Below are 143,485 nucleotides of genomic sequence, written 5' to 3' on the forward strand. Positions count from 1 at the left end.
CAGTGGTAGAGCCTGCCTCTCATGTGTGAGACCCTGGGTTTGATCCTCAGCACTGCAAAAAAATAAATAAACAAAATAAAGATATTGTGCCCATGTATAACTAAAAAAATATATTAAAAAAAAAAAAAAAGAGGTATGGGGACTAAGGAGCTTTAAGACTCAGTCCTCCAAATAAGACTATGGTAAGTTGATAGGTCTCAGGATAAACTTTCCATGATGAGGGCTATGCTATCATCTTAACTAGAGATTCTAATAATTATGCCACATTGTGCTCCGAGGGCCACATGGAGCTTTTTTAAAGCACCTTTGTTTTAGTCAACTTTTTGCTACTATGACAAAATGACCCAACCATCACAACTGTAGAGGAAGAAGAGTTTATTTGAGGGTTCATAGTTTCAGAAGTCTCAAGCCATAAAACAGCCAGCTCTATTCCTCAGGACTCAAGGTGAGACAGGAACAACATGGCAGAAAAGTGTGGCAGAGGGAGGAGGCTCAAGTGGGGGTGAGAAAGCAGAGAGAGAGACTCCACCCTCCATATACAAATTATATACCCCATAGCCATACCCCCAATTCAGCACTTCCTCTAACCACACTCCACCTGCCTATAGTTACCACTCAGTTACTACCATTAGGGATTAATTCACTGATGAGGTTAAGACTTTCACAACCCAATCATTTCTCCTCTGAACCTTCTTACATTGTCTCACACGTGAGTTTTTGGGGAATACCTCACATCCAAACCATAATAGCCTTCCACATCTACAATGCCATCTTAACTCTACTGTACTTTCTTTAGAGTTAGGTGGAGATGATTATGGTAAATTTTTAAGAAATTAAGGCAAAAGGAAGTTGTGATTAGAATCAACACAGGTTGGTGGACAAGTATGTCATCCTGGTTTTAGCCACTGAAGTCAGTCACCATCTACTATGCATCGTTGGATAGGAGTAGAGATCTAGAGAGATCTTTCTGTCCTGATAGTTCATCTCTTTGGTCAAGTTACCAACATTCTTTTTTTTAAGGTACTGGGGACTGAACTCAGGGGCACTCAACCACTGAGCCACACCCTATTTTTTTGTATTCTATTTAGAGACAGGGTCTCACTGAATTGCTTAGCACCCTGCTTTTGCTGAGGCTGGCTTTGAACTTGCAATCTTCCTGCCTCAGCCTCCCAAATTGCTGGGATTACAGGCATGTGCCTGTAATATATTTATATATTTTATATATTTACATATTTTATATGTATATATGTCCACCTGTCTCAAAATGAAAAATAAAAAGATCTGGGGATGTAGCTCAGTAGTAGAGCACCTCTAGTACTTGGGTGGCCAAGGCAGAGGATCACAAGTTCAAAGTCTCAGCAATTTATCAAGGCCATAAGCAATTTAGTGAGACCCTGTCTCAGAATAAAAGATCAAAAGGGCTGGGGATGTGACTCAGTGGTTAAGTGCCCCTGGGTTGAATCCCCAGTACCAAAATAACAACAACAAAATCCCACCCCAAAAAAATCCTGTAGTAAAAGGATGTCAGGAGTGTGGTGATGCATGCCTGTAATCCTGCAACTTGCAAGGCTGAGGCAGGAGGATTACAAATTTTAGGTAAGCCCAGGCGGTTGTTGGAGACCCTGTTTCAAAAAATAAAGGGCTTGGGACATAGCTCAATAGTAGAGGGCCACTGGGTTCAATTTCCCATACCATAGATAGATAGAGAGAGAGACATACATACATACAGACAGACAGACAGACAGATATTCACATGTCCAATGTCAGTTAGGAAACTGTCCAGGTGCCAGTACCCATCAAGAAATTCTTGGCTATCTTATAGGGTTTGACTATCCTATAGGGTTTGGAACATGTGCCATAGCCACCCAGTGGGCAAAATAGTGATTACAACCATGATAGCTTTCATCATGACAAGCTGGATCCCTACATTGCTCACTTCCTTGCTGATTCTCAAGAATTAAGGATTAAATTGAATCAGTTAATTATAGTCCAGGGGCTGGCAGCTCAGGTTTGTAAATACAGTGCTTTGGAATCAGGGTAGGATTAGGGTGATGCAAGGGCAAAAATGTGTGCCGATTCTGTCCTTATTGAAAGGCTGGTCTAGTTCTCCGTAATGGAAAGCATTTATTTTTAATGGAAAGCATTTTTTTCTGCTTCCACTACCACCCTGTTTTCTTGTGGGTCTAAAGATAATGGTAATCTACACGCTTCATTGTGCTTTCCACAACTTTCCCTCCCAGCCAACTATTTTGCTCTGATGCTGCCTGAGATCACAGATATCCACTGTCTGCCTGAAGCACTGTGGACAGAACACTGTGTCACATACCTGAGAACATGGAGGTTCAAAACCTGCACTTGCCAGCCACCCAGTGCTTTCCCATGGAGCCAAGACATCAGAGTGGAGGTTTGAAAGCAGAGTCTGGTTTCAAGTCCTGGTGCAGTGTGGGTCATGGTCTTTCACTAAGCTCAACATTTCTGGATCTGTTTCCTTACTTACAAAAAAAAAAAAAAACCCACAAAACAAAAAGCATAATAATAGTAATGCCTACATCCCAGAAGTTGTGAGAATTCAAGGAGTATTCGTTTACAAAAATTTTGGTTGTGTAAATTGTAAAACTTCATATTAATGTAAAATATAACAATCATTAATACAAAGCGAGATGAGATTATAATTAAAATGCTAATGAAAGGAAATTGTGGTTTCAGTTGAGCTGATTAAGAGATTTTTTTTTTAGAGAGAGAGAGAATTTTTTAATACTTATTTTTTTAGTTTTTCGGTGGACACAACATCTTTTTATTTTATTTTTATGTGGTGCTGAGGATGGAACCCAGCGCCCTGCGCATGCCAGGGGAGTGTGCTACCGCTTGAGCTACATCCCCAGCCCCAAAGAGATTTTTTAAAATAAAATAAAAGATCACAGAGAACTGGGTTCCCGTAAATGAGGAGTAGTAACTACTAGAACTTGATTATTTTGGGGGGGAGAGGGGTATTGGAAATTGAACTCGGGGACACTCAACCACTGGGCTACATCGCTAGCCCTATTTTGCATTTTATTTAGAGATGGTCTCGCTGAGTTGCTCAGCGCCTTGCTGTGGCTGAGGCTGACTTTGAACTCCGGATCTTCTAGTCTCAGCCTCCTGAGCCCCTGGGATTACAGGCGTGCGCCAATGCGCTGGCTCTAGGACTTGATCTTGACGCGGTCCATGGTTCTCCCCGCCTTTATCTAGTGTCTGGGCATCAATCAAGTCTCATTGATTTCACTCCTTAACTTTTACTTTTCTAAGATGCTGTGTGCTTGAGGGGCTGTAAAATTTTCATTTTCCCTCACCAAGTCAACCCTCCTCCCCAAATTTTTAGTGGTTTTGTGATTTTAATCGAGGTAATTTGGTCCATATTTTTTCCAAGAGTAAAGGGGAAATCCTAGCATGAAGTGGGACCAGTGGCTATCAATTGGTAGGTGGAGCGAGTTGGTAGGGCAAGGCAGTGCTCTCTCTGCGTTAAAATTGGGATGCAAACTCCTGACCTTGGCTAGACCACCGACTGTGCTGGGTCACTTGGCTACGTAGGAGGTGGCTTGCGCACTGCTAACCAGCGGAAGCAGGCGGGATTTGGGCGGGGTTGCGAGCGCTCTGGACTTTGTGCCCGGGCGGAGTGCTCCAGCCACCCGCTACAAAGACGTTACGCGCGGAAATCAGATCGGGGCTAGACTGGTGAGTAAGGCAGCGAAGAGTGGCGCTCCTTGCGGTGGAATCTGATGGAGGGTATTTGTCCGGTATTGCTCCATCCTTCACCTCGGCAGGGTGAGGCCCTAATCTTGGGGAAACTTCCAACTTGTGGGATCCCAGACTTAGCCAGGTGTGTGTGGCTTGGTGCAGTGTCCACTCCCGCCACCCTGGGGGCTTGCGCCAAGGAAAGGGTCCTGGCACGTGTTGAGTTGTGATGCCAGAAAAGAGGGTTTCAGGACAGTGCCGTCCAAGTCAGTGAGTCTATTTCAGAGCACCGAAGCTGTTCGGTGAGTGTTAGCCCCTGCTGTGCGCCGCAGTGGTGAGCAGAACAGCCGGGCTCCCACCGGAGCGCTATGTAACGCTGTGAGTGAATAGTCGGGGCCCCAAGCAGCCACCAGGAGCCGTGATCTGACCGGCCTGGGAGGCACAGTGACTGGACAGTATCCTTGGGAGGCCTGAGCAGCGACCCAAAGGCCACGTTAGAGGGACGAGTGTTGGGCTGTTCGCTGAAGGGCAGAATATTCACGAGGCTGAATACCCGGGTTTGGGACCTCGAGGGCACATCCCACAAAGCCTTGAGGGTGTGTTGGGGATTTAAGGGGCATTTTGAGAATTTCCTGTGGGAAATTATGATAGGGTTTTGGTTTGGAGAAAGACTGATTTGGTTCAGGACTGGAAAATGGCGACACATTCCAACAGGAATTGCTTTCTGGAAGGGTGGGGACTGGCCGGTACGTGTAAGCCTGCTGTGACTTCCGGCCCCTTAATAGCCAAAAGTCTGGTGAGTCATATCTAGCTTCCTTCCACTCCAGACCCCTGTTGAGTTCCGGGGTCCTATGGACAAAGAAAGTACTCGCGTAGGCCGCCAGAGAGACAACCCTGACAGAAGATAGAATCCTGATCAAGGACCTCTTCCTGCCACTCTCATCAAAAGCCATCTTAAGTACTGATGACAGCAGAGTTCTTCCATGCTGGCGAGTGGAAAGGCAAGTCTTTAAGGACATTATCATTGAGGCCGTTTAAAGTGCAATTGGCTGGAAAATAGATCTCTTTACTTCATAAAAATGGCCATGAATAGTCTTGTTATCTCCCCTGATACTGGTTCTTGAACCCAGAACCCAGGGACACTCTATCACTGAGCTACATCCCAGCGCTTTTTGTTTTTTGAGACAAGGTCTTGCTAGTCTGGCCTTGAACTTGGAATCCTCCTGCCTCAGCTTTCTAAATCGCTGGGATTTCTGGCCTGCATTACCACACCCAGCTGATCATAAATTGCTGAGGTCCAGGGTGGTCCTGAAGGAGGAGTGGCGTGGGCGAAAGAAGAAGAGTCAGGACGAAAGGTTGCAAGTTATGAGCAACTTCCAGAAGACATCTCTCTCTACCCCTGGAGGGACCTTTATTTTTATACCTTTTTTACAGGTGTGTTTTTCAGGTAGTTGATGGATAGCTTTAAAGCCCGAAACTTTTTTTATTTACATAATTTTCAGGAGTTACAATCTTTTCTGACATACATTGATTACCTAAGATATTGAGTACATTGTTCATTATTTTTCTGTAACCTTAGACAATCATGATTAAGCTTTTACGTTTTCATGTCAATCACTAGGTGCTAGGCGACAGCAACTAGACTACATGACTCCTGACCTATTATTCACTTCTAACTTTCAAGCATACCTATAATTATTTCATTAACTTTTAACTTTAAAGCATACTTATGATTATTGGTAAGCTTTCTTCTAAACTAAAATATATCTATGTTAATTTTATATTATTCTATTTTTAATTTCTAAGATAATTTCCTTTTTTCTTATGACCTATTCAACTGCTTTCTTAAAGAACTTCCTTGATCCTTGGTCAAAGCACACCAATTCTTATGTCTTTGTAATCTTTAAAGGGCAGGCTTTACACCTCAACTCCTATGTCATTTATATTAACAGTGTGTTTTCCATTTTCATCATAAGTTTCTGTGTAAAGCAAAGGAGGGTCTATTGGTTGGGGAATGTATTTTTATTAGCCTCTTGTCCTCGAGGGGATACCATAAGCTACATACTGTGGTCCTTGTACTGTTGGCGCAGCAATTGTTTTTCTGTAGCGAGGCTGTTGTACAGGTTGTGGCTTCAGGATGGGGTTGGGGGGGTGGGCTAGTGTGTAAATGATTAACCATGGGATAAATATTTCTTGTTGTTCAGGCTTGAGGAATAACACTATTGTTTGTATCTTGAGAGACATTGAAATACACCTCATGGCATATCTCAATTGTATCCTTAGTCTCATTCTGGGAATTTTCCTGCGACCTCAGGCAATATGCCCTGTTAATAATCCATATCATGAATATTATAAACAAAACACTTAACATTCCTAATGGTTCTGATTTGGTGCGGTGGTATGCTGGTATGGTGGTGCTGTGCGGTACTGCCTTGTAGGTTGTTCCTGCCTTGCAGACCTGTGGCAGCATCCCCCATGCTGTGACCCTGTCAGACAGAGAGTGCAGGAATGCCTTCACCAATAAATAGTCCTTTTTTTTCCCCCCCCTCATGAATAGCCTTGAAAGGAAAAGGGAGAGAGGAGAGAGGAAAGAAGAAGAAAGTAACTTCAGATTCTAGGACTGCAGTTATCATCACATCTTTGGAGGTACCCAATTCACTTTTACTCAAATGTCATTTTCCTTGCTGGCATTTATTACTTTCATTACCCTTCCAAAAAATGAAAGGAGAAAAAAAAGTCAACAGTTTAATATACTTTTCTTAGCATCTGAAGGGAGGGAAGATGTGGGTGAGTGGTTGTTAGCAGGAACTGGTGTTCTAGCATGTTTGCATCAGAGCAAGAACTCTTTGAAGTGAGCAGGGAGCTACAGTGCTTGGCACATTGTGACTCCTGAATAAGTGAGAGCTGTTGTGTTGTTGTCAGTATTATTCTTTACAAGCATTGTGCTGTTTAGATGCTCTCTGGCTCACAATGACATGATTGTTTAACTAATGTATTTTGACTTTGCAGTGTTAGGAAAGCCTTACCCATTCAGTTGAGATTGTACTTTGGATTTTGAATTTGGATCTTTTTCCCAGGCTAGTGATATACATATAATACTCTGATATTCTCTCCTCTCTCTCTCTCTCTCTCTCTCTCTCTCTCTCTCTTTTGGTACCAGGGATTGAACCCAGGGGGGACTCAACTACTGAGCCACATGCCCGAACCTTTTTTTATATTTTATTTAGAGATAGGGTCTTGCTTGCTAAATTACTTAGGGCCTCACTAAGCTGTTAAGGCTGGCTTTGAACTTTTGATCCTCCTGCTTTAGCCTCTAGAGCCATGGGATTACAGACATGCACCACTGTGCCCTGCCTCTGATATTGTCCTGAAGCTGTGTAGTGTCATTGAGCTTCAGCTTCTTGTTAGGCACATGATAAGGAGAGGAAACAACTGATACTCTGCAGTGTGCTTTGTTGCTAAGCCAAGGTGTTCTGTAGGTTAGGTACATTAAATGCGTTTCTGATTTAAGACTTATCACAGGCTTCGGTTGTAGCTTAGTGTTTGCTTAACATGCAAAACCCTAGGCCTGAGACCCAGCACCAGGAGAAGGAGAAGAAGAAAATCTAGGTCAAAGAATCATTTAAAATATATATATATGTGTGTGTGTGTGTGTGTGTGTGTGTGTGTGTGTGTGTGTGTATTTATCTCTGGAAGAGATCTTAGAGAATGTCTTCTTTATTTTCACATTTCCAATGAAACCAAGTCAGAGAAAATGAAGAGACTCATTCGAGGTGGTTTATGACAGATTCAGAAGATTCAGATCTGGATGCCCTAGATATATGCTTTTCAGTGGTACTGAGTAGGGTTTCAACAATTAACTTTCCCATGGATCAAGAGTATCTTCTCCAAGTTACTCAGCATTTCTATATTTGCATACTTTAAGATGGTGCCAATAATTGTTACCTCAATGGGCATTGCTAAGAGGTTTCAGTGATACAGAGTAGAGGGTTAATAACTCTTGGTGTTCACTGACCAAATAAGGAGTTGTTTCTTTTTTTTTTTTTTTTTGAGAGAGAGAGAGAGAGAATTTTTAATATTTATTTATTATTTCTTAGTTCTCGGCGGACACAACATCTTCGATTGTATGTGGTGCTGAGGATCGAACCCGGGCCGCACGCATGCCAGGCGAGCGCGCTACCGCTTGAGCCACATCCCCAGCCCCAGGAGTTGTTTCTTACTCTCCTTCTTCCTCATATGTTTTGTTTCTCTCTGACCTCAGGTTCCTAGAGGTAGGCACCAGCCAATTCCATAAAGCAGGCTGAAACAGAAGGTAGACACCTGCCTTCAGCCTGGCATTACTGGACAATGGCAGCTGAGCGAAGGATGACCAGGTCCCTGAATTCTGCAGCCCAGACTTTGAGGGAACCAAAGGTGTTCTCAATGGTAAAAGAGGAGACTTTGGACGGCACAACAAAGAAAGAAGACAGTCCCTTGAAGCAGAAGTGCTTGTCACGGGAAGCCATATCAAACCCTCCAGACTTTGCAGGGCCTCTCCATCTGCCCAGTTTTGGGGAGGTAGAGAGCTCTAAGAAGGAGTACAGTCTTCCTTGGGGGCTAGGTCAGGAGTGGATAAAGCTAGAAAGAGACACCACAGAAGAGAAGGTACGGCACTCTTAGGTGGGTGGGGTGGCAACATCCTTTCAGGAAGCCAAGAAGAGAGACTGTGGTTGAAAGTAAGGAGAACTAGCTAGAAAGAGGGAGGGACCAGGTCCTAGTCTCCAGGAGCTCTTTCATCTATTCTCCTGCCTGTGGGTCTTTGCTTTTCTTTTCTAGTCATATTCTGCACATCCCACTCCCTTTCCCACCACATCTTCTTTTCATTTTTCTGCATCTTTCCTTTCCTTTCTGTAGGTCACAGTTGCTGGCTTAGTACCTGTCTTTTTAAAATTTCTCTCTTCCTTCCATGGTTTTATTTTTCTCTTAGGTTTTAGTTCTCTGAATCTTTTTTTGGGTAGGGGAGGGGGTATCAGGGATTGAACTCAGGGGTATTCAACCACTGAGCCCCATCCCCAGCCCTATTTTGTATTTTATTTAGAGACAGGGTCTCACTGAGTTGCTTAGTGCCTCACCATTGCTGAGGCTGGCTTTGAACTTGTGATTCTCCTGTCTTGGCCTCCTGAGCCACTGGGATTATAGGCATGCCTGGCTCAGTTCTTTGAATCTTGAGTGTCATGTATATACACACTCTGAATCTGTTCTACTCTTCCAGATGCCTGTCACCTTTGAGGATGTGGCAGTGAATTTCACCTGGGAAGAGTGGGAATGTCTAGATGCCAGTCAGAGAGCTCTTTACCAGGTTGTTATGTCAGAAACCTGCAAAAACCTGGAGTCTGTGGGTAAGAGGTGGGGTCCTGAGTCATTACCTGGGCACAGTTAGCTTCACTGAACTAGTTCTGTGCCTTCCAGATGTGGAAAATATGGGTCACTAAGCTCGGGGGTAAAAGGAAAAGAAATGAAAATCTGCATAAAGGCAGACATAACACTTGTAACATGATGACAGAGTTCTCTGAATATGCAAATTTGTCTATTCGTCCAACCTATATTTATTATTTCACTCATGTGCCAGGCACTTAGAATCTGGCCTTTTGCAATGTGTTTCTGCATCTAAGTGTACAGATTAAATTTGTTTTTTAAGGACTTAAATCATAATTGTTTATTTGACTCACAGATCTATAGTCTGGGCAGGGCTCAATAAGGAAATCTTGTTTTGGTTTAATATGGTGATGGCTGGAGTGGCTATTGGGGCTAGAGGATCCATTTTGATGATGGATTATTCATGTGGCTGATAAATTCACAGTAGCTTTTGACTGGAAGCTTGGACAGGAACCCGAGTTCCTCTTCCTATAGAATTTTCCATAGGGCTGCTTGAGCTCCCTTCTAGCATGGAAGCTGGGTTGCAAGAGGGGTTTTTTTGTTGTTGTTTTTGTTATTCTGGGGATTTAATTCACGGGTGCTTTACCACTTAGTCACACCTCCAGCCCGTTTTATTTTTTATTTTGAGACAGGGTCTTGCAAAGTTACTGACGGCCTCACTAAATTGCTAAGGTTAGCTTTGAACTTGCAATCCTCCTGCCTCAGACTGCTGAGTCTCTGGAATCACAGGGGTGAGCCATGGTTCCTGGATGAGAGGATGTTTCAAAGGACAGGATGTGGTAGCTACTGATCTACTAAGGCCTGAGCTTGCAAGTTGGCACATCATAAGTTCTGTCACATTCTGTTCATCAAGTACAGAGCCCTCCAGATTAAGGTTCTTAAAACAAGCATATAAAAAGTAACCTGTTTACCTCAACAGATGTGAAGGGTCCAAGCCTGGTCCCAGCTTTACTCTTTCTTTCATTACCACTTACCAGGAGGAATATTTCTGCCTAAATCAGATGTGGTCACCAAGCTTGAGAAAGAAGAGAGACAGAAGAAAGCAGATCTCCATCAGCCAAACAGAGAAGGCCTCCCTTCAGGTAAGAGTTGCAAAGGAGACAAAATCAAAAGGGCCCAAGGCAATCCCTGGAAGGGTGGAGAGCTCACTGAGAGAATAAAGGTTCTCTGTGTTCTCTCCTATCATCCATTTTTCCAGCCTGGTTAGGCTTGGAGCTAAAAGAGACCTGGAGATGAAAGGCTGAATCCTTGACTTGGTGATGAATGTCTAAGCCTTTCAGGACAAATGATGTCTTATCTGAGTAGCTTTGTCAGCTAATACCCCTATGATGAAAATTTCTTTCCAAAAGAAAATAGAAGCAGGATAGAAAAGTTGAGGGTGGATTGGAGAAGGGAAGACTTATTCCTGGGAGTAGAATAAGGAGTAAGAAGATATCAAGCCAGACTGATTACATCTCCCAATTTGCTAGACCTGTCCTCGTTTATACTTCTTATGCCAACTTGATAGATTTTTTTTTTTTTTTTTTTTTTTTGGCGGTACTGGGGATTGAACTCTGGGCTCCTTGCATGCTAGGCAAACCTCCACTACTGAGCTATGTCCCTATCCCTTTTTATTCCTATGACACTTAATTAATTGATTGATTAATTAAGGAGCACTAGGGACTGAACCCAGGGGGCTCTCTACCACTGATCTACAACTCCAGTCCTTTTTGTTTTTTATTTGGGTCTCCCTAAGTTGCTGAAGTTGGCCTCTAACTTGCCATTCTTCTGCCTCAGCTTCCAAAGTAACTGAGATTACAGGCCTACACAACCATGCCTGGTTTCCAGTTTAATTAGTAATAACATATCTTTATTCTCAAATGTTCCAATTTGCATGATATAGTAGTCCTCCTTGGACTGGGGATAGAGTGCTCCCTTATCCACAGAGAAGTCTTCCAAAACCCCCTGTGGATACCAGGCACAGTGGAATTGGCCCATAATCCCACCTACTTAGGAGGTTAAGACAGAAGGATTGCAAGTTTGAGGCCAGCCTAGGCAATTTAGCAAGACTCTGTCTCCAGATAAAAAAATAAAAAGGGCTGGAGATGTGGCTCAGTGACAGAGCATCTCTGGGTTCAATTTTCAGTAATGGTACCAGGGACACTTTACTGCTGAGCTACATTCCCAGTCCTTGCCCAGCTAAATTTAATTTATAAATTAGGAACAGTACGGCATTAAACAATAATAATAAAATAGAACACTTATAAAAAAAGTTCTGTGAATATGGTCTTTTTTCTCTCTCAAATTCTGGAATTTTCCATGTAATATTTTTAGACTGTGGTTGATTGTGGATAACTGAAACCATGAAATTTAAAGTCACAAATATGGTAGATTACTATACATTGTGTGGTCATTTGTGGATATCTGTGGAGTGAGTGTCTGTGGGAGTGTGGACAATATTGGAATGGGAAAATAAATTTCAAGAAATGTGGCCATAAGTTAAAATATAGATCTCTGACATTGTTGGAAGATTCCAGTTAAACTTTTATTTGCTTATAATTTTTTTTTATAGTTGTGGATGGACAGCATGCCTTTATTTGTTTAGTTTTTTAGGCAGTGCTAAGAATTGAACTCGGTGCTTCAAACATGCTAGGCAAGCGCTCTGCCACTGAGCCTCAGCCGCAGCCCTATTTGCTTATAATTTGAAAAGCCTAAAGTTATTCTTGTCTCCATCCTATGAAGTTTAAGGGTGAGGGTAAATGTGCAGGTGGGAAAGTGATGGCAGAAGGGGAAGTGGCTCACACTGGAGGGAGAGGTTGTACTGGCCTTTGCCTTGTGAATCTTGTGTCATTGATACTTCCTCATTTGCTACAGGAGACAAGAAAGAAGAACTTCAAGAGCCAGGTCAGAATCTGAGAAATGAGGGGACTAGTGATGACAAGAAAGTCTCCCTTATTCACAGAGGGACAAGCCAGAGACCACCTTCTGGCAGGATCTCAGTGTTCCGAACATCCCAACCTGGGCCACCCTTTCTCTGCAACACCTGTGGCAGGTGTTTCAGAAAGAGCTCCCACCTCCACAGCCATCTCTCCAGTCATCAGTTTGTTCACAACCCTAAGCAGACTAACATCTGTAACCGGTGTGGAAAGTTGTTCTGGAGCCGCAAGGCCCTCAGCCACCACAGGCGCAGACATCATGGAGAGAGGCCCTTCCGTTGCTTACTCTGTGATAAGACCTACTGTGACGCTTCTGGACTGAGTCGGCACCGCCGTGTTCATTTGAATTACCGGCCCCACTCGTGCTCTGTGTGTGGGAAGTGCTTCCGGGACAGATCTGAGCTCAAACGCCATCAGAAGATACACAAAAACCAGGAGCCAGTGGCTGGAAACCAGAAGCATATTGTGAGGATTTCAGGCACCACAGCTGGATTGCGGGAGTCCATTGTCACAAGACAGAAGTCCATCCAGGGACTTGTGAACCAGGCACCAATGGCTAGGATCCAGGAACCCAGATTTAAAACTAAGAATTCTGTGACCAGGACACAAGCACCAGACAGTAGATCCTCCTACCGGAATACCAGATCCAACTCTATTACAGTGCAACCCTCAAGATTCAAGGTCTTCTCTTGCCCACATTGTCCCTTGACTTTTACCAACAAAGCCTCTCTCTCCAGTCACCAGAAGGTTCACCTCACAGAGCAGCCTACCTGCTGCTTCTATTGTGGCAAGTCCTTCAGCTCATCCTTCTGGCTCTCCAAGCACCAGCAGACTCACTGGAAACAAAAGATCTACCGATGCCCCATCTGTGACCTCTGCTTTGGGGAGAAAGAAGACCTTCTGAATCACTGGAGGAGCTATAAAGGCAAGGAACAGTACCTAGGCAGTCCCCATATATGCTGGGTAATCCTGGGCCAGAGCCTTGGCTGCTTTCATGATTCCCCGCGACTGGGAAGGATTAGAGACATGGAGGAAATAGATCTTCAGGAATCCATATCCCCAGGAGAGATACAGTATGGGAGAAGGCATGCAAAGGAGACCAGGCGAAGGAGGCAGTGAGGATCTCAAAACATAAATAAATGACCTTTGCAACAGAGGTCTTTGTGTTTGGTTTTCCTGAGGACTGACCTCCAGGGTCAGGAGGCTTGAGTAGGGGGAGAGAGGTGAATGGATGATGAATAAAATAAAAAAGAAAAGGGAAAGGATGTGTGCATATAGAAACTCATTAATTAGCACCTAACTTGTTTCTTTGTGTCTGATAGATCATCACGTAGTATTTGTTGAATAAAACAATGTCTACTGTGATAGGTATGAAGATGGGAGAAAGGGATTAGAGGAGAGAAAGTGTGAGGGATGCAGAGAAGTTGTGGAAATAGAAGGGAAACCATTCTAAAGTGGATGTGCTGCTCAGTTCCCATGCATTGCTTCCTGTGGCCCTCCATAGGCTGCATAGACGAGATGGAGTTCTGGCCGGGATTCTATGTTCTCTCCCACTTCCAGGTCTTGGTTAGGGCTCCCTACATCCTCACTCTGCAGCTCATTCAGCTCCCTCTTTGATATTTTGGACTCTTCCTATTCCTTCCCTTCTACCCTCTCAGCTCTGCTCAATAAGGGCTCAGTCTTGGAAGAAACAACCACCATTTGCAAATTAGATGTTCTGTAATTGGCAGTGAGGAGGATCTTGGTCTTGTTTGTGGGAGAACTCCTCCTGTCTGTGTTACTCTCCAGCACAGGTGTCCTCTGATGAAGAAAAGAGACCCACCTGGCTTTAGCCAGAGAGGGCTTCCTAGTGAAAGATGGAGAGGAGGAGAAACATGGGAAGCAAAAAAATGGCAAAGGAAGGAGCTGAGGAAAGGAAGAGAAAAGGTAGATGACAGAAGGGAAATCAGTTCTATTTTGAATTCAGAATGTTTCTAGAAGTGGCCAGTGAGTGTGCAACTTGATGGATGAGACATCCCCAAGGATCAGTCTCTGGACCCACCAGGCTCGCCTCCAACCTCGTCAAAATGCCACGGCACTCAGAAGGGATTTCCTAGAAGAAGGAGAAAATAACTTGAAAAATCAATGTCAGAAGTTTCTATCATGAAACCCCTGAATCTGGGAAATGAAAAGACCCCTGAGGACATCTTATTTCTGTGGCTGCCTTGGTAGTTGGTCTCGGAGGTGAAGCACTGGGCAGCTGCTGTTGAGAATGGGAGGGGAGATTCCTACTGGAGGGCACTTCGGGTAGAGCAGATGAGACAGTAGATGGGAGCAGCCCAGCTTCCCTCTCTGCCACCTGTAAACTTGAATCTGACAACTGCCTTCTTCCCTCTCCCTCACAGGGTGAGTCCTCCTCCACCATGCTTTCCAGCCCCTCCTGTCCTGGGATTGGGCATCTTCAGTAACCCCTTCTTTGTAGCTTCAGTTTCCCTTTCCTGGCTTTTTGTTCTCAGTTTATAAAAAAGAGAAGAGAACTTACTTAGTTCCTCAAGAAACTGCCCTGCAAACAAGAGAAATAAATAGATGATCAATGGAAGATGGCTACCCGCTCTCACATCCTCCCTGTGGACACTCAACATGACCCTTCCCTTTCCATTGAGGGGGCCCCACAGATTTCGTAAGCAAATCTCCTAGCAACTCCTCTGAGGAGCCTGCCAATGGGCATGAGGACAGAAGAGGAATTCCAGGGTTCTGGTTGCACTGTTTCCCAGTCAGGGCTGCCTGGGTCCCCCACTGCTTAGTGATTCTATTTACTGTCTCCTCCCCACTACCTCACCTGCCAGTCTTCGATGTAACCAGTTGTAGCAGATGATCAAGGCAACCAGGGGTCCAAGAACTGGTACAATTACAAACAGGGTTATCTTCCAGCAGGGCACCCTCAGAAAGTGGCGATCTGAATTGTTCATCAAACAAACAGGGTTAATATGTATTTCCGCTCATATTCACCTACTCTTCTCCTTTTGAGGCTTCTGGTCCAAGAACACCAAAGGACTCAGGATAGAGTCCAGGGAGTCCATGAACTTGGATGAGAAGCACCACGTCTTTATTCACATCACAGTATCAGCAGTACCTGTACTTTCATTGCCACCGGAAATCACAGATGTTTTCCATCCCATTGGAGTTGTTACAAAAATCTCCAGGTGCTGTTTATGTTGAGAGTTGCTGCTACTGTATTTATGTGTTACTTTTGTTATTTGTTAATATATCAGTTTGTTTATGTGTTGATAGCTGTATTCCAACACAGATTTTGTTGTAATCCTATGTGTAACGTGTACATTTAAAAACTTTCTGGGGATGGGAATGTGACTTGGTGGTAGAGCATTTGTTTTAGCAAGTGCAAGGCCCTGGGTTTAATTCTCAACAAAAAAAAAAAAAAAAGAAGAAGAAGAAGAAGGGATCCTTTCATGGTACAAAAAGAGTTCAAAATCCTACAAAATAAAGATCCTCTTGCTCTTACATGTGTATGAGGCAGCAGGAAAGGCTACTCAGCATAGTGAATGCCTGTGCTCTGCCTAATGCCATCTTCTAATTTCTATGAAATTCATTCTTTTCAGCACAAATATTGGATGCTCTTCTGTTGGCATTGTCCTTAGGCACAGAACAATCTATAGTAAATGAAAAAGACAGAGACCATATCCTCAAGGGATCAACTTTCTCTTGGGGCTTGTGGCATTACTGCTCCAAAAAACCTTCCCTGATTAGTTGAGTATGGTTACTTGGTCTACACTTATGAAAATTCACTCTGCCATGTAAGTACAGTAGATATGTGTGTTTTGTTTTGTTCTGTTATTTCAAGTATGTTTCACCTCTCCAACTATACACAAAGTTTGTGTTTATCTTCCTTTTGTAATTCCTAAAAGAAAAATGTGTAAGGATTTAACACTTTACATTTGTAAAGGAATAGAAAAGACAGTAGAATTAATTGGACATAACTTTCCTAGCCCTGTATTTGTATACACGACACATCATGTATGAGTACAAGAGTGGGAATATAAACAGAATACGTTATATTTTATGTATGTATATTCTGCCAAAATACATTCTACTGTCATGTATAACTAAATATTAAAAAATTTTTTTAAATTTTGTAAAGCTGTTGGTATAGTACCTGGCACATGGTATAATAGTATTTGCTATTTTAACCAATCCTAGATGCAAATGATGACATATTTAAAGATAGAAAAAAGAGGGAGAATAACCATCAGAAACCAAAGGTTCTTTTTCCTCCAGGTGACTGGAACCTGGTTGAAAAACCAAGTTGACCCGGGAGGGCCCTGAGACACCTGACTTACCGTGATATACCTGTACTTACCGAAGGTCCGGTGAAGATTCTCTGAAAGAAGAACAAATAACAATGGATTTAATAGGGCCATCTAAGAGCATCTTTTCTTCTCTTGAGTCTGTTATTTAATCACTTAAAATTTGTTCTAGTCCTGACCCAGGAGAGGAAGGGAAGCTATAGGATTTTACTTCTGCTCTGGCTAAAGGTACGGAGAGGAAGACCCTCTACAATTCGAGGCTGGTTATTGTTTTATAAATAGTGAATTTCCCAATTGAAGAGGGAGGGTAGCTGGAACTTACCTATTTCTGCTCGGAGTTTTCCTAAAACAGAAAAAGGCAACATTTTTAGTTCCTGCTCTGGCACTAGATAGGAGTCTGTCCATACCCAGTGCCCAGTGCCGTAGCCCTTTGCGCAGGCTATTTCTCTACAGCCTAAGAGTGTCTGCAGGAGAGCAGGAAAAGGTCTAGATTTGAAACCAAGGGTTTGGCTCTGTCCCTGGCTATTGTCTGGATTGAATAGTGAAACAATGCAAAAGACTTCTCTAGTCCAGAACTTCAGTAAATAGGATGTGAGGGGCAAACATCTGTCAACCCGTTGATTGCCAATGTTGATTCAGCTGATCTCGTTGGCTAGGCAGGTGTCCCTTTCCTCCAGAAGCTGTACCCTCAGTTGAAGAGGAGAACTCCAATGTTCTTCGGTCAAGGGTACATGAGTATATATGTTCCCCGCTAGAACTTCCAAAGCTCTCAAAAACCTCAGTAAAGCCAGGCACAGTGGTGTATGCCTTTTTTTAAAATATTTTTAGTTATAGGTGGGCATGATATCTTTATTTTATTATTATGTGGTGCTGAGGATCAAACCCAGTGCCTCACACATGCTAGGCGAGCACTCTACCACTGAGCCATGGCCCCAGCCCTGGTGTATGCCTTTAATACCAATGACTCAGAAGGCTGAAGCAGGCGAATTACAAGTTTGAGGCCAGCCTTAGCTAGACTCCATCTCAAAAACACGGGAGTCTGGGAGTGTAAGCTCTGTGGTAAAGTGCTCCTGGGTTCAACACTTCCCACCGCCAGGCAAAAAAAGAACCTCGGTAAACAGCAAGGCCCCAAATCATCCTAGGACTTTATTACCTCTCCCACTGCTCTTTGTTCCTTTTTTGGTAGTTCTTTCACTCTACCCCACTGGGTTGTCATTTTGTAAAACTAAACCCACTTTCCATCTGAATGAGGAAGGGAGGAGCTAGATCTTTAGTGAGCAGCTACCTTGTGACTGGTTCTTTATTGGGCACTTTACATAACATTATCTCCTTTAATCCTCCCTACAATTTAGGAGGGAGAAAGGTTACTTGACAAATGAGGAAATGGGCTTGGAGAACTGAAGAATTTTGGTCATAGTTCAGTGCCTAAGACAGAATCCAGTCCCAAGTTGCCCAACTTCATCGTTCTCATTCTTCCAAATCACTAAGATCCATTAAGGTGGTTTTGTTGTTGTTGTTGTTTGTTTGTTTGTTTGTTTGTTTGTTTGTTTTTTCAGGTGGGAGAAGTGAGCATCTGAGATAAATTCAAGATGACAGAAAAGACCCCACAAGATCCCACTAATACCTGTTCTCCCTTGTATACCCAAACCCTCCTTGTTACTTTATCCTCTTAGTAGCAGGAGAGAGTGATAGGTCAAAGTCCTTGTACTTTGGCAGTGGGGAGAAGGCTCAGAATGGAAGTGGTGGCACAAAAGAAGAACCTCATTGAGCCAGGCGTGGTGACACACCCCTATAATCCCAGTGGCTTTGATGGCTGAGACAGGAGAATAGCGAGTTCAAAGCCAGCCTTGGCAACAGCGAGGCGCTAAACAACTCAATGAGACCCTTTCTCTAAAGAAAATACAAAATACAGCTGGTCGAGTGCCCCTGAGTTCAATCCCTGGTATGCCTCCCCGCCAAAAAAAAAGAGCCTCATTGACAGCTGAACCCAAGGCCTTGGGGTTGAATGGAAAAGATGGAGGGAAACTGGTTTTGAACACATACTTTTGTGGTAGGGACTTTCATTTTCATTAAAACTCCTAATAGCTTAGACTTGCCTGACTTTGAAGCTCACTCTCCCTGATGCATGAAGCTACTGGATATGGTACAGAAGTTTGAGCTCTGCCACTTACAACTTGTGTCAATTTGAGCAAGTCACTGAACTTCTCTTGGCTTCAGTTGCCTCCTTTGTATATGAGGCCATTACATGTCAGATTCACCTCCTAGGGAAATGCAAGCTCTTATTATACCATGTGAAAGCATTCGGTTAGACGTAAAATTTATCATTGTGTAATTCTGATCTTGAAAGTCTCTCAAAAGGAAATGTTAACTGACCCAACTCTAAGAGGTTAGCTACTGACAGGGAAGGATATTGATGGGCCCAACCTCTGTCCTGTACCTCTCAATCTGTGTTGCAGGCAGAGGAAGACGAGGCCCACGGTGATCTGCAGAAGGAGCACAGGCAGCACAGCAATGAGGACCAGCACTCCAGGGTTGATCCAGTAGAAGGGATCTGAAAGGAACAATTGGTACCACCCAGGCTGTATCCTCAATTCCCAACACAGCATCCATTAGCTGTTTTGAATAAAGAAACGAATATCACCAAGATTCAAAGAAGGTGACATAGAATTGACACCTGAGCTTAGCTTTGAAAAAGAAATGGAATAAGATGTAGAACAAGACTTTTATCTATTATTGTATTCTCCATTTTAAAAAATGCAGCACATACTTTACTTTTAAGGTTTTCTTTCTTTCTTTCTTTCTTTTTTTTTTTTTTGATAATGGGGATTGAACTCAGGGGCACTCGGCCACCAGCCGTATTTTGTATTTTCTTTAGAGGCAGGGTCTCACTGAGTTGCTTAGCACCTCGCCTGTCCGCCGCCCGCCTTTGCTGAGGCTGTCTTTGAACTTCCAATTCTCCTTTCTCAGCCTCCTGAGCTGCTAGGATAACAGATGTGTGCCATCGCGTCCAGCTACTTTTAAGTTCTTATTGAAAGTTATCTGTAGCTATATAATTAAGCAGGTTCAACCATCCCTTGGAATTCACAGGGGAATTGTTCCAGAAGTCCCTTGGAGGTCAAAGTCTACATATGTTCAAACCCCTTATATAACATGGCATGGTATTTGCATATAACCAACCTATGTACATTTTCCCAAATACTTTATTTATTTGGCCATGCTGGGGGTTAAACCTAGGGCCTTAAGCATGCTAGTTAAGTGCTGTACTACTAAGATACACCCCTAGCCCCTTCCCATATACTTTATTTATTTTGTATTTGTGCATTACCATATACTTTAAGTCATCTCTAGATTATTTATAATACTTAATGCAATGTAAATACTATGTAAATAGTTCTACTGTATTGTTTAGGGAATAATTACAAGAAGAATTCTACATGCTCAATACAGACATCATCACCATTATGATGATGATGATGATGATGATGGTACATGGATTGAACCCAGGGGAGATCCACTAATGAGCTACATCCTCAACTTTTTTTTCTTTCTTTTTTCTTTCTTTCTTTTTTTTTTTTTTTTTTGAGGTGCTGAAACTCAGGGTCTAGCCCTTTCTATTTGTATTTTAGACAGGGTTTCACCAAGTTGCCAAGGCTGGCTTTGAACTTACAATTCTCCTTCCTCAGCCTTCTGAGTTGCACACACAAGTGTGTGCCACTATGTCTGGCTTTTTTTCTGAATAATTTTGATTCTAGGTAATTCAACCCACTGAAGTGAAATTCATGGATATAGAAGGCTAACTGTGCACACTTTTCTTTCTTTCTTTTTTGCATACTTCTTATACTTTCACAAAAGATTAGAATCATAGAAAGAGATAAAAGCAGACATTATCAGCCTCTATGAAATATGCCAAAATAAATCAAACCTGAGTCTGATCTTGCATAGATTTCTCAGTTCACCTGAAATACAGGGCATGTTAATCAGAAATGTGGGAATGTAGTCAGCAAAATTCAGACTATGGGAAACCCTATAGGCAAATACAAATGTGGAAAGTCTATTTGGATCTTACTCAAACAAACCAACTGTAAGAATACATTTATGAAAGGAAACCTTGAACATCTTGAACAATAGTACACTATTTAATGATACTAAGAAATTTTTGTTGATTTTTAAAGACATGATCATAGAATTGTGGTTGTTTTCTTTTTTTAAAAAGTGCTCTTATATTTGAGTGATACATTCTCAAGCACTTAGCAATGAAATGATAATGCTGCTTGGGATTTGCTTCAGCAAGTTGCTAGGGAGTGGCAATGAACAGGAATCAGGTAAATCTAGTTGTAGTTGGTTTGATAACTGCTGAGCAGAGTTCTTGGAGGTCCATTATGATATTCTCTATACTTTTGTAAGTGTTTTTAAGTTTTCATATTGAGTTTAAAGAAATGATTAGAGACTGTAAAATGACATCAAAAAAGTCAAAAAGAGAGATGGGAAACTTTTTGGAGAAGGAGTTTTCTATATTTAAAAAACATGGTTACTGCATTCATGCCTATATTTGTTTCACTTCCGGGCTCCTCAGAGTACTCAAGTGGACTTAGCTGTAAAACAATCCTGTTTTCAGATTCTTAGGTATGCAGACCAAGAGATGGAGGAGGGGTTTGGAATGCGGAAACCAGCTCAAAGGAAAACTTTCTCCCCTGAGGCAAAGCTTTAGGGTATTTTTCTCTTAATTCTTTTTTCCCCTTTCTCTTTTGGTGAGGTGGGCCTCAGGGAGTGAGTTGGGGAGGCAGTTCCTAGGCAGAAGTAGTAAGCTGTTGAACAGGAAGGATGAAAATCTATAACCACAGAAATCCTTCCTATTTGACATCTTTGTGGGTAAAAATTCCCCAGTAAAAACAGCTGTCTGAAGAACATTCTGTGACACACAGAGCTATTTTCATGTCCCTGCAGTTCGTTTCTAGAAATAGTGCATTGTTATTCAGCACACAATGCCATCTTCTGGTTCCTACACTGCAACAGTCACCCCCAGCCCAGACACAAAAGTGAAGGATTGTCTGATGTTTGCACTGCAGGTGGGGGAAGAGGGAGGGTGAGGAGGGGAAAGGACTGGAGGCTCAGGAACTCAGAACATTTTTGTTCTTCAATTAAATGGCCATTAATCTTCAAAGCTCCCCCTTTGTCCACTTCACCTTGCCACATTTTAACCTTCCTAAGATGGAATGAATGAATGAATGAATGAACTAACTCCAAAATCATCCATCACAGAAAACATACTGGATTTCTGCAGAAGTGAAGCAAATAAGGTAAAACCTAAAGGTGTATCTCTTTCTGTAATTATTTTCAGATATCTGCTTTGCTTGTTCATTTAGTTGTACTATGTTTTACTAGGAATATGGCTTTCAATAATGTTTCTCACCCAATGAAACACACACATACACAAACACATACACATACACACAAAGATTTTTTAGAACTATACTATATGGCTTGGAGGCATTTCATGATAAAAGCAAGTTAAAGAATGTAGGAAACAAAAACCTTGTGACCTTGGGTTTGTGAATATATACATTATATACACACACATATATACACATATATACATATTATATAATATTACATATTATATTAAATACATATTTTTCATATATATGAAAGAATATCAACAAGAAAGTTAATATGAATTACTATGGTAGAAGAGCTTTCTCTCCAGGAGGGAGAATAGAAGTGTGACCCAACCAAAGAATAAAAAAGAAAAGCCCATAATTATCCATATGATTGTTCTTATTCATTGATATAAAAGTCTATATAATGTGTACATTTGTGGATACAATTTGAGAAAAAAAAATTAAAGAAAAAAGGAAAATAGAAAAGATGAGAAATGGAGGCAGCAAAAATCTAGAATAATCCATCTATGATGATTTTGTATCACTAGAGGGAAATATGAATAATCTTTAAGTTAACCTTCCTAAGATGGAATGAATGTATCTAAGTATCCTAGGGGAACTTTTCTGTTTTGCTTTGGGATGTTCTTTTATTTGTCCTAAAGAAAAACATCATTCCTAGGGAGTCACAATTGATCAAATCCTATTACAGTGAATTCCTTGGTGGGTATGAATGTGGTATTTCATTGGATGACTCACCTTCCACTTTCAATTCCATTGCTGCCTCTTCTTGGTAAGAGTGATCTCGGAAGAAACAGGTGAAACCTCCTTCATCTGAAAACCTTACATTCCGGATCCTGAGAGTCACCTTTCCTTCACCAATAGTCTCTTTCAGCAGCTCTGTCCGGCCCCGATATTCAGGTGCCTGCTCAGCATCTTGGTCCTTGCCATTTCTGTAGAGATGGACCACCCTAGAGAAGGGGGGGCGGTACCACCCCACTTCCATGCCTGTAGCATTCTTCCCAGGAGATAAGCGACATGGCAGCTCCACTTCATCCCCAACCAGAGCCCGGATGGGGTGCCCTGGGCCTATCACTCTGAACTGTCCTGTCCAAGACACCAAAGAGAAGAAACTGAGGGTCAGAGGGGCTCTTGACATGGGAAGAGCTGTTTCAAACAAGAAAGGGAGGAACACACTCAACTGTTAAGTGGAATTCAAAAGTCAGTGAGGAGCTCATTTTTTCCTTTTGAGCATATACCAAAACAGTCTCTAGTCATGTCCTGATTGTCTTGTACAGAATATTCTACTATGTGATCATCTTGACAGCTGCTGCCCACATTTTTTGCCAGCAGCATCCATCTCTGATTCCCACCAATCCTTTAGGTTCTACCTTGGAATGTGGTCCAGTATCTTGAAGTTTAGTTTTCCCATGCACCTCCCTGTTTTGTCCTGGCTACACTGGTCCCCTTTCCCCTAGAGGTTTTGCTTTCCTCACTCTCTATGACTTCTTAGCACTCTGTCCTTGTTCACACCTTGTTCCCCAAATTCTACTCTAAGATCTTCTAGGGGTGGCTCTACTTCACTCTTCTTTACTCAATGTGTCTTCAACCACATTCCAGATCTTGTCCCTGCCCTTAATATCTACCAAGTCTTTTTCCTATGAAGACAGGTTTTCCAAGCTAGACTCTGAGCTACCAGATAAGCCTGGTTTCTTCCTTAGATCCTGGGGTGGGCTCTGGTTTCAGAAATCTGAAAAGATTTCTCCTGCAAATATCTAGATTGGACCTCCTCTGTGAGTCAGGTGTCTCCCTGAGGTTGGAGCCCTGTCTTCTTTTCTTTATGGTACTGGAAATTAAACCCTGGGCCTCAAGAATGCTAAGCAAGTGCTTTGCCACTGAGCTATAGCCTCACTTCAAGAGATCAGCATTTTAGCTAGATGTGGTGTTGCATGCCTATAATCCCAGCTGCTTGGGAGGCTGAGTCAGGAGGATCACAAGTTCAAAGCCAGCCTCAGCAATGATAAGGCACTAAGCAACTCAGTGAGACCTTATCTCCAAATAAAATACAAAATAGTGCTAGGGATGTGACAGAGTTCCCCTGAGTTCAATCCCCAGTACAAAAAAAAGAGGAAGAAGAAGAAGGAGAAGGAGAAGGAGAAGAAGAAGAAGGAGAAAAAACAAAAATAAATCAGCATTTTTTTCTTTCTTTGTGATGCTTGGAATTGAACCCAGGAGCATGCTATATAGCTACACTACCACTGAACTACACTCCTAGTCCTTCTGTTTTTTTTTTTTTGTTTTTTTTTTTTCTTTTTGTTTTAAACATGAAAGGCTTCACGAACATGCATGTCAACCTTGCTCAGGAGCCATGTTGATCTCAATTGTTCCAATTTTGGTATACATGCTGCTGTGCTGTGCTGCTGAAGCAAGCACTACTTCTGTTTCTTTTATTTCTCCTGTACATGGGATAAAAAAGTTCCCCCATGAAAACTTATTGGTGCCTAATTCTGCAGGGCAAATTCTCAAATATAACAATATGTTATAACTCAGCATTTATTGGAATTTACTCCAGGCATTGCTAAGCATGTTACATATCTCATCTTATTTAACATTAACAGCAACTGCAAGAAATTATAATTTTATCCCCATTTGAGAGGTGAAAAATCAAAGCCTGGGCTAGGGGTATAACTCAGTGGTAGAGCACTTGCCTAGCATATATGAGGTCCAGTTTCGATCTCCAGCACCACACATGTGCATGTGAACATGCCATGTATAAATTCATACACACACACACACACACACACACACACACACATACACACACACACACCAAGTTTGGATTCTATTCTGAAAGGAGCCACAGAGGTTTTGGAGGAGAACTGTGTTAGTAGATCTAAGTTTTTAGAAAGATAACTCATATAGCTGTTTGAGGATGATTGGAGGTGAGCCCTGGGAAACTACCCTTTCTGTCCTAGGGTCTCCACACAGCAGGGATAAACAAACCTTACCTGCATAACTGGAAGACAGCTGAAGGAAGAGAAGGGTGAGGACACAGCTGGGTAGAGAGAAGCTTGATAAACCTGCCATCTCTGCTATTACTGGGGACAGAGAGTCCCCTTGATGGGGTCAGGCCAAGCAAAGACCCTTGGGCTGCATGTCCCTTACTCCTGGGAAGCTTGAAGGGAGGATCTGGGAGGCAGTACTGCCCAGGGCCCTGCCTCCACTCGGGCCACTGCTGCAGCTGTGCCCTTAGGAACAGCTCCACGTCACCCTTGCCAGACACTTATACAAAAGGGCTACAGACTAAGGGGATGACCAGGATTTGCCTTCCCCACCCCCCTCCAGAGCAATGGAGCAGTGTCTGCCTGGTACTGAACCTTCCTCTCTTACCACCTCCCAGTGACCCAGTCTTCTAGGGGCCAGTGGGATTGATCATTCACTGGACCTCAGAAGAGACTTGTTCATGGAGCCTGTAAGGTTTTTTGGATCTCTCTTCCCTCCTGGAATTAGTGAAGGGAGCATGATTATTGTTGACTCTTTAAAGGAAGAGGATCAGCAGCAGGAGGAGGAGAAAGAGGACAAGGACAAGGAAAGACTATTTAGCCTTGGCTTCCTATTTCTATTGTCTCACAACTGTCATTACCAGGTCATTTTTCTTGATGTCAAATTCCCTGTGTTCTACTACAAATCCAGCTCCCTTTCTTATGCTTCAGATATGGGACAGGTTTCTTGAGCTTAGTTAGTCTTTTACCCCCAAAGAATGTGCTTGGCAAAGTTATAAGGTGGACATCAGGAACTGATGATCATCTCTGCCCAGAGAGGCAAGCATGGAGGAAGAGAATCAGCAACTGATGATCAACATAGGCATCAGGGACAGAGCCAGCATGCAGGACACATCCCTCAGCCTTGTATTGTTCTCTGATTTCCTTGGTGTCACAGGGGAAAGAGAGTGTGAAATGAATATGAACTTTTTTCTTACCTCAGACTCAGCTGAGAACTGCACAGGTGAGACCAGCATTGACACAAAGTTTCTATCTTATTATTATTAATCTGGGGATAAAATCCAGGGCTGCAAGCATGCTAGGCAAGTACTTTAGCACTGAGTTACATCCCCAGCCCTATTTCCCAATCTTAAAGCAAGAATGCCTCATCAAATAAAAAAAAGGGGAAAGGTAGACAATTTAAAGCCAAGCTGTCCAACATGGTAATCACTAGCTACAAAGAGCCATTAAAGTTAGAATTAATTAAAACAAAATAAAATAAAAAATTCAATTCCTTTTGCAGGGAAATGGATGGCATTAGAGCAGATTATGCTAAGTGAAGCTAGCCAATCCCTAAAAAACAAATGCCAAATGTCTTCTTTGATATAAGGAGAGCAACTGAAAACAGAGCAGGGAGGAAGAGCATAAGAAAAAGATTAACATTAAACAGGGACGAGAGGTGGGAGGGAAAGGGAGAGAGAAGGGAAATTGCATGGAAATGGAAGGAGACCCTCATTGTTATAAAAATTACATATAAGAGGATGTGAGGGGAAAGGGAAAAAAAATCAAGGGAGAGAAATGAATTACAGTAGATGGGGTAGAGATAGAAGATGGGAAGGGAGGGGAGGGGGGATAGTAGAGGATAGGAAAGATAGCAGAATACAACAGTCACTAGTATGGCAATATGTAAAAACCACGTGGATGTGTAACCGATGTGATTCTGCAATCTGTATACGGGGTAAAAATGTGAGTTCATAACCCACTTGAATCAAATGTATGAAATATGATATGTCAAGAGCTTTGTAATGTTTTGAACAACCAATAAAAAAAAAATTCAATTCCTGATTGCATAAGCTGTTTCAAAAAGCTCATAGCACCCCAGCTAGTGGTTACCACATTGGACAACACAAATGCAGAGCATTTCTATCATCACAAAAAGTTAGTCAGGCACACAGAAGGTAACATTGGGAAGTAATGGGTAGAAGCATGTGTGGGGCATACATTTTTGCTTTTGTCTGACACAGGCATAACAGGCTAGAAGGACAGATTATAGTTAGCTGAATGTGAGACTTGCTTATTCTTTTTCCCTGCAAGATAGATGAGTTTGGGCATAACTAGGGTTTGGCTAATTTGGAGTCCTAAGCTTGAAAGTCAAGGTCAGGGGAGTGAATCTCATGTGAAAAGGAGGCACCATGTATCTGCTGACTTCCTTTCAAGTGGAAATTCTCTTTCCAGAACCCAAGTGGCCTGGGATGCTCTGCCTCCATGATGCATATTCAGTAGGTGAGTCATGCAGAAGATGCTTTTCTAGGCAGGGATGGTAGGGTGTTTGTAATGGTTCAGCACCAGGCCAGCTGTCAAAAGCTAGATGAGAGATCAGGATGGGGGTGGAAGAATGGGAGTATTGGGATGGTCAGAGTGGATCAGAACTAGCTCAAAACCCTTTTGGGGAAATCACAACATCTCTGGAAAAAAAAAAATCAAAACCAAACATCCTACCACCTTATTGAATGCTTCCATGTGTCACTCTTCCAATCAATTTATATAGATTAACTCACTTAATCTTCATAACAATAAAACAAACATTAAAATATTTTATTCCTCAAAAAATTGAGGAACAAAAGAGGTAAAGTAACTTGCTCAACTAGGCAGCAACACAACAGGGATTTTAAGCCAGGCTTTCTAGCCTCAGCATTGGCATTTGTGGCCATTACACTACAGGGCACCTGATGAGTCACCTTACTTCTGTCTGTGCTTTCAGATACCTCATATCTCCTGAAAGAGAATGGATTCCTGGAGCTATGATGAGAAGTCCATTGGATGACATGGTTATTGAGCAAAGTTGATGTATATAAGAGAAGGGAGAGAAGCCACCAGCAAAATGAAGCTAACAGGGTTGCCACATACAGAAATCTGGGGTGTAGCTGGGCATGGAAGTACATACCTAGAATCCCAGCAACTTGGGAGACTGAGGCAGGAGGATGGCAAGTTCCAGGCCAGCCTGAGCAATTTAGGGAGACCCTATCTCAAAAAATAAAAAATAGGGGTGGGGTTGTGGCTCAGAGGTAGAGTGCTAGCCTTACAGTGTGAAGACCTGGGTTTGATCCTCAGCATCACATAAAAAATAAATAAAATAAAGGTATTTTGTTCAACTACAACTAAAAAATAAATGTTAAAAAAATAAAAGAGAATACACACTAGAATGCACTATCTTGCATTCATAATGAGGAAAGAACATTTGAGAATCTACCAAGAAGTCTGCAATTCAAGGAGGGAGCCCCCATCACCAGACACTACCCCTGCTGACACATTGATCTTGGACTTATAGTCTCAGAACTATGAGAAAATAAATTTCTAAAAATATTAAAAATAAAAAAGGGCTATGACTGTAACTCAGTGATAGATAGAGTGCCCCGGGTTCAATCTCCAGTGCCAGGGAAAAAAAAGAATTCCAAGATGTGACTGTGACCACAGAGCATTTTAACTTAGTGTCCCCTTGTAGGCATGGGACCTTTTGCAACTATTATGTCCTGGTCACATAATAGTTGTGTTCTTAAGTTATTCTGGTGGGTCCACTGAGAATAACAGACTACAAAATGTTTCCACTTAGCCAGATGCTGTAGGAGTCCTAGAGAAATAAAAACATGCTTTTTTTGTTTGTTTGTTTGTTTTCAGGCTGGGGGTGATCTTGGGCATTTAACCCAGGATACTCTACCACTGAACTACATCCCAGCACTATTTAATTTTTAAAATTTATTTATTTTTGTAAATAAATAAATTCTGAGGATTGAACTGGCCATTTTGAAACTGGGCAACTGTCACTTTGCTTATCATCTTGGAGCTGAGCTACCTCTCCAACCTTTTTTTTTTAAGCTGTTGATAGACTTTTATTTTATTTACTTATATGAGGTTCTGAGAATAGAACCCAATGCCTCACACATGCCAGGCAAGTGTGCTACCACTGAACCACAGCCACAGCCTCTCCCCAACCCCTTTTATTTTTATTTTCAGGTAGAGTCTCAGTTGAAGCTCCTTGAACTTTTGATCTTCCTGCTTCAGCCTCCTGAGTTGTTGGGATTACAGGTGTGAGCATCACTGTGTCTGGCAATTTTTTCATTTTTGTGTGTTCCCCGTTATTATTCTGAAATTCACCAATATTTTCATATTTTTCAAGGGAAATAATTCAGCTTGTTATGAGTCTGATGAAATCAGTTTGCTTCTCTTCCCACCCCACTCCCTAAATAGGAATGGGGTTTTGCATATTTTAACCAAGTGCTATGGGATGTCGTGTGGAAGAGGCGTTAGATAGTTCTGTAGGCCTATCAAAGTCAAATTTCAGCCCAATCTAAAGATGACTTTCTCCACCAGAGCTGTCCAAGGTGGGAATGGAATGCAGGAGTGAACTTCCCATTCCTGGATGTTCCCGCCAGCATAGAACAGAAGTTTCTCTAGAAGACCCTGAGTTTTTTTTTTGTTTTGTTTTGTTTGTTTGTTTGTTTTTAATTCCTCTTCTTTTCCTGCTCTTCCATGCCTCCTTTCCATTTCCCTGTCATCTTCACTTTTCACCACTTTGATTGCTGGATCTTGCAAGTAAGGAAGGAGGTGCTCCCAAATCTGCCCAGCAACAGCAGACGTCAACCGCTTCACCACCAGTAATAGGTTGCCAGGAGCCTTGGGGCAGGAGAAGAAGCGGCGATCACAAACCCTCTCCAGTGAGGAGTCTGTGCGCGAGGTGTCTGTGCGCGGCGCTTGGACCCTCAGTCCCTACCGGCAAAGCCTTTGTCTTTTTACTTTATACCCTCTGCCCTTGGTTACCTGCTTTTCCGCCGCTGCTTTCTCTCTTTTAATCCGGCCCAGAAGCCTGCATCCTGTAGTATTGGAACAGGAAGACCCAGTGGCCATTTTAGCACCCTAGTCCAGTCCCTGGGAGGAGGACCTACCTAGTGATGGCCCTTCTTTAACTAGAAGCTCCTCGAAAACGAGGGATGTGCATTTATGGCTGTTTTGAAGCTGCGCAACCATAGTTTTCTTTATCATCTTGAAGCCTGGCAGTCACAGTTGATTTTTTTGTTGTATTTATTCCTCTGGCAGAGAAAACTATATGAAGGGATTGATTATGTAATCTAGACTCATAATATCCTTATTTCAGAATATAGAAGACCTGGCATCAGCATAAGCCTGGAATGCTCAGATGCAAATACCAGCTCCCCACTTTCCTAGATGATGAAGGAACACTAATTAGCTGTCCTGTAAAAAGACTGGTGAACTCTTGCAGATAGTTTAAAGAAAACTCAGGTTCTTTATCTACATATGGGGATTATACTGCTCACTTCATGTGACAGATTTCAATGTTTCAATGAGAGGAGGTACATAAAGTGCATAGGTAGGCCTATGTCTGATTCTCCAAAACAAACAAAAAAGCAAAAAAAAAAAAAAAAAAAACCCAAACCAAAAACAACAACAACAACAAAAAAACTGTTATACAGAACCTGTACATAGAATGTCCTCCCATAAGGCATACATATGTCTTGTTAGGAATAGAGTAATGAAAATAATGAGGACTGACATAGCATAGTCTGTTGAAAGAACGAATGATAAATTAAAACGTACACCTTTAAATCTCTAGGTTGTGGTTTTGCAAGCAGGTACCTTCTTGTATTCTAACACCTCTAGGTCAATATTTATTTATTATTTGTTTGTTTGTCTTGAGAGATGGAACCTAGAGCCTCACACATGCTAGGCAAACACTCTACTACCCAGTTCCTAGGTCAATATTTATACTTTTACTTGATCTGATCACACCAATTTGTTAACTATCAGTACAAACTATCAGGTTTGTACTTTTCATTTGATTCTTTTTTTTTTTTTTTTCAAAGTATTTATTTTTCAATTATCGGTGGACACAACATCTTTGTTTGTATGTGGTGCTGAGGATCGAACCCGGGCCACACGCATGCCAGGCGAGCGCGCTACCACTTGAGCCACATCCCCAGCCCTTCATTTGATTCTTGATTAAGAACTCTGAGTCCTGATGAGCAACTTCAGGTATGTGTGGAAGTCTTCTTTTTCCCTAGTTCTGGGATTCAAATGCAGGTTCTCATGTATGGCAAGGGCTCTACCACTGAACTATATCCCCAGTCCTCTGGAGAGGTATTGGAGAGTCAGGAGAGAACCACACAAAACAGCTTTAGTTGCTTTTTTTTCTTTAGGTGGGTGACTCTGCGATGGCACCGAAGAAACCCACTGATGGCCAGGGCAGCGCTGACCTAGGCAGACTCCAACTGTCCTTGCTTACAGAGGAGCAGATGCCCGCAGAGCCACGTGGCCACCTCGCTGATTCCACCCACCATGGCTTAGACAGGCAGCCGCAGGTCCAGTGCCTCAGCACCACGTGACAAGGGGAGGCAGCCAGGGCACGGAGGGCCTGGCTCAGGAGCCCCAACCCCAGAGAGCCAGCATCCTCCGTCCTCCAGTGGAAGCTGTGACTCCTGCACAGCAGCTGGGATCACTGCATCACACTGACCCTGCACCACACTGACCCTGCACAGTGGGGTTCTCTCTTCCTACAGCCCTGTTTAAAAGGACCCTGCCTCCTGGACACTTGATGATGAATCCACACCACCGCCCCAGCCCTGCAGCAGCGGCATAAAGCGGCTCCTGTCTGTTCTCCTGGCTTGTGAGCAGCTCCCACGGCCTCCTAAGACAGCCACCTGAGGACGTGCCCTGGGGGGCCGCGAGGCCAGCACACCTGTCTGCAGAGCCTCTCTAGGTGTCCCTGAGAGCCATCACCCATTGGCGGGACAGGAAACAGCTCAGACACAACACAAGGCTTGCCTGAGTGACCTCAGTCCCCCGGGCCACAGCCAGTCACCTGCTGGCCCCCACCTCCTGCCTTCTGACCTCTGCACTGCCAGATCACAAGGCCTGAAGCAGGATGGAACCTGCAGCCACCAAACTCCAGGGAAAGGACAGCATCCATGGCGGAAGACCTGGAAGGGGTGGTGCCACCTGAGCTTGGGTCCAGCAGATAGTGAGCACTAGGTAAAAGTTCAGCCCTCTGCACCCACCAGGTCCCAGGTCTGAACCTCCACCTGCTCCCCAAGGCTCACAATGCAGTCCCCACCAGGGTCCTTCCTCCTCTCCTCTTTTCACATAGCTACAGGGGCTTTGCTTAAAGAGGGGCTTAACACAGGGCAGTCGGGGAGCCACCACCTGGACATATGCGCAGGACAGATGCTGGAAAGAAGGAAGAGGAAGACCACTATCTTGTCCCCCAGGCGGACTGCATAGTGAGAGGAGAAGGCAGCAGATGAGGACTCGGGCTTGGAGGAGTGCTGTGTCCATGAGAGTGACCAGAATTCAAACCTCAAGGGATGGCTCCATGGAAGGCCGTCTGAGATGGGCTCCAGAGGGGACCTGAGAAAGGTGTCAATCCTGAGGAGCTGAGGCATTTCAGGCAGGGAGAACATCACATGCAAAGGCCCTGGAGCCAGACAGCACACACTGTATTTACTGCCTTTGCGAAAGGGAGAGGGGCTTCGGGACGGGGTCTGAATACTCTCATGGAAATGGACCTGTCCAAGCGTGTGAGGAGATAGGGGAGGACGAGGACAAGTGTGGCACACACATGCTACAGAGGGTGGCATCTGCACCAGGTGCAGAGAATCTGGAGGCTGTGGCAGAAGTTAGGTGAGACCGGAAGGACTGGGCCAGCTCCCTCTGCAGGCTCCCTACAGGTGTGTGGCTTGGAGTGTTCATGGCTGAGCTGTCTGAGCAGGACCGGAAGGGCACCCCATCCAGCACTCCAGAGTCCCCCGACACCGACTTCTGCTCCCTTTGGGTCACCTGTGGGCAGCACTGCCCTCGATCCACAGCCACCCATAAGTACATCTTGCCACCTCTCCCTCGGAATCACACCACCCACCCACTGCAGCCTCAGGGAGGCCAGACAGTGCCAGTTGACCCAAGTGTACTGATCACTGACCACCCCAATAGCTCACAGCAAGAATGATGCTCAAACCTAACCACACACTCTGACCCCTGCAGCCCACTCAAGACCCCACATGATCCCCCAGCATCTCGCAGGAGGCTCCAGGGCCAGCGTGACCCAAGCCTGTCCCTCGGCCTGGGCCTAGGCCACTCTTTGCGGGCGTGCAGGAAGCACTGGCTGGGCCTGGCCTGAGCCTCACCTGAGCCACGGGAAGGAAGGAAGCCCTTGGGCTCCAGTCCACTCGGCCCTGCCTTTTGGCTTTCCTGATCCTCAGCCATGACTGGACTCCTAAGCCAGCCTCCCATCATGGCCCTCCTGGTCATCCGCCTCGTATTGTTCCCAGTTCATGCGTGGTTTGGGGTTCTGTGTGCTGGGATGGGACCCAGGGCCCACACTCCAGGCAAGGGCTCCACCACTGAGCTGCACTCCAGCCCTTTTTATTTATTCACATATTTTTTGAGACAGGGTTTCACCAAGTTGCCCAGGCTGCCCTCAAAACTGTGAGCCTCCTGCCTCAGCCTCCTGCCTCACTGGGATCACAGATTATGGGTGAGCACCAGTGCACCTGGCTTCCGTGCTCATTTTATGGTCTGACAGAGCTTGCTGTTGACCGGCCTCTGGGCCGAGAGCAGGGCTGTGGCGTCATCTGTGTGTCCTCAGAGCCCGCAGAAGGCATGCTCCACACTCACGCCTGTTGACGGGATAGAGATCACTGAAGAGAGGACAGCGCCTCCCCCCACAGGGTCCTTCCTCAGCTCAGCAGGAATAGCTGGGTCTCTGCCTGCTAACGACCAGGGCAGCCAGGAGACCTGCACCTGGGAGGCCTGCACAGAGCATGGAACAGGACTGACAGCCTAGGCCCGTCCTGCTAGCCTTCCAGGTGCACTGGGGACCTCCTGTAAATTCAGGCCACTTCTCATAGGCAGATGTGGGAGGGTGTGCAGCCAACCTAGGGCAGCGCCAGGTCCTGCTGGTCTCTCCTCCCCACTCCCCTCCTCTCCCCTCCCAACTGAGGAACCACTCTTGATTTTGGTTGCTTTTTAAGAGTCAGATACTGAGTTCCTTAGGGCCTCGCCAAGGCTGACCTCAAACTTGCAATCCTCCTGCCTTAACCTTCTGAGTTGCTGGGATTACAGGTGTGTGCTACCGTGACTGGCTGAGTTAGTGCCTTTCCTCCTCTTTCCTTACTTTCCCTTAGTGGTTTTACTCATGTCCACTTCCACAGCTTCCAAGATTCTAAAGAGCCAGGACCTGAATCCTTCTTCCTGTGTCATTTTCCTTTCTGCTCCAGAAAGAGGACACATTGATTTTTCTCACCAGTGGCAATCCATCATCTGTTAGATGCTTCTGGACTTGCAGCACTCAGCTCTGGGGCTTACTCAATAATCTTCCCAGTGTCAGACATGAAAACTGAGGTCCAGATTTAAAAATATTGAACACAACCAAGTTAAATCACACTTAGTCATTTTTCACAACAGCCGTTTTGATTAATCAGAGTCATCTGGTTTCCATTTGTCCTTGATTCTCTGCAGCATTCTGAATGGTTGGTATTGGCAAGTCAATGGATAAAGAAGGCATATGAGTGTAGCTGGTTATTGTGGGCTACAATATCTGTAATCCCAGCCATTCCAGAGGCTGAAACAGAAAAATGGCAAGTTCCAGACCAGCTTGGGCAACTTTGTGAGACCCTATCTCAAAATAAAATTTAAAAAGGGCTGGGATGTATCCCTGTGGTAGAGCACTGCCTAACCTGCATGAAGCCCTGGGTTCAATCCCTAGTACCTCTTAAAAACAAAAACATAAACAAAAAAACCTCACACATAGTTACAGGTTTATCCCATAAAAGTTCTTGTGGAAGGCAAAAAAACCTCTATTATGTTAAGTTATATGTATATTTGCCTGTAATATTTTTAATATGCTTCTTGACACTGTTGATTCAGTTACTGGTTTAGTAATACCATAAGGCTTGAACTGGTTTAATATGTTACTACTATCACTCAGAGAAGCAGGAGAACTTTGTAAGGAGCCTGGTAAACTGTAAAGGAACTCAAACCCTTAAAATTTGTGGGTGGAGTTGAATGTGGATATGTGGGTGATTGGGGGTGGGCACAGTGATCTAGGATTTGTTCTGGTTATCCTTCTGGGATGGCCTTGAGACATTTACAGGCATTTCAACTAGTCCAGCACAGCTTTCTGCTTAATTGGGGTTCCTCAGGGCTGTATACTATTATATTCAAATCAAGGCCAGGAGACTGCCTTGAGGCTCACCAGAAATGGAGTATTTACTTTTTATTGCGCTCACTGCTTGATATATTTTCACAGTGAGCATATGGCCTTTATAATAATGATTTTTTAACAAACAAACAAACTTGAAAAAGCATTTGTTCCTTAGAAATGGTCAATTTCTGAAGAGATCTAAGCTTCTTTTGTAACTAGTGCCATCTAATGGTTAAGGTAAGTTATTGCTCTGAATTTGGTCACAGACACAGGGAAGGATGCTGGAAAATTCAACATTGAAATGCCAAAGGGGAGGGGGAGACACAGCATACAAAAATCACTCCCTAAAATTGTACACAGTTTAGGGAGCCGGGGTTGTGGATCAGTGGTAGAGCGCTTGCCTAGCATGCATGAGGCACTGGATTTGATCCCCAGTACCACATAAAAATAAATTTAAAAAAAGATATTGTGTCCATCTTTAACTAAAAAAAAAAAAAAAAAAAAGGGCTGGGGATGTGGCTCAAGCGGTAGCACGCTCGCCTGGCATGCATGCGCCCCAGGTTCAATCCTCAGCACCACATACAAACAAAGATATTGTGTCTGCCGAAAACTAAACAATAAATATTAAAAATATTTTTAAAAAATTCTCTCTCTTTCTCTCTAAAAAAAAAAAGAAAGAAAAAGGAAGTGATAAGATGTAAAAAAAATTTTAAAAAGTTGTACACAGTTTTTACTTGCTGAAATAGTAACACTCCAATTCACTCACCTCTAAGGACATCCAAGGACTTGGTGGTAAAACATACCATTTGAATGCCAATTGAAGGAGTACTAATTTGTGTTCATTTGAAATTTTTACATTCTTAAAGCATGTTTCTACCATTGTATCTGTTTCTCACAGCAGTATGTTAGATAATCAGATAAACTAATTTTATTCTCACTTTAAGAAACCAAGGCCAGAGGGGATGTAATGAGTCAGCCAGGTGATTACTGTCATAGCAAGATCCAGGAACCAAGGTTACCCAACTGGCGGATTTTCCAGGTGTTTATGCTATAGGATATCTCTCCTATATCTATTGTGAGGTGCCGGAGAGTAACCCAAGAGGAAGGGGAATTAATTATTTTTCTCTTATTTGAATTCTGCTCTATAATATAAATTTCTTTCCCAGAGTGGTTGCACTAATATATATTCATGCTAACAGCATATATATCAGACTTCATTGTCAACACTTGATTTTATCAGATTTTTTTTTTTTACTTTTTTGTATTTAACAAACCCTTAGTGAGTAAAATAGTATTTCATTTATTTTGTTTGTCAGAGCTAACAATTTTTGAGAGCCCCTGTGGGCTAGGCACTTTTACATACATGAGTATCTCCTATAATCCCCATAGCAACACCAGGAAGTATATATTATTATTCCTATTTAAGAATGGGGAAAGTGAGATACTAAGAGGCTAAAGCAATGCTTGGTAGATCTTAGAGTGCTTGTAGTGGGGTACATATTGACTATTACAGGACTACGGTCTGGAGCAGCATTCAGAGATGGTGAAGACCCAAGAGTCTGAGTATAGGATTTGGAAAGGAGGTTCCTGAAAGAAAAAGGGGAGCATCTTTTAGCTTGCTGCTTCTGACATCTTGGTTATTGGTGGAGGGAAGTGAGAAAGTACATATTCTGGGCTGGGAAATTCAAAAGACTCCATATTTCTGTTTCTAAATCAACCACAAAAATTCAATAAATGCCTCCTACGCTTGTAACACTAAACACAAACATTTTTTTTCCCTTGATTTCCCTGTGTCTTAGAGGCCTGGATCATATCTATGAATTTCTCTCTCATAAAAAAATTACTATTTTGTTTTTCAGTGTATAGAGCACTTTATCTTGGTTAAGGCTCATGATATTGGATTTTTTTTTTTTTTTTTTTGCACTGGGGATGGAACCCAGGGCCTTATACGCGCTGGGCAATGCTCTGCTACTGCATGACATCCTCAGGCCTTTTTATTTTGAGATAGGGTCTTGCTAAATTGCCCAGACTGGCCTTGAGTTTGCAATCCTGCCACATCAGCCTCAGCCTTCCCTCAGGCTACCAAGTAGTTGGGATTATAGGCAGATGCCATTTGGCCTGAACTTTTTTATTTTTTAATAGGTAGGGAAACTGAAAATCAGAGAGGTACGTTGCTCACTATAATGGCTGCTGCTTGTAGGATGCTGCAGCAATTTGATTCTAGTGGTTTTTGTTTGTTTTATACTGGGGATTGAACCTAGGGGTGCTTTACCACTGAACTATATCTCCAATACCCTCACACACACACCTTTTTGAGACAAGGTCTCACTAAATTCCTCAATCTTGTGATCCTCCTACCTCTGCCTCCTGAGTTGCTGGGATTACAGGTCTGCACCACTCTGTCTATCTGATTTTAGATTTTTTTGTTTGTTTGTTTGCTTGCTTGCTTGTTTTGTGGTGCTGGGGATCAAACTCAGAACATCAATCATGCTAGGAAAGTGCTCTACTACTGAGCTATTCCCTCAGCCCTCTAGTTTTTTTTTTTTTTATTATTCTTCTGGAAGAATTACCTAAATTGCATTGTCTATGAAACAATTACATAACTGAGAAAAGTGGGCATGACAGTAACCTATTCATTCCCCTCCCCACAAGTAAGGAAACAACCCTCAGCATTCTCTTCTCCACTGAAAATACATGTGAAAAAGACTACATATAAATAAACAGGATAGACTATAGGTGTACTTTACAATATGGTATAAAAATGTTCTTATAACTATGTTTTTATAAATTGAATAATCTACACCTCATCTGATAAACCTGAAGTTTGATAAATAGAAATTTATTCTATTATAAATCTCTTTGAAACAAAGTAATTCTATTTCTAATTTACATTTATTGGACTCACTCAAAGACACATCCACCCTGCCCCTGAATTAAAAGCAAACTGATTCTCTGAAAAAAGTTCCAAACTTTTTCTTCTCTAAGACTGAAATAACTTCAAGATAGAATTTGGGGCTAGGATTGTGACTTAGAGGTAGAGTGCCTGCCTAGTATGCATGAGGCACTGGGTTCGATCCTCAGCATCACATAAAAAACCTAAATAAACAAAATAAAGGTATTGTGTCCATCTACAACTAAAAATATAAATATATAAAAAATAATTTGGAGGTAGTGTGAGACCCGTTAGTGCCCAGAGGAGAAAATCACTCAGGAGTTAAAATCAAGAACAGTTTCAGAAGGCCGGCTTATTGCAGTTTGAAACATTTTCATTGTCCTCCCTCATGAGTTCATTCATCCTCCCTCCCATACATTAACCAGCTCACTTTGTACTCTTGGGTCATAGGCCTCAAGAATTAGGGGCAACATTACCCCCAATCTCCTTAGAAAAATGTTGGTAAGAAGCTAACAGATTCAGGGACACTTGCTTGGTACATTCCCCCTGCTGTTTTATGTTTTCCCCCTGGTGGCTTCACTTGGGTTGGGCATGGCAAGTCTTCAGTTCTAGGATTTGGGGAAGAAGCACAGGAGGAGGATGAAAGAAGACTCCTTGGCCAGTCTGCCTTGTTGGTGACTTGACAGCAACCAGAGACAAGAAAGTAAAGTTTCCTTTTATGGTCCATTAGATTATGGTATCCTTTTTTTTTTCTTTTTATACTCTATCATCTTACTTGTAGTTATCTGGACAGAATAAAAGTTGGCTCCAGGCACAGATGGAAATTCTCCACCTGGATCCCTAATTTCATAGCAGGATCTCAGGATAAAGATCAAGGAGAATGATCCTTGGATGGACGCTATAAGAGAGCAAGCAGAGGGCTGGGGTAGAGCTCAGTGGTAGAGCACTTGCCTAGCATGTATTGAGGAACTGGGTTTAATCCTTAGCACTGCATAAAAATAAATAAATAAATAAGGCTGGGGATATAGCTCAGTTGGTAGAGTGCTTACCTTGCATGCACAAAGCCCCGGTATGCATGCATGCATGCATAAATAAATAAATAAATAAATAAACAAAATAAAGATATTGTGTCCATCTATAACTAAAAAAAAAATTTAAAAAAATAAAGAGAGTGCAAAAAGAGTGATAAGACCCTCTTCCTAGTAACAGCTGGCTGTTCTAGTAGTCCAACTTGTGTTACCATTACTGCTGCCATATGGAGTAGAACTTATGCAAGCACTAGAAATCTTAACTGCATAGCCACTGGAGGACTCATGGGCAGTGGAGGGGGATGCACAGAATTCCTGCTGGGCCTAATGCTGGTGAGGAAGCTTCCATTGGCTGAATAGTAAGATAAGGATATGGGGCACACAAACATCATTGACAGCAAAGTGACAACACCTACAAATAGGGTGAATAAATAAAGATGAAAAGAAAATGCAGATAAATGCTAGATAAGTATCTGAAGAGGACTCTGTCTGCAACCCAGCCAAAGCCCTGCTCTATGGCAGGGTGAATCTATTCCCAAAAAAACTCTTACCAGGTAATGATTACCCAGTGTATTCATCCACAGAAGCATCAAATATGCACAGAGGACTCTTGAGAAGACAGACCCCTAGATGACTTGGAGATGCTTCCCAAAGCTGCCCATTGAGCTGAGCAGGATCTCTGGAGCCAGTGTTTTCATCTTTGCTTATTATATGTAAGACATAGGACAGATTATTAAACATGTGTTGAGTTCCATTCTACCCACTTATGAAATGGAGGAAATAATATCGATGTCAGAGAATGTCATAAGGAGCCAAACAATCTACACAACCCCAAACAGGTTATAGCAAAATAAATGCTATCATTTTTATACAGTATCTTGTGTGCAGAATGTGTCACTATTAAGAAACATAGAAAAAGCTTTCCATTTCACCAACACCTAGCAGGATTTTGACAAATAATACCTTTGACAAAGAACTACTTGGTTGCACTATTTGTTACATTTAGATCTACACAGAAACAGAATACTTTAATGGTGAATAATTTACAAAAAACTCTCTCTTTCTCTCTTGTAATTCTTTCAACTCTTTCTCCACTTGTCAGACAAGAAGACAAAAGCTCAGAACATTTATAGGAAGCTAATAGTTTTGGAAAGTGGTGTGAAAACTAATCTTTGAGTCTGAAAAGCATTTTGGTTGGTTGATCTTTGTGTGTGTGTGGTGCTGGGGATTGAATCTATTGTCTTATGCATGCAAGGCAAGCACTATCAACTGAGCTATATCCCCAGCCCTGGTTGGTTGCTCTTTTATTAAGCTTCTAACCAGGTGACAGGTACCTCACAGCTCTTGTAGTGGGCAACACATCCAAGGTTCTTGCCCTCGTGGAAGTTAGTGCTAGTCAGAAGGGAAGATATTAAGTAAATTATTCCGTAATTATTTTAACTACCACTAAGGTAAGTTTTTTGGTTTGTTTGTTTTTTGTAATGCTGGGGATCAAACCCAGGGCCTTGTGCATACTAGGCAAATGCTCTATTCTACGGAACTTCATCCTTGGTTACTGAGATAAAGGTTTTTTTCTTTTTGAGTAGCAGGGATTGAACTCAGGCACACTTAACCACTGAGCCACATCCCTAAATCTATTTTGTATTTTATTTACAGACAGGGTCTCACTGAGTTGCTTAGCACCTCGCTTTTGCTGAGGCTGGCTTTGAACTCACAATCCTCCTGTCTCAGCCTCTTGAGCCACTGGGAATACAGGCATGTGCAGGCTGAGATAAAGGTTTTGAATGATGTGTACTATGAGGGTGGCTAGAAGAATGTGGGGTATCAGGGGTCTAATTCCCTGGAGAATTCAGGAAAAGTTTCATTGAGGTGACATTTAAGCCATTAGAGAGATGCTGTCTCAAAATCAAAAGGACTGAGGAGGTAGCTCAGAAGTAGAACACTTGCTTAGCATGTGTTCTGGGTTCACATGAAGATGGCCTGAGGAAGAGGCTGAGGAGGGCATATCCAGACAGAGAGAACTAGTGTGCTTGGTTGCTGAGTTGAAAGTATTTGAGCAAGTCTAACGAACTGCAATCGGGCCAGGCCTGGTAGCACAGGCCTATAATCCCAGCAATCAAGGGGAGGTTCACAAGTTCCAGGCTATCCTGGGCAATTTAGTGACACCCTGTCTCAAAATATAAAATGAAAGGAATGGGGATGTAGCTCAGTGGCAGAGTGCCTCTGGGTTCAAACTCCAGTACCAGGAAAATAAACACACAAAACAATCTGCAATCAGGCCAGAATGGCTAGAGCATAGCCAGTAAGGGAGACCTGGCTTTGAGATCCAGCTCTGCTATTTATTGGCCATGGGACTTTGGGCAGGTCCTTTATCTGAGCTTTAGTCTTCTTGTCTGAGAAGTGGAGATATTGCCGTACAGAAACAGCTGAAACAATTAGGAGAATGTGAGAGTTCTTTGTAAATTATGCACCATTAAGGTATTCTGTTTCTGTGCAGATCTAAGTGTAACAAATACTGAAAGCATCTGAAGGTGTGTATGAGTCATGCCGGCTTTTTAGAATTTCAGAGTGATGGTTTGGAAAGATAGGGAAGGAAGAGTAAATTCAGCAGGTGTTTGTTTACTCTCAATTGCTAAAAGAAGCTCTTGCTTCACATCTGTTCCTGGCTTTCTCCTCTGTTAGGATCCAAATGGCGTATGTTACTCTCTGGGATAGTGCAGGACCCATCTGCCCTGGTGTAATAGGGTCATGGGTATGGATGCAATTACATTTGCATTTAAGGCCTGATGGAATCTTGCTGGCAGTTTGATGGTATTTTCATGAATAGAATTTCCAGTCTTTTGCCTCAAATTTGTTCATTTAACTCTGAAACATTGATTTGTAAATATCTTCTCATGTTTGTAAACTTAGTTCCACACATTTTTTTTTTCTTTCTTTCAGTACTGGGGATTGAACCCAGAACACATGCTAAGCAAGTGTTCTACTTCTGAGCTACCTCCTCAGTCCTTTTGATTTTATTTTGAGACAGCATCTCTCAAATTGCCCAGGCTGGCATGAAAGTTTAGATCTTCTTGCCTTAGCCTTCGGAGTAACTGGGATTGCAGGCATAGGCCACCATGCACAGCTCACACATCGTTTTTCTGCAATTCTGCAATTCTCATTATGCTGAAAACTTAAAGTTTTGTTTCTAACACATTTGGTGGCAAAATCTGGCCCGAAATACATTCATTTTATGGAAAAAACAAATGTGAAGCTATTGTAGTCTTTGTGTACATCAAAAGTCTTACCTTTAATACAGAAATATAATTGTGCTTATTGTGGGCTTCAGATCTGCATACCTATATTAAGTGATGAATTTTTCAGCATCCTGTAAACTTCTCATAGAAAAATCTGGGCGGGTGCATCTTTTTACTCTGAGTATTATTTGCCTAGTGTGCTTTGAACAAATGAACAATCATTATAGGTACCTCTGTTGAACACAATGAAAGAGAGAAATCTGTTACAATAAAATAAACAAATGAAAACTCTACCAACCAATTGCACATGCTATGATACATATGCTTTTCAGATTGGCATGAATAATTATGTATATTTATATCAATATACAATTATTTATTTATTTAATTAAACGCAATACTTTAAAATTTTTTTTAAAGAGAGAGTGAGAGGGAGAGAGAGAATTTTAATATTTATTTTTATTTTTTAATATTTGGCAGACACAACATCTTTGTATGTGGTGCTGAGGATTGAACCTGGGCTGCACGCATACAAGGCAAGCACGCTACCGCTTGAGCCACATCCCCAGCCCACTTTTAAATTTTGAATTCTTAAAATAATCTAATTTTTTAATAGTTACGATAGTAGCAATTTCACATAACTTGTGCTTATGTGAATTGAATCGTTTCTGTTAACTTGACCTTATGTACCTCAAATTGTAGAAGAAGAGACAAATAAGCTTACTACTTTCCTTTTTATTGCTTAGGTTAATTACATTGTGTTCATTCACTTATATAAGGGTTTACTTATGGCTGCGCTCAGTGACATACACCTATAATCCCAGGGACTTGGAACACTGAGATGAGAGGATTACAAATTCACAGCCATCCTCAGTATTAAATAAATAAATAATAGTTTACTTATGGAGAAATTATTTATAAAGACAATTCACAATGTCAAGTTTACAACTGGTTATTGACTCTTCTTGTCAGTGGGGAAGGTCACTGTTAGAACAGGTATTTTCACAATGTGGCTTTTTTATTTTACTGAAGCTTTGTGAATTTCAGACAAGGGTCTCCTTTACATGCCTGTACATATATAATAGCAATAACTTTGTAACTTCCTGTCCCTGTACTAGGACAAAGAACCAAGACCAAAAGTGTCAAGAATTGTACACCTGCTATGCTTTGAATGTTTGTGTCTGTCCCCTGAATTAGTTTGTTGAAACCCAATTCCCAATGAGATGGTATTAAAAGGTGGGACATTTTGGGAGGTGATCAGTGTCCTTATAAAGAGGCCCCTGGGAGCTTGTGTGCCCCTTCCACCTGTGAGGACAGAGCTAGAAGGCACCATCTGAGGCAGTGGACCCTCATCGGACAGAATCTGCTGGTGCCTTGAGGATAAGAGTTCCAGCTTCTAGAAATGTCATTAATAAATTTCTATTTTTTTAAGGTACCCAATATAAGACATTTTGTCATAGTGGTCCAACAGACTAAGACAAAAACCAAACTAGAATTGTGCATGAAGAACAATTGAGGGGATTTGGTAGAGATTTTCCTCAATCCCTTTTGTTCTTCTGGCCCAGTCATTGGTCATTCTTCCCTCCCTCCCTCCCTCCCTCCCTCCCTCCCTTCCTTTCTTTCTTTTTGAGCTGGAGAATAAACCCAGGGCCTAGTGCTTGCAAGTCAAGCACTCTATCAACTCAGCTATATCCAATCCCTGGCACAGTCATTCTGAGTGCCTACTTCTATCAAGAAAGGAAGAAAGAAAACACACAAATGGGGCTGGGGATGTGGCTCAAGCGGTAGCGCGCTCGCCTGGCATGCGTGCGGCCCGGGTTCGATCCTCAGCACCACATACAAACAAAGATGCTGTGTCCGCCAAATACTGAAAAATAAATATTAAAGTTCTCTCTCTCTCTCTCCCTCTTTTAAAAAAGAAGAAAAAAAAAAAGAAAAAAAAAAAAAAAAAAAAAAAAAAAGAAAACACACAAATGAAAAATGAGGGGAAAGGTTAAATAGGAAAGTGTTAATGAGAGTAAAATATGACGGAAAGAGTTTAAGCCCTTATAATAAAGCCAGAGTGACCCTAGAGTCTAAATAACTTCAGCGTTCATCTCCCCCGCCGCCCTGACTAGGGCTAGAACCCAGGGCACTCTACCACTGAGCTACATCTTTAGCCTTTTCTGTTTTTTATTTTGAGGTAGGGCCTTGATAATTTGCTGAAGTTATCCTTGAATTGAGATTCTCCTGCCTCAGCCTTGTGAGTCTCTGAGATTGGCTCAGTGTTTGATATTTATAACACCTTTGCCTCATACATTTTTCTAAATAGCAAGAGCTGTGTAGAGGAACTGGGGATGTTATCCAGTGGTAGAACACTTGCCTAACATGCACAAGACTGTGGGTTTGATCTCCACCACAGTGTATATGTGGTGGGTGCTGAGTAGGTTAGATAACTGTTCCTGAAGACAGGAACCTCAATAGGACAGGACACATATATCTTCTGTTCATAAACTGGCCACTGTTACTTCAAGTAAGAAAGCAGCAGGGAAGTATAGACAGAAGAACAGTATGACTTTTGATAGAGAATGCCTTGTGGTGGGTACAGGTGAGAGTCTTAAAATTAAATCTCTGAATTCAGTGCAAAGAATTTAGAAATAGACTAACAGACTTAAGATCAGGTATTGACTCTGTTAACTTTATAGTTGTGTGACTTCTGACTTGCTTTTTTTCTCTAAATCATAGTTTACTCAGCTCCAAATTAAGTACATGAATATCTACTTTGTGTGAGAATTAAATTAGATGTTCCCTGAAGAGTACCTAGCATCTAGCTGATCATCAATAAGTTGAACTACTTTGATTAATATATTTTCAGGGCTCTGCAATATTAATTTCTGGGCTATAGGCTCTCAGGGGTGGGCAGAAGATTAGGCAGAAAAGAGGAAGAAGGAAACTATGGGAAATAAAATGAACAATATTAGCCATTCTCAAGTAATCTGAATAGGAGTTCCACCATTTCCATACACCACAGTAAAACTCTAAAAGCAGATGGCATTGCCAAATGCACAAAGTTTTGAGAGGAGGATAGGATCAAGCCCAGGGAACTTTCTTGAGGAGAAAATTTTTGTTTGATGTGAAGGAAAAGAAGGAAGTGGAGGGCTGGAGGTATAGCTCAGTGGAAGAGCACTTGCCTAGCTGTGAGAGGTCCTGGGTTCCATCTCTAGCACTATATCATCCCCTCCCCCCAAAAAAAACCAAATTGGCTCTGGGGAGGGTAGAGTCAGGATACTGAAGTAGGGTGGTGGTGGTGATGGTAAGGAGGACCTCAATAAATGTCCTAAGAAATAGGACCAGGAATCCTGAAAGTGACATTGGAAAATGAAGAAGTGTGAAAGGAAAAAATTAAAGCTACTGGTGGATTTAAAGGGTGAACAGTTTCTACCGTGAGCATAATTGGAGCTCCTGTCTGTATTCTCAGATGCCTCTGTCCCAGTGAATAATAGATTTTGGTTACATTGATTCAACTTGCATGGGAAGGTTTTTAAAAATAAATTCTAAAAATGATTTATAATTTTCACACTTGTGAAAATTTTGAACAAATGTTGAACAAAAAAATTATACAATAATTCATAACCCAGGGGCAATGATCTATTCTAGCTTTTAAAAAAAATTTTTTTATTAGTTGCTTAAAACATTACAATGATCTTGACATATCATACATTTGGTTCAAATGGGGTACGTAATCTTAATCTTATTTTTCCGCATGTACAGATTGCAGGATCACATTGGTTATACAGCCACGTTTATACATAGGGCCATACTAGTGTCTATTGTATTGTGCTGCCCTTCTATCCCCCCTCCCCTCCCCTCTTTCTACCCAATCTACTGTGACACGTTTCTCTCTCTCTTTTTTCTTCCCCCTCACACCATCTTATATGTAATTTTACATAATAATGAGGGTCTCCTATCATCTTCCATGCAATTCCCCTTCTCTCTCCCATTCCCACGCACCTCTCATCCCTATTTAATGGTAATCTTCTTCTCATGCTCTTCCTCCCTGCTCTGTTTTGAGTTGCCCCCCCTATATCAAAGAAGACATTCTGCATTTCTTTTTTTTTTTATAGAGAGAATTTTTTAATATTTATTTTTTAGTTTTCGGCGGACACAACATCTTTGTATGTGGTGTTGAGGATCGAACCTGGGCCGCACGCGTGACAGGCGGGCGCGCTACCACTTGAGCCACATCCCCAGCCCCAACATTCTGCATTTCTTCTAGCTTTTTAACATCTGTATTTACCACAGTTGTACACATCCCCTATCTTATCTCCCCTCCCCCACATTCTCATACTTTCCCATATCAATATCATTTGATACTCTTTCAGACATGTTTTCAAAACTGTTCATTTGAATGGGCACATTCTAATTTATGGAGTCAGTGTTTGTGATTTGGACATTAATGTTGTTTCCTTTTCTGATTTAGCACCAGCACTATGGCGATGAATATCACTGAACTTTCAATTTCATGGACTATCTTTTCAAGGAGGAGTCTTTTCTTTTATAACCCTCATTCCAGGAAAGACTTCAGGGAAACCAGAAACAAGTTGCAAGAATGAATGACCAGATAAGGTGTGTGTGTGTGTGTGTCTGTGTGTGGTATTGGGGTTTGAACCCAGGGATGCTCTACTGGCTACATTCCTGGCTCTTTATTTTATTTTATTATTTTTTTAGTTGTTTATAGATCTTTATTTTATTTTTATATGTGGTAGTGAGAATCGAACCCATTGCCTCACACATGCAAGGCAGTGTGCTACTACTGAGCCTGAGCCCCAGCCCCCTTTATTTAATTTTTAATTTTCCTTTTTCTTGGTGCTAGGGATCGAACCCAGGGCTTTTTGCATGTGAGGCAAGCACTCTACCACCTGAGCTATATCCTCAGCCCTTTATTTTTTATTTATTTATTTTTTTTATAAAGATCTAGGAAGAGGCAAAGCTCCTCTTGATTACGCTCAAAACAGCCAGGGGCACCCTCCTTTTTTTTTTTTTTTTTTTTTTAAAGTGAGGGGGGGAGAGAGAGAGAGAAAGAGAGAGAGAGAGAAAGAGAGAGAGAGAGAGAGAGAGAGAGAGAATTTTTTTTTTAATATTTATTTCTTAGTTCTCTGCGGACACAACATCTTTTGTTGGTATGTAGTGCTGAGGATCGAACCCTTGAGCCACATCCGCAGCCCTCAGCCCTTTATTTTTAAGACAAGGTCTAAGTTTCCCAGGCTGGTCTTGAACTTGTGATCCTCCTGCTTCAACCCCTGAAGTGTGGGGTTATAGGTGTGTAACACTATGCCTGGCTAGATAAGGCTCTTGAAAGCTGGTTTGTGGCTCCTGAGAGTTCACATGCTCAGGTACTCCCCTGTAGAATGGCCTGCTGAGTCTAGGAAGTGAGTACTCTGAGCAAACAGGAGCACTGAGGGATAGTGTACTGCCAGACAGACCAGTCTGCAGAGTGGGCAGTCAGGAAACTTCCCCAAGCAATATAGGAAACTTTTCATCATCATGACATTTTCCCTGGTGTTAATTATTTTAACTTAGTTGATAACTATATTTATTTGGTTCTGTCCTGCTGAGAGGACAGGCCACTCAGAGGAGGGTGACTATCATTTTGAGTAGTTAGAAATCCTTCCCATTCTCTTTTGCTCTTTTCTAGTTCAATGGCTCTCAACCTCTCCCTAGAGAACATTCTGAAACTTCAGAGGTTTCCTTTCTGTAATTACAGTGGTGGAGGGGGGCACTATTGTCATTTATTAGCAGGGCATGGGCATAAGCTATTCTTCAAAGTACAGTTTGCACAATGAAGAGTTGTCCTTCATCCAGATTCTCAGAAGTCTCCTAGGACACTCATGTACGTAAAAACTCATGTTTAATTATCTGAGTCTAGAACTTAATACAATTTAAAAAAAATTGGTCTAAATATAAGTGAACTTTCTAGGAATGCAATTACTGTTCTGTGTGAATATAGAGAAGATTGACTTCGCTACCAGGAGTTGCTCAACATTTCATTAAGTCTTTTCATTGATGGCAACATGCTGGAGGTAGTTGAGTCACCGTCTCTGCACCTGTATTAGCTTGTGTTGGTAGCTGTTACATCTCTGAGTCTATGGATGGGTGCAAGCATGTAGTGAAGCTAGGCCCTGCACTCATACATTAAAATAATATTTGTTATTTTATTACAAGTAACTGTTCTTTCATTCCCCCTTTATATTACAGCTAGGGAAGCATTGTGATTTTTTTTAAAGTCATGTATGTAGGGAAGTTATATTATCTATGAATTTCAATTCATGATGGGAAGAGGGTCATTAAAAAATGCTTAAAAAGGGTTAAAGGTTGAGAGCCTGGGTTCTAGGTTCTAGTCAGTCTCTCAGCATTTGGCCAGGAAGCTTGCTTTCTTCTTTTTTTTGTTCTTCTCCTCTCCCTGCCCCAATTCAGGTCCATAATCATCAACAACCACGACCATAACAACACTGCACACGCCTTCAGGAGCTGTCAAAAGGCCTGCACTTCCCTACCATCTTTAGAGCTTCCAGTTGGACCTTAGACAAGAGTTATTGATTGCCAGGCTCAGTTGGAGTCAAGAATATTGGCTTCCGCCCATCTGGAGGTTTCTATTCCTATGACCTCCTTACCCCGCGCTTTTCTGTATTTCAATTTCTCTCCTTGATGTCCTCCTTCAATCAGCCCCAGCCCTTCACTCCACGGAGCAGGCAGGCGAGTGGCAGCAGAGCTGTTGTACCATGGAGTCGCTCTGGTTTCCAGCTCTCTCCCCCACCCAACTCTTTTCACGCTTAGTTAGCTCCCGGCGGCCCCCTTGGTCCCCGGTATCTTTCTGACCCTGGCTTCTCCTTTCTCTCCCTTGGTCTCACTTCTCCTCCTGGCCCTTGGCCTTTTTCTTCCCTCTCTCCTCTCGCCAGGATCCAGTGTTGCCTTCTCTTTGTGCAACCGTCTTTCTCCACCTTCATCCTAAGCTCCGTCTCAGCGCCAGCTCCCCAGGTCTTTGATTGGGGGCGTTTCACCTCCACCCCGGTTTCCAGCAGTCTCGCCCCTAGGTCGCTCGGCGGTGCTCTGTCCCCACCCGTGCGCGTGAGCACCAGTTTCCCCCTTCTACCTCTCAGCCCCGCGCCTAGCCACCGCTCCCTCCCCCAGCGCTGTGGGCGGTCCAGGGCGGGGCCGGGATCCGGGGCGGCTCCCGGGGCTCGGGTTGTGGGAGGCGCCCTCTCCCTGGTCTCCCCCTCTCTTCCCCCCGCCCTGCTTCCCCTGCACCCTCCTTCTTCCCTCCGCCCGAGAGCTTTCCCGGTCCCCGGCGCCGCCTCCTTCCCTCCCGGCTTCGCGCTCCCGCGGCCGCCGCCGCCCCGGGGAAGGAGAGACGGGGGTGGGGTTTGGGGGAAGCGAGAGAGGAGGGGAGAGACCCTGGCTGGGCTGAAGCCCGGATTCGAGGGGAGGAGGGACAGGAGGAGGGGAAAGGTGGAGGAGAAAGGAGGGGGGAGCGGGGAGGAGCGGCCGGGCCTGGGGCCTTGAGGCCCGGGGAGAGCCGGGGAGCTGGGCCGGCGCGCCGAGGTAAGAGCCAGGGCCCCGGGGAAGCAGGGCTTGGAGAGGGGCGCGCGGGGGAGGGCCGGCGGGCGCAGGGCCGAGCCGGGGATCGGGGCTGGGGGAGAGGAACTGCGGGGATGGAGACGGGGAGTGATCAGGCGGCCGAACCCGGGAGCGTGGGTAAACCGGGCTCCAGCGAGCCGCGGGGGCCGGGGGAGAGGAGGTGGTGAGAGGTGGAGTCCCGGGAGGGTGGGGGGCCGAGGGAGGCAGGAGGAGGGTGGGGACAGGCTTTCTCTCCTCCTCTCCCCCCACCCCGTGCGGGGCTCCGCCCCCGCCTCCTCCGCGGGGCGCTCTCCTCGTCCTTAAACTGAGCGGGGTCGGAGCTCCTAAGGCTTCCGGAGGGAGGCCAGATCGCCTCCCCGGGCCGGGCCAGGTCGGGTCGGGCAGGGCCGCTCCGGCGAGGCTCGGTCCGGTCCTCACGGTCGCCTCTCACTTAGATGCTGCTGCTGCTGCTGCTGTTGGCGCCTCTCTTCCTCCGCCCCCTGGGCGCTGGCGGGGCGCAGACCCCCAACGCCACCTCAGAAGGTGCACCCTTCGGTGATTCGGGCCCTCATCCGACCCTACTTCCCCTTTCCCTTCTCCTCCTCCTTTCTGCTCCTCATCACTATTTCCTCAGCCCTGTAGAGCATCCTGATAGCCAACCCTTACTCCGCGCCACTATACACTACTCCTGACCTCCTTTCTATCACCCCACATTACTACTTAGCACCCCTTTTCTCTGCCCCACATTACTAGGCTATACCACCTTTCTGTGACCCCGAATCATTTTCTCAGACCCACTGCCCTTTTCCACATTGGCCCCACTTTGTTACTTAGATGGTCTTGTAAGGTCCCCCTCTTTTTCTAATTTAAATCAAATATCCTCGTTTAGCCCTCGTTTTTTAAACCAAGCTCCGGCCATACTTCATATCCTTCACGATTTCTTAATTGCTTTTCTCCATTACCCCCAACCAGCACTATTCCCTCCCAACTGGTGGGCTCTGTCGTCAGCTTTAACTTAGCCCATTACTCACTGTCCTTTAGCTCAGGGTTCTGTATCTGCCCTCTCATCTGCCGCCCAGTCCCTAACCTCCCCCTAGTTCCCAGCCAGTCCACTGACCACACCCTGCTTTTCCCTGCCTCCCCAGCAGAAGTTGGGCTTTCCCCTTTTTCCCACCATTCCTCTCAGAATTGCCTCCCCAACTCACTCTTCAGGTTGCCAGATCATACACCCTCCCTGGGAAGGGGGCATCAGGTACCGGGGCCTGACTCGGGACCAGGTGAAGGCTATCAACTTCCTGCCGGTGGACTATGAGATTGAGTATGTGTGCCGGGGGGAGCGCGAGGTGGTGGGGCCCAAGGTGCGCAAGTGCCTGGCCAACGGCTCCTGGACAGATATGGACACACCCAGCCGCTGTGGTGAGTAGCTTTGGGAAGCCCCACCCCTTCTCAAGACCATTAATTACTTTTCCTGCCTTTAGGCTTAGCATTACTGTTTCCAAGTCAGCACAACCAAATTTACAAATACATTTAATGAACAACTACTATGTAAGATGTTGCTGGGTAGTTAGAGGTGGCAAAGCACTCAGCTTGCACATTTCATTTCATCCTTTCCTTAGGACAGTGATCATTGGATGAAATAACTTTGATTTTTTTTTGTCTTATGCTATTCTCTTTAAGGATTTTTAGTAGCAGATTTTGCCAAAAAAATTGCTAAAATGATTTCAATATATTGCCCAACACCTGTCCATTCCAATGACTATATGCCCAGGGAACAAAAGACAATTTAATATTAACCAACCATATTAAGAAAAGCAAATCTGATTGTGCATTCAAAGTTATCCACACATTTCAAAGATAGAGAACCGCCCACTATAGTGGATTGTGGAGAGATCCCATTTTGTGTGCTTATAGCTCCATCTTGGGTTCCTACAATGGAAATACTTTTTCTTATTTTCTTTTGAGAATGTGTGGATGCTTTCAGGGTTAAGGGGGGAGTAGAAGGTAGGGATGCTAATCCTTTTCACAGCTTATTTTCTGTAGAGTAAGATACTGTGGGATCGAACCCAAGCCCCCTGCTCTCTGTTAAGGGAAAAAAGCCTTCTCCAACTTGCATCTCTTCTCATTTTCCTATCTCTCCACAGTCCGAATCTGCTCCAAGTCTTATTTGACCCTGGAAAATGGGAAAGTTTTCCTGACGGGTGGGGACCTCCCAGCTCTGGACGGAGCCCGGGTGGATTTCCGGTGTGATCCCGACTTCCATCTGGTGGGCAGCTCCCGGAGCATCTGTAGTCAGGGCCAGTGGAGCACCCCCAAGCCCCACTGCCAGGGTGAGGGGAATAGCTGCCTGCATGCAGCTGATGAGGATGCTTGTGCAAGAAAGGGAGTGGGGTGGAGTGGGAATAGATGGTGGGAAAGGATGGGGTCCTATGAAGAATGTGGAGGAGGGCCTTGGGAAGGCAGAAATGAAAGTCCAATTTTTTCCACCATCTACTTGCCTCAAACTTCTGCTATCCCCAGTATTCAATTTCCCTATGTTGGGGGATGTCCTTTCTTTGCTTTTCTCTTTCTGTAAAGTCCCTGCTTCCAGTTCTTGGGACTTACATTTTCTTTTTTCCTTTATGAATCGAACTTTCCCTTACCTTCACAAGGTTTAAATACTCCAAGTTTCCCTAGATCCATTCACTTTCTCTAAATTTAGAACTTTGTATGCATCACCCTCTTCTGGAATTGACTCGTCACCATTCATTATTTAATTGAATTTTTGTAAATATAAAGTCGTGCACAATGTAGAAAAATTGGCAAGAGGAGATCCAGGAGTGGAAATATATCAGGGTAAAATGATTTAAAATTGGGGGCAGAATTATCAGAACATTGCAACTCAGAGATGGAATGGGAAGACTATAGTCCTTTTCTGTCCCTCCTAGACAATTTCCAGCATTCCCTGAGGAATAATTTTTGTGTTTACCACCTTTTTTGCCATCTAGTTCTGCAAACTTCTCCTTTTTCTGGGCACTCAAACTCTCCTTCTGCAGTCTTCTCTTCTAGAATGTAGGCATCTATTCCTATGCCTCATGCTTCTGCTACTCTGTAGACTATTTCAAGATCCTTGGCCTTGTCTTTCTTCAATTAACTCAAGTTATTCCTCTTCTAGTTTACCATTCCATCCCGGAAACGGGTGTCCTATCCAGGGGTGGATTTACTATTAAGCTAACAAAGCTTAAGCTTCAGGGTTCCTCACTTACCAGGCCCTTTTCCTGTGCTCTAATAATGTAGTGGGCTTTAAGAATGTGTTCACATGCTACTTCATTTTTGTCAAAATTGCAAAAACTAGGTATTTTAATAGTAATTGCTTAAAATCCATTGTAATTTTTTTTCTCAGAGACCCTTATACTTTGTAATATTCAGGCTCTACAAAACCAGAATCTGTCCCTGCCTTAACTGTTGCTCCTCCTGTCTCAATTTCTATGTCCTATGAAAAATAAAGGAAGAAAACCAACAAGTCCTGACCCCCAGCCCCACCTTGCTCTTATCCCCAGGCACCCTCCCCTCAGAATCGCAGGCTTCTGCCCTCCCCCATCTTCGGCATGGAGAGGTGTGGGAGGGGGCTGGGGATCAAGCCTGGGAAGCTGGGCGCCAATGGTAACTCTTCTCTGATCCCGGTCTTTCCTGCTGCCAGTGAATCGAACGCCACACTCAGGTGAGATCAGAAACCCTAATCGCGTGCACCGCTATCCCTTTACCCTTAAGTCTTCACCTTCCACCAGCAGGAGTTCTGCCCCTAGGCTATGGATGTCCTCCTTCACCCACATCCCCCCACCCACCCTTTGCGACCGTCCCCTTCTTTCCCTACCTGTTTCCTGCCTCCAGTCCCGGTTTTCCGCGGTCCCTCCCATCTCCGTGCTTGGCTGCACTTCCCTGGGCTCCACCTCCTCCCAGATGCTTCTTGGCCAAATGGCAGAGCCCCGGCAGGGGGCGGCAGCGTGCTGCGAACCTGAGTTTCCACCTCTTCTTCCCCACGGGGTTCCTTCCGACCTTCTCTGGAACCTTTTCCTGCTTGCCCCCTTTTTAGGATTTCACCTGATGGACTCCATCAGCCCATTTCACCCACCTCCAACCCTGGCCAGGGCCTCTCACGCTTCCCCCAATTCTTTCCTTCCTATACTCCTCTTTATTCTCAGTTCTGCCTCCCATCACCCTTTCTCATCTACTTGCCCCATGTTCCCTTCCTCTATCCCCAACACTGCCCCCTATACCAGTCTTCCCTTCCTAACCCATTTCTCTCTTCAAAACTCTTCCCACCTCTACCCCTCTCTCAGCACCCTCAGTTCATATCCTCCTTTCAGATCTCGGACGCCAGCCCCTTTTCTGTCCTGTCCCATTCTCCTTCCCTTCCCCATTCCTCTCGCTGCTTCAGCCTCTCTCCCTTTGCTCCCTCCGCCCACCCTGCCCTCCTGGCAAGCTCCATCTCCTCTTTTCTCCTCCCACTAATATCCCCTTGGGTGGGTGGACCTCTCCCTTTCCATCTCTCCATCCATCCCTATACCTCGAGAGGTTGCACCCTCTTTCCCTAACCCTCCCCTCCTTTCTGGCTGTGGTTCCCACCTCGAGCTTGCTTTCATCCCCGCCCCCTTCCTCCCCGCCCCATCTCCTGCCCCCCCACCACTGCCGTGCCGCTTGCTCGTGACGTCAGAGCCCCCTCCCAGCCCCACATCTCCCTCCTCCTCCCCTCCCTCGGTCAGTCAGTCCGCGAGGAGAGTCCGCGGTGGCGGTAGCGGTGGCAGGAGTAGGAAGCCCACCTTCCCTGCTTCCCGGGGGGCCCTAGCCCCCTCCTCCCCACAAAACCGGGGATGGAGGTGCCTGCCAGACACCCCCTCAGCAGCCCTCCCCAGAAAAAGTGTCCCCCCTGAGCTCCTCCCAGCTCTCCAAGCTGCCACCCCCGCCCCCTCCCTGCCATGGGTCCTGGGGCCCCCTCTTCCCTAGTGGGGTGGCCACTGCCTCTCCTGGTGGTGATGGCAGCTGGGGTGGCTCCAGTGTGGGCCTCTCATTCCTCTCATCTCCCACGGCCTCACCCGAGGGTCCCCCCGCACCCCTCCTCAGAACGGCGCGCAGTGTACATCGGGGCGCTGTTTCCCATGAGCGGGGGCTGGCCAGGGGGCCAGGCCTGCCAGCCCGCGGTGGAGATGGCGCTGGAGGACGTGAATAGCCGCAGGGACATCCTGCCGGACTATGAGCTCAAGCTCATCCACCACGACAGCAAGGTAGCACCCGACAAGGGAGTGGGTGAGAGGTGGGGGCTTAGGGGGGCAGGGGGCCAGCTGTGTTAGCGCCTGAGTCTGAGTCGCTTTGAGATTGCGAGGCAAACCCCTCCCTTGTGTGACTAGCAGGAGAGGGACTGGAAGTGCAGGAGCTTGGGGAGAATAGCAGGGGCTGGAGGTTCAAGATGAGGGTCTGGGGGTTCAAGATGGTTAATCATAGTTAATCACGCTGTAAGACAATCCCTTTGCTCTGCAGTGGGAGACTCATGAAAGTACAGGGGTGTTGAGAAAACTGGTGATGGGTTTAGGGTCCTAGCTGATACTGGCCTTCTGAGGGAGTAAACTAACCCTGGACTGGGTTGGGGGCAGGAGGGAATGTCAGAGGTAGTGAGCTGTATCAGGGGTTTACATTTACCATGGTAACAAGGTAAGTGTGGCGTATGTTAAGGATGGAAGGAATAGGGAGAGAATGAGAAAATTTTGAGGGACTTGAGAGCTCTAGTTTATTTATAAAAACAAACAGGAAGGTAGCTTCTAGCCCTACCTGACTCCTTATCCCTCCATCCCCAGTCCTATTGAAGATTCCTGGACTGTGAGAATGTATGGCTTATACCTATTGGGGAAGGATAATGGTTTAGAGGTGGACAGAGACACTGGAGGATAAATTGAATTAGGGGTTCACATGAGGAGCCCCCACCATAACATGGTGATGGAGAGGAATGCCTAATACAGGGAGAGGAAAGAACAGAAAAGAAAGGAGTGGGGGAGGGGGGCAAAGGGGAAGGATGGGGATAGTGAGGAATCCTGGGGTATCTTGTGGAGCATGGGGGTCCTGATTTTATCTTCTCTTTTAGCATTATGGCCTTTAGATATGAGATGTAGGGTTAGAGAGGAGAGAGAAGGAAGAGGGGGAAGGAAGGAAATTTGGGTCCAGGGGTGTTAGGGATGATCTCTGATAAGATTTCTTTACCTTCCCTCTCCCCTACATGAATAATTGGGTAATGGAGAAGGTATGACACAGAGAAGGAAGGAAATTTGGGATCCCCCTAAATTTCTCTGACATGTGGCTCCAGAGATTTAAGGGACTAGGTTAGGGAGGTAGGGTACAGTGGGTGAAGATTTGGGGATTTTACACTTGGAGTGTGCTGAGGATTTATATCCATTCTCTAGAACATCAATATATATCTAAAGTAAGTGGGGGAAAAGGAAAGGGGATAGAAGTGGGGCTGCAGGCAGGGTGCTTGAGGAGAGGAGAGCATAAGGATTGGTAGGCATTTGGAGACAGAGCTTAAAATCCTTTTGGACTGTTACCTTCTCTGTATTTCTCAAATGTCAGTGTACATAAGAATCACCAGAGGGGTTGTTAAAAATACAGATGCTAACTCCTGGGTCAGGGAGGAATCCCAAGAATTTTCTACATTTTTACCAACAGAAATTCTGCTTGAGTTGTAGCTAACACTAGGATGCCTATGGAAAGAGCAGCAAGGTTCAGGAAAAGAATTAGGTATTAGGGTAGGGAAGGCATGAAGAGAAATAGAGGGTCACATCTATCGGAGGGGTCAGACTTGGGAGACTTTTTGAGAGTTATTGGTCAGGGGCAGGGGTATGAGTGTGGGGGGAAAAGATTGGGAGAGATGGGGACAGGCTTTATGAGGGGGCATCACAAGGAAGTAGGGGAGGCCTGTCTGTGAGCTTGAATTTACCCATCATGATAGGTGATTCCCTGAAGTGTTGGGGAGCAGCTGGGGGACCCAGGATAAGGCAACTAGAGAAGTTAGCAGAGGCATAAAAGGAGGGGATGAGAAGGCAGAAACTGGAATGTGTCCACTAGAATGTGCCTCTTTTCTGCCTGCAAGTCCAGATCCTTGCAAGAGCAATAGGAAGAGGGAGAACTTCATGGAGAGGGGATCTGCCATGATGTCCACATGTTCTTATTAACCATTTCTTCAGACAGGAAGTAGAGGGGCACTGAGGAGGCTTTGGAGAAGCTGGGGGCAGGATCTGGAATAATAGATGCTGAGAAAATTCAGGATATTTGGACCCCAGAATAGTAAAGATATACTGAGATGCCCAAATGGGAGACATGAAGAGAAAGTCTTCAAAGCAGTTGAGCAATACCCTGAGCAGGGGGTGAAGGTGGGGTGGGCATCAGGGCTCAGTGTTCTCTAGCTTCCACCACCTTCCCCTGGCTCCCCTGGCTCTCTGGACTCTAACTTCCCACTGTGTCCCAAATGTCAGGCCTCAGTGGGGAGTGAGCAGGCTCTAGGGAGCTTTCTTTATTTCCTTTCTACTAGTACCCCCCAGTTCACCCTCCCCAGTTGCCTATGTCTCCTGTCTGTTTCCCCTCTTCCCCGGCTCCCCACTGGCTGCCATTTATTCTCCACTTCTTTTGGGTCTCCTGCAGCTTCTGAAATGTCACATTTCAGCAGGAGGGGAATAGGCAGTGGGAGACCCATGACTGTCTCTCCCTCCCCCCCATTGCCACTCCTCCCAGCCTCCCTTTCCTCTCTAGCTTTCTGCATTACTTACTTTACCCAGTGCCATGCCTCTCTTTTAGACACCCCTGAAATCATTTATTCTTGAGAGTTCCATTCTATTTATTCTCCCTGTTCTTTCCTCATCTTAGATTCTTTCCTACTTCCACCCCTGAGTGTTTTTTTTTTTTTCAAATGGACCTGTCAATTGTCAAGGCCCAGCAGGAGGGGATGGGCGAGCTGAGCAGACCCCCTACTGGTCTTGTTCCTGTTCTCTCTTGTTTACTTATCACTAGCCCTGAAAAGATGGAGGAAAAAAAATGAAGGAGAAAAGAGGGAATTCTTAGAGGTGAAGGAAGAAATTTCATAATATGATTTTTGAGGAAGCTGTCTGGGATCCTGGAGAGAATTTGTGTTCCTGCAGACTTTTCTTCTCAGAGATGTTTGGAACATAGAAACATGGGGTGAAGGGCAGGGGTGACAGGAGAGGTGGACTTGGGGATGTCAGCGGATGAACTAAAGGAGAAAAGATACATATCCATGAATACTGATATAGGGGTATGCAGGAGAGGAGAGGGATTCAGTGCCAGATGGAAGACAAAGAATAGAGGTAATTGAAAGAGGAGAAGCAAGAAACGTGACAAGAAGAGATGTCAGGGAGAAGAATATGGTAATAGTGATGAAAGTGGGTAATTGAAGAAGGAACTAGGTTGTCCAAGAAAGATAAGACAGTTGAAATAGAAGGTTAAGAGCCCTGAGGAGCTCCCCAACCCTTCCTTCCTCACTCAGTGTGACCCAGGCCAAGCCACCAAGTACTTGTATGAACTGCTCTACAATGATCCCATCAAGATCATCCTCATGCCCGGCTGCAGCTCTGTCTCCACGCTTGTGGCTGAGGCTGCCAGGATGTGGAACCTCATTGTGGTAAGCAAGGGTGTGGGGGTCAGAAGGGGTGTGGGGGTGGTTTCCTTTTGGGCTGTACTAAGGGAGGATTGTAGGTTTGGGTTTTAAGAGGATTGAGGGAGGGACCCACTTCCAGGATCCAGAACCCTCTGCAGACCTGAGCTGGTTGGCCTCCCAGCAGCAGTGCTTAACCCTACTTAAGCTGATCTCAGAAGGAACTGGGTAGTTAGATGAGTGAAGGAGCATCCTAATTGTGAGGAGTGTGTGGGTCTTTGAGAATCACTTTTCCTAGGACAAAAGTGAGGAGGTTTGGAGAGAGTGGAGGAGAAAACTCTAAAGGCAAGGAAGGGATCAAAGGAATTCTTAGTAGCCCTCAGTGGAGTCCACTCTCCTTGTCCCCTTAGCTTTCCTATGGCTCCAGTTCACCAGCCCTGTCAAACCGGCAGCGTTTCCCCACATTCTTCCGAACACATCCATCAGCCACTCTCCACAATCCTACCCGAGTGAAACTTTTTGAAAAGTGGGGCTGGAAGAAGATTGCCACCATTCAGCAGACTACGGAGGTCTTCACTTCGGTGAGGAGGGATGGGGGAGAAAGTAAAAGGGGGCATTCGACTCAAAGTCCTGTGGAGAGAGATGTGACACAGCATTCATTGTGGGGGAAGATCATGGTTGTTTATTGAAAGAGAACCCATTCCAAGTGGGTTAAGTGCATGTACTTTCTGTAGCTAAGGGAATGAGTGAGTTGAGTTTTTGGGATCCTCTCCATCTTTTTGATATTATGATTCTTTTTCCTTTTGGTGCTGTATTCCCCAGACAGATAGGCTCAAAATGACTCTCAGTTCTGTTAAAGTAGGTTCAATCCCAAATTGAGTCAAGTGGAGAGAAGGAATATAAAATAGGAACCCAGGAATGTAGTAGATTATAAAGACACTGGGTGTGTGTGAGAAAGGGGACAGAGAGGTGGAGCTACTGGTTGGGAGGGGGATGGGGCACAGAGCGAGAGGTAGATACAGACAGACAAGAGACACAGGCCTGGTAGAGAAATGCCCATAGACATAGAGGTTGAAGGAGCCTCATGAAATCTGTGGAAATAAAGAAGAAATTCAAGGCTTCACATCCAAAGAAAGCAGTCTGCTCCCTCCCTTCTATTGTATTCTTTGGGTCCTCCACCCACTCGAATGTTCAGTGGCCCTTTAATCCTCCTTCCTCACTTTTTCTCAGTGACTCAGGCTGTTCTCTGATCCTTTAGTTTGTCTGCTTACCTGCCTCTTGGTCTTTTTTGGGTTCTTCTGTTTTCCCCTTAGGGGTAGAAGTAGGGTGAGTGGTAGGAGTGAGGTCAGTGGAGTGGCTTCCTTCAGACACAGACCTGAGGAAGGGCTCATCATGTGCCGTTCCACTTGGGAAGCCACCTTCTAAGACTGCAGATGCTTTCCTTTGAACTCTTCTAGCTTTGGGGAACAGAGATGTTGGAGGAAGTTTCAGAACACTGCTCTGTCACTCTTGAGATTTCAGTCCCCAGTTAAGGCAGTTAACATCTCTGCTTTATCCCATCGCATGCCCCATGTTTTTCTTATTCATTTCTTGTTCCCACCCAAGACTCTGGATGACCTAGAGGAAAGAGTGAAGGAGGCTGGAATTGAGATAACTTTCCGCCAGAGCTTCTTCTCAGATCCAGCCGTGCCTGTCAAAAACCTGAAGGTGGGTTGGCCAGGAGTGGTGGGCTAGGCCTGTGGAGGGGCTGGGTTGGAGAACCAAGGTCTACTGGAAAGGAGAGTCAGGCGGGGACTGACTGATTGTGTGAGGCAGCAGTGTCTCCTGGGGAGATTTAGCTCCATCTTCCAGCTGACATTTATCCACTGCCCATTGAACATTACTCTGCACTAAGCACTCTGGGATGGGAAATCAAAGCTGTGAAAGCGCCTAGCTTAGCCCCTCAGGCGCTCCTAGGTGTCCCTCAGGAGCTCTGTTTCTGTCTCCATTTTATAGCGCCAAGATGCCCGAATCATCGTGGGACTTTTTTATGAGACCGAAGCCCGGAAAGTTTTTTGTGAGGTGGAGTTGGAATCTGAAGAGGGAGGGAGATTGGGTGGGCTTCTTGCTTTGGTGTTCTCCTAGAGTCTCCTCACTGTACCTTTGCTGAAATTAATAGCAAATGATCTGAGGTGATGATTAATATGATGTCTCTATCTGTTGGCTCTGACTTTATCCCTTCTCCACACACACACAAATTGCACATACCACCTCTCCCTGCACACATGTTATATTTAATTTTCCTCCCCCTTTTTTTTTTTTTTTTTTAATTTCCTGAGTAGTCCATGAATGCCATCTCTTCTGATTTGACTGGAAAGGCTACTCAGAAATAGAGGGTCTGGGGAAGAACTTGGAAGTTGGGAGGAGGTGTTATTGAGACTTTTCTATCATTGTTAGACTTGTGGATTTCTAGACAAGCACTCTACCACTGAGACATGCCCCAGCCCTAAGACTTGTACATTTCTTTTACTTATTCTATTGCTCTTCTATAATTTCTAAGAGGCTGAATAGCTACCATTGAAATAATACAAAAAACAACAGCCACCCCCACTCCCCCCAAAAAAAGCCCTAAACTGTACCCCAGCCTTCTTCTTTGTGTGCAGGTGTACAAGGAACGTCTCTTTGGGAAGAAGTATGTCTGGTTCCTCATTGGGTGGTATGCTGACAATTGGTTCAAAATCTATGATCCGTCAATCAATTGCACAGTGGATGAGATGACCGAGGCAGTAGAGGGCCACATCACCACTGAGATTGTCATGCTGAACCCTGCCAATACCCGAAGCATTTCTAACATGGTGAGACTGTGGGGCATAGAGGCTGGTACCTGGGAGGAGTGGGTGAGGGAGCTTCTGAGGGGAGGGGGAGGGTGTAGAGTTTGAACTTATGAAGAGAAAGGGGTCTGTGCCCACTCTGAGCTTGTTAGCATCATGTCTCCTGTGGATTCTACCTCTGTTGTGACTTTTCTTGGGTAGGAGAGAGGGAGAGAGGGAGAGAGGGAGGGAGAGAAATGATAGAGTGGTATGTTCAGTAGGCCCCTGATGAGTGGAAGGGCTGTTACCATGGAAACAAGGAGCAGTTGGTGTGAAGTCAAATGAGGGAGAGGCGTTAATGATAATATAGACGCTTGTATATGCAAGCACACCTTTACCAAAGCACTGTTCCTCGGCAGAAATGCATTTTATTTTTTTTTTTTTGGTGACTTACATTAGTATCTTAGAGTTACTTAATATTCACTCATGATGAAATTAGCTTGGATTCTAATTTTTTTTTTTAATGATTCTTTTTTTAGAATTTTAGATGTAAAAATGACTAAATCATTTAGTTCCAGATAACTGGTTAGTGACAGAGTTGGAACTAGAAGCACATTGCCTGACTTGGGAGGGCTGGGGCAGCCTTGCAGGTGGGAGCACAAGTGGGTGTGGATGTGGGTGTGGGTGTGGGGGAGGGGGAAGAGCTTCACTGCTGCTCAGCACGACATCTTAAGCACAGAAATCCTAGTGAGCTCAATGGGGTAACCAGCATGTCTACTTATTATATCAGGTACACCCTTAGGTATATAATGCCTGTTTTGCAGAGAAGGCTAGGGGTGAACTAATGATGGTAAAATCCTCAAAGTGTTTATTTAAAGGAGTTTTACTAGCAATTGATTTTATTTGGTAAACTAGGAATTTAAAATCAGATTTTTTTTTAATATTTATGTTTTAGTTGTAGTTGGACACAGTACCTTTATTTTATTTATTTATTTTTATGTGCTGCTGAAGATAGAACCCAGGGCCTTTTATGTGCTACGTGAGTGCTCTACTTCTGAGCCACAATGCCAGCCCCTTAAAATCAGATTTTAAACAATATTCTGATGTATATTTATTATTTGCATCTTATATACCAGAAAATTAAGACTCAGAGAAATTTAGTGACTTGTTCCATGCAGCTATTGAGTTGTCCTGCTGGAACTGGCTTCTAATTGAATCTAATTCCAAACTGCTCTCATCACTTCTATGGGTAAGCATGAAGCCTGACTGAAATCTTGTATTTTTTTGTGCTAGCACTGTTCAGCTGATGGTAATTTTTGAGCACAGGAGAAATAATAATTTAGGAAGTTGGTTGTGTCAGTGAATTATGATGAATGGTGAACTGCCTCATGGACTCTGATCATAGACTCTATTCTGGGATATTCTAAAGGGGATTCTATGTTTAATGTATCTTATTTGAAAAATAGAGTGAAAAAATTCTGGAGGTTCACCTCCCTATAGAGTACTGGAAAGGCGAGTCATCCTCCAGAACTGAGGAATTAGTGGTGCTGGTTGCTGAAGATGGGAAGACTGGTACCCTGAGCCCAGGACCTGCCAATAATGGCTGCTGTCTCATAGCAGGAAGCTAGAGCAGGCAGACAGAAAGCCAAGAATTGTTCACAGATATAGAGGGACACTTGAGCTTTGGAGTAGGATGTTAGAAGATCTCTTTCTGGCTCCTGGTCTCTAGAGGAAGATGGTGCCTGCCTTCTAGACCATAGGGCTTCTAGTGACACCGGGCTAAAATACCAAGTAGAGAAGCCAAGATTTTTCAATAGAGGAATAGAAGCAGCCCTAACAACTGACTCGGGAATCAAATAGCACCAAGAGAAGTGAATCAGAAGCTAGGATTGAAACAAGCAGGACAGAGCTATAGAGACTTAGAAAAGAAGCTGAGTTGCTTTCACTCCACAGAATGGCCTCACATTTGTTTAAATCAGTATTTCCCAAACTTTAGTTTCCAAAGAACTACCTACAAAGGTAGTTAGTACACAGACCACTAAGCTGTTTCCCTAGAAGTTCTGAGTTGTTTTCCCTAGAAGATCTGGAGTAGGGCCTGAGAATTTATATTTTTAACAAGTTCCCAGAAATGCTGATGTTACTTCTTTGGAAATCACACTTTTACCACTATTAGGGTAGTAGTTTTTAATCAGAGGTTGGAAATGTCTGGGGATACTTTTGATTGATACAACTAGGAGTGAGGGCTTCCCTGAAGGATAGCTGCTCATAGTGTCTAATGGGTATAGACGAAGGATGCTTCTAAACATTCTGTAATGTGAGCTGTGCATGGTGGTACACACCAGTAATCCCAGCTACTTGGGACGATGAGGCAGGAGGATTGCAAGTTTTAGGCAGGAGGATTGCAAGTTAGCCTGCACAACTTGGACCATGTCTCAAAAAAATAAAAAGGGGTGGGATGTAGCTCAGTGGCAGAGTATCTCTGGGTTTATTCCTCAGTACTGGAAAAAAGATATTCTAAAATGCGCAGCTCAACACTGACAGCAAAGCTGTTCTGTCTAAATTGCCAACAGTGTGGAGATTGAGAAATCATGATATAGAGAAAGAATCTTTAGGTACAATATAAAGAAATGGAGAGTGAATTAGAATGGTTTTGGAGAAATGTAGCTATGATCTAGAGGGGAAGATGGGAGGTGGCATACCTTTGAGATGAGATTGTGAATTTATCCTGATTGGGAAGGAGATCTCATCAGACCTGGGTACAAAACAAACTAAAAACCTACCTCAGGACACACAGATCACTGTCAAGCATCCATTTTCACACGTGGAGCCAACCAGACAGAGCTGTTTATTAAAAATGAAGATCAGGGCTGGGGATGTGGCTCAAGTGGTAGAGGGCTCGCCTGACATGCATGTGGCCTGGGTTCGATCCTCAGCACCACATACAAACAAAGATGTTGTGTCCGCCGAGAACTAAAAAATAAATATTAAAAAAAAATGAAGATCATAAATTTGCACTTGGTTAATTCACTGATTTCTGTGAATTGTGGAACTTTTGTTGTTCAGTTTTTCTCAGCAGCACAGTAAAATTTCTTTTTGGAAATTAATAACCATATCTTTGCTGATTGAAAGGGGAAAGATTGTTTTTTCATTGTTTTAGTAATAGGGACACCAGTGCTCCCTTTGGCCAGGAGTGTTAGAGGTAGTGACCTGGGGTGAGCTGAGAGTTTGAAGGTCTGGGCAGGGGATAGTATCATGCTGAGCAGATTAATCCCTTCCCATCTGGGAGATTTTCTGATGTAATCTTTACTTTGAACTGAGGATTAGATAGACCTAGAAGCTGAAGGACTACTCAGAAAGTCTCAGTTTAGCTGTTGTCTTTGAGCAGGTGCTCTTGGAGAGAGGCATTTCAGTGTATAGAAGGAGTATGGGTAGATGGTTAAAGTGTAGACTTTGTTATTCAGAAGGCTGAGTCAGAAGGATTGCAAGTTCAAGGCCAGACAAGGCAATTTAGTGAGACTTTGTCTCAAAATAAAAATTTTTAAAGAGCTGAAGGTGAAGCTCATGGGTAGAGCACTTTATGCCAAGGTTCAATCCCCAGTATTGCATTAATAAATAAGACTTTGGTGCCAGACTACCTGGGTTTGAGTCTTAGCTCTGCCACTTACTGGCAGTATAACTTTAGGCTAGCTTCTGTGTTTTACTTTCCTTTTTCACAAAATAGGGATATCTTCCTCACTGAATGGTTTGAGGATCAAATACATTGACATGTGTGCCTTAGAAAAGTGCCTGGCATACAGTGAGGACACCATAATGTTAGCCACTGCCATCATCATCATCATCATCATCATCATCATCCTATGTAGAGAGGGATGATACTAATGAAACACCTCAATAAAAGAAGAAAGAGGTTTTGGTGATTTGGAAGAGTCAATGGTAATTCTAAGGTTTCAATCTTATATAGTGGGCAGTGTTGAAGTGTGAGGAAAAATTGAGCTTAGAGAGTTTCTGTATACCTCTACATGGGCAAAGCCTCCCACATTAGCAGCAGACCCCACCAGAATGGTACATTTGTTACAGTTGATTAACCTGGCACATTGTAGTCATCCAAAGTCCATAGTTTACAGAAGTGTTCGTTCTTGGTGGTGTATATTCTGTGGGTTTGAAAAAATGTATAATGGCATGCTTCTATCTTTATAGTATCATGCACAGTTATTTTCACTATCCTAATTTAATGTACATTTATTGTTTGTACATTATGGTGCTAAGAAAAAGAAATAAAACTTGGTTCTGTTCTCAGAAGTAGTAGAGCCTGAGCCCATGTGTGTCTTCAAATCTCAGGCTGTTTCAAGAAAGTTGAATAGAAAAAAAAAAATGTGGTCATGTCATGGAGAACATTTGTGTATTCTTTATTCATCTATTCCTTCCTTCCTTCTGTTAATACATTCCAAATTCAAATAGTCATTTGTGTAGTGTTGCTGTGTATTATTTGTGCCTTGCAAGCAAGTTGTTGCTGAGCCTTTGCTTGTGTCTTTTTGGGAGGTGAGGAAAGGAAGATGAGATTTTCTCCATTATACAGAAGGTAGTTTCAAGTTAACCATCTGTGGTTATTAAACCAAATGGGGTTACAATCAAGTATGCAAAGTCAGGTCTCTTGATCTGTTGTGTAAGAGTTAAAGGAACTATCATTCTTTTCAGCTTTCTTGGAAAATATTGAGTGTTGAGAAGTGGTGTGAGTAGGATTGAATGATGGACTTCGGAAGTGTAAAGGGCAGGACTGGGGATGTGGCTTAGTGGCAGAGGGTGTCTAGCATGCATGAGGCCCTTGGTTTGATCTTCAGCACCACATACACACAGAGTGTGAAGGATATTTCTGCAGTTCTCAGTTTTTTGGAAAATCTCTAAAAGGCAACTAGAATGGCAAGAAGTTAACACACTGAAGAAAAATCTTCCGGGTTGATAAGCAGAGTGACAAAGGCTGTGGGTGTTGCCTTTTCTAGGAACTTTCAGTGTTGGAGGAGCTGTTAGATCCGGGGTCAGCTCTACTGAGAGTCTGAAGGATGAGAGGACATCAGTGTCACAACTCTTCATTGCAATATCTGTGTTTTTTCCTTTACTCTATGTCTACTTTTTCTCCTTTGCCACTCATTACCAGAGTGTTTATTCATCAGACTTCTCTGTTTGTAGTTCTGAGCTAGCAGCTGTACACACTAAGACCATTGGGCTCAGCTAATCTCTGCTCTAGTCTAGTTGCTTCAAACCTAAGACAGACACATGGGCATAGTTAGAGATTTTGAATGTACATATGCTTCATCTGACAACATGAACACAAACCATCCGCTCAAGTCGAAGTGTTTGAGCCAAAATTGGATGGTCCCCTCCCCCTGCACCCACACACATTCCAATCCTTTTCTCTTGTTCTTCTCTCCCCAGACATCCCAGGAGTTTGTGGAGAAACTAACCAAGCGACTCAAAAGACACCCTGAAGAGACAGGTGGCTTCCAGGAAGCACCGCTGGCCTATGATGCCATCTGGGCCTTGGCATTGGCCCTGAACAAGACATCTGGAGGAGGTGGCCGTTCGGGTGTGCGCCTGGAGGACTTCAACTACAACAACCAAACCATTACCGACCAAATTTACCGGGCAATGAACTCCTCGTCCTTTGAGGGTGTCTCTGTAAGTTACGAGCCTCTTTCATGCTCCCCTGTACTCGCATCGACAGACACCCCCTTAGAGGCTCCTTTAGAAGCATACATTCCCCATCTTTCTCAGTTACTTCTCTGCAGAAGTTAGTCTTAGAGGCGGGGGGTGGGGATCCCCAAACCAGAAAATCCCACAAAAGACTACAAAAGAATAAGACTGTATATTTTTCAACCCTTCCTCTCATTTCTTTCAGACAAGTCCAGGTATTTATGAGTCAGATGAGAACTGTAGGATTTTTAAAAGAAGAAACAACCCAAAAGTTTATCTCCTTGTGCCTTTTAAAGTGAGAAAATAAATGCCCAATGGGATTTGGTGACTTGCTCAGGCCACACAGCTGGAAGCCAGGTCTCCTGGTGTTCTGTCTGGGGATTTTTCCCATTCAAATCTCACGGGTGAAGCTTCTTCTCAAAAGAATAATATTTCTAAAATCTAGGGTATGGGCATCTGGGGTATGTCCTATATGCAGGCAAATGCCATAAATAGTATTCATTCAGAAGCTCAATTACATCAAAAACAGAAGGAGTCAGAAAGTCCCTGATGTTCTCTTTTCACTCCTGCTTTTATCCCCTTTGCTTCCTCCACATGTTTCTCCCCCTCAGGGCCATGTGGTGTTTGATGCCAGTGGCTCCCGAATGGCATGGACACTTATCGAGCAGCTACAGGGTGAGCATGGGGGTGGAGGTGCAGGGTGGTGGTGGCGGAGGCTGGGACTGGGCCAGGTCCCTACTTGGAAGAATACTCAAGACATCACGAGATTGCCTGGTGCCTCCTCTCTTGCCTTTCTCTTTCAACTGTGTTCATCAAGCTTTTAAATAACATTAATAAAAAGCTTAGGGAGGGCTGGGCACAGTGGTACATGCCTGTAATCCCAGCGGCTCGGGAGGCTGAGGCAGGAGAATCACGAGTTCAAAGCCAGCCTCAGCAAAGCAAGATGTTAAGCAACTTAATGAGACCCTATCTCTAAATAAAATATAAAATAGATCTGGGAATGTGGTTCAGTGGCCAAGTGCCCCTGAGTTCAATTCTTGGTTCCCCACCCTGACTTAAATAGAGTTGGGTTTCTTGCTGAGTTGTGTTCTTTAAGGGCATGTAAATTAAAAGCAGCGTTTCTCTATTCTTTCAGTCTCAGAAGTTTGCCTTCCAATAGGTGTGGTGGTGTACCCCTGTAATCCTAGCTATTCTGGAGGCTGAGGCAGGAGGATTGCAGGTTTGAGGCCAGCCTAGGCAACTTAGCAAGACTCTTTGTCTCAAAGTAAAATTTTTTTGAAAGGCTGGGAATATAAGTCAGTTGTAGAGCCTAGCATGCTTGAGGCCCTGGGTTTAATCCTCAGTACATGAAGAAAAAAAGAAAACAAAATTTCCCTTCTGAGACCTGTAGGAGCTGTCAGTGCCTCCTCAAAGATGCAAGGAAAGCTGAATCTAGGAAACCTGCTAGTTTTTTAAAGGGAATGCATTGAATTTTCTTGCTAGGTAACTATCATTCCTAATTTTCTGTAGTTTGACCTTTCTGGATTGAATTTTCTTATAACTTAGCATACTTAAGTATTTGAAGAACTTTGGTGAGTTAATTTTTCAGTTCCTTCTTACTTGCAGCCTTTTATGGGATGGACAAGAGAGCTATTTCTTGGCCTTCTGTGAAAAGTTTCTTTCTTCCTTCCTCCCGAACTCCCACATTCTCTCAGCTTTTCTTTGTATCCAAGACAAGAGGGAATGGATTCATTGGTGAAAGCCGTGTGAATTGGCTTTCGAAAGAAAAGTTATGTTAACTGGGACAGTTTTAGAACAGAAATCTTAGGAGTGACCGAATTTCACATAGTGGCTCTTTAAGAGGCAGATGTAACTTATCCAAGGAATTAGAACCCAAGCCAACGGGAGAGAAATTTCTAAAATTAAAATGAAGGCCACTGGGAAAACAGATTCTGTGATTCTGTCCATCATGAGAGAATAAACGGAAATATGTTTAAAGCTTTCCAAGCCAGAATCAGAGTGAGAGACATCTTGCTGAGAGAGCTGTGAGGCAGTGGAATAGGTGGCAGACGTACTGTGGCGCCTTCCTCAATGAAGAGTTTTAAACATATAAGATGTTAATTCAAGTGCCTTAGGAATCACTTTTTTTTTTTTCCTTTTCTGTACTAGGTTTTATACCCAGGTGCGCTCCACTATTGAGCTACATTCCAACCCATTTTATTTTATATTTTGATATAGAGCCTTGCTTAGTTACCCAGCTGGCCTTGAACTATCCATCCTCCTGCCTCAGCCTCCTAAGTTGTGGGGACTATAGGCATGCACCACTGCACCCAGCTACCACCTTATATTGCCTTTTTTTTTTTTTTTTTAGTTTTAGTTGTAGATGGACACAATGTTTTTATTTTTATTTATTTATTTATTTTTATGTGGTGCTGAGGATTGAACCCAGGGCCTCATGTGTGTGAGGCAAGCGCTCTACCGCTGAGCTACAACCCCAGCTCTTATATTGCTTGTGAGATTGTTTCAAGCAACTTCTGTGTCCTTCCAGGTGTCCTTTAGTTGCTTAGGTAAAGATAGTGTCACATGCAGTTAAGAAAATCAGCTTTAGGAGTGTGGGAAGTTAGCAATACCCAGCATGGCTTTTTACCTATCAATGGCCACTCCTCTTGTTATTTGCTCAGGTGGGAGCTACAAAAAGATTGGCTACTATGACAGCACCAAGGATGATCTTTCCTGGTCCAAAACAGATAAGTGGATTGGTAAGTGCTCTCCTATATATTTTCTTTTAATCCCTCTGAATAATTGAGGAGAATGGTCATGCATTTGAATGAGGGTGGGGTGGTGGGTTCCATAGGGTTGAAATATGGCAGGGAGAGGGGCCACAGGCAGGGATTAAGAGAGAGCAAATATAACCTCCAAGAGAGGAGAGGAGATTGGTGTATTTGGAGAGGGACTAGGAGGTGGGTAGTACTATTTTTAATAGCACACTGCTGGGGAAACTGGGGATTAGAGGCAGGGGGCGGGCAGGGAGTGGGAAATGGAAACTCCATTTGGTTTCCAGATGTCCTGGTGCCTTGATATATCTGAACCAGCTACTTTAAGCCTCGAGCTGTCTCATTGTCTCTGTCAGGAAAACATTACTTAAACTATAGGAGAGGACATAAAACCTCAGATCATTGTCATCTGCTACAATGTACTTTTAAAAAAGAGGAAAGTGAGGAATTATTGATAGTGTACTTGGTGGGCTAAATGATAAGAAATTGAAAGATCCTGGAGGTGGGCAAAAAGAAGCACCAACTGCTAAAAGAAGGGGGGTTAGTACCTGTTGAAGGTAGCAGCTGCTACCTGGCTCTGCCCAACAAAACCTACTTGTTCCCAGCACTGCTAGAGTTCAGTTTTTTTTTTTTCTTTTAATAAAATTTGAATTTAGGACAGTGTTCTGTACTGCCATAAATGCTGCATGGCCTAAATTAGGTTTTTTTTTTTTTTAATTAAGCAAATTACAATTAGGTTTTTTGGTGAACTCTGACAAATTTGAACTTCCCCTTAATAATAACTGAAAAACGCTTTAGGGAATATCATTCTGCCAGGGTTAAGATTTCAGACTAGTTTCTTTTTTGTTTGTTTTGCCTAAGGTTAGAAGGCCAAATTAGATATTTGAGGTCCTTTTAGCTTTCTCACGGAGTAAATGTCTTTTGCAGCTTTTGACTTGGTGATAAGAGATCTCATAAGTTTATTTCTCAGCTAGCTAGCCCCTTCTTTCCTCTCCCATTTTCCTTTGCTGTTTGCTACAAGAAAAACAGAGAAGCAGGAAGAACAAATTATAACAAAACAAGACTCTACGATTTTGGTGAAATGCCCCAGCATTCACTATATCTTTTTCATTTATTTTGGTTGCTCCCCAAGGGCCCCAGTGACTGTGAGCATTCATTCTGCCAGTCACACCTGTGCAGAGTATGAGGGCCTTAAGTCCTCTGCAGGCATCCTTGTCCTTCACCCCTTTCCATTATCTCTTCTTTACCCTTTTCCTCCCTGTGCATGCAGGAGGGTCCCCTCCAGCTGACCAGACCCTGGTCATCAAGACATTCCGCTTCCTGTCACAGAAACTCTTTATCTCCGTCTCCGTTCTCTCCAGCCTGGGCATTGTCCTTGCTGTGGTCTGTTTGTCCTTTAACATCTACAACTCCCATGTCCGGTAAGTTTCTCTTTTCCCATGATCCTTGTCCTGTCTGCCTCTCCAAGGTAATGATCATGCTCCTTAGAGGGAGTGAGACTAAAACCTGAGTTTATTATAAAACCATCTGTTATAGAAGGTTCTATTTGGACTTACTGAGATTGCAAGAGGGGGATCAAGGTATAACCCCCACCCTTGATCCAAAGCAGCCAACTGGAAGAAAGGAAACAAAACAAACTCCTCTGGGGCTAGGTAACACAATGTCGGCCTCTAGAGCAATAGATTGTATTTCTGAGAGGGCCCTGTGCTAGGGGAGCCCTCTACAGCTCCATCTTCAGCCCCATGAGCCAGCTCATTGTCTCTCAAGACTGCCACCTTTCTTTTGGTAGTCCTACGGCCCTGGAGTTGAGGTCATGCTATTGTATGACATTTGGAGGGCTGAGCTTCCTTGGAGAAGAGGGGTAATTCTGCTCTCTTCCTCTCCCACCCTCTCTGCCTCTGCCCTAGTTATATCCAGAACTCCCAGCCCAACCTGAACAATCTGACTGCTGTGGGCTGCTCACTGGCGTTAGCTGCTGTCTTTCCCCTTGGTCTGGATGGTTACCACATCGGGAGAAACCAGTTCCCTTTTGTCTGTCAGGTGAGGAGGGCATATACCTTGCAGAATGTGGTTTCCCACCCCTCTCAGGAGCACCTTCCACCATGTATACTTCCCTGCCTTTCCTTCTTCTTATCTTTCCCTGACTCTTGTCCCTGTTGCTTCCTCTTAGCATCACCCCTCTGGTCTCTGTCTGGCTCTGTCCCTTCTCTCTGGGCCTCTAGACCTTTTCCATTCTGCAGTTCACCTGCTAGTACCAGGAGGAGGGAGGTACTGAGGACCAAGGAAGGGGGTCTGCACAAAGAAGAATTGTGGCTCGTCTGTGGTGTGGGGGCTGAGTACCAGAACTGTGGGCTTCCTGTGGGAGCCTTTGTTGAGGTTTAGAAAAATGAAAGCAGAATCTAAGTTGTCAGCTAAGAGAGCTGGTGGGGAGGGGTGCCATCACACAGGGAGGAGGGCCTCTGGGGCTTTTAAGTATATGAAAGATTCTGAGGCTGTGGGACAAGGCTGGCTTCAACAATGATATTTGAGTGGTTCTCTATTATGCTGCAGGAAACACCCACGCTTCCCCCTGATTCTGCCTATCCGAATTCTTGCTTTCCTCTGCTCCCTTTCCTGAACTGATCACGTACTATGCACATGGCATCTGCACTCACATGTATGCAGTTCATCAGGAATTATCTGTTCCCAGTAGAATCAGAGTGCAGCCAGAAAGGGAGACAACTAGCTGCAGTGCAGTAGGAGAGGTACAGGAATAGGAATCTGCAGAATGTGCTGTGGGAGCAAAGAAGGGAAGCAGCTTACTGTCAGAGTGGCTGGGTGGGCCTCATGAAGGTGGTGGCCTTTGTGTATTGAACCCTGCATGAGATTTCCCTGCTGGAGAAATAAAGGAAGGTTATTGTGGGGACAGAGAATGTCATGTGGTCACATGACAAAGATATAAAAAGATATAAAAGAGAGTAGATAGGAGAGTACTAGTAGGTCATTGTGGCTAGAGCATGCAGTAGGTGAGGGCCTGGGAGATGAGTCCAGACAGGTGGATGGGATCATGTTGTGAAAGGTTCTTGTCACACCTGAAGGTGTTTAGGCTGTCACCTGTAGGCACTGGGGAATAATCAAGTAATTTTAGTGAAATTGCTCTGGTTGTGGAGAAGTTATAAGATGGATGAGAGGGATGGTAGGAATAGGGAGACCTGCCCTGTGCTCTTTTCCCCACACACCTCATTACTTGGTGACTGCATCCTACCTGCTTTGTCATCTGCTCACTGCCCACACTCCCTCCTACAGCCCTGAACATCCTCACCAAAGCCCTACCTCCTACTCTGCCCCCTTCTGTCTGAGCCCTCTCTCCCTTTCTAGGCCCGCCTCTGGCTCCTAGGCCTGGGCTTTAGTCTGGGCTATGGCTCCATGTTCACCAAGATCTGGTGGGTCCATACAGTCTTCACAAAGAAGGAGGAAAAGAAGGAGTGGAGGAAGGTGAGCTGCTTCTCAGTCTCCAACCTTTGCTCCTTGGCTCTAGGAGCTTAGAGAATTTCTCCTGACCTGCCTTCTCTGAATGTTTGCTCAGACTCTGGAGCCCTGGAAGCTGTATGCCACAGTGGGCCTGCTGGTGGGCATGGATATCCTTACTCTTGCCATCTGGCAGATCGTGGACCCCTTGCACAGGACCATTGAGGTACCACTTGAGAGGAGGTATTGGGGTCAGGAGGCTGAGCCCCTGTCTGTCAGTGTCCCCAAGGTTGTGTGTATTTTTGAGGGACAAAGCTACACATGGAGAGTGTAGGGGAGGAGGGCAACCATCCATCTTCCTTGTGGTCCCTTTTCTCCCCTAGACTTTTGCCAAGGAGGAACCAAAGGAAGACATTGACGTCTCTATTCTGCCCCAGCTGGAGCACTGCAGCTCCAAGAAGATGAATACATGGCTTGGTGTGTGAATGTGGAGGAGAGGAGGGCAAATTGCAGCAGAAGCAGGAGGAATGGGCAAGGACATTAGGTTTGAAGGGAAAAGTGTCTTTGGGAGAAGAGACAGAGAGCTTGTCAACCAATTTTACTGTTCTTCTCTTTGTTATTGTGCTAATTGTTTTTGAGAATGGTGGAGAGTTGGTCTTTGCTGTGAAGAGCTTAGGATACAAAGCAGGGATGAAGAAGAACTTCTGTTCTTTATCAGTGGAGATAACCCCATCCCCTGGCTTGACCCCCATCTGTATTTGGTCACCTCCTTCAAGTAAGACCAGGATTGTGAGGTCATGCATGGATTTAGGCTCCCCTTGGCCTTATTAACGTTTCTTTGATCTGTAACCACACTTGGTAAATATGCCCTTAGCCTGGAAAGCCATCTTCCCCCTGGAGAGAAAGGGGTGAGACTTTATATATGGCCTAATCTGGCCCATTTCCTGCTGGCCAATCAGGCTTTTGCCTGACTGACAGATATTGATGAGCACCATTTTCTGGTGTGAAATGTGTCCATTCATCACAGGGAGTGCTTGCTAGGTCAAAGTAGCTAGACTGGAGAGGAGATCTCCCTTTCCATTGAGAGGCTCCAAGAAGGAGCATTAGTGAGTGATGGGCAAAGAGAGAGGACAAAGATTGAGTGAGTAGCATGAAGGTCCTTGATGCCCAGGTGACCCTTTCCTGCTATCCTAGGTATTTTCTATGGTTACAAGGGGTTACTGCTGCTGCTGGGAATCTTTTTGGCTTATGAAACCAAGAGCGTGTCCACTGAGAAGATCAACGATCACAGGGCTGTTGGCATGGCCATCTACAATGTGGCGGTAAGCTCCCTGGATACCTGGCATTGATCTTGTATGATGACCATGGATGGTAACTGAGATGTGGTGGCCTAGGGAGAATCAGGCACCATTTCTGGTATCACTGTGTGGAGGTGTTGAAAAGTTTGCTTATGTTTGATTTACAAAGCTAAGTATCGATATTATGTCATTAATTTTCTTGCATCTACCCAGTGAAATAGATATATAGGTGAGGAAACAAGCAGAGATGTTAAATTGCTTGTCTGTGTTTCATGGGATGAAATCTGAGTACACTATTCCTCCCCAGGAGTCCCTAGGGACTGACTGAATGGGTGCAGAGAGATCCTGGGAGTTTCTGTTAGAGAGGTTAACCTAGAGTTGAGGACTTGTTTGGTGCAGTTTATTTGGCATTTTTAAAATTTTAACTTGAATTTTCTTTTTTTATTTTTTGGAACTGGGGATTTAACCCAGGGGTGCTTTTTACCATGGAGCCACATCCCCAACCCTTTTTCTTTCTTTATTTTTTTTAATTTTGAGACAGTGTCTTGCTGAGTTGCTGAGACTGGCCTTAAACATGTAATTCTCCTGCCTCTGCCTCTGGAGTTGCTAGGATTACCGGCATGTACCACTGTGCTTTGGCATTTTTGTTAATCTAGAGTTGAGAATGATTCTGGATTTATGGAAAATTCACCAGGATCTCATCCTCATAGGATCCTTCCTGAGGGAAGAAGACTCTAGTAGATCCCATCTGAGCCTGCAGATCTGAGTCTCTTTACATATGTTCTGATCCCCAGGTCCTGTGCCTCATCACTGCCCCTGTCACCATGATTCTGTCCAGCCAACAGGATGCAGCCTTTGCCTTCGCTTCTCTTGCCATCGTGTTCTCTTCCTATATTACTCTGGTTGTGCTCTTTGTGCCCAAGGTGATTTTCTGACTCTTCTCCTGCCCTCTCTAGTCCCATGCCCCTTATATCCTTTTTTCCTAGGACTCTGTTCCCTGCCCTTCCCTGCACCCTTCTCCCACTCCTTCCCTTGTATTGGGTCTAGCTTGTTCCTCTTTTGTTCATTCCTTCCTACTCCTACCCACCACCCTCTGATCACGGACACAGCCCCTGCTCCGCCATCCCATGCCCAAACATTTGCCCTCAGATGCGCAGGCTTATCACCCGAGGGGAATGGCAGTCTGAGGCACAGGACACCATGAAGACAGGGTCATCTACTAACAACAATGAGGAGGAGAAGTCCCGCCTGTTGGAGAAGGAAAACCGTGAACTGGAAAAGATCATTGCTGAGGTATATGGATGATGGCCAGGGTCCAGAAGGACTCTAACTTAGGTCTGGTTGTCTGAAGTAGAACCTGATATGTAGGTTCAAGTGTTCATGCTTTATGGAGGGAGGGTCTCAGAAACCCTGCAAGGGAGTGAGTGAGTGGAGCAGGATAGGGAAGGGAACAGGATTGAGCAAGAGTCTGTCTTAGCTAAAATCTAGTGTTTATCTGATGAGGTGGAGTGGGAGCTGCATTGTTGATTTGACACTCCTGAGGCAAGGGGTGGCTGTCCACGGCGCTGCGTAGCAACCAGTGGGAAGCAGCTGTGAGCCATTAGCAGCCAATACTCACAGCTGGGTGTTAAATGTGTCCACAGCAAAGGAGGTCTGGGCAGGTGCCCACAGTGTCCACTGTGCCCCAGGCTGCAGTTAGGGGTTAGTTCAGTGCCAAAGAGGGAGATATTCCAACTGGGTTTACATAAATATCCATGTGATTTATTAGAGCCTTTGTGTACTGACTCTTCTCTTTTCCATTTTCTCCTTTTGTTTTAATCTCATTTCCCTGATCTCTTTTCTTTTGTTGGTGCTCCTGTTATGTTCTTTTCTTGATTCCACATTTTAATTTTTTTCTTTCAATTTATTCTATCCCTCACCCACTCTTCACTTTTCCTTCCCCTGCCTCACGACCTCCCCTTTTCCTGTTCTCCCAATTGTGTTTCTTCCTCCAGAAAGAGGAGCGAGTCTCTGAACTGCGCCATCAGCTCCAGTCTCGGCAGCAGCTCCGCTCCCGGCGCCACCCCCCAACACCCCCAGATCCCTCTGGGGGCCTACCTAGGGGACCCCCAGAGCCCCCTGACCGTCTTAGCTGTGATGGGAGTCGAGTCCATTTGCTTTACAAGTGAAGGGGTATCAGGGAGGACAGGCCCAGTAGGGGAGGGAAAGGAAGAGGGGAGAGGGTGGGGGACTGGGTTGGAAGCAGGGGACCCCTATCTTCAGTTGGAAAGAACATGCTGTCAGTTCCATCTCTTGTAAATTCATGTCCCTCTGTGAGTCCTGGAGTTATTTGAGTCTCCAAATATTCTGGGAAATAGATCTTTTTATCTTATTCATTGATATAATTTTATATCACTACTTTATAATTTAGTTTGTGCCTCACTTGAAGCTACTCAGTCATGACTCCTCAGCAGCCTCACTACATCTTTGTCTCCCATGACAGCCCTCTGTCCAGTTACCACGGCAACCCTGCAGCTCCCATCCTGTTTGTGCTATGCTCTCTCTGCTTCTGTCAGCAGGGGTCTCTCCCCACTAGTGCTCTTTCCACCCCAGCAGGGGCTTCTCCATCATAATTCCCTTCCTCTCATCCTACTTGCCCTTCCACATGTTCCCATGTTTTCCTTTTAAATTTTGCTTCTTTTGGGGATTCATTCTTTTCCCCCAGAGCTTGAATGCTGCTTGCCTCTACTCTGTGTGTGCTCATTCTTATGCATCTGCTCTTCTCTTGCTTGTGCCACTGGTGCTCCTGTGCACGTGTGCTTGACCCATGTGCTTTGTCATGCTGCAGTCACAACTATGTGTTCTCCTCTTGTGGTCATGGGTTTGCCTCAAGTGGGTCTGGGTAGGATGTTCCATTTGTCTAGCATGCTAAACTTTGTCTTTCTACTTACACACATTCATGTTTATCTATATTTTCCCTGTGTACCTACCCTTAATATACCCTTATACCTTCTCTTTGCACAGTATTCTTCCAGCAGAGCCATATGTAACCTCCCTGCACATTATTATGCACTTTCCCCCAATCCATGTTTGCTAGGGCCATCCTCACTGTCTGCTTGTCATGTTCATTTTCCACTCATACTTCCCCCTCCCTCCTTGGTATTAACTCCTGCACCACCCTCAAATCTGCACACACAATCATCCTCTCAAGACCGCTCCCTTTAATTTTTTTTTTTTCCTTTTTTGCGGAAGCTAAGAAAAAAAAAATGGGGGCAGGTTTGGGGAACTGTTTCCAATGAATAGATGAAGAGAATTCCGACCATGGAAGGTGCCTCTGACTGTTGATGGACAGATGGACCTATGGGGTGGGAGGTGGCGCCTCTTTCACACTGTGGTGTCTCTCCGGGAAGGATCTTCCTGAATCTCAATAAACCAGTGAACAGTGTGACTCAGCACCTCACCCTCTGTACTGTGAACAGAGCCGGCTCCCATCCAAGGAGGGAGGCTCAGAGAGCTCCAAGTTAATGAAAAGGCTTTGAAGCAAAGGGGTGGAAAGAGGTGTTTTATTGATCCACTGAGGACTTAGCAGGGCAAAGTAGGACATGATTAAGGCTGAGATTAGTGAAAGATGACATTATTGGTTAAAAGTGTGGGCTCTGGAATCAGACTGCTAGGGTATCAGATCCCACTATATGTAAAAAAAAAAAAATCCTTTATCTTTATTTTTTATGCCCTCATTTGTGAAGATAGAATAGTAACTACAGTCATATATTTTTTCATATGGTGGATGCAAGGACTAGGTTAATTATGCATTCAGGCCCATGCTATATGTTGGGTAAATGCTAACCTCTGTCACTACTGTTTCATGGATTCCCTGACAGTGTGGGTATGTATTGGGATCCTGGAGCAGGTGGCTGAACAGATGTGAGCACTTTTCCTTCCCAGGAAGTTAGAACAAAAGAATGATGACTGCTCAAAGGTTTTGGATGATTTGGCCTGAGTGCTTCCAACCTTATACATCTTTGTTTAAGGAAGTCTGAGCATCTTGGGAAGAATTTGCAATCAAAATGAAAAAAAAAAAATTTTAAATGGCCAAGGGAGAAAAAAAATTGCCTGGAACTTTATAAGTCTTTGTGTCTTTTTGGAGATAACTTTTCCCTTTCACTTGGGCATTGATTTTCATCTCACTTTTTTGCACAAGAGCTGTAAGGGTGATTGGACCCTGTCATTTCGTTGTCCTGTTTATGGGTAGTTTAAATCTTAGGTCAGTATTTGAAAAACCTTTCACTGTGATTATCCACCTCAGATCAGTTGGAGTTAATTTGAGTTTCCTTTCTTCCCACAGTGGAATATTCTCAAGGAAAGGGGAAGAAGTCTATGGGGTAGAGAAACCTGCAGCGTGAAAATGAACAGTTGGCTTTAGAAACAGCAGCAGGAGCTATGTATCAGGCCTGGGTAGAACCTAAAAGATCCAAATTACCACTTCAAACTTGCATTGCACTTAGATAGGGTGTAAATTATAAGTAAAGGGTCAGTTGTTCTTCTGTGGCTTAGGGTGAACCAGATACTCTTTGCTAGCAGGAGGGCAGAAACAAAGCCAAACAGTAGAACTAGCAGAGGTGCCTGATGCAAAAGGTGTGAGGGGATGAGTTGCTGGGCAGTGAGGCCACTGCTTTGTAGTTCAGGCATTAGTTGCTTCCCTCATTCTGGTCTTGAGGCAGGCTCTGCATCTCCTGCACTGCTTCAGGGTAGGACTCCCCCTTTGGCATCAGGTCTTTCTGACTTGAAAACATCCCAGACTCCTGATTGCATGCCAGGACTTGGTATTCTCTGCTCTCCTCTGTGTTGGTCTCTTGCCTCCCTGCCCTAGTTCCTGTCGTGTATAGAGAGCATTCTTTCTTTCTTTCTTTCTTTTTTGTATTGGGGATTGAACCCAGGGGCACTTAACCACTGAGCCATATCTCCAGCCTATTTTTAAATTTTTATTTTGAGACAGGGTCTCACTAAGTTATTGAGACGGGCTTTAACTTGAGATCCTCCTGCCTCTGCCTCCTGAGCCCCTGGGGCCATAGGCATGCATCACTATGCCTCACTAGGGAGCATTTCATGAACACTTTGCTCTTGTGTGATTTTCATTGTCTTTTCCATCCATCAACAGGTGTTGATTGGGCAAGATGCTGTGGTGGGTGCATTTTTAGGCACTGAAGCAGAGAAGTGAACAAGATGGTTTGCATGGGACACATGTTCCCATGATGGGATGATGACCAGTGAAGATGAACAAATAAAAAACTGAGATAGTGTAATAGACCAACCAGGAACACTGGGCATCTCTGTCATTAGCTCTAGTGCTCAGGACAACCCGGGGGGGGGGGGGAGGGGGTTGTATGCTCAATAGATGGCAAGGAGACTGTGGCCTGGTAAAGAAAGAATCCTGTGCAGTGTCATACAGCTAATAAGAAAAAAAAAAAAATCAGTGTTTAAACTGTGCATTATTATCAATTGCTGTGTAACTTATTACCCAAAGTCACTTAAGCAACAACAAATTTCTGGGTCAGAAATTGAGACAGGCTACTTATTCCACAGTGGCTAGAAGGTTTGAAGACTGGGAACCGGAATCATGTGAAAATTCCTTCAGTGTGGAAAGGTGGGTTTTGGCTCAGCAGAGAATTGGACTGGGGCTGTAGGCTGGAACCTTTACACATGGCTTTCTGTGTGGCCTGGGGATTCTTCATGATGTGGTGACTGAATTCTAAAGGTGAGTGTCATCGAGAGAGATACAGAAAAGAGAATGAGAGAGTATGTATTATCTTTTTTCCTGTTGAAGCTTTGGAAATGACTAGCAGGGCTTCTGTCCTATTGGTCTGCGTAGTTATAAGCCTGTGTCAGATTCACGGGGTGGAAATACAGAATTTATCACACCATAAACACCACACATGGAGTGGGATAAATATATTGTTGCAGCCTCCTTTAAGAAAATAATCCATGGGTCTAACCTGCTTACTCCAAAGCCAGTGTTCTTTACGGCTCATTCCACTACTTGTCTCCGAAGTTGACCACCCAGGTCTGTTTATTTGCTGGCATTCAGTCTTTTATGAGGCCCCCTATTCCTTGTGGAAATTTCAGGGCCAGCTGTTGTCACATACCTGGCCTTTCTGTCTACAGTGTTGAAGATGGCCCTGTCAACTATGGATACTCCCATGGTCCTTATTAGTTTTAGGCCATCCTAGACAGGCAAACTTTTTTTTCTTCTTGGGATTTTTGAGCAGAGAATTCTGGTTTTTTTTTTTTTTTTTTTTTTTTTTTTTTTTTTTTGCTTTTTTATGGTCCATTAACTTAAGGGCAATCAACATGGGCTTCATATCACATGACAGCTGGACTTCTAATAGGTGATATTCAAAATACTTAAACAATATAGAATCCACTTATATGCCCCTTGGAGTAAGACATGTACCACCATATTCTGTGATATTACCAATTTTTGACTGCAAAGGCTGGATCCTTTTTACCTCTTAGAATTATGGAACCACAGTAATGATTCATGCCAGATGATACCTAGCATCCTGCCAGCTGCGGTGGAACACAGGTGAAAGCCTATATGGGGACACTTCTAGGGACTGTGAGTACAGCAAAGTGAGGAACATTTATGCATCATGCATGTGCATCTTGAGATGTGTGTGTCAAAGGGTATTAGAGAGGGAAAAAAATCTTTTTCCTATACCTATCTACCCATCTACCCATCTTAGGTCCCCAGCTGAGACCCTGTAAATTAGATTGGTAAAAGACATTAACAAGAGAAAGCTGGGCATGGTGGTGCAACTCTGAAGGCTAAGGCAGGAGGATCACAAATTCGAAAACAGCCTCAGCAACTTAGTGAGGCCCTAAGCAACTTAGCAAGACCCTGTCTCAAAAAGGGCTGGGGATGTGTCTCAGTGCTAGAATACACCTGGGTTCAATTCCTCGTGCCAAAATCCAAAATAGAAGTTTACTAACATGTTTTGTATGTGTACAAATGGCATTACCATTTTTTTTTTCTTTTTTGGTATTAAAGATTGAATCCTAGGACACTTTACCACTGAGCTATGTTACCAGCTCTTTAAAAAAATTTTAAATTTTGAAATAGGGTCTCCCTGTGTTGTCAGGGGCTCACTAATTGCTGATGCTGTTCTTATAATCTTCCATTGGAATTATAGACATGTACCACTACACTCTGTGATATTACCAATTTTTGACCCCAAAGGCTGGATCCTTTTTACCTCTTAGAATTATTGAACCAATATAAAGCCTAAGCTCCAATTGAGCAGTGGAGGAGACTTGATTATTGGCCAGGAATAGGAAAAGTGGGAGATGAACTTGCAAAGCAACTTCTTACCTGTTGGGGGTTGGGAGATTATAGATACAGGGCAAAAGAAATGAAGGAGAAGGAGGTGATATCTTCTGGGGATGGGTGGAGATTTTCTGAGAATTCAAGCACAATTATCAGTTGTCATGGTGCTGGGGGGGAAGGTTGTCATTTAGCAAGCAGATGAGGTTATAATGAAGTTAGAGATCATTTGATGCTCTCCCTAGCATGTTTTCTGATAGCCTACCTGAAGAGGGACTTCTGGCCTTCAGACATCTTGTCCTCAAATATTAGGTGGGGTAAAATTCAGCTAGGTCACCTAGGCAGTACAAGCAGTGAACAATCTGGGCTTTATACTGTCTTAGGCTATGCAAAGCAGAAGGGGGTTGGGGCTTCTGGGTAGAAAGCTCTGTTAGTGAAGCTTCTTATGCAGATTTGAGCTAGTGCTTTCTCCATAGATAAAACTATACAAATGTAAATTTCCTTTACCAAAGGAAAAATCTCTTCCCTGTTTTGAGAGCATTCTCTCTGGCCCTTTGGTTCTCATGACCTTTAGCTCAATCCACATGCTAAAGAGGCATATTTTGAAGCAGCTGTTCTGGTGCTCTTCTAGGAGGGGAGGGGTGTGATATTTGCATTGAAGAAATTGGGAAGGCTGCTTTCATGCTGGGTCCTTGCGGGATACTACAGGAGCTGGACCCTGTCAATGTGCTAGTGACCTGACTTGAACCTCAGCTAAAACCCCAAGGTTCTGGAATAAAGTTCCCTTTTTCAACACAAGTATTATATTAGGTGGATAGTTAAGTACATGCTTTCTGGCATCCTAAATCCTGCAGGCTTGAAACATTTGAGGGGATCCATCCCCCGCTTTTTTAGTTGAATCCAATCCAATAACTTCTGTACATTTCTAAAATACTTTCCTACTTAATCTTTTGTCTCCCTGGCATAACTCCTTATACTTACCCTCCCCTGCTTAGTTTGCAGTGTTGGGATGGAGTCCAGGTCCTTCTATCACTGAGCCACATCCCCAGTCCTCCTTAATTTATTGAGATAGGGTTTCACCAAGTTGTCCAGGCTGGCTTTAAACTTGGGATCCTCTTGCCTCAGCCTTCTAAATAGCTGGGGCCTTCTTGAAACAAGTAGTGCAAAGGCTTCTCAACCCCAGATTCTTGTGATTAGGCTGGAAAGATTTCAGGCCCGTTGCTCAAGAGTTACAGGCATGAGCCTTATTAGAAGGAATCCTGCCCTTTGATTTTATTGGGAGCTGGGGAAGTTTACAGCGCCCTGCCCAAGTCCACTTTTAGACTTTTTTTTTTTTTTGACAGTATGTAAACTGCATGGACTACCTCTAAGAGAGAGGTATTATGCTCAGAGTTGGAATTTTTAAGGAAATTGAGTCCCCTGTTTTTGTCTCAATTTCCATTTCCCCTCTTTTTGACTCAGTGTCCTTAATCAGTTTTTTATCTTTTGAATAGCTCCCATCAAGCTTTCTTTGTGAGGGTTGATGTTTTGGCTATGGGGAGGTTGGGGGTTGTGACTTAGTATTGGTGATAAAAAAGTTCCTGGATACTTGGTTACAAGAGATAATATTTTCTTTATTAAGACTGGGTGAGGTTTTAACATATCAAGCTTCCATTTTCCAGGTACATATCTGTCAGATGTGCCTCCCTGTGGCTTTCAGTTACCCTTCATTATCTTTTCCCTGCTTATCTATTTAAATGACTGAGTAGCTACCAACTGTGTTACAGGATACCTTGCCACCAAGCTGAGTCAGCCATGGCAGCCCTCTCTCACTTCAGTTCTTGCAATCATGCCAGAAAACTTTCAGACATCGCTCAGAGTAGCAGGCATGAGTTTACTGCTGAATAGGGAAAGGGAAAAGGAGATACTCTCAAAGGCGAGACTGGGTCACAGAGAAGACAGAGATGGTGTGCCTCTCCTGCCCTCCAGTTTTATTGGGGTCCCAGGGAAGTTTCCAGAGAGTTCTGCTCTTGTCTACTTCCTAACCCCCCCTTTTTTTTAAGAGAGAGGAGAGAGAGAGAATTTTTAATATTTATTTTTTAGTTCTCGGTGGACACAGCATCTTTGTTGGTATGTGGTGCTGAGGATCCAACCTGGGCCACATGCATGCCAGACAAGCGCGCTACCGCCTGAGCCACATTCCCAGCCCTACTTCCTAACTCTTGACTGATGGCAGGGTGACTTCAGACTTTCAAGTTTCCACTATGCATGACAACTCTAGATCACTTTGGCCCATGATAACTAGTTCTAATTGGAACCTGTTCTTACAGGTTTTATGGTTTGGAGGAATTATCTCCCTGAATTCTGGAATCTGCATAAAGGTCACCAAAGTCTCCCCCTTTAGGGTAACTTGTGTTATTGGAATTTCAGGCCTACATTCCTCCTGCAAATAACTGGTTGTTTTCTGAGGAATATAACGTATCCTATTGACTTGAGCCAGGCAGAGCTGTATGTAAATTGCTTGTTAAAAATTGGGTGAGGGAAGGGAGGAGTCAGGGGGGTAGGAAAGTTGGTGGAATGAGATGGTCAACATTTACCCTAAGTACATGTTTAAAGACACGAACTGTTTGAATCTACTTTATGTACAACCAGAGACATGAAAAATTGTGCTCTACATGTGTAATATGAATTGAACTGCATTCTGCTGTCATATATAACAAATTAAGATAAACAAATAATTTTTAAAAACTTTGGGGAGGGGTTAGCACAGAGGGCCCAGTGTATAGGGCCTGTACACTTCCCCATCTCTTTCTGGTACTGAGGATCAAAGCCAGTGCTTCAGGCATGCTAGGTAAGCACTCTACCACTGAGCCACATCCCCAGCCCACACCTCCCCATCTTAATGGGTAACATGTATAAGCCCTGCCTTTACTCCTTTCTATACAGTAAGCAGCAAATATTTCAAATTAATTTAGTTATCCACCATGATTCAAACTTCTATGAAGACTTCTCTGACCAACCACACCTCCTTTCCAAGCACTCACACCGTATGCATTTTTAGTTAAACACACAGTATATTAATTTTCATGTGGTGCTAAGGATCGAACCCAGTTAAAGCCCCAGCCTTCATATGCTTTTATTGTACATTCCTTTAACCTTTTATCTGCTCCCAACTCAGTTGTGTTACTGCTACCTGTGCTGGAGATATGTCTTTGACTGTCCCTACTGTTTAGGGTTGTGATTAAATAAACTTAAATGGATTTTTTCTTCTAGAGTATCAAATGTATAACTTTTCACATGGATACTGGATGAATTTAGAATAAGAAATGTTAGTCCTAATGCCTGAATTAAAGCATTTATTTAATGAAGCAGGTTTCATTAAAACGGATTCCTATAAACTGCTTCACTTAATTCTCTGTTGTATTTCCCCTAGAGTCCATCTAGAAACAATTGAGCTTCTGGGTTTAGGGAGCTGATAAACAGAAGGAAAAAGTAGAGGTCTCTAGGTGCCAGTGAGAGAAGATGGAGCAGGTCTTGAGAAACAGTATTACATAAGAGCCTTGAAAAGTAGAATTAACATTAGTGTTGCTTATGGGGCTGAGATTAGAATTATTAAACATAAAATGAGGACCCTACTTTAAGATTAATAATTAGGCTGAGGAGAAAATAAGATTAACACATGAATGGCTAGGATGAAGATTAGGATTAGAAAAGAGTTAATGCTGCTGTTCTGGGCTGATAACAGGATAAATGTTGGATCAAGGCCATTTTATGTAGGGACTAGAAATGAAACTAGAATTTTCATTTTTCTTTGTTGGCATGTACTCAAGGAGAATTTGCCCAGCCTGGACAACAGGAAGACCTTGACACAAATAAAACTAAAAAAACTGGTGATGGAGTATAGTGCAATGGTAGAGTTCTTGCCTAGCAAGCCTGAGGCCCTTTGATCCCCAGCACTCCCCCCTACCCCCCCAAAAAAACCTAAGTATGTGTGTTTGTGTGTGTGTGTGTACATGTTTACTTATTTTGTGTGTGTCTGTGGTACTGGGTTGAACCCAGGGACACTCTACCTCGGATCTACATCCTCAGCCCTTTTTTATTTTGAGACAAGGTCTCTGTTGACCAGGCTGGCCTTGAACTGGCCTTGAACTCCTGATTTTGGGGAATTACAGGTGTTCATCACCATGTCCAGCTTAGAAATAGAATTTGGTATTGCTGTCAGTTCCATGGAAAAGCTAGGCAGAGGAATCTGTAGGATTAGGACTCCACAACTATTTACATTCTCTGGAGGGAAAGATTCATTCATTCGCTCACTTATCCATAGAATCAGGTGCCAATTTTCTGCAATTTTTTCTCTGCTTTATGGGAGCCTGAAATCTCATGGAAGAACAGGAGCACAGAGGAATACTGAGGAAGGCAGGAGCACAGAGTTGTAAAAATACTTAACAAGGGTTTTTTTTTGTTGCCATGGGATGATGATTTGAAGCATTTGAAAAACTATTCTGACTGATCATGGTGGCACACACATGTAATCCCAGCAACTTTGGAGACTGAGGCAGAAGATCAAAAGTTCAAGGTCAGCCTGAGCAACTTTGTGAAACCTGGTCTCAAAACATAACAAGGGTTAGTAAAGTGGGTTCCATTGCTAGTACTAAAAACAAACAAAACCCCAAAAGCAACAACGTATTCTGAGATTCAAAACATAGTGACCATGGTACATGTGTTGCTAGATTGGGATGATGCTCTCAAGTTTGTTGAGAAATTGAGGTGTCTCACCTGAGCTGGGAGGGCAATAATTGTACCCACAGGCAGAGCTAAGAACGTGGAATCTGGTCAGTTCTCCTGGTTCCAAATCCTGTGTCTTAGTTTCTGCTTCTGAAAAAGGATGTATTATTTGCTTCATATTGTTTTTTTTTTTTTTTTTTTTTTTTTTTTAAAGAGAGAGTGAGACAGAGAGAGAGAGAGAGAGAGAGAGAGAGAGAGAATTTTAACATTTATTTATTTTTTCTTAGTTCTCGGCGGACACAACATCTTTGTTGGTATGTGGTGCTGCTGAGGATCGAACCCGGGCCGCACGCATGCTAGGCGAGCGCGCTACCGCTTGAGCCACATCCCCAGCCCCTTCATATTGTTATTACATGGGTTAAATGCATAAATGTGTGGAAATTACATTAAATAGTGTCTGGAATCTCATAATTGGTATATAAACAGTTCCTGTCTGAGCAGAGCACAGTGTGTGCTGATGTTCATGAAGTTTCAGGTCATGAGCCAGGGATGGCACATGCAATTTCACATTTGGCCAATAGATGGCATCAGAATCCTCAATGTACAAATTATCCTGCCTGCCTAAAGATGAAGACTTTTCCCTGAGCTTATTGCGGGCATTGTAAAGAAGAAATGCCAGGACTGAAGTTAAGGTTTCTTCCCAAGGCTCTGTGCTGGCTTCAAGCCTAAGGATACTAGAGTATCCGATTGTGGGTTTGAAAACAACAATGTGTATTTGAGAATTGCCTGACTGGATGTCAGGGGTCCTTTAGTTCTCATACAGTGTGTTGTTGGGTGAGTTTCTGAACTTACAGGCTGCCCATCTCTCTTACTAATATTTGAGGGACAAATCAGAATGGGAATATAAACCAGACATATATAAGTAAGTGGAAAAAAAAAGAGAAACAAAGAAAATAGGGTAGGAACTAGAGATGAAGAAATAGTGATAATATGACAACGGAGGGGAATTAGAAATGGAAATGATAACATTAGGAACATGGTTTTGAGGGCAAATTTTTGAAAATAAAATAGGGAAAAAGAAAATATTAAATTTGATTCATGATAAATGTTTTATATAGATAATTATCTCCCTATCTGTATTCTTTCTCTTGTACAGTGTATGTGCGTACACACACACACACACAAAATCATCTATTGCTGTGAAAATATGGGTGTGAAGAAGACAGAGGGCTGCAAAACTCAATCTTCCTGATGAAATCATGTCAAATTTCAATTTTTTTAAAGATGTTGATGGACTTTTATTTTATTCTTTTATTTATATACAGTGCTGAGACTAGAACCCAGTGCCTTACACATGCTAGTCAAGTGCTCTACTGCTGAGCCACAGCCCCAACCCCCCAGATTTTTTGTGGTGCTGGGGGTTGGACCCAGGGCCTTGTGCATGCAAGCACTCTACCAACTGAGCTATATATCCCCAGCCCCTCTTCTTTCAATTTTAAAGCAGATTGATCAGCACTCCCTCAGTTTTGTCTGGGCTCCACTTCCTTCCCCAACAACCTCCTGAATGCCCTCTTTACCTCCTTGTTCCTCAGGGTGTATATGAGTGGGTTAAGTGAAGGAGTGCCCACTGCATAGAAAAGGCCAAAGAACTTGCCCCTCTTTTGGGCATAGGGGTTTTTGGGCTGGAGGTAGACAGCAATGACTGAGCTGTAGAAGAGAGTAACCACAATGAGGTGGGAGGAGCAGGTCCCAAAAGCTTTCCTCCTGCCCCTTGCAGAGTTAATCCTCAACACTGCCCGGGTAATGGCACCATAAGAGACAAGGATGAGGCTGAGTGGCACAACCAAAATGAAGACACTGGCTACAGCCATCTGGATCTCATTGTAGGTGGTGTCCCCACAGGAGAGCCGAATTAAAGCTGGGACCTCACACACAAAATCATCCACATGATGGTGGGGACAGAAGGGTAGGTGGAGGGTGGCTGGTGTCTGGATTACTGACTCCACCAATCCAATGATCCAGGCAACAGCTGCCAGCTGCAGGCACAGGCGGGGGTGGATGATGGTGGCATAGTGGAGGGGCTGGCAGACAGCCACATAGCGATCAAAGGCCATCACTGTCAGGAGGATGCATTCAGTGGTCCCCAGGGACAGGAAGATGAACAGCTGGATGAAGCAGCCCAGGAAGCTGATGGTCTTCTTGGGGCCCCAGAGGTTGACCAGCATCTGGGGGACACAACTTGTGGTGAAGCAGAGGTCCAAGAAGGAGAGGTTGGAGAGGAAGAAGTACATTGGAGAGTGGAGCCTGGGGTCCAGCACTGACAGCAGGATGATGAGTGTGTTGCCCACCAGGGTGAGGAGGTAGGAAGTTAAGACAACCACAAAGAGAATCCTTTCCAGCCCTGGGTGTTCAGAGAAGCCCAGAAGGAGGAATCCCACTGGGAAGCTTTGGTTGAGCATGGCCTGTTCCTGTTCAGAGCTAGAGGGATGAGTGTGTCAGATTAGTGTGTTCCAGTTTGTTTTGTAAAAGCACTCTGGATGCTCACTTCTGGTCAAATGTCTAGTGGGAATGGAATGTGGTGGACAGTGGTCAGAGACCTTGTGCTGATGTTTCTGACTTGAGTGAGGGCAAAGGAGGCTGATGTCAAATGTGGATCCGTTAACTCATTCTTTCAGCAAAGGTTTATTGGGTGCCCTATGTTCTGAGTGCTTTTCTAACTGTTGTTCTTAATTTATTTGTTGGAATAAATAGCAAGTCAATATATTTTGAATGAATGTTCTCTCTATATATATATTATTTCTGTCAGCTTGATTATTTTTTATTGGCTAGATGAATTTTGTAGAACTTCATATTCTATTTTATGCTTCATTTGCAAGGGAGATTATTTGAGAGAGAATACATTATCTATGGGAGAGATTTTCTTTCATTTTAAGAGATCCGCACTCATAGCAAGATCAATTCAGTTACCCGGGTCTCTTTAGCAACCTAAGTCACTCAGATGACTGATTAGGAGAATTGCTTAGTCCCAAGGGAAGTTTACCAGCGGGAGGTGAGAATGACCCCATACATGTTAAAAATACTGAGTTCATAGCATTATGAACAAGAATAACTTTTTTTTGTGTGTGTGTGTGTGCTGGGAATTGAACCCAGGGGTGCTTTACCACTGAGCTACATCTTCCACCTTTTAAAATTTCTTATTTTGAGACAGATTCTTGCTAAATCGCCTAGGAGTATTTGCGATCAGTCATCTGAATTGCTGGGATGACTGGTATGCAGTACTGTGCTTGGTCTTAAAAATAACGAAGTCAATCTGTGTAATGCCCACCACCCAGATTAAGGAACTGAACAAACATTTCAGGGTCTTCGAAGCTCTTATGTACTCCTCCCTGACTTCTTAATTTTCCACTTCCAGCACAGAACTACCTTCGGAATTTGTTCATTTGTTTGTTGAGATAGGGTCTTGCTACGTTGCCCAAGTTGGGCTTGAAATCCTGGGCTCAAGTCATCCTCCTGCCTCAGCCTCCCAAGTGTTGGGACTCCGGGTGTGCACCACTGTGCCTGGCTTTGAATTTTTAATTCTCTTTCTTCCTCTCTTTCTTTTATTTGAGATAGAGTTCACATATCAAACTTAAGAGTTTTCAAGTATATTCACCAGTTATGTAATTAAACACCACCTACCTCCAGAACATTTCACATCACCCCAAAAAGAAACTCCATGCCTGTCAGCAGCCACCCCTCATTTGTTTTCTTTGATATATATAATTCTTTGTATGCAACTTAAACAATAGCCAACTATTTCTTATTCATTGGTCAACTATTATCCTAATCAGTTTTCTGCATTTTTAAATTGGTTATTCTCTTGTTACTTCACTCTCTTTTTCTACCTTATTTCTGGATATCCATAGGTTAAATCTTGTTTTTTGGGGGGTGGGGGTGGGAAGGAGTACTGGGGATTGAACCCAGCAGTGCTTTACCACTGAGCTACCTTCTCAGTTCTTTTAATGTTGAGACAGGGTCTTGCTTACTTGCTGAGGCTAGCCTCAAACTTGTGATGCTCCTGCAACAGTCTCTGGAGTAGTTGGGATTACAGGCATCTGCCAATGCACCCAGTTTAGATTATATCCGTTTTAGGGACTCTGTACTTTTTTCTCTTTTGAACTCTTTCATTTACTACTTTTCTTATAATAATTCTTCTTCATATGCATTCATTTACTGGTTTGTGCTTTTATTTGTTTCTTGAGACCATAGTACCAGGATTGTGAGAAGATCCGGGTTAGGGATCCTCCCTAAAGGGGTCTACGATAGTTCCATAGTCATTACCTGCCATTGCTATTGGTGGCTACTGTATGTTAAGTGCTTCCTATGGGCCAAGTGTGGTACTAAGCAGCTCCCTGAACCTCTGGTTCTCATAGCAATCTGCAAAGAAGATATTATTCCAGTTTTACCAGAGTGAACAGTTTCAGAAAAGATAACTTTCTAAAGTCACCTAGTCAGTAAGTGCCAGGATAAGATTCTAGAGACTTTTTTCCAGTCTTGGGCGTTCAGAAAAGCCCAGAGGGAAGGAGCCCACTAGGGAGCTGTGGTTGACCATGACCTGTTTGTTCCTGTCCAGAGCTGGAGGGATGAATCTGTCAGGTTGATTAAATGTGTCTTATAAAAATCCCTCTAACTCCAAATACAATGCCTTACTGTTGTGGAAACTGATAGCCCACAGGAGAACAACAAACATTTTACTTACCGTTAATCAAAGAAAAATCTCTTTGCTGCCAGCAAACAACCATGACAAAACTTGTAGCTGGCACTTAGTCTCCACTTGGACATCAAGAAGATAACTAAAGGGCTGGTGATGTAGCTCAGTGGTAAAGTGCCTATCTACAATGCATTAAACCCTGGATAAGATCCCTATCCCTGAAAAACAAAACAACTAAAAATTAAGAAGAATAGGCATCATTGGGCAACTAGATCTCTGGTTCTAACAAGAATTGCTAATATTTACTAGCAAGCACTTTTGAAGCACATCTATATGTGATGTGCTAGAGCTGGCTCATGCTATCTTTTGATTATTAAATTTTCAGAAATTTTGTGAGATACTTATTAAGCCATTGGTAGCTTGAATCAGCTACAGGAGGAGTATTTACACTGTGGAAATGGACATCACTACAAATTGGCTCTGCCTCCCCCCAACCCAACTGGTTGTTAAACATTTACCAGCATACCTCTGATTGTCCTTCACAACTCTATGTGTTAGTATTATCTTTCCTTTAATATGAAGAAATTGAAGCAAAGAAAATTTAGGCAATATAGTTAATAAGCACCCAAGCTGATGTGTGAACCGAAGTATGTTGGCCGTTCGCCAACCACAGCCCACCCTATCTCTGCAGGGAAGATGAGGCCAAGAGAAGTCAGAGATACCTCTTTGCTAAAAAGGTCTACCAACCACCCCTCTCAGTCAAGGAGAAGTTGGCTTCTGCTTTAGTGATACTGGAGTTAGGTAGGTGGATGTTGTGTGATGGTAGAGGGAGAGATCCCAGGACTCTCATCCCATAGAGAGAAAGAACTCATTAATTCTGTTAAGACCCTAGGGTTCCACAGCCCACAGACAATTAATTAGCCACTGATGATGGTAAAGGGGGCAGGGGAATATCTATAGAAAATATGCCAGCGGGAGTCACAGTGGTAGGTACAAAGGTCACTCACTGCTTCTCTCTGTCGACAGTAAGAATAAGGACAATGCACCTCCTCCTTTCTACTTCCAGTGACTCCCAGCATCCAGCTCTCCCCCTCAAGCCTCTGATTCACCTACTCAGGACCCCACATTTTTGTTTGTTTGTTTGTTTGCAGTACTAGGGATTGAACCTAGGGCCTGTGTGTGCTAGGCAAGTGCTCTATCATTGCGCTACATTCCCCAGCTCTTCATATTTTATTTTGAGAAAAGGTCTCACTAAGTTGCTTGAGGCAGGCCTCAAATTTGCAATTCTCCAGCCTTAGTCTCCTGAGTGTCTGTGATTACAAGTGTGTAGTACCATGCCTGGCCTAGGATCCACTGACCTACTTATTTTTCCATTCAACACTTCTCTCTGAAGTGGACCACACTGTACTAACAGAATTATAACACCCTGGGGCTATAAGAATACTTAGAACATTTAGTCTCACTCTCATATGGTTCAGCTGAGTCATTACCATACCTCTCTTCCATTACAGCTGGGCCTGTGGGCTCAGCTGGCCCAGCTGGCCCAGGTCCAGATCAAGTGAATGTACCCGTTGGCCTAACTTAAGATATAATTGGGATGCATGTACTAGGGAGTTGGCAGGATCTCCACATTAGTTCTTTGATGTATGGAGTAATAGAAAAGTGGGGAAAGCCAAATAATGCCCTGAATCTGCACTCCCTTCTCCACAAATGCAGTAAATCAAGAACAATGTTATGGTAAAAATAAATGATTGCCTGATGCCACATTTAAAGGATTCAGGGCTAATTGTCCCTTTCATATGCCCCATTTAATTCACCAGTCTAGTCACTACAAAAACCAGATGGATCTTGGAAGATGACTGGGCTACCACGAACTAAACCAAGAGAGAGCAATAATTGCAGTCATTGTGTCTTATTAACATAGTTCCAGGTCCATGTTACACAACCATCAATCTGATGAATGCTCTGTTAAAATACTATCAGCAAAGAGGACCAGAGGCAATTTACATTTACAGAGTGTAGATATAAGTTCACATTTGTGATTTTTTGGACTATGTGGCCCAAAGAGACAAGGATACTGATGGTTGCTACTCCAGGTTGAAAAAAAAAAAGCTTTGATTTGTAGCATTTTACGATTTTCATAGTCTAAAATATTCCCACCATGGCCAATTTTAAACTGTCAATGTGACATTTAAAAAAAAAAAAGGTTGAAAAGAGACACATAGTAACATACTACTATGCAGTATATTATATAGTAGTTTTATTATACAGACATTACAGATGTGAATAACCACAAGAGCATAGATAACAGTGAACTATGGTAAAATAACTAGGAAATGTTGAGTTTAAGTACTTTTTACTTTTGTCTTAAAATATAATTTATTTGAATGTAAGTTTAAATAACCATTTGTTGTGTTGGCTGTTTAACAACTGGTTTCAAAAGTTCTTGAAAATTTAAAAATCAGCTTCATGAGGCAGTATGAACTAGCCCCAGTATACTCTTAGACATGACCTTCTGGACATTCCACAAAACATCACATAGTTTCACTATATAGATGGTATTGCATTAATCAAACAGAATGAGATAGAAAGGTAAGTATGTTGGGGCCATTGGTAAGACAAAACACTCCGTGGGTGGAAGATAAACCCTATAGAGATTCAAGGCCATCTATACAATTTTTAGAGATCTAGTAATCTGGAGCCTGTTGGGACATTTTCTTTCTTTCTTCTTCTTCTTCTCCTTTTTTTTTTTAAATTTTGGAGTTCTAAATGGATAGCATGCCTTTATTTGTTTCATTTTATGTGGTCTTCAGGATCGAACCCAGGGCCTCACACATGCTAGGCAAGCGCCCTACCACTGAGCTGCTGCCCCAGCCCCGGGACATTTTCTTTTTAATTGAGTATTGAGGACTGAACCCAAGGGTGTGTACCACTGAGCTACATCCCATGCCCCTGACCCTAACTGCATTTTTTTTTTTTTGAACAAAGATCTTGCTAAATTGCAAAGGCTGGCCTTAAACTTGCCATCTTCCTGCCTTAGCCTCCTAGTTGCTGGGATTACAGGTGTGTCCCACTTCTCCCAGGTATTCCTTTTTATTTTTTGAGACAGGGTCTCATTAAGTTATCCAGGCTGGACTTGAAGTTGGGATCCTCCTGCCTCAGCCTCCTGAGTAGCTTGAATTACAAGTGTGTGACACCACTCCTAGCAAGGACATTCCTTTGAAATAAGGACAAGTTATTGCACTTTACACCACTGATGGTAACACCACTGATGCTTGATAGTTTTTTGGTTCTAGGGGAAGCACATTCCACATTCATAGGGTTACTGCATGGAAGTGTTCATTAGTAACTGACTGGAGCCCAGAGCAGGAAGGGTTCTGTGGCTATTCTAGGCTGTTCTACACAGCCCTGCTACTTTGGTTAGCTGATCTAACAAACTCTAGAGTACTAGATACTAGAGATATCAGTGATGGTAAAAGATGCAGTGTGACATTACCAAAGGAAAATCACAACATAGACCTCAAGTCTATGCTGTTAGAAAAGTGTACTCCATTAGGAAATCCTCCCAGCTTGCTACTGGGTCTTATAAGAGACAGGATTCCTGACTGTGGGGCATCAAATGACTATGAGGCTCGAAAGGCCTATGATTACCTGGGTACTGTCAAACCAATCAATATGAAAAAGTCACACGGCCATAGCATCATCCATTGAAATACAGAAGAAGTACATTCTAGATACAGCATGAGCAGAACTGGGGGGCAAAAGTAAGGTGCATAAGCATGTGGCCCAGATCCTCATGTTGTCCATACTGTTGCCTCAGGATCTCTGCCTTTGCTTTCATCAGTGGCTCATGGGAGGTGTTCCAGTTATCTATTATTATATTATAAAATCTCCCAAATCTTAATTGTTTTTAGAAGAGAGAGAAAGAGAGAGAGAATTTTTTTAATACTTATTTTTTAGTTTTCGGCAGACACAACATCTTTGTTTGTATGTGGTGCTGAGGATCAAACCTGGGCCGCACGCATGCCAGGTGAGCACGCTACTGCTTGAGCCACATCCCCAGCCCCAAATCTCCCAAATCTTGATGGCTTAAAGCTACCACAACTTCATTGTATCTCACAGTATAATTGGCCGAATTCAGGAAGGTCTTGGCTAGGTGAGTCTTATGTTTCATGATGGGTCATCTGGGATCGCTTGGAGGTATTCAGCTGACAGATGGACTGCTCCATCCTGGTACCTTGATGGGTTTATTGCAAGTTTGGGCTCATCTTGACCTTTCTGTCTTTATATTATCTCAGGACCTTACAAATGATCTCTTAGCATAAAAGTCAAGTATTTTACATGGTGATTTGGGACTCCAAGAGCCATGCCAGTTCTCTTACAGGCAAGGCCCAGAACTGGCCTGGTGTCACTTCTGTCACATTATCTTGGTCAAAATAGCCATAGACCAGTCGTAGATTCAAGAGGATGGGAAATAGATACCCTTCCTGATGGGAGGCTTGTCAAGAGTTTATAAGCATCTATAATCTTTCTTAGTGGGAAGGAGAGGTACTTTATGAGAAGTTAACAGAGGGAAAAAAATGCTAATTTTAGTTCAGTTCAAGACATTGGTCTGAGCTTAAAATGGACTGCTTTTTTTTTAAAGCATATTTTTCTCTAGTCCATCCATTTACCAGTAAATGCCCTAATTTCATTCTTCTTTATGGCTGAGTAGAATTCCATTGCATATATATAAGACATTTTCTTTATCTATTAGACGGTTAATGGGTACCAGGGCTGGTTCCATAACTTGGCTGTTGTGAATTGGGCTGCTATAAACAAACATTAGTATTTATTCATGTTCTATAGTATGCTGATTTTAGTTCTTTTTTTTTTTTTGAGAGAGAGAGAGAGAGAATTTTTTAATATTTATTTTTTAATTTTCAGTGGACACAACATCCTTGTTTGTATGTGGTGCTGAGGATCGAACCTGGGCCACATGCATGGCAGGTGAGCGCACTATCGCTTGAGCCACATCCCCAGGCCCTGATTTTAGTTCTTTTGGATAAATACCAAGGAGTGGAATAGCTGAGTTGTAGGTGGTTCCATTCCCAGTCTTTTGAGGAATCTTAATACTGCTTTCCAAAGTGGTCATACTAATTTACAGTCCCACCAACAATGTATGAGTGTATGTTTTTTCCCCACATTCTCACCAGCATTTATTATTATTTGTACTCTTTCTTTCTTTTTGGTACTGGGGATTGAACCCAGAAATGCTTTATTACTGAGCTGTATCCCAGCCCTTTTTATTATGTATTTTGATAGAAGATCTTGCTAAATTGCTGAGGCTGGCCTCCAACTTGGGATCCTCCCACATTGCTGGGATTACAGGCATGTGCCACTTCGCCTGGTTATTATTTGTATTCTTTTAAAAAATTTTTAGTTATTGATGAACCTTTATTTTATTCATTTATTTATACGTGAATCGAACCCAGTGCTGCACACATACTAGGCAAGCACTCTAGTGCTGATCCACAACCCCAGCCCATATCATTTGTACTCTGGATGATTGCTATTCTAACTGGGGTGAGATGAAGTCTCAGTATAGTTTTGATTTGCCTTTCCCTGATTGCTAAGAATGTTGAACGTTTTTTATGTATTTCCTGGCCATTTGTAAGCTACTCCTCACATCAGGAGGATGAGAAATGCCTGTTTAGATAATTTGTTTATTTGTTTGTTGGTATTAGGGATTAAACAAGGGGCCCTTAACCAGTGAGCCATATTCCCAACTCTATTATTTATTTATTTGCATTGAAGATACCATTTTTAATGTTCCTGGAATGGCTGGTACTGGTAGATAATTAAAACACACATTAATCAAATGAATACAGGATTTCTTACACTATTGATTGCAAATTGAGTATTTGTCTCTTAATAAAATCACATTTGACATGTATCTTACTATCTACAATACAATTCAAATTTAAAAGGTGTATTCAAACAAAATAATACAAGATACTCAGCATCTTCCCTAGGCTGTCAGTGCCACACCCACATGCATTTGTGTACTGAATAGATTTCATGAAAATACTTTAGAACCCAGTGCCAACTGTCTCTCTTAAAGCATTCTATGTTGATAACACCTTTCTTTCTATATCCATCATGCCTTTGTTAACTGTACTGCAATACATGGAGTGCTGTTATAATTGTTTCTTGGTTTCCATTTTTGAACAGCACATACTTCGAAACCATGAGCCATATACTGCCCATCTGTATTAACTTATCATTTTATAGTTTATGACAGATATTGGGTAACCAATGTGACTATTTAATAAAATGAGTAAAAGTGAGCATTGAGGTAAGGGGCACAATATTTAGAAGATTTCTATATAGATTGGCTTAACTGATCCTGATATTATTTTTTATTTAAAGACCGGGTCTCGCTAAGTTACTGAGGCTGGCTTTGAACTTGTGATCCTCTTGCCTCAGCCTCCTGAGTTGCAGGGATTACAGTGTGCACCACTGCACTTGGCATTTGTCCATTTATTGATTGCATTATTTGTGGGTGTTTTTTTTTTGTATGTGTGTTAAGTTTTTTGAATTCTTTATACTTTCTGTATATTAATCACCTGTCAGAGGAGTAACTGGCAGATTTTCTCAGATTCTGCCTTAGCCTCCTGGTTCCTGGGATTTCAGGTATGCACCACTTCTCCCAGGAATTTTTTATTTTTTGAGACAGGGTCTCATTAAGTTGCCCAGGCTGGACTTGAAGTTGGGATCCTCCTGCCTTAGCCTCCCGAGTAGCTTGGATTACAGGTGTGTGACACCACTCCTAGCAAGGACATTCCTTTGAAATAAGGACAAGTTATTGCACTTTGCACCACTGATGGTAACACCACTGATGCTTGATAGTCTTTTGGTTCTAGGGGAAGCATTATCCGCATTCATAGGGTTACTGCATGGATGTCTAAACTGTTTTCTTTGTTGTGAAGATGCTTTTTAATTTGGAGTCATTTCATTTATTGATTCTTGGTTTTATTTCCTTGAGTTTTGGGAGTCTCATTAAGGAAGCTGGTGTCTGCATTAATATGTTGAAAATCAAGATGGAATGTTTTCTCTCATACCTAGAAGCTGGAGAGAAATAAGAAATTTTTAAAAAGATGGGATCCCATGAAAATAGAAGGAAGACTAAAAGAGTGGAGGAAGGGAATCAAGGGGGAAGGAAGAGGTACAGGAAGGAGGAGGAACCACAGAATGAAACTGGTTCTATGCATCATTCTGTGTGCATGTATGAATATATCACAATCAATTCAACTTTTATGTATATCCATAATATATCAATTAAAATACAATAAATTAATAGAAGGAAGACCAAGAAAGTAGGGGAAGATGGTAGAGGGAGGGAGAAGGGGAGGGAGAGGGGAAAACTTAGGGTTGAAATGGAACAAATTATATTCTATACATGTGTTAGGAAACAGATGAGGATGGTGGGAACATGAGGTTGAGAGAATTATTCTATAAAATAGGCCCACTGTGCTGATCCCCCACATGTTTTCTTTGCCAAAAAGCAATTTGGCTACGGCCCTGCCTGGCCTAAGTGGATAGGATATGTCCCATTCCTCAGCAAACTGAGGCAGGGGCAAAGGTCAGGCAGTCAGTGTAGGTAATGAAGGATGGAGGGCAAGAGAGTGATGACTGGTTATCAAAGAAAGAACAATCATTTTGCTGGGTCAACTAGGATTGTGTTCCTGGACACTCTGGGTTACGATCAATTAATCTCCTGTGCTCCTGCTTCTAGTCATGTATACAGGGAAGAAAGAGAAGACAGTGATTAAAGACATGGGTATTGGGATTTATAAGAAAGCTAGTTGCACCCTCTCCCCTTGGCTTTTTGTTCCAAGGCCTCCTTCTCTTTGTGGAGTCTGTCCTCTATCACTTTCCTAAATACAGCTTGCTTGCTATGCTTGCTTCGGTGTTATTCTTCAACCCTGGGAACAAGAACCTGTTTCCAAACTCCACCAAACTGGTGTCACATGTCACAATGAACTTCACAGTTATAAATAAAATAACAAAAAAATAAAGAAGAACATAAAATAAATAAATAAGAATCAAACAGAAACAGACTGCTGCTGCACTATAGCCTCAATCAAAAGTAGCTGTGGAAGACAATAGTGATAGGAAATCTTCCCAAAGGACAGGGCTTTGGGTGATGCACCTGGCTATACGTTTTGTTTGGAAGGAGAAGTGGCTCAATGGAAGAACAGATGTAAATAGACAGTGGCAAATGGCTTAGCTAGTTGACCAAAGGCTTGGAAGGAGAATGTTTGGAAGATCAAAGAGTAAAATTCAGGGAAGAGACACACGAATGATTCTGTGAAAATGCAAAAAAAAGTGTGAGTATTTTTGTATTGTATGCTAATGCCCATGGGGGCACATCCATAATTGAAGAAGCACTAAACCACCAAGTAAGAGAATGAGTACTTCACTTCAACCAGCCTCTGCATAGGTTACCCCAGTGCTACACAATGGGCTCACGAAAGCAGTGGCTATGGTGGTAGGAGGTACAGATGGGCCCAAAAGCATGGGCTTCCACTCACCACTTAACTTCTGCTGCTGCTGCTGAATGTCCAATATGCAAGAAATATACAAACATTATATATTGGTGCCATATTCTGAATAAGAATTTATAGGCCTAAGAGTCAAATTCAAGACAATCTGTCTACTGCAAAATTGGTCATGATCCTGTATAACAGGGAAAAAAAACAAAACAAACAAACAAAAAAACCTTAGCTGTTTTCTCCACTATGCTCTCAACCCTAGACAATTCTTTTTTTCTTAAAATTTTTTTAGTTGTAGATGGACACAATACTTTTATTTTATTTATTTTTATGTGGTGCTAAGAATCAAACCCAGTGCCTCATACATGCTAAGCAAGTGTGTTACCACTGAAGTACAACCCCAGCCCCAACCCTTGACAATTTTGTTCACTAAAATGTGTTGTTTTTCCTCCCACATTGACCAAGAAATTCTCCAGTGGACACGTACTGGACATCCTGTAACTTAATTCAAGTCGGTACTATATACCTGGATGTTGAATCAGATCCCATAGGTTAAGGTATCCCACAAGACTGCCATGCACTTCAAATACTAATTTTAAGTCCAGGCTCTGGAAATTCTGACTTCCTGGATACATATCAGGGGTTCCCACAATCCTCCCTTTAGATTCAATCATTTGCTAGAGTGATCCACAGTACTTAGGAAAGCTCTTAGGTTTATCAGTTTATTATAAAGGGTATTATACAAAATGTAGCTGAACAGCCAGATGGAAGAGATGCTTAGAGTAAGGAATGTGGGAAGGGACAGTTTCCATGCTCTATCCAGGACATGCCGAGTGGAGAATAACACCTACATGTGTTCAGGAACCTGGAAGCTTTCTGACCTCATAGTTCAGGAATCTTTCATGGAGGATTCATCATGCAGGGATAATTATTAACTCCATCTCCAACCTCTCTCCAGGATGTGGATGTGGGATGTGGAGCTGAAAGTTCTAAACTTCTAATCATGGTTTGGTTTTTCTGGTGACTAGGACGGACCCATTCAGGAGCTCAAGTGACATCTTACTAGGACAAAAAGATGTTCTTTTTTTTTTTTTTTTTTAATTGTAGTTGGACACAATACCTTTATTTTATTTATTTATTTTTATGTGGTGCTGAGGATTGAACCTAGCACCTCGCACATGCTAGGCAAGTGCTCCACCACTGAGCCACAACCCCAACCCCAAAAGATGTTCTTTTTAACAAAGAAATTCCAAGTGATAAGGAGTTCTGTGTCAGAAACCAAGGTCAAAGATCAAATATTAGTTTTGAAATAAAGATTCTCCTAGCATTTCTATTGTTTAGAAAATTACAAATTTTCAGGAGCTCCATGCCAGAATCTGGGAGAAGAGATAAAATATTTCTTATATCACAATATTGCAGTTCCTTGGCCACCACATTATTCTGCAGCCCTTGACTGCATTATCTTTTCTGATTTTACATAGATGCTTTTCAAATGTTGTTATAGGCACAAGCACAAAGCCAGTTCAGTGATGATCTCAGGTTTGTGTTATTTTGTTGATTCTCTTCCAAATTTAGCTTTTTGAAATTCTTCTGGATTTATATTATAGGATGTGTTTTAGTCAACTTTTTTGTCATTGTGACCGAAAGACCTGACAAGAACAAGTTCAGAGGAGGAAAAGTTCATATCTCAGTCCATAGATAACCTGCTCCATTGCTGTGGGCCCAAGGTGAGGCAGGGCATCATGGCAGAAGAGTGTTATAAAGGAAAGCAGGCCAGAACACAGGCACCAAGAAGCAGAGAGAGATATATACCACAAAATCACATCCCAATGACCCACCTCCTACTCACACCCTACCTGCCTACAGTGGCCACCCAGTTGATTCCTAACAAGGGATTAATGCACTGATTAGGTTAAGGTTCTCATAACCCAATCATTTCACTTTTAGACTTTCTTGCATCATCTTACACATGAGTTTTTTTGGGGGACACTTCATATCTAAACCACAACAGTATGGGATGTATTAGTAATCTTTGATAGTTTTGTGGCATATACAATATTCATGGATAAAGCAACTTTGGGAGTGGATAAGGAGCAAGATGTTTATAAATTTAAATTTGTTTTTATTTTAGTTACTGCTTTGTTATGCCATTTTGCCTGACCATTAGTGATAAGCACTGCAACTGATTCCTACTGGGGCATATATTTGTAGCCACTTCTGTCCCGAGCCTATAGCAGCTTTAAATTTTCTCTTTTACACATGCAAACACACACACACACACACACACACACACACACACACACACACACAAATAGGTAAAGCATGCACAGCTGGAACATTCAAAAGTCAGTCAAGGACATACTTAAAAAAATAGATTTCCTGCTAGGGTGTTTGGTAGTGCACATCTGTAATCTCAGTGATCCAGGAGACTGAGGACCAAGAATCACAAATTTGAGGCCTGCCTGGGCAACTTAGCAAAATCTTATCTTAATATTTTAAAAAATAAAATAAAAAAGACTCAGTGATGAAAGAACCTTGAGTTCAATCCCCAGTGCTACTCACACACACACACACACACACACACACACACACAAAGAAAAAGCATTTCCCTCCCATGTCTGTTCTTCAAACTATTCCCTTTTCTTAGGTGTAACAGTTGTGACCAGTTTCTTATTTCATTTATATTATACTGATGTATATTCTTGCAATGTTTTATTTTTATTATACTGTATAAGCCCAGTCAGGAGACAGAAATCACAGTGTTTCAAACAGGAAGTTTACTATAAAGCATTGTTAAGCTATGCTATAAGAGTAACTATAATTCTGGGCACAATGGCACATGCCTGTAATCCCAAGGCAGGAGGATTGTGAGTTCAAAGCCAGCCTCAGCAACTTAGTGAGGCCCTAGAGCAATTCAGCATGACACTGTTTTAAAATAAAAAACAAAAAAGGGCTGGGGATGTGGCTCAGTGGTTAAGTGCCCCTGGGTTCAATCCCTGGTACCAAAAAATTTTTAAAAAGACTATAAGGTATAAACATAAATCTATTGGATACTCTTGGGCTGAGGAAGAGTTTAGCTCCTTCTCCCAATGCAGAATTCACACTACACTAAAGAAGGGGTAGTTGCAGCTTACTGGAATAGCAGAAAAGTTTTATAGTTTTTCTAGTTCAGAGCTGGTCCACAGGTGCTGATAAAGCAGGAAATCCACAGTTGGCAAGAGGATACTTGGCATACAAAGAGTACGAGTGCCACCATAGTTGGGAGGACTTGTGGTCCTCTTTGAGCTGGGAGAGCTGTAGGGGAAAATCTTTTGGGGCTGCAGGTGATCAGAGGGAACTGTGGGTGAGAGATCTGTAGCATGGGGTGTCTATGTTGAGATGGCTGTAGGAAGGTGATCAACAGCTGGATTGGGCTGTGGGATTGCTATGTATTCTAGACACATGGAAGGGGAAGAACATAACTAGCTTACCTTTACACCTGCACCTGGCAACAGTGGATTCAGAAGAGAAACCCCTTTCTCCTGTGATGTTTTCCCAGAGCTCTCTTACTTACTACAAAGGAGAAATATTTGAAGGATTTCTGTCCATTAATGCAGAGAAATTATAGAAATTGAATTTGGAGTGGAGAGCCAATATGTTGATATTTGGCACATGTACAAATATAAATAACTATAAACATGTAATGTCCTTACTTTTAGAACACAATACAGGCATATTACCTCATTTGGTTCATTTGCTAAGAGATTGTTCCATATGAATGTGTTTGAAGTTACTTCTTTTCAAAGGCTACATAAATATTCCACTGTATGTACCTTTACTTATTGTACTACTCCCTTATTAATTTTATTTCTAATAATTTGCTATTAAAAATTATATTGCAGTAAGTATCCTCATACATCTGCTATTTTATACCACACAAGTATACCCACATACAATTCTATAAGTAGAATTTCTGGGTCTAAGGCAGGCACATAAATATTTGTAAATTGTATTTTTAAATTTTTTAAAAATTAATTTTATTTATATATGACAGTGGAATGTAAATTGTATTTTTAACAAAACTTAATACACAAAAAGAATAAATATCATACAAGTACAAATTATATCACTAATGATCAATCACATACTCATTAACCTACTATGGATCCCAAGATCTAGAACAAACCACTGACTCCATCTTGTGTCCACTTCTCTGTCCCTCCTTACTGTTTCTTCCTTGAAAGGATTCACTACTCTGTGCAGTGTATAGTTTTCTTGATTTTTATTTTAACAGTTTTATCACGTTTGTATAGATATCTAAAAAGAACATAAAATTTCCCCTATCCTTTATAATCTTTTTGTTCCTGCAAAGTAACAGCATGCTTTATTTTATAACTATTGGTAATGAAGTAATGGTATTTATGTTAACCAAGTATTGAATAATGGTACCAGTTTCATTCAATATGTTGTTTCGTATAAACATTTAGGCTCTTACAGTTGAACTTTAGGTTTTGAATATAATTTGATGAGACAGTATCAGGAGGATCTGTATTTACTACTGCAAAATCTTTAAGCCAGATGTAATGGTGAGTGCCTGTAATCCTAGTGATTTGGGAGTCTAAGACAGGAGGATTGCAAGTGTGAGGCCAGCCTCAGAAACTTAGTGAGACTCTGTTTCAAATAAAATTTTAAAAATAGGTTGGGGATGTAGCTCACTGGTAAAGTGACCTGGGTTAAGTCTCCAATACTGCTCCCCACTCCACACACACACAAAGAAAAGAAACTCTCATATCTCAGCATTTAGATTGGGCTTTACATCAGAATTATTGGCTTCTTCTATGTTACAAAGAAAACTGAATTTAAAAATCTCTTATCTTTTTTCTCTATGAAATTCCAGAATTAAAAAAATATATATATTTTAATTTGTTATAATTAGTTATACCTGACAGTAGAATGCATTTTGACACATCATACATAAATGGAGAACTTTTCATTCATCTGATTGTACATGATGTACATAGTCATGTAATCATACGTGCACAAAGGGTAATGTCCTATTCATTCTACTATCATTCCTACCCCCTACCCCATCCCCTCTCTTCAGTCCCCTCTATTTTGAATTAGCATCTGCATATCAGAGAAAACATTTGACTTTTGGTTCTTTGGGATTGGCTTGAAATTCTGGAATTTTGGTAAGAAAATATCATATTTTGAATTCTGAATGTGTCCTCCCAAAAGTGTGTATTGGAAACTTAACACTTCTGTGCAACAGTGTTAGGGGATGGGAGGTAATTAAGTTATGAGGACTCTGACTTCATGCATTAATGCCTTAATTGTGGGAACATTTCCTCATAAAAGGGCAAGTTTGACCCCCTTTTGTCTCTTGTGTTTTTGCCTTCTCTATAGGGTAATGCAGCAAGAAGGCCCTTGCCAGATGCTGGCTCCTTCTCCTTCTCCTTCTTCTCCGTCTTCTCCTCCTTCTCCTCCTTCTCCTTCTTCTTTTTCATTACTGGGGATTGAACTCAAGAGTATTTTACTTCTGAGCCACATCCTTTCAACCAACTATCTTTTTATTTATTGTTTGTTTGTTTGTGGTACTGGGAATTGAACCCAAGGGATGCTTTAGCACTGTGCCACAGCCCCCATCCTTTTTAAATTTTGAGATAGGGTCTTGCTAAATTGCTGAGGCTGGCCTCGAACTAATGATCTTCATGCCTCTGTCTCCTGAGTAACTGGGATTACAGGTGTGCACCATTGTTCCTAACCTTGGTGAAGTTTTAAAATCTCAGTTACTGCACTTTTAAACTCCAGATATTCTATTTAGTCTCTCCTTTGGTTTCTTCCTTCCTCCCCACCTTTACTTAGTATCATTTAATGTATTAAAAAACAGCTTTTTAAAAAAATTCAAAATAGGAAATGTCAGTCTCAACAATACTTTTTTTTTTTTAGTAGATGGACACAATACCTTTATTTGATTTTTATGTGGTGCTGAGGATTGAACCCAGAGCCTCATGCATGCTAGGCGAGCACTCTACCACTGAGCCACAACCCCAGCCCTCAACAATATTTTTTAAAAAATTTATTTCATTGGTTCTTCTTAGTTATACGTGACAGTAGAATACATTTTGATAAATTATAAAAGCATAGGATATATGTTATTTTAATTACAACACCATATTTGTAGGTGGGCATGATGGTGGTATGCATTTAGGTATTTTCATATGTGTTCATAGGAAAATTATGCTAGATTTATTCTACTGTCTTTCCTTTCCTCATCTCCTTTCTCTTCCTTTCATTCCCCTTTGTCTAATCTATTGAACTTTTCTTCTTCCCCTTTTCCCTGCTTTATTGTGGTTTAGCTTCCACATATCAGCAAAAACATTCGATTTTTGGTTTTGGGGGATTGTCTTATTTCGATTAGCAACATATTCTCCAGATCTACCTATATATTGGCAAATGTCATAAGGTCATTCTTCTTTATGGCTGAGTAATCTTCCATTGTGTATATATAGCACAATTTCTTTGTCCATTCATCTGTTGATGGGCATCTAGATTGGTTGGTTCCATAGCTTAGCCATCAACAATACATTTAATACAATCACAGATTCCAAATGAAAAACATAAATGACTCATGATACAAGTTTTCAACCTTTCTTAGACAACACAGAAACAAAGTATTCAAGTTGTGTTTTAATAAGAGGAAAATGAAATCTAATTTCCACACAAAGATAGTTTAAAAAAATAAAACCAATGTTGAACTACTTAAAAAAATAAAACCAATGTTGAACTTCTTTAAATCCCCGCCGTATCCCATTTTTTTCCCCTATCCCACTCTTGATCTTACTCATCCAAGTTCTATGTCAGCAAATGCAACCCTCTGCCTTCACATGTCTTTCTACCCAAGATTTCAAAATAAAAAATTAAATATTAGTGGTGTTATTGAATAAAAACTACAATATGCTTAAAAAAAGCCAGCTTATTTGTTGAATGTTGAAAGAAGGGACTAAAAGTGGGTGTCACTGAAAGGGTAGTCGGGAAATGGCAGAGCTTGTTTAATTTGCTTCACTCTGATTTTTAGATCATGGGATTGTGTCCAAAGAAATTAATGATGCTAAGAAACATCCCAACCATTCATTATAAAAGGAAGACTATACCCATGTCTATGAAAAGCTTAAAATAACATGGGAAAGTATTTAAATTATAAAGTTAGAGAAAAAATAGGATACAAAAAACTGTGTATACTATATGATAGTAACTCTATCAAGATAACCAACCAACCTGGGCTAAGCTACAGCTCAGTGGTAGAGCACTTGCCTACCATGTGGGAGGCCAAGGGATTTCATCCTTAGACACAACACCTTAAACAAAACCAAACAAAACACCTACTCAACCAAAATATGCCCTATGAGAAGCTGAAATAAAATGGTTAAGTTAACCATGGTTGTATTTAAGTAGTGTATCTACAGAGAACTTTCTTTTACTTTTCTTTTTAAAGATTTTCTCCATTAGGAAGATTTTTTTTTTAAACTGTCACAAAAAGTCTGATAGAAGTATTGAATCTGAGTTAATGACTAAGTCCAGCTTATAAGAAAGGATGTGTGAACATTTATTAAACTATAGAACATTTCAGGCTTCTCCATCTACCCACTCTGGCCCAAGGATGGAGGGCTTCAGCCTCTCCCCTACCTGGGTGAAAAGTGTGACTAGGTTCTGTTGAAGAAAAATGCTGAACCAAATCCAAATGGTAATGCTATGAATTTATAGAAAGCAACAGAAAATATCAGACTTGGGAGCAATTTATTTACAATACAGGAGTGTTTTAATATTAGAATTAAACCCGAGGACAACTCTTTTTTGCTATATTGTGTACATATCAAGTTACAAAATCCAGTCCCGGTTTAGAAACTTAAACAAAACAACATTGTATTAAGAGCAGACCAAGAAAAGTGTGAAACTGAGAAAAACTGCTTCTGTAAAAATAATTTCCTTTAAGACTTTTGCTTACTCACAACTTAAGGCCTCCCACTTCTCCCCAACAGAGGCCAATCCTCTAATACTTTTTACCAAAGCATCCAATGGTTTGTCCATCCAACAAATACTTATGAACAAAATAAAAACCACCATTTCAGGACTCTAATTTAACTAAAGGCATTTTCCAAGTCACACACAGATTTATCAGCAAAGGGTGGGGCTTTACTAGCTTAAAGCACACCTTCCAACCAATCATGGCTCACCCAAAACTTTGCTTTCCCTAGGAAATACTAGGAAACCAAACTCTAAATAAATAAATAAGTAAATAAGGGTTGGGGGAATCCCAATGGTAGAACACATGCTTAGCGTGCACAATGCCGTAGATTCAACCCAAGCACCAAAAAAATAAAATAAAGGGAGAAATTTGTTCATAATGTGCTGGACACTGGAGCCTTAAACAGATGAGAAACCTGTCCCTGCCTTAAGGACATTTCAATTTTCCTAAAATGGGAGATAGAAATCAACCACAATCCATTAAGAGCAGACACCATCACATTCTGACTATTAAAAATACACTGCAATTCTCATTGATTATTTATTTAAACATCCTTACACTGAAACTTTACTGACTTACTAGAGTGCGAAAATGCAACTACTTTCTCCTGATGAGTACTTCTAAAAAGGACACTTTGTGATGTTTGCCCCTAAACATCACAATTCCTAGTGAAATTAAGAAATGGCGCATATTTTACTCCAAGAATAAGACACTTTGCAACGAGATTAAGCGACCAGTCCTATTATCTAGATCAAGTCTCATCAGTACCCTGAAAAGCTGAGTCTTAAGAATGCTAATTTCAACTATCTTCAGTCTTCTCTTCCAACTGCTGATTGGCAATGTGCTCCTGTGTCAGCAGCTCCAAGTCTCTCTGTATACTCGGTGGTCTTCCAGATCTTCACAGAGTGATCTGACGATGTCCAGTCTCCTGTAGTTCTTGACTAGGCTTCGCACCACCTGGAGGCATCGCTCTTTCAGGGTATACACTGGCAGTGTGATGTTGGCAAAAGTAGGCTGTCCCTCAACGGTGGCAGATGGCACAAATAATTCAGTTAACCAGAAGCCCACCGTGTGTTCCTACACCTCTGAAGAGCCAAATATGGTCTCGGGAGGTGTGGATGCGGAGGTGCTGCCCGGCTGCAGCGTCCCATAGGGCTGCGGCTCACCGCAGAAGTTAAGTCACACCAGCAGCACAGCCTGCGGGCTGTGGTTGCGGAAGATGCCCCGGGAAAGCTCCCGCAAATTGAACGAGCGCAGCACCGGCAGAGGTTGCCGGCCTCCATCTTCTCTGCGCCACTGGCCTCACCCGGACTGCGGCGCCCTGCTCCTTTCGGTAGCACTCTTCAGGGTTGAACAATCTGCACCCACCGCCTTGGCAGACTCTTCTGGTTCCTCACCTTCCTGGCTTCACCTTCCCAGCCTAGAGGACCGCTTGGCTGCTAAGGGATTCGCCAGCCAGAGCGGGGCAGGGCGGGGCCGTGGGTGCGTGCATGCGCGTGCGCGCGCTCCCGGCTAGGCTTGCGAGCTCTGTGCGCGTTCTCAACTGGGATTAAATGGGCGGTCCCTGGAATGGCTGGCTCCCTGTTATAGTCTTTATAATAAAATTTTTTATTTGCTGAGTTTTTGATGTTATCTCTTTACTTCTTTGCATATATATATATTTAGTTTTAGGTGGAGGCCATATCTGTATTTTACATTTATGTGGTGCTGAGGATCAAACCCAGTTCCTCATGCATGCTAGGTGAGTACTCTACCACTGAGCCACAACCCCAGCCCCTGATGTTATGCCAGATTCGTAGGACCCTAATAGACCTCCAGGAGCCAAATCCTATGCAAGCACACAAGAGTCTTTATTGCAAGCTAGAGCCTGGACTCACAACTGTTCCCATGCAGTGGTCCTAGGGAGTGAGTCCTGGTCCTTTGTTCAGTGAGATTTTATAGGTTTTGGGGGGAGATACTCTATGCCTCACTACATCACACAGCAAATTATTTCATACTGCGGGAAAATCAAATATTGATTAGCACATTCAATGGCGGGAACAAGACGGGTAGGGGTGATTGGTTAGTACAAGAAGGTGATTCTTTTGAACTGATTGGTTTAGGCCATGAGGGGTGTACGTGCTAAACTACATGGTTTCCCAACTTGTTATCAACCACCATAAACTATTTGGGGGTCATCTGGCATTCCAGGTATTCGCCCTGTCTCATACTGATTGGAGGTTGCTAGGTGGGTTGCTATGGGTCCTCACCTAGCCTAACTGAGTCAGGGACACCTGGCGCCTCAGACCTCTCCTGTTATTTGCAGACAAACAACTCAGTAGAGTGGGTATGTGCTTAGGAGTGCTCTGTGGGTTTTTCCAAGGACAAGGGTCACGCCCCCTTCCTTAGGACAGGCCTTGAGGTAGAAGCTGCTGTTATTTATTTTTAAAAATAGAGTCACATTAGTTTCTCACTACAAGTATATTTAATAAGTGCTTTTGAAATATTTTTGTCCAACATCTGGGATCTCCAGAAACAGGTTTTATTGACTGTCCCCTCCCATGTATGTGTCACATTTTCATATTTCTTTGCTTGTTTCATATTTTTTGTTGTTAATGTTAGTGGCACCCCTTTCTCCACAGAAAATCTTAACTGGATTCCTCCAGAAATCTTCACCATGGCTGATTTTAGGACTGTCAACAAAAGAGTCTCTACAAAAGTTCAATGTAGATAAACTTCCTATTTTTGTGTTGCTCTATTTTACTTGGCTACTGGCCTGGAAGAAATTGGCACTCCAGGTGCTGAACACCCCTTACTAGTTTTTCCACAAATATGTATCCAGTATAGTAGTTTGTAGAAATGTGTAAACAAGGCCTCTAGCCTTGAGCTGGAGCTTCACAGAGAAGTCTACTTCTTTTTTAAAAAAATTTTTTAAATTGATTTTTAATAAAACAAATGACAGCGGAATACATTACAATTCTTATTACACATATACAGCACAAATTTTCATATCTCTGGTTGTATATAAAGTATGTTCACACCAATTTGTGTCTTCATACATGTACTTTGGATAATGATGTCCATCACATTCCACCATCCTGGCTAACCCACTGCCTCCTCCCTTCCCCTCCCACCCCTCTGCCCTATCTAGAGTTCCTCTATTCCTCCCATGCTCCCCCTCCCTACCCCACTATGAATCAGCCTCCTTATATCAAAGAATATAAAGAACTCAAAAATCTAAGCAAATAATAATAATAATAATAATAATAATAACCCAATCAACAAATGGGCCAAGGACCTGAACAGACACTTCTCAGAAGAGGATATACAATCAATAAACAAATATACAAAAAAATGTTCATCATCTCTAGCAATTACAGAAATTCATCAAAACTACTCTAAGATATCATCTCACTCCAGCCAGAATGGCAGTTATTATGAAGACAAACAACAGTAAGTGTTGGCAAGGATGTGGGGGAAAAGGTACACTCATACATTGCTGGTGGGACTGCAAATTGGTGCAGCCAATATGGAAAGCAATATGGAGATTCCTTGGAAAACTGGAAAAGGAACCACCATTTGACCCACCTACCCCTCTCCGCATTCTATACCCAAGGACTTAAAAACAGCATACTACAGGGACACAGCCGCATCAATGTTTATAGCAGCGCAATTCACAATAGCTAAACTGTGGAACTAACCTAGATGCCCTTCAGTAGATGAATGGATTAAAAAATGTGGCATATATACACAAAGAAATATTACTCAGCAATAAAAGAGATGTCTACCTCTCCAAGATAAGAGAAGTTACTAATTGGGCTCCATGATAATAGCTGGTAGGGTGAGGAAAGAAAGGGGAGAAGAAGCTGTCCCCTTCTTAGGTGTTATCCTTGAAGGGTTAACTTGCCCAAAACAGTGAAAGAAAAATTTGCTTTTATGTGAACTTCTGCAGATTGTGAACTTCTGAGCCCCTCCCCTTACATATTGGGTATAAAATTCTGAAAATACCTTAACTTGGGGTTCAGGGGATTATTTGATTACAGCAAAAGCTTTGCCTTCTGAATCTGGCTGGAATGCTTTGCCTTGTCTGTCCCTACAACATTAAAATTGGACACTTTAGATAAAACTATTGTATCAGCTCTAAATTATAATCATCCTATATCTAAGAGATAGAAACTGTTGCTACTTGTGTTTGTTTAATTACTTTTGTGGACAAGTTCTATGAAATATGTTTCCCTTGTTGTGTGTACATTTACATAATCATTAGTGATTAGTCATCTTTTAAAAGAAATTCCATCATTTTATTTTTTGGTGCTTGGATTGAATCTCTAGCATTGTGTGTGGTGAGCTGTTTCTGTGGACCATAGCCGCCATTACAATATGGCGCTGGCTGCCACTGTGGTCAGTGATAAACAACTCCTTATTAGGGAGAGTTGGCGCGTTTTGAGATAACACCCTATGAGAAAGATCCACGTGGCAGCTTTGCATTGGGGCTTAGGATGCTTTATTAAGGCTAGGAGGCACGAGTAGAGGAGGAGAAGCTTGAAGATACATTTTGAATAAAGGCCTGAATAAACTGCTGAAAGAAGAATCCTGTGTTGCATCTCCTTTGCCGGCCGGGGGTCTCGACAATTGTGCATGCTAAGCATGTGTTCTACCATTGAACTACCCCCACCTTATTTATTTATTTATTTTTAGTTTGGTTTCCTGGTATTCCCCTAGGGAAAGCAAAGTTTTTGGTCTGTTGTGATTGGCTGGAAAGTGTGCTTTAAGCCTGTAAAGACCCACCCTTTACTGATAAATCTGCATGTGACTTGGAAAATGCCTTTGGTTAAATTAGTGTCCTGAAATGGTGGTTTTTATTTTGTTCACATATACTGGTGACTTTTAGGGAGAGAATTTGCCATGCTTTTCATTCAACCAATCTGTTTTCACTGAATTTTAACTCCAACCCTCAGTAAATAAGAATTCAAAGTAGTTTTGGATTGAATTTGATTTGTATTTCTAAAGCATTATTCATTCTCAAAGCACTTTAAGAAATTTTTTTGTGGGGCTTTACTCAAAGAAGGGAGCCACCCATCAGCTTGGGGCAACATGTGAGTTTCATGGACTTCTGGGCCATTTGTTCCATCTTCTTAACCTATCACAATCCCTAGTTCTGGGAAAAAGAAAAAAAAAAACACAAAACCTAATTCTGCACTTTTGTCTGGCCTCTGATTTTGTTAAAAAGCAAATAAGGTAAAAATATTTTGTCTTTGCTCAGTGTGGTAGTGCCCACCTGTAATCCTAGCAGCTCATGAGATTTAGGCAGGAAGATCACAAGTTCAAAGCCAACCTCAGCAATTTAGTGAGGCCCCAAGGAACTCAGTAAGACCCAGTCTCTAAATAAAATACAAAAAAGGGCTGGGGATGTGACTCAGTGGTTAAGTGCCCCTGGGTTCAATCTCTGGTATTAAAAAAAAAATTCTGTCTTTGAGAGAAGTTATGACAAGAACAAGAGCATCCTCTCTAACATGGACATTAGGAAGCAAAAATGTCAGGCTCCAAGAAGAAATCCTTCCCATATTTGGGAATGGGGACACTCAGGGAGTCTGGAATAGTTCTTTCCTTAGTTTCAGTTAAGGAGGGAAGAGAAAGAAGTCTATAGTCCAAATTTGTTGTTCAAATTCTTTGAAAGGGCATCATTTCTCTGAATCCACATCCTCTCTAGGTAGGAAATTTCCTGAATTAGTTTTTCCATGCAGGATCCCAGGCTTCCTTGTGCAATTACTCCTCAGTGGAAATCTCCAAATCGTGTATGTGATTTTTTTGTTATCATCCAGAGTCTGAGAGTATGGCTCAGTAGTAAATTGCTTTTCTAGAATATGTAAAGCCCTGGGTTCAATCCCCAGTCCCCCCCCCCTCTCTCTCTCACACACACACACACACACACACACACACAATCAACCAACCAAACAAAACCCCAGAACCTGAGGATGTGGAGGTTTGACTGTGCCTATTGTGCCAGGTACTGTGCCAGACACTAGAATATAAAAGTGTATGAGACATAAGTCCTGATCTTCAATTCCTTACTATTGACTGGGGTGGTAGATAATAAAAGGTGATTTATTTTTTATTTTTATTTTCTTTTAATTTTTATTTTTTCATGGTAGAGGGGAATTGCAAGGGGGGATTTTTTTTTTTTCCAGAAAAGGCTAGAGGTGACAGAGAGCTTGGTGTGGTTCAAGGACTTGCAGGTAGTTTCACAAAATTGCAGGATTCTAAGTGGTTCAGTCATGGGAGATTGGAATCGTAAAGTTAGGAAAGCAGGAGCCTGATCTAAGAGTTTGGGTTCTATGTTTAATAACATGGAATCCATTTATTATTTTTGGCTAAGAGAGTACTATGGACAAGTTTGTATGTTGGAGTGATTTCTCTGGTGGCAGTATGGATAATAAGAATTGGGCAAAACAAGAGGAAAGAAGGCAGTTAGTAGTCATTCATATCAATTAAATATTTCTGGTCCTTTCCTGGCACATGGTTGGCTTATTTGCCCTTGAAATTAGATGTGGCCACAAGATTTGCTTGGGTAAATGACAAGTGGTTGGACTGTTTTCCACTTCTGGATGGAAGGTTTAAGTGTCAGTTTACCATTTGTCACACTTACTCTTTCCTTCTGCCCTAAAAACTAGCAATATTCAAAATAGAATCGGAGGGACACGGTGCTCCGGGGGACAGGCTGAACCTCTGGCTAGGCTGCCTGCTCTGCCACGCCGCCCGCCCGGGGATCTGATCAAGGGAGTAGAAGCTGGAGCAGCCCCTGCTCCCGCCCCAGGAGGCACAGAGAGCTGGTGCCTCAGAGAATAGCTTTCTTGCTGGCCACTTACGGAGGATTCAGGATTTGTTCCTAGTGTCCAAGACTTTGACAAGAAAATAACATAGGCAGATGCTTACCTACAAATCTTGATAGAACAACTAAAGCTTTTTGATGACAAGCTTCAAAACTGTGAAGATGATGAACAGAGAAAGAAAATTGAAACTCTCAAAGAAACAACAAATAGCATGGTAGAATCTATGCATTGTGTTGCTGCAAATTTGCTAAAAGTACTGTTAATCCTGTAGATGCACTATATCAACCCAGTCCCTTGGAACCTGTAATCAGCACAGTATCTTCCCAGACTGTCTTACCTCCAGAACCAGCTCAGTTCTGTAAATCAGAGCAGCGTCTGTCTTCCTTACCCGTTGGACCTGAATTAGCTATCTTGGGACCTCATCACACTCCAACACCCAATAGTACAGGCAGTCGACATTCACCACATAGTAGCAGTCTAACTTCTCCATGTCACGTCACCTTGTCTCCAAATACAATCCCAGAGTTTTCTAACTGTAGCAGTGAAGATGAATTCTATGATGCTGATGAATTCTATCAGAGTGGCTCATCCCCAAAACGGTTAATATATTCTTCTGGTTCTGCCTCAGTCTTGACACATAGCAGTTCGTGAAATAGCCTAAAGCACCCAGAAACCACAGAATCACTGAATTCTTGCATGTCCAATGGTACAAGTGATGCTGACCTTTTTGATTCACATGACTGATAGAGACCATGATGGGGAGGCAGGATCAGTGGAAGAGCACAAGAGTGTTATCATGCACTTCTTGTCACAAGTTAGGCTCGGAATGGATCTTACTAAGGTAGTTCTTCCAACATTTATTCTTGAAAGAAGATCTCTTTTAGAAATGTATGCAGACTTTTTTTGCACATCCAGACCTGTTTGTGAGCATTAGTGACCAGAAAGATCCCAGGGATCGAATGGTTCAGGATGTGAAATGGTACCTCTCTGCCTTTCATGCAGGAAGGAAAGGATCAGTTGCCAAAAAGCTATACAACCCCATTTTGGGTGAGATCTTTCAGTATCACTGGACATTACCAAATGACACTGAAGAGAACACAGAGCTAGTTTCAGAAGGACTGGTTCCCTAGGTTTCCAAAAACAGTGTAACAAAAGTGGCTGAGCAGGTTTCCTATCATCCACCCATTTCAGCCTTTTATGCTGACTGTTTTAATAAGAAAATCCAATTCAATGCTCATATCTGGACTAAATCAAAATTCCTTGGGATTTCAATTGGGGTGCATAACATAGGGCAAGGCTGTGTCTCATGTCTAGACTATGATGAGCATTACATTCTCATATTCCCCAATGGTTATGGAAGGTCTATCCTCACAGTGCCCTGGGTGGAACTAGGAGGAGAATGCAATATTAATTGTTCCAAAACTGGTTATAGTGCAAATATCATCTTCCACACTAAACCTTTCTATGGAGGCAAGAAATACAGAATTACTGCTGAGTTTTTTTCTCCAAATGACAAGAAGTCTTTTTGCTCAATTGAAGGGGAATGGAATGGTGTAATGTATGCAAAATATGAAACAGGGGAAAATACAGTCTTTGTAGATACCAAGAAGTTGCCTATAATCAAGAAAAAAGTGAGGAAGTTGGAAGATCAGAATATGAGTCCCACTGACTTTGGAAGGATGTCACTTTCAATTTAAAAATCAGAGACATTGATGCAGCAACTGAAGCAAAGCACAGACTTGAAGAAAGACAAAGAGCAGAAGCCCGAGAAAGGAAAGAGAAGGAAATTCAGTGGGAGACTAAGTTATTCCATGAATGCTGGGTTTATGATGAACCATTACTGAAACGTCTTGGTGCTGTGAAGCATTAGGCTGGGAAACAAAAGTTTATACCCAATGACCAGGGCAAGTTGTCCAAATTAAGCAACAATCTTTCTTTGGAAGAACCTATTACTCCCTTCTTATTGCAGTGGTTCCTATCTCAGGGATACTGAACTTTCTGATGCAGATGAACAATTAAAGCTGGAAAAGCTTCCCTTTCTCTATGGCAGTTAAGAATTTGACTTCAGTCCTGAGAAAATTTTAAATTTTGAAACAAGATGTCAGCTCCCGTTCCAGACCCCATGCTTTGAAATTTTTCACACCCTGTACTTTTGTTCTGCTGTTAAGACATGACATACAGACTCTTATTTCCTCTTTCATGTAATCTCTTGGGTTCTATATATACAAATATATACACACAAAAATATACCTGGTGGAAGATTTTTCATAAATCTTCCATCTATTGTAAATATTGGTTTCTCAGAATTGTTTTAGAATATTAGTACAATGTATTAAAATCAAGTGTTAGGAAATTTCATGGTTTCACTTATGATAACTTTTATTTTGGAAATGAACTATTATTAAATTGTATCTAAACCTGGAAAAAAAACGGAGGCTATTCTGTCAGTTTACATTCTTGAAAAAGAGTGACATGGCAAAAATTCTGGATAGATGGTAATAGGCATGTGCCAACAGCAAGAGATAAACCTTTTTCTTGTCACTAAGATTTTGATTTGGTTATCACAGCATAATCTATCTGCATGGCATTACTCATTGATATGCTAGTGATGAAGCTATTATAGTAAAAATGAGCAACACTCAGACCTCAAGTAAGTTAGAAACAGTGAAATGGAGAGAAGTAGATGGATGTAAGAACTGATGAGATAAAATTGACTGGATGTGATGAATGGGATGCAGGAGAAGAAATAGGTTCACATGAAAAAAGATAACAGTTCTAAGTGGAGATGTCAAGTGGGTAGCTGAACTTATAAGGGTGCTACTCAAGAGAGATACATCTGGACTATCTGAATAACAGGACTGACATCAAAATGGTGTGAGCTACTGAGGGAAAAAGGCAAATGGGAAGTGGAAAGAGGTGAGCATGGTTCTATTTTAGACAGGTTCTCTATTCTCCATTCCATTCTTGTGAGGCTTTGATAAGTATGAGTGTAGACAGGCATTGAAAAGGAAATAGGATTTCATAGAAAATGGGGCTTATACTGCTGTTCTTTTTCTTTCTTCCAAAGCTCGCTCTCCATTCATGTTCTATCAAAATACTTTATCACCTACAATCTGAATTTGTGTTTATGTCTGGCTGTTGCAGGCTGGTCAGAAGCCCAGAATTCCACTGGAAGATGAATTCAAAACAGATATTATCCACTGTGTAACAGTTGAAGACAGATCCAGGGTCATTGTCATGCAAAGAGATTGAGAATAGAAGAAAATCAACTCTAAAAATGGGGTCAGTGTTGTGATCCTTGGAAAGCTAGATGGTCAGGAAAATGCTAGGGCTGAAGTAGTGGAACTTTCTGCCTGATAACCCATTTTGATGTAAATTCTAAGTTGCTGGTACATTTGATAATGTTGTAAAAGCAACAACATATACTTGGAAAGTCATTGGATTAAATATCTCAGTTAAGTTCTAAAATATTGCTATATATTCTTGGGTGAAATCATGAAATTCTCAGAGCTTCAACTTCCCCATTAATCTTCCTCAAGTAAGGGAAAATAAATAAATTCCTGATGAAGAAGGAAAGAAGACATGGTAGGAATTAGAAGTGATGATGACAAGACAATTAGAACAGAATGGAGAAATCTATAATGGAGATGAAAACAATTAAAAATGGAATGAAAAAGAAACAAACATATAGAGATTAGATATTAAGAATTGTAGGTATTAAGAACTATGTAATGTTTTGAACGACCAACAATTAAAAAAAAACCTGAAAAAAATATTAAAATACAAAGTATATAAAAGAAAAAAAAAGAATTGTAGGTATGAACATGTTTTTCAGTTTCAGATATGAATTAAAGGTACTTATCTTTTCTTATCTGACTCTTTAGTTTCCCATTTTTTCTTTTTTGCATCAGTCTCTCAATCTCTCTCTCTCTCTCTCTCTCTCTCTCTCTCTCTCTCTCTCTCTCTCTGTCTCTCTCTGTCTCATACACACACACTCACACACACATGTACACTATGATCCACTGTAATGGTGTGGAAGGGTATAAGGAAAGAAGTGAACTTGGAGCTCAAACTTGTTTGCAAAAGCATGAAAAATGTTTCTTAATTCATAAAACATGAAAAATGCTTCTTAATTCAGAAAGTAGATTAAGTAGTATTTGGGGCATAAGGATATTTGGGCTGCAGTTAGACAGAAATAACTAAGATAATGTGCAAAGTTTCCAGAATGCTGGACTGGTTCTTCTACACACTCACTGGACATGACAAATGGAGAGAGATGATACAGAAATGGGCATGGCAGAGTTAGGGAATCTGTAGAAGTGAGGGCAGTAAAGACAGGATGGAGAAGAAAGGAAATACTTATCACCAATAGGAATGATCATGTTTGAATTTAAGATGTTTTGTGTAGATATACATCTTAACTGGGCCTCCATCTCTCTTTTAGATACCACACAGTGACACTGACCCTCTGCAGGGGCCTAGGTGTGTGGCCTAGGGAATTGAACATTAAAAAAATAAATAAATTATGAAGAAACTTTTCTTTCCCTTCATTTCTCCCTGAAATCCCCTTCTTTCCCCAGCAACCTCCTGAGTGCCCTCTTTATTTCCTCATCCTCAGGGTGTCTGTGAGAAGTTAAAGTGAAGCAGTGCCCAAGAAAGAGGCCAAAGAATTTGCCCTTCTCTCAGGCATAGGGATTACTGGACTAGAGGTCGACAGCAATGATTGAGCTATAGAAGACAATGATAACCATGAGATGAGAGGATTAGGTCCCTAAAGCCAATACTCTTTCTGCATCCCTTACTTATTCTCCTGGAAACTTATGATCTCCCTCTATGCTATATGTTATTTCTCAATCTTTTCCACTTATATCATTCTTTGACTTCCTTTGTGTTTCTTTTTTTGGGGGGGAGGTGTTATGGGAGGATGTGCCGGGGATTGAACTCAGGGGTTCTCAACCACTAGCCACATCCCCAGCCCTTTTTTTTTTTTTTTTTTTTTGTGGTGTGGGTACCAGGGATTGAATTTAGGGGCACTCGACCACTGAGGCACATCCCCAGCCCTATTTTGTATTTTATATAGAAACAGGGTTTCACTGAGTTGCTTAGTGCCCTGCTGTTGCTGAGGCTGGCTTTAAACTCACCATCCTCTTGTCTCACCTTTCCGAGCCACTGGGATCACAGGTGTGTGCCATTGCACCCTGCCTTTGTTTTTGTCTTATTCTGTGTTTCAGAATATCTCTTTTTTTTTCCTGTTTTTTTTTTGTACAGGGATGGAACCCAGGGGTGCTTTACATCTGAAATACATCCCCAGTACCTTTTATTTTTTATTTAGAAAAGTCTTGCTAAATTGCCGATGCTAGCCTTAAACTGCAATCCTTCTGCCTTAGGCCTCCAAATCCCTGGGATTACAGATGAGTTGCTGGAATTATAGGCATGTGCCACTGCACCGCGCTAAAACATCTTTTTCTCATGTCCTCTTTCTCCTGATGTTTTTTCTGAGATACCAGCAAAAGTTGAGTATTATTTTACTTTTTTTCCCATTTGTTCTTTATTCATGGATGCATTTGTTTCTTTATTGAAGACTTAGCCATGTACAAGGTGCCGTGGGGAATGAGATTCCTGTTCTGTGCTACAACCCAATAGTGATAACCACATTATTATTTGATCAGTTATAATGTATTGAGTGCTTTCTATGCACCAGGGCTCACTGTAAACATTGTGCTAAACTTTTCCTGAATGTCTGGTTATCTAACAACCTGCAAAGTAATTAGTATTATCCTCTCTTTATAGAAGAAGAAATAATCTCAGGAAGGTTGAATAACTTGTCCAAGTTTTTTTCAGCCAATAAAGGCCAGAACCTGGATTCTAAGCCAGTTTAATTTTAAATATGATGGTCCTGGTGGCTTCACCATTGAAGACATGCAGAAACAGATAGGCTGTAGAAGAAGAAAAAATAGATTTTTAAACTGGTCAGGAAACATGTTTAATCAAAGAAACAGATAAATGCAGAATATTTAGTCATTTATTTTTCCCACTTTTTTGGTGCATTAAGGTTGTACATAATGGTGGGATTTATTGTTACATACTTATATACACACACAATATAACACTATAATTTGGCCAATATTATTCCCCAGTATTTCTCCTCTTCCTTCTCTTCTCCATCCCCCTGTTCTGTTTCTTCTAGTCTAAGTGATTTCCCTTTGATTTTCATGAGATCCACCCCCACACCTTTCTTTTCCCTTTTCCTCTCTACCTTCCACATATAAAACACGACTCTTGACCTTCTGAGTTTGACTTATTTTGCTTAAAATAATTGTTATCAAGTTCTAGCCATTTTTCTGCAAATGACATAATTTTATTTTTCTTTATGGCAAAATAAAATTCCACTATGTATATGTATCACATTTTCTTTATCCTTTCATCCATTGATGGACACCTAAGCTGATTCCACAGTTAGGCTATTGTGAATTATGTTGCTGTAGACATGATATGCATGGTGAAATGACTTTAGTTCTTCAGAATAAATACTGAGAGATAGTATAGCTAGGTCATATGGTGATTCCTTTTCTATTGTTTTGAGGAACATCCATACTGATTTCCATATTAGTTGTACTAAGTTACAGTCTCACCAATAGTGTGAAAGTGTTCCTTTTTCCCACATATTCTCCAGAATTTATTATTGTTGGCATTCTTGATAACTGCTGTTCTGACTGGTGTGAGATGAAATCTCAGTGTAGTTTTGATTTGCATTTTCCTAATTGCTAATGTCATTGAAAATTTTTTCCATGTGTTTATTGGCCACTTGCATTTTGTATTTGAGAAGTATTTGTTTAATTCATTTGCTCACTTATTGTTTTTTTTGTGGGCTTTTTTGTTAAGTTTTTTTGAGGTTTTTGTATATTCTAGATATTAATAACAGAAGAGTAGCTTGCAAAGATTTTTCTCCCATTCTTTAGGCTCTTTCTTCAAATTCTTAACTGTTTCCTTTGCTGTGCAGAAGCTTTTTAATTTGATGCCATTCTACTTATTAACCCTTGGCATTATTTACTGAGCTTTAGGGGTCCTATTGAGAGAGTCATTGCCTGTGCCTTATATACTGGAGTATTGGCCCTACATTTTCTTCTAGGAGTTGCATAGTTTCTGGTCCAATTCTTAGGCCTTTGATCCATTTTGAGTTGTTTTTTTGTGCAGGGTGAGAGATAAGAGTCTAGTCTCATTCTTCTACATATGGACGGTCAGTTTCCACAGCACTGTTTGTTAAAAAGGCTGTCTTTTCTCCAATATGTTTTTGGCACCTTTGTCAAGGATCAGATGACTGGAGATGTGTGGGTGTGTCTTTTATTCTGTATCATTGTTTTATGTGTTTTGTTTTAATGCCCCTAACATACTTGTTTTGTTACTATAACTCTGTATTATAATTTGAAGTCAGTTATTGTGATGCTTCCAGAATTATTATTATTATTATTATTATTATTATTATTTTGGCTTAAAATTTATTTGGCTATTATGGGTTTTTTATTCTTCCAAATGAATTTTAAGACTGTTTTTTTCTAGTTCTGTGAAAAATACCATTGGTGTTTTGAAGGGGATTGCATTAGATCTGTATATTGCTTTTGGTATCATGGCCATTTTAACAACATTAATTATGCCTATCCATGAACATGGAAGTCTCTTCATCTTCATTGCTTTCTTTAATGGTCTACAGTTTTCACTGTAGAAGTCTTTCACCTACTTGGTTAGATTTATTTCTAGGTAGTTTATCTATCTATTTATTTTTTATCTATTTATTTTTTAAGTTTTAGATGGACACAATATCTTTATTTTAAATTTATGTGGTGCTGAGGATTGAACTCAGTGCCTCATGCATGCTAGGTAAGTGCTCTACTACTGAGCCACAACCCCAGTCCCTATCTATTTATTTTTGAGGCTATTGTAAATGAGATTGTTTTCTTGATTTCTCTCTCAGAAGATTCATTGTTGGTATATAGGAAAACTATTGATTTTTTAAAATTGATTGAGATTGAGCCCAGGGGCACTTAAACACTGAGCCTATCTCCAGTCTTTTCTTATTTTTAATTTAGACACAAGGTCTTGCTAAGTTGCCTAGGGTCTTGCTAAAATGCTGAGGCTGGTTTTGAGCTGCTGGGATTACAGGCATTCACTACTACACCTGGATGTATGTTGATTTTGTAAACTGCTATTTTGCTGAATTTATTAAGTCTCACAGCCTTTTGGTGAAGCTTTTTGTACCTTCTAAGTATAGGATCATATTATCTACAGTGATAATTTGACTTCTTTCTTTTCTATTTTTATCCCTTTTATTTCCTTCTCTTGCCTAATTGCTCTGGCTAGAATTTCTAATACTACATTAAATAGGAGAGTGGTGAGAGTGGACATTTTTGTCTTTTTCAGATATTAAAGGATTTTCCCTATTTATTAGTGAGGTTGGATTTTTTTTCTTCTATGTAACATTTACAGTGAGGTAGATTCCTTCTGTCCCTAGTTTCTTCAGGGTTTTTATCATGAATGGGTGCCAAATTTTGTCAAAGACTTTCTTTGCATCTATTCAGATGACTAAGTGTTTTTTTTTTGTCTTTTAGTTATGTGATGAATTAAATTTATTGTTTTGCATATGTTAAATTATTCTTGAGTCTCTGGGACAAGACCAACTTAGTCATCTTCTCTTTTTTTTTCTTTTTTGTACCAGGGTTGCTTAACCACTGAGCCATACTCCCAACCCCTTTTGTATTTTATGTAGAGACAACATCTTGCTAAGTTGCTTAGGGCCTCACTAAATTGCTGAGACTGGTTTGAACACACCATTCTCCTGTCTCAGCTTCCTGAGCTGCTAGGATTCAGGTGTGTACCACCATGCTCAACACAATCTTCTTAATATGAATATGATTTGCTGATATTTTATCAAGTATTTTTGCATTATTTCATCAAGAATATTGGTCTGTAGTTTCCTTTCCTTGATGTGTCCTTATCTAGTTTTGGTATGAGTGCAATACTGACTTCAGAGAATGACTTTGGAAATGTTCTATTCCTTTATATTTCATGGAATAATTTGAGGAGCATTAGGATTAGTTCTTCCTTAAAGATCCAGTAGAATTTAGCTGAGAATTCATCTGGTCCTGGGCTTTTCTTTGTTGGAAATCTTTTTAAAAAATTATTGCTTTTATCTCATTGTTAGTTATTGGTATGTTTAGTTTTTATATGTCCTCTTGATTCAATTTTGGCTGGTCATATGTGTCTAGAAATCCATTTCTTCTAGTTTTTCCAATTGATTGGAGTATAAGTTTTCAAAGTAGTTCCTAATGATCTGCTGGATTTTTGTGGTGTCTGTAGTGATTTCTCCTTTTTCATCTCTAATTTTATTAATTTGGATCTTCTTTTTCTTTTGGTTAGTTTGGCTAAGGACTTATCAATCTTGTTTATCTTTTCAAAGACCCAATTATTAATTTTATTAACCCTTTGTATTTTTTTATTCTCATTTTCATTGATTTTGGCTCTGGTCTTAAGTATTTTCTTCCTTTTATTGGTTTGGGAATTGGTTTGTTCTTATTTTTCAAGAGCTGAGATGCATCATTAAATTGTTTATTTGAGATTTTTCTGAATTTCTTATGTAGGCACTCGGAGTTATAAACTTTCCTCTTAGAACTGCTTTCAGAGAGTCCCAGAGGTTCTGGTATGTTGTATCACTATTCTTATTTGAATTTAAGAATTTTTAAATCACTCATTCCCCTGATTTCTTCTTTCACCCAGTCATCATTCAAAAATGTATTATTCAATCTCTATGATTTTATATTTTCTGTAGGGTTTTATGTCTTTGATTTCTAATTTCTATTCATTCCATTATGATCTGCTAAGATGCAAGGATTTATATCATTTTTTTTTTTGGTATATGCTAGGAGTTGCTTTGTGTTCTAAAATATGGTCTATTTTGGAGAAGGTTTCATGAGTCTGTAAGAGGAATGTGTACTCAGCTATTATTGGATGAAATATTTTATAGATATCTGTTAAGTCCACTTGATTTGAAATAATTTTCAGGTCCTTAGAGTCTTTACAGAGTTTTTATGACCTATCTATTGATGAGAAAGCTGTGTTGAAATCACCCAGTGTTATTGTACTGGGATCTCTCTGAGGCTTTAATTCAAGTATTGTCTCTTATGTAATTTGTTGCACCCACATGAGATAGCATAAATATTTACTATCATTATATCTTTTTGTTGGATTATTCCCTTTATCAGTATGAAGTGACCTTTGTCTCTTCTGACTAATTTATTTTTGTTTGGAATCTGCTTTGTCAAATATGAAAGTAGCTTTCCTTGCTATTTTTCAGGCTCCTTCATATGGTATATCTCCTTATACACTTTCACTTTCAGCCTGTGGCTGTCTTTGCCTGGTATATCTCTTGTAAAGAACACATAGTTGGATTTTTTTTTTTAACCATTCTTTCAGGCTATGTCTTTTAATTGGAGAGTTGAGACTGTTTACATTCAATGCTATTATAGAGAGATGTTTATTAATTAATTCTCCCATTTTGATTTATTTCTAATGTTTAATTTGGTCCTGTTTCTCATTTACTTAGCCACACTTGACATGAGATTTATTCATTTATGAGTTCTAGTGTTTTTGTTTTGTTTTATTTTTTAAATTTAGGTGAAGAAAAATATTATGATTTACCCACAGTCAGGTTAGAAACTCTCCTTGCTGCCAGAGCTTCCCATGATAAGAAATTTCTGGACTGGTTGCTGCCTTCACTAGGTCCTCACAATGAAAACTAAGAGTAAACTGAGGAGAGTAAACTGAGGAGAGTTGGCCACTTTCAAAGAAATTAGAGGTCAGGGATCAGGGATATTGTTGATCCTAATGTTACTGCCACAGTTTTCAAAATACATCATAGCAAACATATTACCTAGATACTTTTTTTTTTTTTTTTAAAGAGAGAGTGAGAGACAGGGGGAGAGAGAGAGAGAGAGAGAGAGAGAGAGAGAGAGAGAGAGAGAGAATTTTAACATTTATTTATTTTTTTCTTAGTTCTTGGCGGACACAACATCTTTGTGTGAGGATCGAACCCGGGCTGCACGCATGCTAGGCGAGTGCGCTACCGCTTGAGCCACATCCCCAGCCCCCTAGATACTACTACTATATTCTATCCTTGTTTTCAGACGAAGAAATAGAAGCACAGACAGATTAAATACTTTGCTCAGGATCATGCAACCAGAGCTGAGACTTGAACCCAAGCTTAGCGTCATACATTAATCAAATTCCACTGCCATCATTCTGTTGGACAAATAAGGAGGCCATTGTTTGCTCTTTGCCAGCAGCTTCTTCATTTTAGTCCAGTAAATTGACTTCTCTTTTAAGCATGGTACAGTGGTGGAGGGAGGGAACCCAGGATTCCCATCTTATGGAGAGAAACAGCTCATTAATTCTTCCAAAACTCCTGGGCCTCAAAGGCTATAGACAGCTAATTAATCCCTGGCACTAATGATTGTTAAGAAGGAAGGAGAAGATTCAGAGAAAATGTGCCAGCAACAGGGCTCCCAGTGGTAAATGAAAAAGTCACCCTCTGTTCCTCTGTGTCACTTGGGAGTACAAAGATAATTTTTTTTTTCTCAGTGCCACCTTCTTGGGTATTCTATCATTTCCTTTTAAGCCTCATTTGAACCTATTAAATACTTTATTATTATTATTATTATTATTATTATTATTATTATTATTATTATTTTGTGGTACTAGGAATTTAAACCAGAACCATTCTACATCTGAGCTACATCCCCAGCTTTGTTTTTCACTCTTTGAGACAGAGTATCACTAAGTTATAGAGGCTGGCCTTGAACTTGGGATCCTTCTGTCTCCTGAGTCACTGGGATTATAGGTGTGTGCCACCATTCTCAACTGTATTGTTTTTATTTCTTATTTCATGGTTAAAATTGAGACACAGTTTGTATATAATAAAATGCACAGATTTTAGCTGGGTGTGCTTGTGCACATTTATAATCCTGGAGGCTGAGGTAGAAGCATGGCAAGTTTGAGGACAACCTGGGCAATTTAGCAAAAGCCTGTCTCAAAATAAAAAAAATAGAAAGGTCTGGGGATGTAGCTCAGTGATAGAGTAACCTCTGATGCAACAAAAAAGGACAGATTTAATTTTTAAAAAATTTTCCATTTTATTTATTTAGCAGAGATTGAACTCAGGGGTGCCCCAGTCCAGCTGCAGCAAAATAGCCAGGGCGTGACGAACAACTTGTGTACATTGATACAGCAGGAGTAGGAGCCGTGTATTGTAGGACAACAGAGGTATTTATACATTTTACACAGCTTATCTTAATTAGCATAAACTAGATACATCAGCCAACCAATAAGGAATCTCCACACTTAATGGCTTGCTTTTGTTACTTCTCAAACCACTCCCGCTGGCATTTTGCCAGGCACCATCCAGACTTGTTTACGAACTCTAACATTCCCCTGGCAAAATGCCAGGTGTTATTTTGACTTGTTTACAAACTCTAACACAGGGGCAACTAACCACTGAGCCACATCTCCAGCCCTTTTCATTTTTTATCTTGAGACAGGATCTCACTAAGTTGTGTAGGCCTCAATGAGATGCTGAGGTTGGCCTTGAACTTGTAATCCTTCTGCCTCAGCCTCCTGAGTTGCTGAGACTTTTTTTTTTTTTTTTTGGTAGTGGGATTTGAATTCAGGGGCACTTGATCACTGAACCACCTCCCCAGCCCTATTTTGTATTTTATTTAGAGATAGGGTCTCACTGAATTCTTAGCACCTGGCTTTTGCTAAGGCTGGCTTTGAACTCACAATCTTCCTGTCTCAGATTCCCCAGCTGCTGGGATTACTGGCAACCACTACCATGCCTGGTTTAAAAGCAGATTTTAGGTGGATAGTTTGGTGAATTTCAATGACCTCAATTTCTACCTTCTGTCACGGCCCTTGGGATGTTTTCTCAGTTTCGTGAATGGGGCGGTGAGAGGATTGGAAAAAAGACAAATACAAATATAGAGAAAGTGGGACAGAGTGGATCAACCAAACTCCTGATAGGGGAGAGACTGACACTGAGCAGGCTCTGCAAGTTTGTTATGTAGGTTTAAACATCAAAAGAATTCACTGTGAGAAAGCTTCTTCAAGATAAACAAATCAGAGCAGAAGTTGTGGCTCAGGGGTAGAGCACTCGCCTAGGACATTCGAGGCACTGGGTTCGATCCTCAGCCCCACATAACAATAAGTAAATAAAATAAAGGCATTGTGTCCGTCTACAACATATATATAAAATTTAAAGATAAACAAAACAAAGTTGTGAGCAAAAGCAGCCCTGTTAAAATGTATCAGCTTGGGCTGGAGTTGTGGCTCAGTGGTGGAGCGCTCATCTAGCACTCACAAGGCCCTGGATTCCACCCTGAGCACCACATTAAAAATAAATAAATAATGTATTGTGTCCAGCTATAACTAAAAAATAAATATTTTAAAAAATGTTAGTTTTTTAAAAAAATGCATCAGCTTGCACCCATATCCAGGGTGGAACTCAAGGCTATTAAACCAATAAATTCTGTGGAGGCATGTAATCTTCCCTTTGAACAGGACGTTGCCAGCAATGAACAATCTTGATCAGTGCCATTCCACTGAAAGTGTTCTTAGAAGGGCGTCACCTCTGTCTTGGAATAGTTCAAAGAAATCTGTAATTCATTTCCTGCTCCTGCCAACCTCGTACAACCTTGCTTTTGCCTGTTTCTTCACATGCAGCGCTGCTACTCCTGTCCAGGGACAACCACTATTATGATTTCTGCCATCATGATTTAGTAATACAATATGTACTCCTGTGGCTCAAGTTTATTACATAGTCAGTGCAAATTACCCATTTCATTTCATCTATCAGTAGTTCATTTCTATTTTAAAAATTAACTTAATTGGAGTACAATTTACATGGAAGAAATTGCACACATTTTAAATATAAAGTTCAGTAAGTTTTGACAAGTAGATCTACCTAGAAAACGGTTGCTGTTTTGGAGGTGTATGCAGGTGTGTTAAAGGCTTGGAGGGCTATTTGGAGGTGGTGGAACCTGGAAGAAGTTGGAGGTAATTAAGTCACTAGGGGTGTGCCCTTGAAGAGGATATTGGTGCCCCACCCCTTCTTGTTTCTCTCTTTGCTTTCCAGCTGCCATGAGAAGAATTCACCTCCTCTGCCATGTGCTGCCATCATGTTGTAATCTATTACTACAGGCCAAAGCCAACGGGCCAAGTGACCATGGACTGAAATCTCTGAAACTGTGAGAACCCAAATAAACCTCTTCTCCTTTAAGGAGATTATTTTAGGTATTTTGTCACAGAGATAGAAACTTGACTAACAGACCCCCCCCCCCCAATTTAAGACAAAGAGCATTCCCATTACCCTGGAAAGTTCCCACATGCCCTGACCCAGGCAACCAATTATCTGATTCTTCCTTCCTTCCTTCCTTCCCTCCCTCCCTCACCTGGGCACCATTTTCTCCTCTCAGAAATCCACTTAAGTGTAAGCTGTCATTTTTACAAGGCAAGAGGAAAAAATTCCTAGAGGAAGTAGCAACTTTAGGGAAAAGTTGAAGTTGAATTCTTTTTTTAAAAAAACTTGTTGTTAGTTATATATGACAATAGAATGTATTTTGACATAAATTATACATATATGGAATATAACTTCCCCTCTTCTAGTTGTACATAATGTGGAATTTCACTGGTTGTGTATTCATATATACATAAAGGCAAGTAATGTCGTTCATTCTACTATCTTTCCTATTCCTATCCCCCCTCCCTTCCCTTCATCCCCCTTTGTTTAATCCACAGTACTTCTATTCTTCCTTACCCCCATTATTATGAGTTAGCATCTGCATATAAAAGAGAATTTAGCCTTTGGTTTTGGGGGATTGGCTTATTTTGCTTATCATGCTGATTTCCAGTTCCATTCATTTACTGGCAAATGCCCTAATTTCATTTTTCTTTATTGCTGAATAATATTACATTGTGGATATTTTCTTTATCCATTCCTCTGTTGAAGGGTACCTAGATGGTTCCATAGTTTAGCTATTGTGAATTGAGTTGCTATGAATATTGGCATGCTGCAACACTGTAGTGTGCTTTGGGTATATGCTGAGGAGTGAGATAGCTCTACCAAATGGTGGTTCCATTCAGAGATTGAGGGATGTATATACTGCTTTCCAGAGTGATTGCACCAATTTGCAGTCCCACCAGCAATGTATGAGTGTGTCTTTTCCCCCACATCCTCGCCAACATTTATTGTTACTTATACTTTTGATAATTGCCATTCTGACTAGAGTGAGATGAAATCTCAGTGTATTTTAATTTGCATTTCTTTAACTGCTAGAGAAGTTGGACATTTTTTCATATATTTGCTGACCATTCGTATTTTTTTCTTTTGTAAAGTATCTGTTCAGTTCCTTTGCCCAGTTATTAATTGGGTTATTTGTTTTTTTTGGTGTTAAGTTTTTTTGAGTTAATTAATCCTATAGATTAATGCTCTATCTGAGGTGCAGGTGGCAAAGATTTTCTCCCATTATATAGGTTCTCTCTTCACATTCTTACCAATTACCTGATTTCTATCATGCTAGGTTAGTTTTTTTCTGTTTAAGAAACTTTCTGTAAGTGGAATCAGATAATATATATTCTTTGTACTTGAATTTTTTTCTCAGCTTTTTGTTAAGATTAATTGATAGTTTCTCACATATTAGTACAGTGGGTTTCTTTGTATACTAATAGTATCTCATTATAAGAATTATGCCACAATTTATTTATCTACTCACCTGCTTTTTTTAAAAAGATATTTTTAGTTGTAAATAGACATAATACCTTTATATATTTGTTTATGTGGTGCTGAGAATTGAACCCAGTGCCTCAAATGTGCTAGGCAAGTGCTCTATCACTGAGTCACAACCCCAGCCTTACATTTACCTGGTGATGGGCCTTTGGGTTGTTTTGAGCTATTATGGAAAAAGCCACTAAGAATAGTTGTATACAGTTCTTTGTGAGGACACATGTTTTTCTTATCTTGGGCAAATACCTAGGAATAAATATTTGGGGCCATATGTCTTTTTATTTATTTTAAAATCTTTTGGTGGTGGACAACGAGACCAGGGTCTCTGCTCTTACATCAAGCTATGATCCTAGCCCTATATCTGTCTATGACTGTTTATCTTTGTAAGAACTGCTGGACTGTTTTCCAAAGTTATGCTGCTTACATTGCCTTCAGCAATATAGGAGAGTTCTAGATACTTCACAGGCTTGGTAGTACTCGCTATTGTCAGACTTTTAGTTTTAGTCATTCTATTGGGTATCGAGTACTCTCTCAGTAGAGTTCTGTGATGATTAGTGATGTTTAGCATCTTATCATGTACTTATTGGTCTTTTATTCAAGCTTTCCCACACTCATTTTTTAACTCTTATTTGTCTTATTAAAAGTTGAAGTCCTGAACTGAGGGGTGTAACTCAGTGGTGTGTGCCTGCCTTCCATGCATGAGGTTCTGGGTTCCATCCCCAGCACCACAAACACACATGCGCGCACACGCACACACACACATACACACACAAAGTTGTAGTCATAACTTCTAAAAATATAATAAATACATATCCTTTGGGAGATACTTTGAGGGCATGCAAATATCTTGCTTCTCTTCATAATTTGACCACTAATTTTAGCTTCTACAAATGATTGATAAGGATTGTAAGGATTATTTGCTGGACTGTTTGCCTAGTGATAATTTTCATTATTCCTTCAATATTTATTATTTTGAGCTCTTAAAGGTAGAGCTATTCGTTTTCTTCTAATTATTGATTTATTGTTTGTTTTTATTCATATCACTAAGGACTCCTGGATATTTATTTAGTATCTCTCCATTATTGTCATTATTTTTTTGTTGCTTAAACTGTCCCAGATTTGAATATTGGAAACTCCTTGAACTTGGTTCCTGTGAATTTTTAGTGCTTCCTTACTCTCTGACAGCATTTAATATTCCAGGTTTATCTTGTATTTTCTCTTTCCTGTCTCTGAGATCAACTACTCTTCAAGGACTCCTGGTTCTTTTTATTGAAGAATGGTGTTTAGAAAGTGAGATCTGTGCTCATTGCCAGATTGTTTCAAGGACCTCTTGGTTAGTGTGTGTGTGTGTGTGTGTGTGTGTGTGTGTGTGTGTGTGTATATACTTAGCCTCTGAATATCAGACAAAAGGACAGCATACTGGTGCCTCCAAACCCTATTTGACACCACAGGCTTCATTCATGTTGCATCTCTTTTCCATACCTGTAATTCTGGTTCTTATTATTCACAATATATTTAATTATTCAATCAAGCCTCAGATGTACATAATGTAATTTCAGAATTGCTTATCCATACCTCTTTCAAAAAATCAGAGTGCAAGTGTGGTGAACAGTTATTCACATTTTTATAGAATCTGGTCAAAATACTGTTTTCCAAAGATACTTAGGTTAGTTGTGTTTATGGGGTATTCATTAATAATACAGTTAATTCATTTTTTTTGTCTCTTGTATTCTATTTTGGATTTTCTACATATCTTGGTTGATTTAATTTTAATTTACTAACTAATTGTTTAATTTGATTTGGGGTATGTGAAACTACTCCTTTGAAGAGTCAGAGCTGCACAAAACTAGATATGAAGGGAAATGTCCTGCCCCTTTGTCCCTAGCACTGGGTTCCCATCCCTCATTCATCCATTCTATTCTACTTACTCTCTTTGTGGTAACTCACTACTAACTCCTGACAACCACTAATTGTTGTCTATAATTATGCTTTTTATAGGCTGTTATACAAATGGAACCATACAGTATGTAATTTTTTGAGCCTGGCTATTATCACTTGCCACAATGCCTTTGAAATCCATCTAGGTTGCTGAATGAATCAATAGTTTTTCTTCTTTATTGCTGATTAATGTTTCCTTGTATTGAATATGCTACTGTTTATCTATTCACCTGTTGAAGGACATTTGGGTTTTTAGGTTTTGGTGATTATGAGTAGAACCACTATAAACATTTGTGTACTGATTTTTGTGTTAACATAGGTGTTTATTCCTCTGGTGTGTGGGATTGAAAGGTCACCAGCTAGGTTTGTAATTACACTCATAAGATACTGCCACATTATTTTCCAGAATGACTGCACCATTTTGCATTCTCACCAGCAGTAGATGAGAATTCTGGTAGCTCTACATTCTTGCTAACACTTGGAAATATTCATTTTTATATTTTAAAAGTTTTAGCCATTCTAACAGATATATATTATGGTATCTCATCATAGTTTTAATTTGCATTTTCCTAAATCAATAGTTCTGAGAATCGTTTAACATTTGATATGTTTTAGATAAAAGTTCTATAAAGTACATGATTTGTTGGTAGTTTCTTCTGTTATGTAGGTTATCTTTCTACTTTGTTGATGGTAGCCTTGAAGCACAAATTTTTAAAAATTTTGATTAAGTTCTTTTACTTTTTTTGTTGTTGTTCATATTTTGGTGTCATGGTTTGTCACGATTTTTACTTTCCAAATCCAAGATCATATGTTTTCTTCTGAATTTAATAGTTTTTGTTCTTATATTTAGATCTTTGAACCATTTTGAGCAAATTTCAGTAGATTGTGAGAAAAGGGCACAACCTAATTCTTTTATATGTGATTGTCCAGTTGTCCCAACGCCATTTGTGGAAGGCACTTTTCTTTCCCCACTGAATAGTCCAGGCACCTTGGTGAAAGTCAATTAGCCATAGATTTATGGGTTTATTTCTACATTCTCAGTTGTAGTCTGCTGACTTATATCTGTCTATCCCTGTTCAGTATCTGGGTTAGTGTTTCTTTTCTTTTTTTTTTTTTATTAGTTGCTCATGACAATACAAGATCTTGACATATCATACCACAGTCACATCAATGTTAATAGCAGCACAATTCACAATAGCTAGACTGTGGAACCAACCTAGATGCCCTTCAATAGATGAATGGGTAAAAAAAAAATGTGGCATTTATACACAATGGTTAGTGTTTCTTTATGGTAAAGTTTTAAAAGAGAAAAATGTGAATTATCTTACACTATTCTTCTTCTTTTTTTTTTTTTCAGAATTGATTATCGTAGTTCCGTTACAATTCCATACGAAGTTTACAATTAGGTCAAATTGTATAAAGAAGTCAGCTAGTTTCCTGATAAGGATTGTGCTGAATCAGAAGATCAATTTGGGGTATGCTGTCATCTTAACAATATTGTCTTTGTATTCATTAACCATTTCTAAATTTAGGTGATCTTTAATTTTTTTGACAATGTTTGCTGGTTTTCAGAATATAATTTTTGCAATTTTGTTAAATTTGTTCCTAAGTATTTTATTCTACTAATGCTATTATGGATTTTTTTCTTTACTTTCAGATTGGTCATTTTAAGTGTGTAGAAATATAATTGATTATTGTATGTTGGTGTTGTGTCCTGCAACCTGCTAAACTCAGTTGTTGTAATATCTTAACATTTTCTATATCATGAATTCATGTCATCTGCAAATAGAGATGGCTTGGCTTCTTTTCTAATTTGGATGTTTTCTCCATTTTCTTGGCTATTTGCTCTGCCTAGAACAGATGTGATGAGTGCAGACATTTTGTTTTTTTCCTCATTTTAATGGGAAAGCATGCAGTTTTATAAGTATTCTTTTAAGGTGTGTATATACTTTTTTTTTTGTGTGTGTGTGTGGTACTGGGGACTGAACCCAGCGATACTCTACCACTGAGCTATATCTTAGCCACTTTTATTTTTTGAGACAATATCTCCCTAAATTGCTGAGGTTGGCTTGGGGAACTCGCAAACCCTGCCTCAGGCTTTTGAGTTGCTGGGATCATAAGTGTATACCGCTGCCCGACTCAATTTTTTTTTTTTTTTTTTTGGTACCAGGGATTGAACCCAGCAGTGCTTAATCACTGATCGACATCTCTAGCCCTCTTTATTTTTTTTATTTTGAGACAGGGTTTTGTTGAATTGCTCAGGGCCTTGCTAAGTCTCTGAAGGTAGCTTTGAACTTGGGATCCTCTTGCTTCAGCCTCCCGAGCTACTGGGATTGTAGACATGGGCAATCACACCCGCCTCCTAATTCATTTATGAAAAATAGTTTTTCTGGCTTTATACTCATTCATTGATAGTAACTTTATTTTAGTATTTAAAATAAAAATATAATTTCCATTTTATTTTTCTTTTCCCAGAGGACAGCTTTTCTTCAGGTGTTAAGGATTCAGCTCCTTATGTGGGTTTTAGTGGAAGTTATGGAGCAGCACCAGCTCATCTAAATTGAGGTAGGGGTCTTGGGTCTTTCCTGATTTAAGAGATAGACTCTTGACCATTTTGCTGGCACCACTCATGCAGTGATGTCACGTCACATAGCTTGGGAAGGACACAGGCATCAAAGACATTTTCTTTGGAAAAGTCCCTGATGGCTATGGTCTCCACTATGTTTTCAATGACAAACTTTTATAGCTTTGTCCTTGGATACCCATAAGGTGCAGGTTAAGCAGTGAATAGGCTGTATGTGGCCTCAGCCCTTTTAGGCACTATTATGGTTCTTTATTTTTCATTTTGGAAGTGAGGACAGAGACTCTTTTAGTACTTTAAATATGTCATTTACTCCTACTGTCTCCTTGATTTTTGTGAGAAATTAGTTATTGTTATTGTGAGAATCCCTAGAGCAAGATGAGTCACTTTCCTTTTTTTGTCTACAAGATTCTTTGTCTTTGACAGTTTATGAAGTTTCTATATGAGGATTTCTTTGAATTTATCAGGCTAGAACTTTGTTGAGCTTTTTGGAAGTACAGATTGTTTTTTGTCAAATTTGGGAAGTTTTCAGTCATAATTTCCTTAAATATTCTTTGTCCTTTTCCTTTTACCTTTTTCTGGAAATTTCCTTATCTGTGTTTTGGTTTACTTCAGATCTCTGAAGCTGTTTATTTTTTCATTTTTTTTAAAATTTCTGTTTCTGAATCATGTCACTTGATTCATCTTCAAGTTTACTGATTTGTTCTATTCCTTGTCCAAATCTGCTGTTGAGCCCATTTAAGTATTCATTTAAATGATTGTAAATGAATGTGTGTGTATGTATGTTTATATATACATACATATATATATAATTATTTAATTTCTATTTGGTTTGTTTTAAAAAGCTTTACCTTACTGATATTCTCTAGGGAGCTATCATTCTCACATTCTTTAGTTTCTTTTAGTTCTTTGAACATATTTAAAATAGTTACTTTAATATCTTCAATGTCTAGTCTTCTTAGATATAGTTTCTATTCATTTTCCTATATATGGGCTTTACTTGATTATCATTTCTCCTCTTTCTCCTCCTCCTCTTCCTCCTTCTTCTCCTTTTAGTGATACTGGAGATTGAACCCATGGGGGCTCTCCCACTGAGCTATGTCCCCAGCCCTTTACATTTTTTTGAGACAGGATCTCACTAAGTTACTCATTCTGACCTCAAACTTTTGATCCTCCTGCCTCAGACTCCTGAGTTACTGGAATTATAGGCATGTGCCATCACACCCAACTGAATTGTTTCTCTGTGTGACATTTTGTTGTTGTTGTTGAAAACAACATTTAAATAACATAATGTGGCAACTCTGAAAGTCATATTTTTTCTGTTCCCTAATTTTGTTATTTATGTTGTTTGTTTAGTGAGTTTTCAGAATTATCTGTAAAGTCTATATTCTTGTTTTAGAAGGTCATTGAAGTCTCTGTTTGATTAGCTTTAGACAAAGATTTTCTTAGATTGCTGGAAGCAATTAGTCTTTCAGTGCTCTGTGCACATGCTGTGACATGTACTCAAAACTCAGGCAGTTTACATCTGTCTTGGATTTCACTTCCTGTCTGAGCAGTGCCTCAAACTTAGAGTTTAAGGCCCTTTCATGTCTGAGCAGTGCATGCACACCACTCTTACCATTCCCATAGCCTGTCATACCTGTGGCCTTTTGGAGTTCCTGGGGTGTGTTAGAGCTTTTCAAGGCTCCCTATGGGCATCTTATTCCCTGATATTTGGTTTAATCTTCTTGGTTGGCATACTGTTTGTATCAACTTTTATCTACCACCACAGGCATCCATTATGGTCAACAATTGCCTAGGATTCTTTTCAGTAATTATCTACAGGAAAAAGGCTGTTTTTTCCAGGCTAACTCAGAGTCAGGTCAAGTAAAAACAGCTTTGTGAGTTCCAGGGAACAACCAGGCAAGTTAAAACAATGAGTTTTCTAGAAACAAGGTGTGGAAGGATCTCTAATTCTTTTGTGCCTTCTCCAGGGACTACCCGTTTGCTACTTTTTGCTAAGATGGTGGTGGGCTGTTGGTTTTCACTTACTGTGGAGTTGGGAAGGGAGAAATGGGATAAGGCATCACTGTTGTTAATGATATTAACCATAATTCTTAAAATCTCCCCAGGTTTTGGCAAGTCTGGTTAATTTTGGGGGGTTCTGGAAAATATTATTTCTTATAGTTTTGGGGGGTTCATTTTGCTTTTATGGAGGAGATAATTTTTGGAGGTCTTCTGTCATTTTTGCTGATGACACTGTATATTTTTTATTTTATTAGATGCTGTTGGAATTTCAATATAAATACTTAATTTTTCATAGTTTACTTAGAATTAATAGTCCAAAACTTCATATGGAGTATGAAAGTCTCATTACCAAATAGATGCCTTTATTGTCATTACTTTATTCTCATATGTATCACCTATATTTACATTGACACCCCATCAGGTTTGTTCTTTTTGGTTCTAAAAATGATGTTTATTTTAAAGAACCCCCCAAAGATTAGTAAATTACTTTATTTACCCAAATACTATTAATTTCAAGTGTTTTCCCTTTATTTGTGATATTGAAAGTTTCTTTCTCTCCGGTTTCAATTCTCTTTGTCTTAAGAATTTTCTTTAACTTTTCTCTTAGAGTAGGTCTGCTGGTGATAAATCCTCTTCATCTTCTTTCACAGAGAATATCTTTATTCCACCTTAATTTCTCAATAATATTTCAACTATATATAAAATTGCCAAGATAAATGTTGATTCTGAGGAATGTGAGTAATGGATTTTGCTGCAAACCTGGGAAAAGATCAGTAAGTGTGTCTGGAGGAGCAGGTCCTTCTTCTGGGTTCCAAGATCCTAATTTCACAACAATGTCATGATAAGGAGGAGACCATCCACCTGAAGGTGGATCCCCACGTGAGGGTGTAAATCTCATGATTAGTAGTTACCCATGTTTCTGGTGGAGTCAGGTGATAGGGGACAGAGACACCTCCTCTAGCTATGGCATAATGGACAGAAATTATGATAGATTACAAAATAATAAAAAGTCAGTTAGCTTTTCTTGATATACCACTACATTGATGGTGACTCCCCAAGGGTATAGTGGCAGTGGAGGAAAAGGTGGTTCACTTTCTTCTGGCTTATGGTTTATAACCTGCAAACCCAGATACTTTGATTACAGAGACTCTTTACCCAGGAGAAGAATTTCCCCATGCTCTATATTGTGTGGTCATCTGATAGTAACAAAGTCCCCATTGCAACATCTTGTTAGAACATTAAGATTATATGATGATTCCTTTGTTGTTCTGTGCTCCTTGGTGTAAAAGGGAGGAAATACTGTAATTAAGATACAGTAATATGCTGCATGTGGTGGCACATGCCTATAATCCCAGTGGCTCAGAAGGCTAAGGCAGGAGGATCCCAAGTTGAAAGCCAGCCTCACCTTAGGGAGGCCCTAAGTAATTACTGAGACCTGTTGCAAAATGCAAAGTAAAACAGGCTGGGGATGTGGCCCAGTGGTTAAATGCCCCTAGGTTTAATCCTGGTACCCAAAACCAAAACACCCAACCAATAATATGTTGCTAAACAATGGGAATATATTCAGAGAAATGAATCATTAGGTGATTTCATCATTGTGTGAATATCATAGAGTTACTTACACAAAGTAAGATGACTACCACATCACTCAGAGATATAATCTATAGAATCACTATCATATATGTGGTCCATTGTTGATCTGAACATCATTATGCAGCACGTGGAGTCTTTGAGTGGTGATTAGTTCCTGAAGGAAAACCCCTCATAATTGGTATCAGTGACCTTATCATAAAGCCCCCTGGCTAGCCCCTTTCACTGTGTAAAAACACAGCAAGAAGCCACCATCTATAAGTTAGAAAATGGGCCTTCACTATGTATGAATCTTAGTCTTGAACATCACAGCCTCTAGAACTTTGAGAAATTAATTTCTGTTGTTTATATGCTATCAAGTTTGTAATATTTTGATATAGCAGATCAAATAAGACTGAGACAACATGGTAGGAACCAGAAATAAGGATAGAGTGTTGTTGATGATTGTTAGACACTCCCATACAATGAAGGCTAACACCTGATCAATTTGACCAATAAAGATATAAGGAGCCACTTTAAAATTAGACAGTTTGTTATTTACATACAAATGAAAAGGAGGAAAATCCAAAGGTACCAGCTCCCTTGGTCCTTGTGCCACACACCAAAAAGGGCATTGAAACCAAAGTGGCCAGGTGGCTGCAACACTTTTGTGGGATACCCCATTGATGAGGAAACAAGTCTAGACTACAGCTAAACCTCATGAAATTTTGCACCTGATCTTAATAATATAGAGCAGCATACCTCATGCTTCATCATAACTTGGGAGGCAATAACGTGACATGCTTCTGAGGGTATAAGGAAGAGAATAAGAGATGGTCTTGAGGCAAGTCCTAACAATCCTTCCATAATCTGTGAGGATCAGTAGGCATCCTTTCAAGTGTCAGAGTAACTGTGGCTCAGGCCTTTGCTTGCATGGCCCATGTAGAAAGGTGCAAAGCTCTGAAATGCAATGGTGGACTAGTTCTCCTACACTGACATGATAAGTGAAGAGAGATGATACAGCCAGAAATGGGCACTACAGAGTTAGGAAATCTGTCGAAGTGAGGGCAGTAAAGACAGGATGGAGAAGAGAGGAAATATTGACAGAAATGTTAATGCTTGAATTTAACATGTTTTATGGAGATATCTTTTTTTTCTGTTTTCATTTTTTTTGGTAATGGGAATTGCACCCAGGGGTGCTTAATCACTGAGAAACATCACCAGACCTTTTTATGTTTTATTTTGAAATGGGGTTTTGTGAAGTTACTGAGGCTGACATCAATCTTGCTATCCTCCACTGCAGACTCCTGAGTTGCTGGGATTACAGTTGTGTGCCATAACAGTGATATCTTTTCTTTCTTTCTTTATTTTTACATTTATATATGACAGCAGGATGCATTACAATTCTTATTACACATGTAGAGCACAATTTTTCATATCTATGGTTGTATACAAAGTATATTCACATCAATTTGTATTTTCATACCTGTACTTTGGATAATAATAATCATCACATTCCACCATCATTTATAACCCCATGGCCCCTCCCTTCCCTTTCAACCCCTCTGTCCTATCTAGGGTTCATTTATTCCTCCCATGCTCCCTTTTCCTTTCCCACTATAAATCAGCCTCCCTATATCAGAGAAAATATTAGGCATTGTTTTTTTGGGATTGGCTAACTTCACTTAGTATTACCTTCTCTAACTCCATCCATTTACCTGCAAATGCCATGATTTTATTCTCTTTTATTGCTGAGTAATATTCCATTGTGTATATATGCAACAAAATGAAATCAAACCCCTCACCATGCACAAAACTCAACTCAAAATGGATCAAGGATTAGGAATAAAACCAGAGACTCTGTGTCTAATAGAAGAAAATGTAGGCCCTAATCTCCATCATGTGGGATTAGGACCCAACTTCCTTAATAAGACTCCTGTGGTACAAGAATTAAAATCAAGAACCAATAAATGGGATGAACTCAAACTAAAAAGTTTCTTCTCAGCAAAAGAAACAATCTGTGAGGTGAATAGAAAGCCTACATGTTGGGAGCAAATCTTTATCCCTCACAAATCAGGTAGAGCACTAATCTCTAGGGTACATAAAGAACTCAAAAAGCTAAGCACCAAAAACCCAAATAACCCAATCAATAAATGGGCCAAGGACCTGAACAGACACTTCTCAGAAGATGATATACAATCAACAAATATATAAAAAAAATGTTCATCATCACTAGCAATTAGAGAAATGCAAATCAAAACCATTCTAAGATTTCATCTCCCTCCAGTCAGAATGGCAGCTCTTATGAAGACACACAACAGTAAATGTTGGCAAGGATGTGAGGAAAAAGGTACACTCATACACAGCTGGTAGGACTGCAAATTGGTGAAGCCAATATGGAACGCAGTATGGAGATTTCTTGGAAAACTGGGAATGGAAACACCATTTGACCCAGCTACCCCTCTCTTCGGACTATACCCAAAAGACTTAAAAACAGCATACTATAGGGACACAGCCACATCAATGTTTATAACAGCACATTCCACAATAACTAAACTGTGAAACCAACCTAGATGTCCTTCAATAAATGAGTGGATATCTTAACGGGATGTCTCTCTCTCTTAGATACCACATAATCATGCTGACACACTATAGAGGCTCAGTTGTGTAGCCTGGGGAGCTCAACATTTTTACAAATCATGAATAAACTCTTCTTGATTAGGAATATATCAAACAGTTTTCCCTCAGTTCTCCCTGGATTCCCCATCTTTCCCCAGTAACCTCCTGAATGCCCTCTTTACCTCCTTGTTCCTCAGGGTGTATATGAGTGGGTTAAGTGAAGGAGTGCCCACTGCATAGAAGAGGCCAAAGAACTTGCCCCTCTTTTGGGCATAAGGATTTTGGGGCTGGAGGTAGACAGCAATGACTGAGCTGTAGAAGATAGTGACAACCATGAGGTGGGAGGAGCAGGTCCCTAAAGCTCTTTTCCATGCTTGGGCAGAGTTAATCCTCAGTACTGCCCGGGCAATGGCACCATAAGAGACAAGAACAAGGCTGAGAGGAACAACCAGGATGAAGAAACTGGACACAACTAACTGGATTTCATTGTAGGTGGTGTCTCCACAGGATAGTCTAATCAGAGAAGGAACTTCACACAAAAAGTCATCTATCTGCCGGTGGGGACAGAAGGGCAGGAGGAGAGTGGGTGGTGTCTGGACTATGGATTGGGTCAGACCCAAAACCCAGGCCACAGCTGCCAGCTGCAGGCACAGGCGGGGGTGGATGATGGTGGCATAGTGGAGGGGCTGGCAGACAGCCACATAGCGATCAAAGGCCATCACTGTCAGGAGGATGCATTCAGTGGTCCCCAGGGACATGAAAATGAAGAGCTGGATGAAGCAGCCCAGGAAGCTGATGGTCTTGGGGCCCCAGAGGTTGACCAGCATCTGGGGGACACAACATGTGGTGAAGCAGAGGTCCAAGAAGGAGAGGTTGGAGAGGAAGAAGTACATTGGAGAGTGGAGCCTGGGGTCCAGCACCGACAGCAGGATGATGAGTGTGTTGCCCACCAGGGTGAGGAGGTAGGAAGTTAAGACAACCACAAAGAGAATCCTTTCCAGCTCTGGGTATTCAGAGAAGCCCAGAAGGAGGAATCCCACTTGGGAGCTTTGGTTGACCATGGCTTGTTGTTACTCAGAACTGAAGCACTGAGCCTGTCAGCTCAAAGTGACAGTTAATGTAAAGTGCTTTTCATTCCTGCCATGTGGAACTTCCTCTCCCTCCGCTGTTCTTCCAGGCACACCACCACCCAGTGTTGCTTCCCCTTTTCTTGCTCCCTATGGCCAAATGTTGTTTAGTGGCAGTGCAAAACCAGGAATGTTCTGGATAATGGATGGAACCTCACACTGGTGTCTCTGGCTTTCTGGTTGAGGGCAAAGAAAGTTGAAATGAAATATGGTTTAATTAACTACCTTTGAACAATAACACATTTAATATCCATTTTGTCCTGAATACTACCATAGTTCTCTGAGTATTCCATTATGTTTATCTAAGAAAAATTAGCAAAGAAATCTTTTGTTAGAATTTCTCTATGAAACATATCTATTCGAGATTATTTTCTATTTGGGGTTATAAATTTTTTAGAACTATTCACATTTTATCTACTTTATTCTTGATTGTGGGAGAACTAATCAGAGGCAGAGTACACACACACACACACACAAACACATATAAACACATTTATATGTATATATATATTTTTTTCCATTTCATATAAGATTATATCAGAAGCAAAATAAACTAAGTTACTATTGAAATATTTACATAGAAATTGGAATTTTAATGCTGCCTTAATTTCACTATTTGGAATTGAAAACATTTTCATATAAAAACTCAAAGTTACAGAAAATTTTCAAGAATACTCTAAAAACCTTTTGAATCTCCTTTACCTATATTAATAACTTATTAATATTTGTCAATTTTTATCATTCCATTTTTTATTTGTATATGTATTTATATTTATTATGAGCTATGGAGTGGGTAGCATATAATGCCTGCTTACTAATTCACATTTCTAAGAAAATAAATATTCTTCTTTGCAAAATGAACAGTTACTAAATTTAGAAAATCCAACAATGATAAAAACTAATATTTAGTCTGTAGATTATTTCCATAATTTTACCAATAATGATCTTTATAGAAAAATTTTTCATGGAGAATTCAGTCTATATCCTGTATGCCTAACCATGGCTTCTGTAGTAGCCTTTCCTTAGTCACAGAGACATTGAGCCTTAAAGGGCAGTTTGATGCATTCAGCAACCACCATGAGAAACTGAGAGGCTGTAGGAGTGTGGCCTCATGTACTTAGTAAACATTGGGGAATCATGAAAACTGTTGACTTCCAGAACTGAAGGCAAATGTCTTCATAGTGAAAGAGGTATCTGGGTGTATGTGTCCAAGAAAGCTTTTGGGAGAAGAGGACATAAATTTTTGCCATGTGGGACATAGATGGTAAGCTCAAAGACAGGGGTGGGATGGCAGCCTCCCTGGCAATTAAGAGGCGGGAGCTGAGGGTCTTCTGAGCACAGACAATCTTAGGAAGACCACTGAGGGAAGAGAGGTCTGGTGAAAGTGCCCTGGGAGTTTGTGGCATGGCATGCTCACCTCCCCATCCTGGGGTATCCATTCTGTGTTAAAAGACACCTTTCATTTCCATTTTTGTGCAGATCTCCTCTTTCTGGTCTTCTATTTTCCTTCCTTCATCATT

The 143,485-nt window shown here is 41.7% G+C and overlaps 5 protein-coding genes and 2 pseudogenes across 11 annotated transcripts; 3 read left to right on the plus strand and 4 right to left on the minus strand.

Moving 5' to 3' along the window:
- Positions 1 to 3,602: 3,602 nt before the first annotated feature.
- Zfp57 (ZFP57 zinc finger protein) lies at positions 3,603 to 16,175 on the plus strand. The gene is made up of 7 exons (XM_078020417.1): positions 3,603 to 3,801; positions 4,539 to 4,712; positions 6,269 to 6,357; positions 7,809 to 8,355; positions 8,963 to 9,089; positions 10,104 to 10,208; positions 11,980 to 16,175. The coding sequence occupies exons 4-7, from the start codon at positions 8,059 to 8,061 to the stop codon at positions 13,158 to 13,160; spliced, it is 1,710 nt and encodes a 569-aa protein (XP_077876543.1). The 5' UTR covers positions 3,603 to 3,801; positions 4,539 to 4,712; positions 6,269 to 6,357; positions 7,809 to 8,058; the 3' UTR covers positions 13,161 to 16,175.
- Mog (myelin oligodendrocyte glycoprotein) lies at positions 13,973 to 54,588 on the minus strand. 2 transcript variants are annotated; one of them, XM_040282251.2, is made up of 8 exons: positions 53,506 to 54,588; positions 22,477 to 22,824; positions 18,780 to 18,893; positions 16,665 to 16,685; positions 16,396 to 16,416; positions 14,860 to 14,976; positions 14,563 to 14,583; positions 13,973 to 14,133 (listed from the first exon to the last, which is right to left on the minus strand). In XM_040282251.2, exons 1-8 carry the CDS (start codon positions 53,546 to 53,548, stop codon positions 14,120 to 14,122), a joined length of 699 nt encoding a protein of 232 aa, XP_040138185.2. In that variant the 5' UTR covers positions 53,549 to 54,588; the 3' UTR covers positions 13,973 to 14,119. The 2 variants fall into 2 exon arrangements, with proteins under 2 accessions (XP_040138185.2, XP_005338877.1); XM_005338820.5 differs by lacking the exon at positions 53,506 to 54,588 and adding an exon at positions 24,726 to 25,012.
- Gabbr1 (gamma-aminobutyric acid type B receptor subunit 1) lies at positions 49,499 to 79,546 on the plus strand. Of its 6 annotated transcripts, none has more exons than XM_078020412.1 (23): positions 49,502 to 49,640; positions 50,111 to 50,198; positions 50,868 to 51,071; positions 51,797 to 51,982; positions 53,332 to 53,352; positions 54,753 to 54,913; positions 58,174 to 58,308; positions 58,692 to 58,862; positions 59,887 to 59,988; positions 60,277 to 60,342; positions 60,924 to 61,115; positions 66,501 to 66,743; positions 67,370 to 67,433; positions 69,419 to 69,496; positions 70,782 to 70,932; positions 71,419 to 71,551; positions 72,869 to 72,985; positions 73,077 to 73,184; positions 73,342 to 73,435; positions 74,153 to 74,280; positions 75,051 to 75,179; positions 75,406 to 75,549; positions 79,394 to 79,546. In XM_078020412.1, the coding sequence occupies exons 2-23, from the start codon at positions 50,111 to 50,113 to the stop codon at positions 79,451 to 79,453; spliced, it is 2,775 nt and encodes a 924-aa protein (XP_077876538.1). In that variant the 5' UTR covers positions 49,502 to 49,640; the 3' UTR covers positions 79,454 to 79,546. The 6 variants fall into 6 exon arrangements, with proteins under 6 accessions (XP_077876541.1, XP_077876539.1, XP_077876538.1 ...); XM_078020411.1 differs by lacking the exon at positions 79,394 to 79,546 and adding an exon at positions 76,251 to 77,683; XM_078020413.1 differs by lacking the exons at positions 75,051 to 75,179; positions 79,394 to 79,546 and adding an exon at positions 76,251 to 77,683 and having other exon boundaries at positions 49,501 to 49,640.
- Positions 79,547 to 87,100: 7,554 nt separating this feature from the next.
- Or2h2 (olfactory receptor family 2 subfamily H member 2) lies at positions 87,101 to 89,053 on the minus strand. The gene has a single exon (XM_005338823.5). It carries the CDS (start codon positions 88,717 to 88,719, stop codon positions 87,781 to 87,783), a length of 939 nt encoding a protein of 312 aa, XP_005338880.1. The 5' UTR covers positions 88,720 to 89,053; the 3' UTR covers positions 87,101 to 87,780.
- An 18,155-nt stretch (positions 89,054 to 107,208) lies between these two features.
- On the minus strand, positions 107,209 to 111,075 carry LOC110599519 (von Hippel-Lindau disease tumor suppressor pseudogene; annotated as a pseudogene).
- Positions 111,076 to 111,851: 776 nt separating this feature from the next.
- LOC101957295 (oxysterol-binding protein-related protein 9 pseudogene) lies at positions 111,852 to 116,215 on the plus strand (annotated as a pseudogene).
- A 24,684-nt stretch (positions 116,216 to 140,899) lies between these two features.
- Positions 140,900 to 142,112, minus strand: LOC101971166 (olfactory receptor 2H1). The gene has a single exon (XM_005338824.3). It carries the CDS (start codon positions 141,897 to 141,899, stop codon positions 140,964 to 140,966), a length of 936 nt encoding a protein of 311 aa, XP_005338881.1. The 5' UTR covers positions 141,900 to 142,112; the 3' UTR covers positions 140,900 to 140,963.
- Positions 142,113 to 143,485: the final 1,373 nt, after the last annotated feature.

This window comes from Ictidomys tridecemlineatus, chromosome 8, assembly GCF_052094955.1.
Source record: "Ictidomys tridecemlineatus isolate mIctTri1 chromosome 8, mIctTri1.hap1, whole genome shotgun sequence".
Lineage (NCBI taxonomy): Eukaryota > Metazoa > Chordata > Mammalia > Rodentia > Sciuridae > Ictidomys > Ictidomys tridecemlineatus.

Bases quoted from the DNA above. Each gene is read 5' to 3' on its own strand.
- Zfp57 (XM_078020417.1), top strand. From the start codon at position 8,059: ATGGCAGCTGAGCGAAGGATGACCAGGTCCCTGAATTCTGCAGCCCAG. The intron at 8,356-8,962 runs GTACGGCACTCT...CTACTCTTCCAG, and splicing joins GAGACACCACAGAAGAGAAG to ATGCCTGTCACCTTTGAGGA. The intron at 10,209-11,979 runs GTAAGAGTTGCA...CATTTGCTACAG, and splicing joins CAGAGAAGGCCTCCCTTCAG to GAGACAAGAAAGAAGAACTT.
- Gabbr1 (XM_078020411.1), top strand. From the start codon at position 50,111: ATGCTGCTGCTGCTGCTGCTGTTGGCGCCTCTCTTCCTCCGCCCCCTG. The intron at 50,199-50,867 runs GTGCACCCTTCG...CTCACTCTTCAG, and splicing joins CCCCAACGCCACCTCAGAAG to GTTGCCAGATCATACACCCT. The intron at 66,744-67,369 runs GTAAGTTACGAG...TCTCCCCCTCAG, and splicing joins CGTCCTTTGAGGGTGTCTCT to GGCCATGTGGTGTTTGATGC.
- Or2h2 (XM_005338823.5), bottom strand. From the start codon at position 88,719: ATGCTCAACCAAAGCTTCCCAGTGGGATTCCTCCTTCTGGGCTTCTCT.
- LOC101971166 (XM_005338824.3), bottom strand. From the start codon at position 141,899: ATGGTCAACCAAAGCTCCCAAGTGGGATTCCTCCTTCTGGGCTTCTCT.
- Mog (XM_005338820.5), bottom strand. From the start codon at position 24,804: ATGGCAGGTTTATCAAGCTTCTCTCTACCCAGCTGTGTCCTCACCCTT. The intron at 22,825-24,725 runs GTAAGGTTTGTT...TGTCTTGGACAG, and splicing joins GCTGTCTTCCAGTTATGCAG to GACAGTTCAGAGTGATAGGC. The intron at 14,584-14,859 runs GTGAGGTAGTGG...TCTTGTTTGCAG, and splicing joins GTTACATCGAAGACTGGCAG to GGCAGTTTCTTGAGGAACTA.